The following is a 138,734-nucleotide window of genomic DNA, read 5'->3' on the forward strand; positions in this document are numbered from 1 at the left end:
TGAATCAATGTGTGAAGTTTCATATTTTTTGACACAATCTAACTTTATCATTTTTGGTGTCAAACATTATGGACAACATTGTTTTCTTTTTGACAAGTGAAATTGAACAAGTACTATGAAATATTAAGAAAAATGAGTAGCTGGCAAAAATTTAGGTTGGAGGGAGACAGGGAGTAGTATTTCCTTGGAAGACATTAGATTCGTCTATTCTTGTAGGTTTGGGGTGACTGGTACGGTAGAGGGGCGTGGGCAGGGCTGGTGTGCCGATTAAGACGGGTGGATGTGTTAGGCGTGAATTCTGATTTAAGTCAGGAGCTAATTTACTTAACTCTTAATCTAATCACGTGGCTCAAAAGGTTAATCTCAAGTTATACACACAGTAGGAATCCCAATTCAAAATCATTGCAGTTCCTTTTCGGACGTCACGACTTTTTCTGATCTTCGCCTGAGCAAAGGACCTGTGCAGGGCAGTCATAGATCAGGAAGATTACATTAATCAAACAACGTATACAGATAGAGATAAGCGTTTGTGCATTGATACCGATACAAAAAAAAAAAAAAGGAAAGAGATTCACCCTTTGCCATAGACCTGTTGTGAGAGCTCTTAGACCGTTTATTGAAGACTGGTGGACATTTAACCATATGCAACTTACTCCATCCATCCCATTTTGTTCGTCTTCTTTTTTACTTTGTAATGTTCCAAATTATTTGTCCAATTTGAATTTGACTCAAGTAAATTCCATTAATGCCCCTTCTCTTTTAAAAGTATTGCGCACGGACAAATGTGTACTCTCATTTAATGCTAAAAAGAGGGGTATTTTTGAAAAAGTAAAGCTTTTCAAGAGTTTTCATTATGTCCCATATAAAAATTTGGATTTCTAAAAATGGACAAACAAATTGGGGCGGAGAGAGTAACAATTCCACATCTCTCTGATGTGGGATTTGGGGTTCTCACAATCTCCTCCACTTGTGATGCAACGTCCTCGTTGCATTGGCCCAACGACCTTCCTCTGGTGATCATGGTGTGACACTTAGCTCCTGTACAACACAATCAGTGTGTTCGTACCAGATTCTAGAGGTTACCTTCTTCATGTAGACCAGGGTTGTGCTCTGATACCGGGACGGTTGTACCCTAATGTCGGGCCAACTTTCAATCCGAGGTCGGTTATTTTGCCTATACGTTCCTAAATCGTTTTTAGTGTGATGAGAACATTGAGAAGTTCGGGAACTTCAAAAAACAAGAGAAAAGCTGCTGTAACTCTTGGGCACATGATTATTCTTGTTTAGGGATATGATGTCATTCAAGTCCTTGTTCCTTTAATCTTTGTAACAATTTCGAGAATTAATAAAAAAATATATTACCTTTCAAAAAAACAAAATTGAAGGTACGTACGGCACATTTTTTTGTTCTGCTCTAGCTCTTATATTTTCCTCTTAATTACTTTGTCATACACCAACTAGTACTAGGGGCGGAGCCAACATTTGACTAGGGGGTCACTGCCCCCTTGAAATTTTATCCCCTACACCTTTTTTTAGGGGTACACCTACTTAAAAAATGTTAGAAAAATTAGAAATTTTGAGTATAGGACTTATTGTTTACTTTGTTTTCATGTCTTTTCAATCAAATCAATGGACCATTTAAAGAATTAAATGTTTGTTTCAGAGGGACAAATAGCAAATTGCTAGTAGTTTTTTGTACTTATGTTTTGAATCTTTTGAATACATTAGGTTACAAGCTATTGTACCAATTAAAGAATACTTAAAAAAAATTCTCAGTATTTTTTTGTTAAATTTTACTATGAATTTGTTTAGTTTGTTGTGAAATGGTGCCCCCTCTGAATAGGATTTCTGGCTCCGCCATTGCCTAGTATGGTATTTTTTTGGGACAGTAAGGGTGTCTGGGCCAGCTTACGTACGCCTGGACTATTCCCCTCCCTGGTCCGGTTAACAGGAGCAGGGTCTTCTTTCTCTTTCTTCCGGTCAGAGTAAACGTTCTGTTTGCACACCTTTAATTTGGGAGTCAAAGTCGAATGCACGTCAGCTAGTAAAACACATACTTCCTCCGTCCCAAAATCTTTGATCTTTTTCGATATTCGTGCCATTTTTTAAACTCCATATCTCCCAATTTATGATATTTTTCATAATTTTAAAAACTTTGTATTATAGATTTAATTGAGAACTATCAAACAAGACTCATATTGCATATTTTTGGAGATTCATATTGGAAAATATAAGAGTTTAAAGAACGGCAAAAATATCGAAAAAGTTCAAAGATTCTAGAACGGAGGGAGTATATGTTAGACTCAAGGTAGAATACGATGCAGTACAAAGGTATATACTTCCCCCGTCCCTAGATAAGTGTCCAACATGCAAAACTAAGCCTTCAAAAAAATGCATTTGTTTCGTTAAAAAAAATAATTTTTTTCACGAATCAATAGTTGGACACTTATTAAAAAAAAATTCACGAATCAATTAAAAATTAAAATTTTTAATAAAAAATATGCATGTTTTGTAAAGTCTGGTTTTGCACGTCGGACACTTATTTAGGGACGGAGGGAGTAATAGATAAGCCAAACAATTAGTAACTAACAAGGTTTACATTCTCATAAAGTAATTTACCCAATCTACTCAAGGTCATGAGAGGATTTCAACCTAAAGCTACGCTACGCAGTTGTAACGCCTTAATTTTTGGTAACTTCAATTTAAAACATTTCCAAAATGATTTCCAACATTTGAATAACTAACAAATTAAAAAAAAATTGGAATTTAATGATTACAAGTATATTGAAGATAGTTCATGTTTCACAAACAAATTTCTTTTTTTTTTTGGGTACAAATTCTCAAACAGATTACGATTCCCAAATAAAGTTGAAGTCCCCAAAATAGAGTTTCAAATACTTAAATAGAGCGACTAAAGATGAATTTTTGTGATATTGGTTATGCAGTTTGGTGGTGCAAGTTAGAATTTTTTTTGTGTTTAAATACGAGATTTTGTGGTGGTTTACGAATTTTTTGGGCTCAAAATACAAGAGTGCATACAGGTACATCTCATTTTATGTATGTGAAGCCGATCAAGTCCACGCATAATACAGAATATCATAAAAATAGAATATCTTTTTTTTTGTCATTCGTTAATCCTAATTTACTGTATCCTAAGGGACTTAAGGAGGGGGATGAGTGCTTACGGAAATTGAACCCTACCCAAATAGTATAAGAGAGACACTAATTGGATTCCACTCCACTTGCAAATATCACACAGCATATATCTAGTTAACGTAAAGAGAAGAACTAAAGACTGCTTAGATCTAAAGCTAGAAAATCAAACCAAACCTAGCCTTAGATCTAAAGCTAGAAGCATGAAAATATAAAGCTTTAGAGCATCCGCAATGAGTGTGTTATATTTATGTATCAAAATGTTTGTTAAAGTATGTGTTAGAATAAAAAATGGGTCCTACAAGTGTGTGTTAACTTAAAAGTGTGTTAGTATATATATGAGTACCTCAATGGGTAAGTTAGGAGTGTGTTAACTCTTTAAAATAATGTATCAAAACAACGGCTATAATAAAAACTTTTACAATGACTATATGTCACCAACGTCATTTTTCTGTAATGAAGGAAAGGCCAACGGCCATGTTCCTGCCACTCCACTTCCCATTTAAAAGAATTATGTTTAGAGCATGAAATTCCATTGTCTATTTTGTCTTTATTCTGATCTTTGGTGTTCAATGCATATATAGAAAAATAATGAAAAAGGCAACGGTAAATCAAGCTAACGATAAGTTTTCAAAAAAGAAAGTAGTGTGGGCATTTATGTTTTATGGTTGAAGTTTGAATTTATAGGGATATGACCCACTTATTGTTTGTTAACTTCTTTGCTAAACTTGATAACCATACTAACACACTACTACATTTAGCACACTCTTGTACACTCTAACACACAAGCATTGTGGCACAAAAAATACAATTTTATTTGTTAAATCTTAACACACACAATTAACATAATAGTTAACAAGCCCATTGCGGATGCTCTTAGAGTATCTTATTATTCCTTTCCTCTAGTGCTAGGTGCTAGCTTTTACTATTTCCTCTTACTTTCACATGTACCCCCTGTCTCGCCCTATTTATTATTCTTCTAGTACTGCTATATATATACATACAACATTAATAATTAATTAGGTGAATCAAACGCTAACTAAATTTAAGCAGCCTGACAAAGATCTCATGCGAAAAAGGAGACGCTTGGGAGGAGCCCTAAATTATACCAGCTGGAAACACCGTACCCCCCTCCACTCCGGCTGACCGCCGGGTCCGAAACACCGCGGCCACGGTTCTTTTGGAGAAGAAAAACCCGGGTATGTTGCGCATCAGGGACGAACGGGGGTGGTTGCCGGTTCATTTTGAGGCTATTTGTGTGAAAAAGGAGACAGCTTTCGTATTTGTTGAAGGTTACATTTAAGGATCATCGAATGCGGTTATGAGAACGCTTTTCTTCTCCCCTGGGTCTGGACCGTCTGGTACCGAGCTTCTGATCCATGTTCTAACTTCCGGATTCTATGGTGAGATAGAATTCCCTCATATCATACAGGTGTACGAAATTGTTACTACTTGATTATGGCGTATCTTAATTATGTTTCTTATAGTAATGATCAATATATTGTTTTGACTAGCAGATTTAGCTTTGGATTTAGTTAAACGCCATCCCCAGTTGGCTCTGGCACAGACAAATACCATGACAATGACTGGTTTGGGAGCAATAGCTAGAAATGTACGTGCAGGCATTTCCAAGTGGTACGCACCTGAATTTTTGGGAACGCATTATTTATGCTCGTAAGTCGTAACCCCTCCCGTATCGGCCAAAGAATTTATACACAAACACAAATGTACATATACATGTTATTCGAAAACAAGAGTTTTTGTCACTCTACTACGAATAACAAAGAAAATAGAATAATCACACAACCAAGAAAACACCATGTTGACGGTACAATAAGCACTGTTTGGCGGTGCAAAATGTTTCCGTCTCAAAAGTGCTAACCCAGAAACAGCCCAAAAAGCCTATGTGGACCTGAACCTCCACCTCTTCCTCGTTTGGATCCCACCTATAATTTTTCCTCCTGTAATTTTTTTTTTTTTAAGGTGTGCCGGACAAAGTAGAAAATGAATTTTAGTTCTAATTTGGCCCTATTACACTTAACAACAGGAGCCCTATTAGAGCATCTCCAATCCATATGTCAATTTTATCATGACATGTCAAATTGAAGAATTGACATGTGAAATCTAACGGCGGGTGTCACTTAAGGAGTTTTATAAACTGAAGATATTTAATTGAAATAAATTTCATTATAGGTGCTTATGAGGATTTGGCTGAAAGTTCAGGGGCCAAAATAAAAATTTTTCAAAAAAATTTAATGAGCCGGGTGGGTGAGACCCACCAGGATGTAATCGGGTTAGTGGTATCTGAATGGCAGATAAACAACTATACATATGCAGATCAAGTGCACGCAAAATAAAGATCACAAAAAAAAAAAAAAGGAATTATCACACAACGTACATATATCTATCTAGTTACTCCTAGTACAACGTAAAGAGAACAACTTAGAGTGCTTGGATCTAAAGCTAGAAGCGTGAAAAAATAAAGCTAAGCGAAATATCCTCTGATAGCTAGCCTTCAGTCTAACTCATGTTGTTGGTTTTTTTTCTTTTGGTAATGCAGGATGTCCCGGGTCAGTTTGCGCGCACCTCAGACTATAATTCCTGCCGCCCCTCCCACAGCGTTTACACGCTTACGCGTGGGGTGAGGTGGCCCTAAGAACAAAATAAACGCCTAAGTCCCAAGCTAAAACTACTTGGCTAATTTCTTGAGGTTGGTTCTTTAATTTTCTTTTTGAGGAAAATGTCGTTGGTTCTATCTTTTTGGAAAGTTGCATGTAAATAAGCATCTTCACGTACAACAACGTAGTGAAGGTCAATAGTTTTATCTTTAATTTTTGGTCGGTACCTATAAGATTTTCGCTTTAATTATTCCTTTCTTCTTACTTTCACATCTATTTATTCGTCTGGTTCTGCTATAAATATACTTATACAGTAGTATTACTTAATTAGGCGAATCAAACAGTAGCTAAAGCAGCAAGCTAGGATCTCAAGTGTGTAGTCATGGCGGCGGATTCATCAGCTTTCAACAGGCAAATTATGACTGACACAACGGAACACAGAAGAAGGAAAGGTGAATAATGCCATATCCATTAATTTCCGCATAAAACTTTTCTGATTTCTGTTAACGTAAGTGCGGTGGAATTCCGAGTTATGCTATTATCACATACAATCACACAAATTCTATCACATTCAACATGGGACCCCATGTTTGATTTGATAGAGTTTATGTAATTATGTGTTTAAGTGTGTGTAGTTAGAGAATTATTGTTTAGAAAAACTAGTAGTAGTAGCTAGGCAAATACTCCCTTCGTCCAATTTGCTTGTCCAATTTGAGGCATACAACTTTTTTAGGGAACACAATTATTGCTCCTATAAATGCTCAACTTTTCAAAAATTGCCCTCCTAATTTTTTTGAAAAATAGTACTTTAGTTCAAATGGTAAGGGACAAAAAGATAATTTTGTAGCTTTTGGTCCCTTAGTCTTCCAAAGTGGACAAACATTTTGGGACAAGTAAAAGTCCAAAAGTGGAAAAACAAATTAGGACGGAGGGAATACTATTCTTTCATACCTTTTAATTTGTACAGATATCGTGGGCCATTCTCGAATTCTTGATTTTAGGGAGACTAGGCCCCGTTCCAACTAACCTTCTTTTTTAAAAAGTTCTTTTTCTTCAATTTTCAAACTCAAATATAATGAAAATGAAAAATAATTTTTTGATTTTTTTTGCACCGTATAAAAGATCTCAATGAAATCTATCAAACAAGATCCATATTGGTAGGAAAATTATTTGCATAAACATATAATTTTTGGACTTGAAATTACCTTCTTTTTTCCAAAACCTTCTTTTTTTAGAGTTGGAACTGTTGAAATAAACAGTAAGCTTGATTGGGTTTGTGGAATTGGCAGCCTTTGTGGACTTTGTGGAATGGATGAGGCTCAGCCGAATTCGTGGAATTGGCAGCCCACGCTTGAAGACTTGGCTCAGCCGAATTCGTGGAATTGGCAGCCCACGCTTGAAGACTTGGAAGCCTCGCATGGCTATGAACAATTGTATGAGTTCCTCTATAAAATACAGGTTGTATTGAGAGAAAAAAATGTGAGTGGAGTAAGAGAATAAGAGAGTTACAGAGAGAGAAATTCCTCCTCTTTGTATGTTATTTTCAGATTGAATGAGTTCAATATATGTGAGTGTGTTTGTGCAATTCTCTTGTGAGTTTCATACATTATAAGTGTGTGATCAATACTCCTCCACCCAACAAAGTGGTATCAGAGCCCCAGGCTCATCCGTAAAAAAAAAAAAATCTCTCACAAAAGAAAATACCTTCGGTATTCTACTGCTTGTGTAGCCCGCCCAGAAAGCAATTCACTCAAAATCATATTTTTGAGTTCAAGATCGTCTCAGCCACACCAGTCGGTCGCCATAAAATCCAGCAACAAAAACGAGCCGCCTCTTGTCCAGTCGAAACAACCACTGGGTTGAAGGCCAAAATTTCGAATTAATCGAAAACTTGTTTTGACACATAAACGAGTTCTTTGGACTCAGAAGTTCACCAGGGATTTTTCCGTCGCCGAAAAAATTCCGGTGTGGCCCTCACGCGCTGCTCGAAGAGCTGTTATCCAAAATTGCAGAAACAAAAATCTTATCCAAGACTCAAATTGATACCTGAGTCTCGTGCATCTCGACGATACGAAGAGATTTGTGCAAGACCCATCTTGAACGGAGGTGTACAGAGGTTGCAATTGCCGTTCGACGGAGTTGCGGCAAACACGCGTCTCTGTTTTTTTCTTGAGAAGAAGACGGAAGAAACAGAAAAGTGATAAAGGGAAAAAGAGGTGGTTGATTGGGATCTCAATTATTACAAACCAAAGAGGTAGTTGGTTGTCTGATCCCATTACTCCTACCGAGCTACTTTCCATAAAAGCTGGTCCACCGAAGGTTCAATTGCAGTCTAACTCCTGTACTTTTGAAGTTATCTAGTCAAAGTTCAAAAGTTGCAAAGATTTCACTTTGACCCCAGTAAACTAGATTCCATCATTTCTAGTTTCGATGGCTAATGGAACATCCCAAGCTGTTATTCCAAAGCTCACCAAGGATAATTATGATAATTGGTCTATCCAAATGAGAGCACTGCTGGGTGCTCAAGATGTTATGGAGATGGTAGAAGAAGGTTACGATGAACCCGCCTCAAAAGAAGCTGAAACAGCTTTAAAGGAGGAACAGAAGACCACACTTCGTGCCGAGCGAAAGAAGGATTGCAAAGCCAAGTCCATCATCTATCAAGGACTTGACGAAGCCACATTCGAGATCATCGCTTCCGCCAAAACTTCCAAAGAAATTTGGGAGAAGCTGCAGAAGACCTACAGAGGTGCTGACAAAGTAAAGAGGATTCGCCTTCAAACACTACGAGGTGAATTCGAGTCTTTACGAATGAAATCCTCAGAATCTATTTCTGAGTATTATGCTCGAATTATGGTGGTTTCAAATCAAATGAGGAGAAATGGCGAAACTCTCACCGACACGAGAGTTATAGAAAAGATCTTGCGATCTTTGGATCGCAGATTCGACTTCATCGTTGTTACGTTAGAAGAACTTAAAGACGTTTCAACCATGTCTATTGAAGAGCTCGTGGATTCGCTGCAAGCCCACGAACAGAAGTTGCACAGAGACGATGATAGAGCCCCGGAACAAGCTCTACAAATGAAGTTATCCCTCAATGAAGGAAGGTACGAGCAAGGGGGGACATCTCAGAGGGGACGAGGCTATGGTTCCCATGGAAGAGGCTCTAGAAATTCAAATTCCAGAGGCAGAGGTGGCAGAGGATTCTCCAGAGGAGGGAATCAAAATCATGCTCCAAGAGGAGGTGGTCGAGGACAACAAAATTATGCTCCAAGAGGAGGTGGACGAGGACAACAAGGTCATAATCCACGAGGAGTAGGACAAGGCAGAAGAGGCAGTTACAACAATCGTTCGAACGTTGACAAAAGTAACGTTCAGTGTTACAATTGCGAAAAGTATGGCCACTATAGCAACGAGTGCCGGGGAAGATCAGCATCAGATCAAGTTGGCGAAATAGCCAACTATGCAGACAAGGAGCCATCAGGAGGAGATTCAATGAGTCTCATGGCACACAGCCCAATCGAGCAGGATCAAGGTACATGGTTTCTTGATTCTGGAGCCAGTAATCATATGACTGGCTCAAGGCAGCTTTTTACTGAACTTGATGAAAAGGTTCAGGGAGATATTTCTTTTGGTGACCTCTCTAAAGTACCAGTTCGAGGGAGAGGTGATATTATAATCAAAAGGAAGAATGGAGATCATGCATTCATCTCTAACGTCTACTATGTTCCAGACATGAAGACTAATATTCTTAGTCTTGGACAATTCCTTGAGAAAGGCTATCAAATTAGCCTGAAGGATATGCAGCTGACGGTTGCGGATGCTCGAGGGAAGCTGATAACTCGAGTAATGATGGCGAAGAACAGGATGTTTCCGCTAACTGTTCTTCATGACACGCCAAAGTGCCTCAATGCCATTATCAATGACAAAGATTGGATATGGCATCTCAGATATGGGCACCTCAACTTTGAAAGCTTGAAGCTGTTGGCAAATAGGAAGATGGTTAAGGGCTTACCTCATATTCAACATCCAAATGAGGTATGCGAAAGCTGCATTCTTGGCAAACAACACCGCAATAACTTTGGAAAGCAAGTTGATTGGAAAGCATCTATGCCTCTCGAGCTAGTACACACAGATGTTTGTGGTCCATTAAAGCCAATCTCAAATGGTCAGAACAGATACTTCCTCACGTTTATCGACGACTATAGCAGAAAGACGTGGGTATACTTTCTGAAATTGAAGTCAGAAGTATTTGAACAGTTCAAAGAGTTCAAAGCTCTTGTTGAGAAAGGAAGCGGCTACCACATTAAGACATTGCGGTCAGACCAAGGAGGAGAGTACACTGGAGATCAATTTGAGGGATTCCTTAGGCAACAAGGAATCAGACACCAGTGCACACCTGCCTATACTCCTCAACTAAACGGTGTAGCTGAAAGGAAGAATCGCACCATTCTCAACATGGCTAGAAGCATGTTGAAAGATAAAGACATGCCCAAGAGATTTTGGGCCGAAGCAGTTCAGTGTGCAGTTTATCTACTGAACAGGTGTCCTACGAAGAATGTGCAGTCGAAGACACCACAAGAAGCATGGTCCACTCACAAGCAAGGTGTGGGTCATCTCAGAGTGTTTGGTTGTATTGCCTATGCTAAAGTTCCGGAGGCTAACAGAACCAAACTCGAAGACAAAGGAGTTAAGTGTATCCTTGTTGGATATGGTGACAGAACGATGGGATACAGGTTGTATAATCCCATCACTCAGAAAGTGATTTTCAGCAGAGATGTCATTTTCGAGGAAAATGAATCCTGGAGCTGGGGTCAAATAGAAGCTACCAAGAATATGGAGCTAACACTTGAAGATGAAGAACAGGTACAAACCAAAGATGTACCTGGTAGACCAGAAGATCAACCAGCATCTTCCCGTGGTTTCTCTTCACCACAACAAGGTGAACCATCCTCACCAGTTGAACGAGAAATTTCAGACATGAGGCCCAGAGGAATTCGGAACTTGAATGATCTGTATCAGAATACAGATCAGATGGATGCAGATTTTACCATGTTCTGTCTGCAAATCAGTTGTGATCCAGTTAGTTTCGAGGAAGCTACCCAAGAAGGAAAATGGAGGAAGGCTATGGATGAAGAGATTCAGTCCATAGAGAAGAACAAGACTTGGGAGCTAACCTGCCTCCCAAAAGGTCACAAGGCAATTGGAGTAAAGTGGATCTACAAAGCTAAGAAAAACGCTCAAGGAGAGGTTCAGAGATACAAGGCAAGGCTTGTAGCAAAAGGATACAAACAAAGAGAAGGCATCGACTATGGCGAAGTATTCGCCCCTGTTGCCAGGATGGAGACAATCAGGCTAATAATCTCATTAGCTGCTCAGAAAAGATGGAAGATCTACCAGTTGGATGTCAAGACAGCATTCCTGAATGGCCTTCTAGAAGAAGAAATCTATATTGAGCAGCCATTTGGATATGTGAAGAAAGGTCATGAAGACAAAGTGTACAAATTGACGAAGGCGCTATACGGGCTGAAGCAAGCGCCTCGTGCATGGAATACCAGAATTGATAAGTACTTCCAAGAGAATGGATTCGAGAAGTGCCCTTACGAACATGCACTCTATATGAAGAAGGAGACTGATGGAAGCCAGTTGTATGCATGCCTCTATGTTGATGACTTGATTTTTACAGGCAACAATCCAGCCATGTTTGAAGCATTCAAGAAGACGATGTTTCAAGAGTTCGAAATGACGGACATCGGACTTATGGCTCACTTCCTAGGCATTGAAGTGACGCAAAGTGACGAAAGAATTTTTATCTCCCAAAGCAGGTATGCCATGGAGATACTGAAGAAGTACGGGATGGAGACATGCAATCCTGTGACGACTCCAGTCTACAGTGGACTGGAACTGAAGAAAAGTGATACTGGGAATGTTGATCCAACCTATTTCAAAAGCTTGGTTGGAAGTCTGCGATATCTAACCTGTACTAGGCCAGACATACTCTATGGTGTTGGGCTAGTCAGTCGATACATGGAGACGCCAGATCAGTTACACTTGTTCGCAGCAAAGCGGATTCTCCGCTACATCAAAGGAACTCATAATGACGGACTATTCTATCAGTCAGGCGGTGACCTGAATCTTTCCGGCTATTCAGATAGCGATTGGGGAAGAGACTTGGATGAAAGGAAGAGCACAACAGGGTTCGTTTTCTTCATTGGAGATACTGCCTTCACTTGGACATCCAAGAAGCAAGCGATTGTGACATTGTCATCTTGTGAAGCTGAGTATGTTGCCGCTAACTCAGCTGTCTGTCATGCTATATGGTTAAGGAATGTGCTGAAGCACTTGGGCTTTCTGCAAAAATTGCCCACAGAGATCTATGTCGACAACCGCTCTGCAGTTGCGCTTGCAAAGAACCCGACTCATCATGAAAGAAGCAAGCACATCGATACCCGCTACCACTTCATCAGAGAGCATGTAAAAGCAAAGGAAGTGGAGTTAGTTTCTTGCAGGACATATGATCAAGCAGCAGATATCTTTACGAAGCCCCTCAAACATGAAGCTTTCGTCAAAATGAAGACAATGCTTGGAATGAAGAATCTCTGAGAATCAAGCTTAAGGGGGGATGTTGAAATAAACAGTAAGCTTGATTGGGTTTGTGGAATTGGCAGCCTTTGTGGACTTTGTGGAATGGATGAGGCTCAGCCGAATTCGTGGAATTGGCAGCCCACGCTTGAAGACTTGGCTCAGCCGAATTCGTGGAATTGGCAGCCCACGCTTGAAGACTTGGAAGCCTCGCATGGCTATGAACAATTGTATGAGTTCCTCTATAAAATACAGGTTGTATTGAGAGAAAAAAATGTGAGTGGAGTAAGAGAATAAGAGAGTTACAGAGAGAGAAATTCCTCCTCTTTGTATGTTATTTTCAGATTGAATGAGTTCAATATATGTGAGTGTGTTTGTGCAATTCTCTTGTGAGTTTCATACATTATAAGTGTGTGATCAATACTCCTCCACCCAACAGGAACACCTACTAAATGTTAACAAACAATCTGATAGGAAATTAAATTCTGTACTAAATATGTCTTTGTTTCTATATATGCATGTCATACTTTCAATCCTGATGTCCTAATGTTCAGTTAATTAGCATGAATATTTGCCATGTTTCAGTTACAATTTTTGGTGCTTTGATGTACGTAGAACAAGTGGCCGAGATATTTCTAGAACAATAAAGTCAAAGAAGAAATTGAGTGGTTGACAAGAAATAGATTTATGGAAATTTTATTTTCGGAGTGATCTTATTGCTATGTAATTAGATCCGCTTGTTTTGGCACAGAAAATCTTAGTTTCCTTTAATGATTTTTTATATTATAAAACGGAGCGATTTTTGTTAAAAAAGTCAGGTATATAAATGAAAGTAACCTCTGAAACCGTTAGATCATTTCCTCTTAACTTTGTAGCCATTGGATTATTTCTTTTTTTAAAAGATATTGATAATATGCTTTTAATAAAGTCATACTTTTTATTCTTTTAATAAATCCATACCTCTCTATCCTCACTTTTTAGGTAATGTATTTCTATGTAAATATTATCTTTTATGATCAAATAGGAAATGGTAACTGTCGCGTTGTGGTGATTAAACTATTGCGCGGTTGAGCAGAACGGATAACTTATCCAAGCTGAGACGATATTACATTTCAATGTCAGATCGAATGTTAAATAGGTTATAGTTGTTCGATCGGAAGAATACTTCATAATACATACTCCGTAATACAAACCTCCATCCTCATGACCGGTAACTACACATATTTTCCCACATTTATTTGTTTTTTCCTTTTCCATTGATTCTCTTTTAAGTTGTTTTATTTTAAGTTGATTTCCCTCCATCCAAAAAGTGTTGATTATCTTTTTGAATTCAAATAAACTCTATAATTGTTTTTCCAACTGTCCGATCATTTTTTACTTTAAGTAACAATAAACCTACAATAGTAATGTTAGAGTGAAGTTCATCTCTGTTTTACATTTTTCAAGCTTTGGAGTTCAGATTCCTACAGTAATATTTCTATATTTTCTCACTTTTTTCGTTTTCCACTTGCCTAGCGGTTAATTAATAAGAACACTTAAGTTTTGTGGCATGGGTAACAAGCGTCCGATCGCACTTTATGTTTTCTTGCGTGCACCGCTGTCCCAATATTCTCTCCCTCCTTCTCTCTTGCAGCTGAATTCTCTCTCTTTTTAGACATTTTAAAGGTGCAATGGATTGATGTGTTCCGTAACTATTTATTTTGTGTTAATGTAGTTGATTAAATGAACTCTGTTGATAGCTTACTTGAAAATACTACCTCTAGGAGAAGTTAGCTTGGTTGATGGGATGGTCAACAATAGACAAGGAAACTAGTTCATTTGAATTGTGTTCAGAACGAGTTGTTTTGTGTCTTTAGTTACTTACGGGCAAACTCTAATACTAGTATAAATAAGGGTGTAGGCCTAAGAGATCGTTCATTCAACTACATATATATCAATAAAATTTTCAGAGTTTCTCTCTTCTTTTCCTTGTGGATTTTAAGGCTTGTTCGTGGATTCGAGTATTTATCTCATCATCTGGAATGCTATCTAGGCCGTGTAAGTTTCGTTGCATCATGCTTGATAATAACTCTGTACTTCGATCGCATTTCGAGAAGAAATAGTTCAATTAGAGTGAAAATCGGGCTTTAAATATTTGTCATTGATTATGATTGAAGTTTTTCAAGTTTTAGGGCTCCTCACAAGAAAAAGTAAAATACCTTTAGGCTTTATTTATTTGGACGTAAAATATTTTTCAGTAAAATGTTTTACCTATTTTTTGATATTTAGTTGTGTAAAAAATGACGAAAATATTTTACATGTAAAATATTTTTGATCAATTGGATGAAAATAACTAATCATTTAATCTTCCATAAGTTATTTTTCGAAATGAATCCGCTGCCTTCTACTGCAATTCTCACTACTCAATTTTTTCGATCGTCACTCCTAACCCACGTTCAATTCCAATAATCTTAAATTTCTCCACTATTTAAGGGCTCCCCCCCCCCCCCCCCCTCTCTATATTATTTTGTTGATTTTTAAAAATATTTTAAAGTGCCAACCAAACATCAAAAAATAAAAGTTTAGAGTTTGTTTTCTGAAAAAAATATTTAACAAGAAAAATATTTTATATTGTAACAAACGGAGTCTTAGTGTAAAATTATTTTGACGTTATCATTTTTCGTTTTTAATTGTCGGGCTAAACCAACCGTCCATAGAAGCTGGAAGGAATAGATTACCAGGAGAGAAGGACGAATACCAGAAATACACACCGCTACTAAAAGCCGCACTGAGAGGCGATTGGGAAGCAGCCAAGAAATTCTTCGCCCAAGACCCAAAGGCGATCACGGCCCCAATCACAAGGGAATTAGAGTCTGCGCTTTACATGGCCACCGGCACCGGACCGGCTGCGATCAATTTTGTGGCGGAGTTGCTGAAACTAATGCCGGCTGAGGCATTGACGGAACGTGATATAGCCGGACACACCCCCCTCCACCTCGGCGCGTGGGTCGGAAACACCGCGGCCGTGGTTCTCTTGTTGGAGAAAAACCCGGGTCTGCTGCGCATCAGGGAGGAGCGGGGGTGGTTGCCGGTTCATTTTGCGGCGATTCATGCGAAAAAGGAGACGCTTTCGTATTTGTTGAAGGTTACGTTTAAGGATGATGCGGCTATGAGAACGCTTTTCTTCTCCCCAGATGGGTCGACTGAACCGTCTGGTACCGACCTTCTGATCCATGTTATAACTTCCGGATTCTATGGTGAGGAAATTGTTAGCACTTGATTAGTATAAATGGCTTGTCTTGATTATGTTTCTTATACTAATGAACATTTTTTTTGACTAGCAGATTTAGCTTTGGATTTGGTTCATTGTCACCGCCAATTGGCTATATCACAGACACCCAATGACAATGACTCTGGTTTGGGAGCAATAGCTAGAAAGGCGCAGGCATTTCCAAGTGGCACGCACCTCAATTTTGTGGAACGCATTATTTATACTTGTAAGTACACGACTCAGTTAGCTAATTTTTCATTCAAATAGTTGAGAGGGTCCGTATAGACAATTATAAATGTTAGGCGGTCTCCATGAAAAAAAAGAAAAGAAAGACAATTGAAAGGGTCTCCATTTACTTTAACCTAAATTCTTTCTCGTCTAGACCCCAAATAGAGAAATCGAAGTCTAATCAGCTTGATGGGATTCGTAAAGATAATTGTTTTCGGCCCAAAGACAGATTAGAGTCCAGCAATTGGGAAAAGGCCCATCAGTTTCAAACGGCCGTCTTTAAAGAAATGTTTAGGGAAAATAAAGGCCAAGAACGTGTCTTGATAATTAATATTTGTCAATGATATTTTTAGTTTTAACAAATATTCTTAGTATGTCCTTAGCAGGTATTAATTATCAAAACACTGGGCTGTCATTTTCCCAAATGTTTAGGGTAGCCTAAGTACATGGTGATGGTTAGTAAAATTATAAAAGAGAGTCACTATAACTAATAAAACTAAAATTACGTATTTCATAATTTTTTACTTTAATACTAAATATGTTTATCAAACAACTTTTCAGCTTAAAAAATTAGCATTAACTTTCAGTAATTAATTTAGGAAATTGATTCACACTCCCTTTTTGTCTAACTGCACTATATTTTTTGTCGTTATTCATGCAGAATTACAAAACTACCCTTCATACATTTTTTTTTCTTCGTATATGAAAAAGATAATCATGTAATTTCACATCACTATAAAAAGAGAGAGAGTACATTTGGATAAAAAATGGGTGTGAAAATCAATTCCCTTAATTTATTACTCCATATCAATTTTCAGTTTTATCTAAGTCTACCATATATCTTACTTTTTTGGTTTTTGCTCCCTTGAAGATGTTCCGGTGAATAAGTTGGAGAATTATGCTGAAGACCCCAGTGGAGTTGAGATTGAGAATCCAGTTAGCAATTCTCAATTGCCGGTGCAAAAGTATCAATGGGCTCGCTTCATAGGGAAAGCATTCTCCATGCCTGCAGGTTTGTCTTAAACCCCACTTTGATCCTTACTGCTTTAGGTTGCTAGACCTCTTAATTTGCTTAAGCTCGGAAATCATTCAATAAATCCGAGACCACAGACCAAAATTTATAGGTTTACCCGGAATATAAGCGGGGACGAAATTCTGAACGCCTTCGTAAGAAAAAAAACGAAAAGAAGAAGAAGGATAGGTGCATTACTTCAATACTTATCGGCAGATGACGACATTTGCATATAGAATGCTATGGCAACATGTATAGTCACCTATAATATCAAAGCACGGGACTATATATAATCCTTTCCAAGAAATGATAGCTACTTAGCTAGCCATGTTATTTCAGATGCGATTAAGTGATTGAATTTAAAAACTTTCATCCCATCATGCCCTTAAAGTTAACTGGTTTTTTATTGAATACAGTGAGCCAAAAATCGCAGGCCGTGCTTTGGAAAGTCTTTGCTCTATTAGGTAAGGAATATATGCAGTACCAATTTAATTTGAAACACACACACACACACACATTGGATTCTGTCTGTTCTATTCTGTGCAAGCTATTGTGTCTTGTGTACATAATGACTCAACTGGATTTTATCACATTCACGACCTTTGTTAATTTCTTTTTACCAAATACAGTGCCTCAAGTGAAACGCATTCGAGAGCAAAAACAGATGCATCAGCATGCACTTCAACTAGTCAGATACCTTGTTAAAGAAATAGTGATTTTCAACGACTTGAGCATGTACGATTCACTTGAGACAAAGGTGGTTGTTAATGCAGCAAGGCTGGGGATTCACGAGGTTGTTGAAGAGATTGTAGAATCAATTCCCAAATTAGCTTGGGCTCGAGACTCAGAATGTCGTAGCATATATCAACGGGCGGTGATAGAGCGCCATGAAAATGTCTTCAACCTCATATCTCAGATGAGCGACCATAAACACACTGTATCAATGAATATAGATGAGTCTGGGAACAATATCCTGCACATAGCTGGACAATTGGCACCTCTATACAAACTCAACCTAGTTTCTGGTGCAGCTCTACAAATGCAACGCGAGTTACAATGGTTTAAGGTAATGGATTCTCTCTTTCTTTTACATGTTTCAATGGACTCAGGGCCCTGTTGTGCCAAGGCACTGTAGACTACTGTAGTGTTGTGCCAAGGGTTAGGCCTTTTCTCGAGCTCAAAAACATAGTCCAAACCATTTACCATTTAGAACTAGACACGAAATACAACCTTGTAAAATATCAATTTTGATCAGACATCGTTAACCTAGTAAACAAATCGGTTTTATTCTTTAAAATAACATCAAATTGAATTTAAAGATACACAGCCAGAGTAGTTGATTGATTGTTAAGCTACCTGATCAACTGAATTTTTTCAGGATTGTTCTTTGCGTCAAACTCTAAAGTGAACGGTTCGGATTATGTTTTTGATCGAGCTCAGAAAGAGATCCGAACGAATGTCAGAGCAGGCCTGTAATCGCTATTTTAGTAAATGTATTGACATATATGAAGCCTCTGTAGTGTCTGATTGTCCCACATCTCATCTGGAGAGGCTGCAATAATTTCCCTACTAGATGTTATTATCTTCACTATGGTGCATAACATTCGAAAAGGCACAACTTTTTAAAAATCCAATCACTTATTTTTTGGTGTCTACTCTGGTAAATCTGCCATGAAAATATGAAATAGCTTAATAGTTGTCACAAAATAAAAAATTTCATTGTTCCCCAAACAAGAGGCATCTTTGAATTCCTTATCTTAATTTGTTCTATGTGTATTCTCCAACCTTATTAAAGAAACAAGGAAATTAAAAGATACATATCTTCATTCTTTAATGGTACCAGAAAAAACATATTAAATCCTTTCAAACTCATTTGGGTCATGATGCAGGAAGTGGAGAAGTTTGTAAGACCCAATTATATAGAGAGGCCAAACATAAATAATGAAACACCAGCAATGGTATTTACAAGAGAACATGAGAAGTTAGTAGTTGCAGGTGGGGAATGGATGAAAAACACAGCAAATTCATGCACCATTGCAGCAGCGCTTATTGCCACCGTGGTATTTGCAGCTATACTTACTGTTCCTGGAGGCAACGATGACTCGGACGGCCATCCAATTTTCTCTAAAGAAATTGCATTCACTGTCTTTATCATTTCAGATGCACTTTCTCTATTCACATCCACCACTTCTCTCTTGTTGTTCTTGTCCATCTTGACTACGCGTTATGCAGAAGGTGATTTTCTTCATGTTCTTCCCAAAAGGCTGATAATTGGACTTGTCACACTATTCCTCTCTATAACAACCATGATGGTGGCCTTTAGTTCTACGCTATATCTTGTGATAGGACACAAAAATGCATGGCTACTCTATCCTGTGGGTGCATTAGCATGTTTACCCATCACGTCTTTCGTGCTTCTTCAGTTTCCACTCCTTGTGGATCTCATCTCTTCAACATACGGCCCTGGAATTTTCGGCAAGCAAAGTGATCGACAGTTCTTTTGAGATCAATATAGTAATGAAGAATTCTGAGCATTTATCATCATCTAATGATATTATTGTTGTAAAAGTAAACTTGATTTTAGGTAATTCTACGGAGTTGTGGAGACACATGATACATGAATGTGGTATGGTTCATGCATGTAGCTGAAGATTCATTTTCTGGTTCAACAGCTAGTCATTATTGTTATTCATGTATGGAGTCTAAGGGTCAAGAGTCATCTAGTAGTTTGTGTACTTGGTAAGATTCATGTATCTAGGAGTCTATAAATGCCTATGTAATCTAGTGATTCTAGGTGTGGCCAAAGTGTGATGGATAGTAGAATAGAGTGATTAGAAAGAGTGGGGTTGAATAGAGTGATGAACCATTAGAAGTAATTGAGTGTGATAAAGATTGTTGAAGTATTTATCACAAATTATGTGTTATCTCCTCTCTCACATCTTTCCTACTTTGTTTTTTTGAACAACACAAAAGATTTTATTAAGTTTTGAATGAATAAAACAAAGATTAAAGGGATCAATGACGAACCAGCACAAAGCAAGCCACCCAAGACCTGGAAGGAAAAAGAGCCAAGTTGACACGAACGACCTAAACCCGAACCCCAAAAAGAAACCTAAATGATATAGCCAAAATGGGCTTCCCAAAAGGACTGCGAACAACCTAAGCAACCTCTTCAAAACAGCATATATACCAAACCCTGCGACAAGGCAAACCCATTGCACACAAAAAAATAACAGGCCTCCAAAGGCAAAAAGAAGGCAGCCTCACCCTGCTAAGAATCCTAAGCAATTCCCAAACAAACCTCAAAACACCCTAAATTGAAATCCCACAGAAAGCCCCCTAAAGAACGGCACTCCTACTTCTTGTTCTTCATTGCTTGGAATCTGGCGTCGTCAATTTCTTCTAGCTGCTCCATCCGGCTAACAACTTCTGAATCACAACCTTCATATCGCAGCCCCGTTGATTTCATTGTATCCCAAACGCTGGCAGCCTTTCGAGTAATTCTATTTCAGTTATTAATCCCTTCCGAAGAGATTGAAAGGGAAATAGCCGCTGCCACCGGTCTAAATAAAACTCCTTTCTGTTTCTGTTTCCCATTCTTCTTCCCCCTCCTAATTATGTGTTTAAAGGGACCCATAACTGTTGCGGAAATAAGGATCAAACCAAAAACACACAAAGAAACACACACACCCAATTGAACACAGAGACAACGGATTTACGTGGTTCGGCAAATCGCCTACTCCACGGACAACTGATTTGTATTTGGAGGATTTACAAACTCTCACCCAATCCCAGTGTACACCCACCCAAACTCACAAACTCTCAGATCTCTGTGTTACTTTACAATAGCAAACTACTAGGGTATATATAGGGAGGAGTAAAACCATGTTCACAGCCACGCCAGAGAAGAAAATTCCCATTGAGACTTTTAATGCAGCTTTATCCCAAAGCTTCCTTTTGTCAAACATAGCTGCTGGAGGGGATGAAAATTCCCATTGAGACTTTTAATGCAGCTTTATCCCAAAGCTTCCTTTTGTCAAACATAGCTGCTGGAGGGGATTTTGAGCCAATCCTCTGAAGATCTTCTTTGACCAAAATCCTCCCTCTTGTGGAAAACGTGAGAAAACTCCAATCTTCAACAATCTCCACCTTGGCGAGAAATCACCTCCCAGACACAATCAAGCTGCCTCCAAATACAATCCAAAAACTTGAACAAACAGACTCTCTACAAACTCTAACAAACAAAGAGAGACAAGAGAGCAAACAACAAAAGCAAACAACATTGCTCTCAAAATCGGACAAACAAACAGACTGACTGCAGATAATAGATGCTCTTAACAAATTCAGAATTCCGGAACAAACCAACAGAAGAGCCAGATTTCCGAAGTCTTCGAGTAAACTTCAGAACAGATTCGGACAAGTCGCGCGACAACTCAAAAGTCCCGGCAACAGATTCATATACAAATTCAGATGCTTGACCCACATCAAGCCAAATGCTCAACCTCAATTGAGCCAGGCGCCCCAGAGGCGCATGCACCCCGAAGGTGCTTAACATTGAATCAGGTGGACTGAGCTTGAACCACCATCAAACTCACTCTCAATAACTTCAGCGGACAGATCTGCAGTAGATTCAAAATCAAATTCCCCAATAACGGTGGCAGCTCCACCTTCAGCTTTACTCCCTTCAAGGAAGTATAGGTTGTTGCGTCGGATGCCTCTCATCACGACCAGATTCTTTGAACTAATCTTTAGAGCTCCACCTTCCACAGAAATCACTAAACCTGTGGACTCTAAAGCTCCCAAAGAGATGAGATTTTGCTTCAGGTTCGGGACATACCGAACATCAGACAAAACAAATACAGATTCATCATACAAAAACAAGCTGATTTTACCTATCCCCATAGTCTTACAGGCATGGCCATTGCCCATAATAACTGAATCTCCATCCAACTCCTTGAAGCTGGAGAACAAGTCCTTGTTGGGACACATATGATAGGTACAACCAGAATCAAATATCCAGTTATCAGGATGGATAGCTAATGATGAACTGACAAGAGCAACATCTTCATCCTCCATAAAAATAATGTTGGCGTTGGAATCCTCTGTGTCCTTCACTTTCTTTAGTGTTGGACAATCTGCCTTCCAATGCCCTTTCTGACGACAATAGGCACATACATCTTTCGGAATGCGGAACTGAGGGGCTCCTCTCGATTGGGGCCGAGAGTTGCCTCTCACAATCAGAGCTTCAGTTGTCGTGTCCCTGTGAGTCTCCTTGTCTTTCCTGCGATACTCATTATTGATCAAAGCATTGGACACGATTTCAAACTTAATCTCTTCTTTACCATACAACAGAGTAGTGATCAGGTGATCATACTCATCAGGAAGAGAATTCAGCAGCAGCAGTGCCTTATCCTCGTCAAGGATATTGGCATCCAGATTCTGTAGATCAGCAAGTATCTTATTGAACTCATTTAAGTGTTCAATCATCGGGGTACCTGCACGGTGCTGGAAACGGAAGAGCTTCTTCTTCAGGTAGAGGCGGTTCTCTACGCTTTTGGTCATGAACTTATCCTCGAGCTTTTTCCATAATTCTTTAGCCTTCGTCTCCTTCATAACAGAATACTTCTGATCTTTTGCAAGACACAAACGGATTGTGCCGCAAGCTTGGCGATTCAATCTATCCCAGTCTTTCTCCACCATATCATTGGGCTTATCCTCCAATGCAATATCCAACTCTTGTTGGATCAATACATCCTTCACCTCGCACTGCCACATGCCAAAGTTATTGGTGCCATCGAATTTCTCCACCTCGAACTTGGCATTGGACACCGTGGTCCTCCGCATAGAGCCTATAGGGGGCTCGGTGACAACATTTTCAGATGCTTCGGCCATCCGGGACTCCTTAGGAAAAATCCTCGAAAAAGAACCGTCGCTCAGAAACGCTAATAGCGTTTATAGGCTGCGTTGAACTACAGCAGCAACTTTGGAGAGGAATCACGCAAAACAAAGTGTACGGTTGGATCTGGGACGTCGAGATAGTCAAAAATTAACTACTCACACGCTGAAATTGGAATAAGAATGGCTCTGAAATCGCGAAAACAAAACGTAGTCGGCTGACTAGGTGCGGCTGACTGGACTGATCAAAACTAGCTGGTCAAAAAACGTCGAAGAGTAAATTGACCGGTCAAACGTCTTCTAATGAACCAACAAGCAGGTACAGGAAGCAAATTCAGCTTCTTCTTCAACCTTTGGACAAAGCGTGAACACACGCTAACTAGCCTTACACGCTCCACGATTGAACGGCGCGTGAGAGGTAGTTACTGCTCCGATTGAGATGGGTTTTACACAAATCTCTTTGTATCAACGATACGAACGGGATGAACAGATCAGATCAAGTTTTCAAGCAGTTTCGAAAACCTGCAATTTCGGACAGAGAACAAAAAATGGCGGTGGTTTCGCAAGTTTTGGTTCCCTAGTGCTCTGATACCAATTGTTGCGGAAATAAGGATCAAACCAAAAACACACAAAGAAACACACACACCCAATTGAACACAGAGACAACGGATTTACGTGGTTCGGCAAATCGCCTACTCCACGGACAACTGATTTGTATTTGGAGGATTTACAAACTCTCACCCAATCCCAGTGTACACCCACCCAAACTCACAAACTCTCAGATCTCTGTGTTACTTTACAATAGCAAACTACTAGGGTATATATAGGGAGGAGTAAAACCATGTTCACAGCCACGCCAGAGAAGAAAATTCCCATTGAGACTTTTAATGCAGCTTTATCCCAAAGCTTCCTTTTGTCAAACATAGCTGCTGGAGGGGATGAAAATTCCCATTGAGACTTTTAATGCAGCTTTATCCCAAAGCTTCCTTTTGTCAAACATAGCTGCTGGAGGGGATTTTGAGCCAATCCTCTGAAGATCTTCTTTGACCAAAATCCTCCCTCTTGTGGAAAACGTGAGAAAACTCCAATCTTCAACAATAACTTCCTCAACCCGCCTCACCTTTCAATGTTTTCTTCTTTTTTCCTTTGAGAAAGAGGAAGAAAGTCAGCAATCATGACCAACAAGCAAAGATACAAGCAGATCAAGTACAGATAATCATAATAGATATGGAATCATACAACATCTAATTAGCACATAACGAGAACAAGTATTTTTGTCATTACTGCGTGGAACTAGAAGCTAGGAAAGCACGTGTACGGTACTGGTACGCTATAAGTACATTGATATGGTGAAACCTAGCTAAATTTTTTTGGTACGAGCTATTTTGGCTTGGGGTACAACTATAACAAATGTATTTTTATAAGTTAGAGTGATGCATGTATTACACGTAATAATTCCAGTTCAAATTTAAAAAAAAAAATGGTTAAAAGACTTGGACGATTAAGAATCCAACATCAAATAACAATTTAATGCCGAACTTAAGGTATAAATCCGAGTTTAATGTAACTATCTAGAGGACTTTGGGGCCACAATGTACAATCATGCTAAGCATAGAGGTAGGAAATCTAATAAACTACTTATCTCTGTGTTGGTATGGCTTGAAAAATATTGGGTATACTTCTATAGTTCTATATGGGGTACGACAAAAGTTATAGAGAAAATTTTTGGCCTGTGTTTCATGTACCCAGCACGTATTTAATTACAAGTACCAGTGCTCAGCACACTACGGGTACTAATACGCATGCTCCGTAGGCTAGAAGCATGAAAAACGAAAGCCTATATCCTCTCGAATCCTTAGAGGTGAGAAACAGAGTTGTAAAACAAGTTTACTTCTCTTTTCTCTTTTTTAACTTTCTTTGGTACGTAAGCATATCTGATGTAATTTAGTGGGGAAAAAAGTTGGAAAAAGTAATATAAATTATTTTCTTCATTTTCAAGTAATCGCTTTTCCGATGTACTCTTTTGTTCTATTTTTTAATTGAGTAGCATGAAGCATCTTAAAGAGTACTGACTTTAGCATTTTAACAAAATTGAAGGTAAGGCACATATTTTTTTTCCCGCTCTACCTCTTACTTTTTTAGAAAGGGTAGAAGAGTAATTCCACACACCAACTTAACTAGGAAATTGTTGACTAGGTAAGTGCATGGTGGAGGACCCTTATACGTGAGCACAAAACAATTTAAAACTCCCAATACGGGAGGCAGCCCGACACCCAACAAGTGGGAAAGCATGGTATTTTTTTTGAGGAATGATAGAAGAGTAATTCCACGCACCAACTTATCTAGGCAATTGATGACTCGATAAGTGGTGAAGAACCCTATACGCGAGAACACAACAATCCAAAACTTCCGATGTGGGAGACCGCCCTAGCTCTTATATTTTTTCCTCTTACTTTCTTGTACAACCACCTAGTACGGCTTATTTATTTTTTGTGACAGTATATAATGTTGTCCGGACTATTTTATGCACACCAGGACTATTCCCCTCCCCACAGCGGCGGAGCCAAAATTATGACACCTAAAAATATTAACATGCTTACCACTTCAAAAAGTTCAGCATTCTAAATTACCCAATCATAATACCAATTATTTTTACACATTTTCATAGTTTAATCATACCTCATAGGCTCATATATAGAACATACATAGTTTAATGATCTATCAAAATGGAACTCGATGTTCTTTTCAATCCAGAAAATTGTCCAATAGTCCGGGAGTACCGTCACATGGTACTCCGGACCACTTTACAACCACACATTCTTGTAGAGTCTACCATTAAGTGTATGAACTTCGTAGGAACGTGTGGTTGTAAAGTGGTTTGAAGCATCACGTGGTGGTATTTCTTGATTATTGAATAATTACTCATTCTAAATAAATTTTTGGAAAAGAATAATTTTCCTATTGAATTGGACTGAAAAGGAGAACAATTTTTCACAGCTGAGAGCGTATTTGCGTAGACCTCAAATTTTTTCTCTACTATTTTTGGACCGGGGGTGGCACGTGCCACTCCCACCCACCAATTGCCTTCGCCCTTGCCTTCAAAAGTAGGTCATTCACATCGGGACTTGAGAATTTACATGAAATTTATTTTTTGCGGTCTGATTTTATTTCGAACTCAGAATGTCTGTATCTGTAGCTCATCCCGTTTCTATTTAATTGAGATACCATTGAAGTTATAGCTAGTACGGCCTATTTGTCATGATGCCTAGGAATTCTTTCCTTCTTGGACACTAGTGGTGGTGTGGTATATATATGTGAAGGTAATTGAAATTACACTTAGCTTAATTAAAACAGCACAACGAGGATCTCAAGAGCAGAGACCAGAGAGAGATAGTTATTACTTCACTCAAGTGTGGTCATGGCTTCTTATTCAAGTACTTTATTTGACAGGCCGATTATGGGGACAGCAGAAGAAACGAGAAGAAAAGGTTTGAATGCCGTATCCATTCTCCACAATAATGTTTCTGATCGATTTGAAAGAGTTAAGATAATATCTAAGATATTTTGAACTTGAACTCTTAAGAAGAAAAAAACCCCTAAAGTTCAGGCCTTTAGACTACAAGGCTAACCCTATTAACCAACTCATTTATCTTTTGATCTTTTTACTTCTTTAGTGAACATTTTGGTGTTTGACCAAAATTCAAAACTTCACCACTGAAGCCTAACAAACAAAAACTACATTTGGTAGTGTTTTTTAGGGGTTCGGAGCCAATTATGTTTTGGATTCCTGCTCATCAAACTGTAGTTTTAAAATTTTCTATTATACCAAGAATCTGTAAAAGTATTTGAGTGATACAAAAAGAATTTGACGACAGAAAGATTTTGGCAGCGAAAGGATATTTAGAATCCAAAATGAATTTATTTTAAAATGTGCATTGTTGACGTATGGGTTTATTTTTTGAAATGCATTTTAGAATATGTGACGAAACACCCAAAATGCGATTCTGCACAATGACAATTCTGAATGCAAATCAGGTGGCCAAATTCTAAAAATGTCTTCATCTTAGTAATTACTACTACTAATTTTTGAGTTATTAATTAATCCTCCACTGCACAGGAATAGAGAAAAGAAAATCGGGAAAGAAGGACGAATACTGGAAATACACACCACTTGTGAAAGCCGCACTAAAAGGGGACTGGGATGCCGCCAATGAATTTTTCAAAGACCATCCAGAGGCAATCACAGCCCCAATCACCAGAGAACTAGAGTCAGCACTGTACTTGGCCACCGGAGTGGGACCGATGGCGATCCCCTTCGTGAGGAAGTTGCTGGAGCGGATGCCGGCGGAGGCCTTGGCACACCGCGACGAAGCCGGAAACACCCCCCTCCACCTCAGCGCGTTGGTCGATAACACCGCGGCGGCGAAACTTTTGGTGGGGAAGAACCGGGAGTTGTTGTGCATGAGGGAGGGCCAGGGGTGGTTACCGGTTCATTATGCGGCTGTTAATAAGAAGAAAAGGGAGACGCTTGAATATTTGTTGAAGGCTACTGGTGAAGATGAGGTGGCCATGTCTATGCTTTTCCTCTCCTCCGAATATGATAAAGTACCGTCTGGTGCTGAGCTTCTCATTGATGTTATAACTTCCGGATACTATGATGAGTATTCCCTCGCCGAGCTCAAGCTTGCTTTTTGTCTTCTCGCCAGATACTGTGGTTTTTTTTTTTTTTTTTCTTAATCAAATTTTTTTCGCATATGTTAGTTTTGCGTCAGAAATTTTACGGAATATTAGTTTGACTCTACGAAAGGAATCGAAAAAGTAAAAAAATATGGTCCGAACCTAAATTTTTGTTAGTAATTTTTTTTTTTAAGATACACATATGATTTGTGCGCACGCAAGAAAGAATAAACAACTTGGAGCATCGGTGCGGAATGGTAGATGCTTGACAATGTCTGATTGAAGGATCCAATTTACCTTAGACTCAGTTTGGATGCCTGTAAACTTTTGTAGGAATAGGAATTTGATTATCAAGAATTAAATTCCTAGTAATTCGATACCCGGAGTAATTCTATTCCGACGTTTTGATTAATTAAGTAATCTTTTCTAGGAATCATTTATTTTGAAAATATCCTAAAATCATACGTTTTCTTTTTATGTTAATCGAGCTAGGAATCCAAGATTCACATGGGGGTAGGAGGGATTAGATTTCTCCTCTATTCAAGAATGTAATTACTCCTGGATAGGGAGATTAGTAATATTCTTATTCCCATTTTCACTCTTCACAAACATAGGAATATGTTAGATTTTTGGAATTACATTTTCATTCTCCCTAAGATACCTGCCATCCAAACACAGCCTAAATGAAATATTGGAGAAAAGCCAGATTCTTGACAAATGGAGTATGAAAAAGGAAAATGTGGACATACAAAATCATTAATTAACACAAATTAGTATGTCAACTAATTACCTTGACGGATATTAATTATCAAAACAAGTTCTGGGCTTTCATTTTTCCTATAATGAAATGATGATGATTCTTCTGTTTGGCAGATATAGCTTTGGATTTGGTTCATTGGTATCCGCAGTTGGCTCTATCACAGACACCAAAGAACTACGATTGTGGTTTAGGAGCAATAGCTAGACAGGCAAAAGCATTTCCAAGTGGGACGGACCTCAACTTTTGGGAACGTATCGTCTATGATCGTAAGTTCCTAGTTACCCTCCCACCTCTTTAATTTAGCGGCCATTATTAACTGAAAATTTGACACAAAAAGAGAGATGCGAAGTCCCAACTTTAGTTTTGGGAACGCATCATCTATGATCACATTTGTTAGTTTTGCGTCAAATTTTTTACAGATTATTGGTTCGGTTTGGCGAGATGAATCAAAAAAATAAAAAATTATGACTTTTTCCAAAAAAAATTTTGAAAATATTCAAGAAAAAATCTAAAAAGTAACAAATGCAAAAAAAAAAAAAAAAAAAAACCCCTAGATTAAGTGTAAAACAAAAACCCAAGTTGGCTTTTTGATGCAGTGGAATTTACGAGAGATTAATTAGCGTACTAATCCAATCAAAATAGACACTCAAATCCATGACCAGTTCTTGAATTCACAAGAAAATAATATTCTTGATGAAAGTAAAACACAAAATTAGGTTACAACACCCTTTTTGTAGCCGGGTCAAAACCCTAGAAAACTTACTGAAAAATGGAAAATCCCAAAAATTAGAGAAAATACCAAAATTAGAAAATAGAAACAAAAACAAGAGTTTCTTGACTAGAATAAAAACCTTTAAATGGATGATAATCATGATATAAGAGCATCCTCATTGTAATAAACAAATGGGTGTGGATAAAAAAATTTAACAACAATGTTAAAAAAACACTCCACATTGTAATAAGCAAAATTACAAATCTTTTAGCAAATAACCAAATTTCACCAATTCCATAACCAAACTTATCGATCAACTTTTACCAATAACCAAACTCAATAACTCAAAAAACACCTCACATTGGAATCTTCTCATAGAGACGAATAATTTGGTGTGATCGGGTGCGTGATTGAAACTCATTTGCGATTGGACAAATGTGCATATTGTGCATTGTGTTTTGTGGGAGATTTTTGGTTAAGGCTGCAAAAATAACCAATGTGGAGGTAGAGGTTGTTATGTTTGATTATGGACTAAATGGATAATCAAATGCTAACGTAATACATTTTGGTTATTGGCTTTGATTATTACCATTGCGAATGCTCTAAGCACATTTTGGTTATTGGTTTTGATTATCACCATTGCAATGCTCTAAGCACTAGGATATTTAAGCCCCGTTCTGTTAATGTATTTATTTTTTAATTACTTATTTTCTGTTTTACGAGACAGACCATTCTCTCACAATACATCTTCTTTAATTCAAAAAATAAGGAAAAAATGACAGCCCAAGACGTATTTTGATAATTAATACATGTTAATGACATGCTGAGAACATTTACATCAATTTGAAAACGCCAGCTGCTTGAAGGGGTCTCTAAAAATTAAAAGAAATAAAAAATGTTTGGTGTAGGCCCAAAGAAACGAAATGGGAGCCCAGGAATCAGCGATGCAAGACCACCTAGCAACTAGGATTTAAAGGCGTGCTCCTCCTAACCTCCTAATGTAGTATTAAACGGAGTAACTGACGCAGCGGAATTCACGAGACACTAGTTAATGTATCAGTCCAAATGAGATAAATAACTCGTCACAATGAGCAAATCTTGCGCACAAGAAATAAAGAGAGAATCTCTGCAATATTATTGATTAAAAGTTTAAAAGTTTTAATAATTGAATAACTTACACCCCTATTTATACTAATAGGAGTCCTAACAATAAGGTAACTACCTAGAGAGGAGACCAAGCAAAACAATTACTTGAAAACCAAGACCATAATAAAAAGGAAAATAAAATCTCCAGGGAAATAACATCTCCAAGGAATAATAAATCCTATAAAAATTAGGAATTAGAAAAATAAGACACGTGCAAAACAAGCAGCACAAATATAATTTCATAATAATATTGTTCCTAAATAAAGGTTTCCAAAATATAAAAAATCCTACGATCTTGTCCTACATCAATAACTTTTGTAGGGGGCAAATTTATGCTAGTCGAGAACTTGAGGTTTGCATAAGTTAACCTGAACACCTTGACTTATCGAAAAAATTAACTAGCTTGGTAAATTTGTTTTTTTTTTTTTTCTTGATTTCGTTTGTTCACGAAAAAATTGTAAGACATTATCTTGTCCTATTTTGGTTTCCTTGTTGAATGTTTCCTATTTTTGTTATCTTACATGTTTGATTTTGTGTTTCCTTTGGTTGTGTTTCCACGAAGATGTTCCCGTGAAGTTTAAGAATTATGCTGAAGACTCCAGAAGAGATGAAGATATTCCCGTCAAGTTTGAGAATTATGCTGAAGACTCCAGTAAAGCTGAGTTTGGGATCGAGAATCCAGTTAACAACTCTGAACTACCGGCGCATAAGTACTATTGGGCTCGCTTCCTAGGTAAAATATTCTCCATTTTTGGTTTGTCAGGTACTTTCTTAATCCTACATCATTGGGATGTCTTTTGGGTTAGCTTATTATTATTATTATTATTTTTCGAATAAGATCATCCCAGTTATATAAATAAGAAGATAAAGTACACTAAAACAACCAACAACATGCAACAAAACAAAGCAAAATGCACAGAAAATTCACGTGAAATGAGACGTCGGAGCCTGACCTGCCAGTGACACTCGTGAAGATGGGTGGAGTGACCAAGATCGGCAACCACCTAGAGCACCTAGAGTTCGTTTCCATCACAAACTGAAGGACTAAATCTGCTGGAAATGCCACCTGCCGCCATCACGATGGCAATTGCAATTGATTGGTACTTAAGGCTCGATTTTTGTTTCGTTATATAATATCTGGACCCCACTGTAAGCAAAACAATAGACATCTTTAGTGTTATTTTTATGGGCATTATAAAATGCATTTACGTATTTATCTATCGGACTTCCTTGGAATAGCTAGCAATGCATTTTATCTTCTGATATGTTTGAAAACTCGACACTTATCATTCCTTAACTGGTTTTAGGCAATACAGCGAGCCCAAAATGGCAGGTGCAGCTTTGGAAATGCTCTGAATTAGGTAATGAACAGGCAGTACCAGTTTACTAAACTCACACACATTTGATTCCCTCTCTTTTATCTTGTGCACAAAAATGAATAAATCTATCACATTCACATGCAACTTTTTTGTTTGCAATTACAGTGCCTGGTGTTAAAGAAAACAGAAGCATCAGCAAGCACTTCAACTAGTCAGATACCTCATTAAAGTAATGTTGACTTTGAATGACTTAAACGAGTACGATTCACTTGCGACGGAGGCGATGATTAGTGCAACAAGGTTAGGGATTCACGAGGTTGTGGAAGAGATCGTGGAAGCAGTTCCCAAACTCGCTTGGGTTCGAGATTCAGAAGATTATAGCTTGTTTCAACGAGCGGTGATACAACGTCATGAAAGTATTTTCAACCTCATATATCAGATGAGTCACCATAGACGTTGTCAAACATTGCTTATGGACAAGTCTCAGAACACTATTCTGCACTTAGCTGGAAAATTGGCACCTCCAGATAAACTCCAGTCGGTTAATGGTGCAGCTCTACAAATGCAGCGCGAGTTTCAATGGTACAAGGTAATGCAGTTCCTCTCTTTACTTTCTAATGATTAATTGTAGTGCCGTCTTCTTTCTAATGATTTGTTTTCATCTTCTTCTTTCCTTGAGGTTGAGGGGCTTTCTGGCCGGCCATTTAAGATTTCTCCTTAATCTTGCTCCTTAATTTCCATATTAACCTTGAATATTATTGGAGATAGATGCAGGCTCTGCATTCGATTCTTAAACTCATAGTCACCATGATGCTTAACATTCAAAGCGCCGTAATATTTTGAAAATCACTTATCTTTTAATGTTCCCTTAGTAACATACAGCACGAAATCACGTAACAATCAACATAAAACTGACATTGAACTTTTATGGTGCTGCCTCGACAGGGGGCAGCTCAGGTTCCCCTGTACAAACATTTGGGAATCAATTTTGATTACATTTATATACGCGTTTTCGCTCTTTGATAGTGCCAAAAAAATTGATTACATTCTTTCAAACTCATGGGTCATCATGCAGGAAGTGAAGAAACATGTGAAACCCAGTGATGTACAGCGGCTAAACCTTAGTTGCAGGAACCTTCAACTATGCCCACGTTTCTTCGACGGAAACGCGTTTCCGCGTTCCCGTCGAAGGAAACTCCAAGAAACCCGTCTCAATGACGACGGGAACTCGTTCCTTACCTATATGGGAACTTACATCCAAAAAACAGTTGAGAGACTTACGATTCAAGTTGCAATTAGTACCTTTAAAGTTGTTTTGATCTTGTTAGTAAGCACATCTGATATTAACCTTCTAGAGTCATATTAATGCCCTTAACGTTTACGCCTACTTAATATGCACAAAGAGCTCTATTGTGTAATCATGTGCTACAATAAAAATGTTAAAATATAACTAGAAACTTATAATTTTAATAGTAATATTTTGTGGTAGAATAATATTTTTATATTGACATTTAACAATATAAAATTTTGAAATATATTTATAATTTTAATAATTTTTCCTAACCGCTCCCAATGGCGCTCCCACACTTCTGTGATCATCCGCTCCCCCGTCCCCGCCCCCGCTCCCGTCCCCGCTCCCGCTTCGTGTAACTAAGGGCTAAACAAAGATAAAGAAACACCAGCAATGGTATTTACAAGAGAACATGAGAAGTTAGTAGATGAAGGTCGGAAATGGATGAAAGGCACAGCAGATTCATGCACCATTTCAGCAGCGCTTATTGTCACTGTGGCATTTGCAGCTATAATTGCTGTTCCTGGAGGCAATAATGACTATGGCCTTCCAAATTTCTCCAAAGAATGGGCATTCACTGTCTTTGTCATTTCAGATGCACTTTCTCTCTTCACATCCGCCACTTCTCTTCTGTTGTTTTTGTCCATCTTGACAACGCGCTATGCAGAAAGTGATTTTCGCGATGTTCTTCCAAGGCAACTGATATATGGGCTGGTTACTCTGTTCCTCTCAATAACAACCATGATCATGGCCTTCAGTGTTTCATTGTATCTCGTGTTAGGTCACAAAAAGGCATGGATACTTGTTCCAGTGGCTGCATTAGCCTTTCTGCCCATTAGCTCTTTTGTGTCTCTTCAATTTCCTCTCCTTGTCGATCTCATCTCTTCAGCATATGGCAGCATTTTCGGCCCGAAAAGTGGTAGTAAACAGTTCTTTTGAGATCAGCATAGTAATGAAGAATTCCAAGCATATACCATCTTCTGATGATATAATAAGGAATCATCAACAACTAGTGTTCTACCCGTGCTTTTTTTTTTTTAAAGATTGTTGTGAATAAACCTCATTTTGGAGGCTGTTTATGAGTAGCTTTCGGCGGGTTAATTCCTACCAAATGTGAGGCTGTTTATGAGCCGTGTGTGGACAGCTGAGATGATCTCAGCCAGCTATATGTATGTGTTTGTATATCAGTTGTAAGTGTCGGAGTTGAGTGAGCAAAAGAGAGAGAAGGGAGACGTGAGACTGAAATTTATGTAAGAGTTTGTGTGCTATTATCAATAAAATTGTGCTCGTGTTTGCGTGAATCTCCTCCTCACATCAAAGATTTGGTACGATTTGATTAATTGCTGTTTGAGCATATCAAATTTTGGTGTCAAACATTATAAAATAAAGGTCAGTGCTGAAGTTCGTATGTTTTTTTTTTTTGGCACTTTCTAGAATTTCATTTTTGGTATCAAACATTATGTAAAACCTTGTTATTTGCCGGTCGCCATGGTCTGCCGCCAGTCGTGGGACAAAGCCTCTAGTCATCGCCCACTCCGGCAACCGCAGTTGCCGTGGTCACCATCTCTGGTTCTCTATCCGTCAGCCATGACCTTTCTTTTTTTATTTGATCTTTCTCTGACGTACGAAACCTCATTACTCACATGGCATGAAGGATCTTTCCGTGACAATATTCTTTGATGGTTATTTACATTGCGATTCTTTTTCGAATTAGAAATAAGAATCTGTTGTTGAAAAAAAGATTTCTAGTGGGAGCATAATCCATACATGTCACTTTGTTGTTGAAAAAAAAAACACTTCTATCTATCTATTTTTAAAAATCTATCATGTCTTGATTTTCTTATGAACTTTTCTTCAGATAGATTCCTATTCGAAAAGTGTTTAGCTATCACATTATGAAAAATCAAAATAATTTTTATGTTTTAGATAAATTTATAATTTTCATTATGCAAATAATTTAATTTTTAGTTCTCAATGAATAATCTTCAACACAAAGGAGAAGGCAATTACTGATAAATTGAAGAGGAAATGAGAGAAATAAGGGAAAATGTGAAAATGAGTCTCGCTTGACTTACATTTTATGATAACATAGTAATTTTAATTGTGTAAACATATGATAGTTTTGAGGCAAATATTCAGTGAATTAAGATTTTTGTGTGAGGTGGTGGCCTAGCCCAAGAGGAAGGGTATTCCCTTGCCCCACGCTCATCCAGGGTTCGAACCCTGCACCCTCCCCTAACCCCCAATATTGTAATATAGTGTAGGAATTACCGAGTGATAAAAAAATAAAAGGTTTTTGTATGAGTAATTAATTATTCAATGGTCTTGGGATATCGCCACGCGGTGCCTAACACCCTTCTCCATAACATATTTTGATGAGACCCAAAAAACACTCAATTATTCTGAGTCTTTTAAAGGTGACATACTGTGGGAGCTCCGTTCCGGTTGGTTCGTACTTTCTGAATGTGGGTTCTTGGTTAGCTCCTATCTCCTTGATCAGTCCTGCAAAACGAAGCACGACTAAGAGACCACACCGGAGGGACTCCGAGATGGCCCTCCGGTGCAAGAGTCAGGTTGCTTGCCAGGAAGAGTTAGAGATTGGGAGCTAGGGTTTTGTTTGAGCATACCTCTTCCAAGAAGGCATAATGGGATATTTATAGGAAACCCTTCGCTTGGTCTCCAAGATTGCACCAACGCTTGACACGCGTCGGCTGATGTCACTGTTGTATCACGTTTAGGGTTTTGCAACCGTTTTCATGATGAGCTGGCACCTTCACTTGCCACCATCATTGTCCTCATAACCGTTCGGATGACGTCACGACCATCATCATAGCCAGGGTTGCTGTTCTGATGCGGATGAGCTGGATCGTCGGCCAAGCCATGCTCGGCACCGAGCATGTTGTGGGACCTTCGGCAGCTATCCAAACGAACGTATCCTCCACCCCGAGTAGGTGTAGGGAATGGAGCATTAAAGGAGGTGTAATTAGAGGAACCCTCGGCGACAGGGACCCTCGGCTACGGTTGCTGATCCGAACGTCCAAAGAAAGATGTCTTGGAGTTGAAAGTAATACTAGATCACGTTCGGAATGGCCCGAGACATTTTGCTCGGCCTGCTACAATAGCCCCTCAACCCATGCCGAAGATCTTCACTTGGTATGGGTTGATTTAAAATTTGGCCGAGCTTTGAACCTTCGATAGATCAATCCGAGCCCCATATAAAGTGACAGCTGTTAAGAATCTGAACGGGTGTGTCAGTTGAAGAGACGACTGGCATGGGCAAGGACTTCAGTCGCCACGTGTCACGTAGAGGTTGGCGAGGGGTTCGGCGGTGAAATGATGGGCGGGAAATTCGAAAAGCCCCGCCCTGCTTATAAATACCGGCGAGGGAGGAGAGAGAAAGTTCTTCTGCACTTTCTCTCTCTAACGCTTGGAGCTTCTCTCTCTACATTTCCGTTCCAGAACTTAGCTTGAATCCAGATTCTTAACTTCAAGCCCCATTCCAACAGAAATCTTCAGGTATGTCATCTATTCTTATCATCTCACTCTTTATCTTGCTTTCCACGCTTATTTTCTGGGTTTCTGGGATGATTTTGGGGTTTTTTGTACTGTATGAACAGTAGATTTCTGGGGAGAACGATGATGTTCATCCCTGAACTCAACTTGTTCTTCCGAGCCCCCATAGGATGTCTGGGGCTCGCCGAACGATTTCTTTCGATGGGGGTAAATTACCGAACGGTCCCCAACTCTCTTGTTTGCCGAACGCTTGGGAATCTTTAAAGAAGTGCCGAGCCCATTATAGGTTAGAATATGACTCGTGAGCCGATAAGATGAACCAAACTTCCCAACGATTTTCTTTGCCGACGCAGATTTCAATAGCTTAATACCCCTTTGTTCTTTTCCTAGGTCTGGCTCACGAGGTCATCGACGTGTCTTCAGACTCCGATTGCTCGGAAACCGAATCCGATCGTCAATTCATCAGCGAGCTTCTCGAGTGGCGTAGGTTGAGGAATAGCCGAGCGGTTATATCTTCTTCAATGAGGATGTCGGCAACTTCTCCAGTGACAGACGATTCTAACGCCGAGGGTGACTTCGAGTATGCTGCAGACGGATTCACTACGGAGCCTGAGATTAGTTTTTCTTCTGACACCCAATCTGAGACCGAGCCACGGGTGGGACAAGAAGCCAAGTCGAGGCTTATGTCAGGGGCCGAGGCTTCAACGTTGGCGCCGAGCGATGCTGATCTCTTTGACAAGGGACTGCTATGCCCTTATGCCCACTACTTTAGTGGCGATCCGGGAGAGTATGAAGCGTTTCGTACGAAGTACGACATTCCCGAAGACGTTCTGATTCACAAAGTCAAGAGCACCGATATAAAAGACCACAGGGATCACCGTCCCGAGCATAAAACCGTGCCCCTAATGGCCATCTGCGAGGCCGGGCTTCGGTTCCCCCTCCACCCCTTCCTTAGGGAGATACTATGGAAGTTTAGTTTGGCACCCCATCAATTGGCAATCAACAGTTACCGAATCATCATGTCGGTAATTGCTCTGATGGAGAGCCAAAATCTGGACTTCAAGCCGACGGACCTTTTCTTCACCTACACCATGTCTCGTCATGGTAAATCTGGCCGTCGGTACCTTTCAACCCGTCCTAAAAAGAGCCCCTTCATCCAGGGTTTATCCGACACGGATAAGTGGGCCGATTTTTACCTCGAAGTCCACGGGAACTACGAATTTGGCGACGGTCTCCGTCGGTACGCAGTCCCTAAAGTTAAGGATACGAGAGGTACCAACGAACCGTTCCTTTCTTAATCTAATAAAAATTTTGCTCGCCTTTTCGTTTGTTGCTTAACGTTTGCACTCCTGCTATCTTTCGTTTGCAGAGCTCGGTCCTATATCAAAAGGACTTAATACAAATTCTCAAGAGAAGGCTTGCGACATGTTCCTCGCACAAGCTTGCCGACACGCTCCAACTCTTCTTGATTATAAACCCTCATACAAGGGTGTGCTGAGAAGGAAGGAGAAAAGTAAAGAGGCCGAAGCCGAACTAGGGAAGAAGAAAACAGGTGCCCCCAAGACCACCGGAGTATCCAAAAAGGGGGGTGCTTCAAACGTCGAAGGCGTTCGGGAGAAGCGGCAACAGGGAGTGCGGCTGCCGAAGATTGGATATACGGCCGAGGAGTGGCTCACTCCGCTTAGATCCAACGTTCTAGCCGACCTCGCTGACGAAGATATGTCGAGGAGAAATGTCCCCAGGCCCGTCATTCCAACGAAGTCGGCAAACCCTGCTCGCAGTTGAGGCTCTTCCGACCAGCAGACACAGCAAAAGGAAAAAAGACAAAACATCCGAGGATGTTTTGCCACAGAACATTGCTCAGTCTGCCCCATCAAGCGTTGCACGAGCCTCTCCGTCCAAGGAGCAGAGGATTCTTCCCGAACCTCATATCAACCTCACCGACCCTGAAACAGAAGCTGCTGTCCGATGCCAATTCAGTCCCTCCTATACAATGTCTGATGGGAGAGTCCTGCAGCTGAGTGATTCCGTTAAGGAAGAACCAAACCTCGCAGTGACGCTCCTCAGGGGTCTAGCTCTTCCAAGAGACTATGACCAAGTGCCGACCGATCTGATTCCTGGGCTCGGAGAAATGTGCTCCCATCTTGTGCAGGTATAACTTGTGCTTAGATTTTGTACTTGTGATTTTTTCTTGTGGTAATCTTTACTTCCACATTTTTGACAGGCTGGACAGGCTGCCCTGAAAGCCTATGACAAGGCCACCAAAGTCTCTGCCGAGCGTGAACGATACAGGTCTGACCGAGATTCGTACCGAACCAAATGGAGGATCTCGGATCAGCAGGCAAAGGATGCGGAGGTAGAAGTGGAGAGGCTGAAGAAGGAGCTTGCCGACGTTAAGGCTGCTGTCGAGGCCGATGCCGAAAAAATGAGGGTGGAAGAGAAAGGGAAACTCAAAGCTGCCGACGCCAAAGGCTATGAGGCCGGAATAAACCGAGCTGCACTGGAGTATACCCAGATAGCACATAAGATGGTGAATGACGAGCTTGAGGCTCGGCTTCCAAATTTCTTTAAGCTGGGTTATACTGCTGGTGCCGAGGCTATGGCTGCGGTAATGGCAATTCAAGCCGATTCTGGCTTTTTGAAGCAGCTTCCTGAGCCGACCGTGCCGGATCTTGAGCTTCCTTACTCCGAAGAGGAGTGCCAACCCCTGCCTCCTGAGGATGAAGATGAAGAAATGACCGAAGCGCCTGTGGCCGATCAACAGGAAAAAGCCGGAGATGATGAGAGCCATCCCGAGGCTCAAGACAAAGTTGTCGAAGATGCCCAAGTTTAGGATTCTCTTTAAGTTTTATTTTGTTTTGTTTCTGAATATTTTTGAACTTTGCTTTTGGACTGGATGGCTCCGAACGTTTAGGATTTGCCATGCCAGATGTAATAGTTTTAAGGGGGTCGGCATCGAACGTTTTACCAAGCCGAGCCCTCTTGGTAGGAGATTCTGAATTTCAAGTTTGTGTTTAAATGACTTAGAAAAAATTCTCAACTTTGTTATTGTACTGAATATTTCTTCATGCCTTAGAAATATTTTCTGAGTTTGCTCGCCGAAGGTCAAGCAGCGTTGGCTTGTTTCCAGGTTTATTTACTTGTAACAGCCCCTGCGTTGGTATAAGGCTCGGCTTCAAATGCCAGTCTTGTGCCAACGTAATATGTTAAGTAAATGTCTTAAGTGGCAATTTGTTCAAGTCAAAGTATGAACATACTCGAACCAATATGTTTAATCGAGTTGTGGCTGGAAATCAAATTGTCCGAGCCATAACATGTTTGCACTAAAGAAATCCGAACGTAGCTGTGATTGTCAGAATACCGAGCTTATAGCGATTGATGTTTGAATCATTGTAATCAAATATAGAGAACACTGATGCTTAAGAAGTAGGAGAGACTTTTCATTAAATAAAAGATGGTCAAAACAAGTACAGCATTGTGGTAGGAGAAAAGTAATAGTCTTGAGGGCTTCTGTGATAGATTGAGACCGATGAGAGACTTCAAAGGTAGGCCTTCCTGAGGTTCAGAGCGTTCCAGGGGTTCTCAATTTCCCTTCCCTCTTTGTCTTCTAACTTGTACGAGCCGTTGCCGACCTCTTTAATCACCCTATAGGGTCCTTCCCAATTCGGTTTGAATTTTTGTCTTGTGGTTGGCTCGGACAACCTTCCGCCAAACCCAATCGTCGGCTCTGAACTTCTTGAGCCTTACGCTTCGATTGTAGCCCCGAGCGACTTCCTGCTGATAGTTGGCTAACTTGAGCTGAGCATCGTCTCGCTTTTCTTCGGCTAAGATAAGCTCTGTTGCCACTGCATCATTGTTGGATTCTAGATCAACAGTTTCGGTGCGCAGGGTCGGGAACCTTGATTCCAGTGGGATGACAGCCTCCATGCCGAAGGCCATTGCAAAGGGAGTTTGGCCAGTGGAGCGTCTGGGAGTGGAGCGATAGGCCCAAAGGACCCTAGGCAGTTCCTCGGCCCATTTTCCTCGTTTTGAGTCAAGCCGACGTTTGATGCCAGCGCAAACAGTCTTGTTAGTGGCTTCGGCCTGGCCGTTGCCCTGGGGGTAGGATGGGGTTGAATTGAAGAATCTAATTCCGAACTCAGCACAGAGTCCAGTTAACTCTTTTCCGACGAATTGGGAGCCATTATTCGACACAATTGCATAAGGCACGCCGAACCTTGTGACGATGTTCCTCCAAACGAATCGCCGAACGTCTGTTTCAGTTGTTGTGACTAACGGCTCGGCTTCCACCCACTTTGAAAAGTAATCCGTTGCAGTGATCAAAAACTTGAAGCCTCCAGGGGCAGTTGGAAGTTTGCCAACTATATCCAAGCCCCACTGAGCAAAGGGCCATGGACTAGTGATAGGTTTGAGAGATTGAGCGGGCTGCCTTGGTATGGGGGAGAAAAGTTGGCAAGGCTTGCACTTTTTGACCACTTCTTCACAATCCTTCTTCATTCCTTTCCAAAAGTATCCCTGACTGAGAGCTCTTTGACATAGGGAAAGGCCGCCAGAGTGACATCCGCAGCTGCCAGAGTGGAGCTCGGTTAAAATAATTGGGACCTCGGTTGGGTGAACAACTCGAAGATATGGCCCAGTGAAGCTTTTCCTGTATAGTTGACCGAGCTCAGAGATCCAGTAGTAGGCTGCTTTGCTGCGTACACGGTGGGCCTCCTTTTTGTCAGAGGGTAGAGTATCATCTTTGAGGAACGAGACAATTTCATCCATCCAACTTGGGCCGAGGGAAATGTTGAATACTTCTTCCGAGATTTCGAAGCTTGGCTGGTGGATTTCGCCGAAGCTGATGTGTCGGAATTCAGATGCTTTGCTTGCCGAGGCCAAACTTGCGAGAGCATCGGCATGAGCGTTGTTCTCTCTGTTGATCTGTTCGATTTGGAATCCTTTGAACCCTCGGATTAACTCTAGAGCGGTAGCTTGATACTTAATCATTCTTGGGTCCCGAGCTTCATAATCACCTGTTACTTGATTGACGATCAGCTGAGAGTCGCAGAACACTTGTAGGTCTTCAACTTGTAAACTTGCCGCGGCTCGGAGACCAGCAAGCAGAGCTTCATATTCGGCTTCGTTGTTTGTGGCTTGGAAGTTGATTGTGATAGCACTTTCATGAAGGACGCCCAAGGGTTTATAAGAACGACCCCTGCACCCGAGCCGTGACTGTTTGATGCCCCGTCAACGTGCAACTTCCAAACGTCTCCGCTAAATAAGTTCCAAACTTTTCGAGCCTCTTGTTGTTCTAGCATCCCATAATTAGGCTTGACCAATGCTTCCTCGTCCGGGCTTCCAGGGGTGAATTCAGCAATAAAGTCTGCCAATACTTGTGCCTTGATTGCAGTTCGAGGCTCAAAGTGGATATCAAAGTTTGCTAATTCGACCGCCCATTGAGATACTCTGCTTGATAGATCAGCCTTCCTCAAGAGATTTTTAAGTGGAAACTCTGTGAGAACTATGATAGGGTGCTCTTGAAAATAAGGGAGCAATTTCCGAGCTGCTGTAACCAATGCTAGAAGAAGCTTCTCTAATGGCAGATATCTAGTCTGTGCTGGGAGCAAGGTTCGGCTTGAAAAGTAGATAGGTTGGTCCTCAAGGCCTTCCCGTCGGACAAGTGCCGAACTCACGGCATGTGGAAAGACAGCTAAATAGAGATGGAGAGTTTCAAAAGCTACTGGTTTGACAAGAAGATGAGCCGAACAAAGATAGGATTTCAGCTTGGTGAGGGCTGCATCACAATCTTCCGTCCACTTGAAACTTCGTCGGCTTTGCTTCTTGAGAGTTTGGAAGAAGACATGGCATTTATCCGACGAGCGGCTAATAAACCTGTTGAGAGCCGCTGCCATCCCGGTTAGCTTCTGAATTGCCCGAGGAGTTGATGGTGGTTTCAATTGCTGTATAGCTGAGATCTGGTTCGGATCTGCTTCGATACCACGCCGAGTAACCAAATAGCCGAGGAACTTCCCGGAGCTAACGCCAAAGGCGCATTTGTCGGCGTTAAGCCGTAGCTTGTGCTTCTTCAATATTGCAAAGACCTCGGCAAGATGAGAGAGGTGATTCTCGGCCTTGAGACTTTTCACCACCATATCGTCAATATAAGCCTCCATGATTTCTCCGATGAGAATTCCGAACAACAGGTATACCATTCTTTGGAATGTGGCACCCGCATTCTTAAGGCCGAACGGCATAACCAGGTAACAGAAGAGGCCTCTGGGCGTGATGAATGCCGTCTTTTCCATATCGTCGGGATCCATGGCTATCTGGTGGTAGCCTCGGTAAGCATCCAAGAAACTCAGCCGAGCGTGACCCGCCGTTGCATCTACCAATTGATCAATCTTTGGAAGGGGTAGACAGTCTTTCGGACAAGCATCATTCAGGTTGGTGTAATCCACGCAAACTCTCCATTTTCCATTCTTCTTTTTCACCACCACAGGGTTCGCGAGCCAAGTGGGGTATTGTACTTCTTTGATGGCGCCAGCCTCGAGGAGTTTGCCAACTTCTTCATTAACTGCGTCGGCGTGAATGCTGGCCGACCGCTGAGGCTTCTGAATCACAGGCTTTGCTGATTTTGAAACTTTGAGGGAGTGCTGGATGAGCTTTGGGTCAATGCCTGGCATCTCATACGGCGTCCATGCAAAAACTTCGATGTTGCTTTTGAGGAACTGCAAGGTTTTTTCACTCTCGGCTTGGGATAAACCAGCGCCGAGCATGAAATAACGTGATGCATCCTCGTTAAGTGGGAATTTGATAAGATCCTCAATTGATTTCTCTTCAGGAAGAGATCCGACGTCTTCGAGAACTGGTTTGTCAGGGACTTCAACCCAATGTACTCTTTTGGTGCTTGATGACTTTCCAATGGCCGAGACGTAACACTATCTGGCTTGTAACTGATCTCCAAATAGGTCTTCTTGTTTGCCGTTAGCGCCGATGTACCTGACCACTTGATGGTAGGTTGAGGCGACGGCCTTGATTGAATGGAGCCAATTTCGTCCAAGGATTGCGTTGTATGGGCTCGGTGCATCTACAACGACGAATTCTTGATTAGAAGCAACCGAGTCCGTAACGACAGGGAGGGTAATCCTTCCGAGATGCCAAACTGGAGTGCCACTGAAACCAATTAAAGGGACTTCTGCTGGTAATAGGCACGACTGTGGAATTTTGAGCTCGTTGAAGAGAGATAAATACATCACTTCTGCCGAGCTTCCTTGATCAATAAGCACCCTTTTGACCGAGTGAGTTAAAATTTGGAGTGTGACCACCAGAGCGTCGCAATGGGGGGTTTGTATGCGTTGAAGATCTTGCTCGGTGAAGGACATTGACCAGGGACGCTCGAGCGTTTTGACTCTTTTTGGAGCACGATCGATGGAAAAAACTTGGGAAATATTCTCAGCTTTGACAAGCTCTTGACGAAGCTGTTTTGCTGCCTCTTTTGTTGTTGACCCATGAATAACGTTGATTACTCCGACTGGTCGTGGAATAAGGTTTTGTCCACCAGCATTCGGCTGTCTCCTCGGCGTCTTTGTCCAATCGATATGATCATCAAGAAGTCCTTGTGTCGCTAGATTTTCCAAAAGTGCCTTATAGGGAGCGCAAGCCGTGGTGTAATGCCCGAGCTCATTATGGTACGAGCATCTCTTCCGATTGTTGTTATTGCCTTCTTCTGTGTTCAATTTGGGAGGGTTCGGCCAAACAAAGAACGGTTCCCTCTCTATCGTACGGAGGAGGAAATAAATTGGCTCTTTGAAAACTGTGGTTTCAGCTATATAGTCATGAGCTTTCGGCCCCTTTTTGTCTGCCACCTTGACTGTGTTGACCTGCTTCTTCGGCTGGACAGCGACCACAGGCTTCGGTGGTGCGATTTGGGGCGTAGGGACATGAAGGCTTTGAGATACGATTGAGTTTTGTCCTCCTTGGAGTTCTCGCTCGGCGAGGAACTCTTCGTAGGAGCAGAACTGTTCTACCGTCCTCATTAGCTCGTTCATTCCATGAGGCGCCCTTATTGCCAGTTCATCCAGGATCTTGCTTCCTGTTTCCAACCCATTCTTGAAGTTCCTTGCCGCCCAGTATTGATCAACACCGGGTATCTCGTTAAACAGTTGCCAGTAACGTTCGGCATACTTCCGAAGCGTCTCGCCGGGCCTCTTTCTCATCTGTGCCAAGGCATCTTCTTCCTTGGCTTGCTTGTTGCTAGTGATGAACCGATAGTTAAAAGCTCTTTCAAGCTCTTTGAAACTATGGATCGATCCAGCCTATAATTGATTGAACCAAAGCAAGCCGAGGCGCCCAAGACTTGAGGGGAATGCTTTGCACATGATGGCATCGTCGTCGATGAAGCAAGAGATGGTGCTTCTGTAACTGATGAGATGGGTGTATGCCTCGGTCGTACTGGGATCGAACTTCTGGAACTTGGGTAGATGTAGACCTAGCTTCGGCAACGTTGCTTGGATCTTGGCCGAGAAGGGTGATTCTGTCAGCTTTTTCAATTGGTACTCGTGGGTTGGCCGAGGGGGAAGACCTTCCCGAGCGTTTCGAGACTTCTTTGATGCTCGGAGTTCTTGTTCCCTTTGTTTTCCTTCGTTCTCATCCTGCCGACGTTGAAATCCCCTCTCCCTCTTCTCTATGGGGACCTTTTTGTAGTCATCTTCTGGAAGATTTTCGGTATGGTAAACCCTTCGTTGGCTAGGGCGATCGTCTTGCCGAACGACGACACTTACACTCCTTTCACGGTTTAGCCTCCAAGTGCTTGCTGAATTTGTTGCTCGTCCTTCGTAGGCTTTTTCCCGAGGGACTTCATCATGCTCGATCCGATGGCTCTGGGACCTTTCCCGTTTCTTCTTGGCGTTCGGCTTCTTTGCCGTTCGGATTTGTACGGGATGAGAGCCTAATCGTTGTCTTGGAATTCCACGGTATCGTAGCTTTGGGAGCCCTGGGAGTATTCGTCTCCAGTCGATGAACTTGAGAAAATAGTATGCGGGCTCCCCTCTCGCTGTCCTTTTCTGCCTCTATGTCCCGCACCATTGCCAAGACGTTTATGAACTGGTGAGAGCTGCTGCCTAAGGCGAGCGCTGTCCCCAGTTCGATGGTCTGTCAATGGTGGGTCCAGGCGGTCATGGACTGAGATTCTTTTTGGCCGCGCATCAACACCCAAAGGAGGAGGGGGTGGCAGATTTCCTCTCCGGCGCCGACCCTGAGATCCGGAGTGGGATGCCGTTGGAAATTCTTTGGCCTTAATTTTTTCGATTTCCATTCGTAGGAGGGCTACATCAGCGTTGGTCTGTTCTTGTTACTGTTCTAGCATTTGTACGTATGCTAGAGCATCTTCACTCAGGCCGACTGGACGTTGGATGGAAGAGCTCACGCCTAGAGGAGTAAATCCAGGAGGGTGAGATGGAGAGGCAGCGTTGATACCAGTTTCAGAGGTGATGTGCAAAGAGGAACTGAGGGGTTGAAAGAGAGGAGGTGGTGGTGGTGCTCCGCCCATTGTTCTTTGGAGGAGACTGGTGGAGATCTCGAGGGGTGAGGTATTTAGGTACGAACGAGGCGGTCGAGGTGGAGGAGCCGCCGTGGATCTGAGAATCAAGTTCACGTCGGGTTCACCAAATTGTGGGAGCTCCGTTCCGGTTGGTTCGTACTTTCTGAATGTGGGTTCTTGGTTAGCTCCTATCTCCTTGATCAGTCCTGCAAAACGAAGCACGACTAAGAGACCACACCGGAGGGACTCCGGGATGGCCCTCCGGTGCAAGAGTCAGGTTGCTTGCCAGGAAGAGTTAGAGATTGGGAGCTAGGGTTTTGTTTGAGCATACCTCTTCCAAGAAGGCATAATGGGATATTTATAGGAAACCCTTCGCTTGGTCTCCAAGATTGCACCAACGCTTGACACGCGTCGGCTGATGTCACTATTGTATCACGTTTAGGGTTTTGCAACCGTTTTCATGATGAGCTGGCACCTTCACTTGCCACCATCATTGTCCTCATAACCGTTTGGATGACGTCACGACCATCATCATAGCCAGGGTTGCTGTTCTGATGCGGATGAGCTGGATCGTCGGCCAAGCCATGCTCGGCACCGAGCATGTTGTGGGACCTTCGGCAGCTATCCAAACGAACGTATCCTCCACCCCGAGCAGGTGTAGGGAATGGAGCATTAAAGGAGGTGTAATTAGAGGAACCCTCGGCGACAGGGACCCTCGGCTACGGTTGCTGATCCGAACGTCCAAAGAAAGATGTCTTGGAGTTGAAAGTAATACTAGATCACGTTCGGAATGGCCCGAGCCATTTTGCTCGGCCTGCTACACATACTAATAGAACTTCTAAGATATTTTTTACAAACTTAACAAAAAAAAAAAACCAAAAATCACTGAGCCCCCAATGGTCCCCATGTATCTCCGCCATTCTCCATTGATTTCTTATTCCTTCGTATCCAAAAAGGTATGTTAGATTTTTAGAGGGTTCAATCTAAAACCAATTGAAAATAAGTGAAATAATCTCTTGATTAACCAAGCTTGGTTAGCTTAGGTAAGCGATTTAAAATAAAGTCTAGCACTCCTTCTCAAGTGACATTGGTAGAGACTCGACCACAGAGATGAAGTCATCAAAGATCTAGCTCTATTATCTCTTTATATTCTTAGTTTCAACCTAATTAAAATCAGTTAATAATAGATGGAGTAGCCTCTAAATTAACCAAGTTTAAGTATTTTAGATGAGCAGTGAGTGAAAAAATCTAACAAGGTCAATTGATAGTCACCAGATAGACATAAAGGTAAGGGATATACTAATCAAGCCAAAGAAGCCTAACCCAGCATTGATCATGCTTGGCTCAAGTCCTTATTACAGGACACATGCATTCAAGTTCGGATCGAGTTTGAGAAGTTTTGAAGACTAATTGTTCAAACTCAACTCAAATTTAAAGTTTTGAGATCTCATGCTTTCAAGCCTGAACTTAAACTTGCGAAGTTTCAAACTATCGTGTACTTGATGAGAAGTGAAAAGAACTTGAGCCAACAATTGTTGTAATGCAATGCCATGAATGTGGTTCCGTGGAAGATTTTTATCGGTACGATGAAGCCATTGATTTTTTTTAGGGATTGAATTTATTAACTAACAGTAAAAAGTGATTGAGCTTAGCTTGTACTTAGTTTCGACGAAAAAAGTCAAGTCAAGCTCGAGCGGTGCTGTTTGGTTTGTTTAGGAACCCTGCCAACGAATGCTCAAACCAAAGCCCAAAAAGCAACTCCACTCTTTTCATAAACAACTTTGCTTTTGGCCCATGGTTTTTCCGAAACCTTTTTGCTTTTGGCCTTTTCATCTTTTAATATAGACCGTCAGATCTTATTACTTTAAATCCACTTTAGATTACAACCTTTTAATATGGACAGTCAGATCTTAGTGATCTCATCTTTTAATACCGTAGAACATCTTCAGAGTTCTCAACTGTACAGCAGAAATCTCCGACAATTAGAGAGAGCTCCACACTGGCCAAGTGACTTTGGAAGAGGAGTATTTGCTATCAATCACTTCACCGGCACCAAAATATGGCCGACTCTTCACAGCCAGGTAACGGTCTAGCCAATCCAGTCATCCGTACCAATTTTACAAATTATTATTGATCGGATTGGCTCAGTTATATCGTACATCAATGCTAAATGGATCGACTTTCATAAATTACAAACTTTGAGAACCAAATCTATATGTGAAACTCGTGGAATGGAACCGGTCCAAAGCATTGAATTACGATCCGGTATTGGTTTCAACGTATGACTCATTTGAAGTTAAATTTTCTACTTACAACAATTTAAAGCGTGTGAAAATTGTGAAAAATAAAGGAACACGTTAAAACTATTTGGACTCCTATTTTTAACAAATTAACAAGACTTAGTATGAGTCTATTAATAAGCTATTTTAATTCACAATTTTCACGCACTTTAAATGATTTGTAAGTAGACACAAATGGCTTATATAGAGATAGACGCACATACTCGGACAAAGATATGTCCGGAACTGTCTGTGTCTGAACAGAGATGGGTTCGACAAGGTAAATATGGGGCTCACATACATTGCACGATTCCGCACACATCTATGTCTAGATCTGTGTACGATATCTGTGGCGTAGCATTTTTGTTTGCCTACTTCCCCTACAGCAGTAGTCCAGCTAGAAGATGTAAGATCTGGGAGCTAAACTTCTTGTTCACAGGGTCTGTGAATTAATTTGATAATGGTAATACATTAGCAGAACGTCCACGGGGGAACTAATTGAGACACTATAGAGAAATAGCTAGCTTCTTGTCAGATTCAATTGCTACCTTCCGAATATTTAAAGCTGAAAGTTGGCCATTCAAAAATTGGCCAACTTTCTGAGTTTCGTATCAAAAAAAAAAAAAAAAAACTGTGGCCATCATACACCTAAATACACAGAATTTTCAATAAATTCTTAAAATGTGTGAATTCTTTAGTTGTAAAGAAATTCACGGGGCTTTTGAATTTGTTAATGGTAAAGAAAATTCACATGGGTGTGTGTGTTTGTCAATGGTAAAGAAATTCACGCGGGTGTAAAGAGTTTCTAATTGAAAAGAATTTATAGGGCATTTAACAAATTAACAAGCAATGCTTTTAAAAATGGCTATGCGCTAGTGAGGCTGAAAAAAGGGCGCCTATCACCGAGGCGCTAACTATAATAACATCAACTAGCGTTTTAATTGTACAAGTTTACAAAAGACAACTTTCCTCCCAGGAAAGGTAAAAACAAAAGGCTATATATCCATATCTGGCTCTGTTTTTGCAAATAAACACCGAGATTCACTCAACTGGATATCCATATTTGGGGGATTTCTATATCCCCGCCCCTTCTATATGCTGATTATAACAAACATGCCATAAAGGACCAATTACGCTAGCTAGGGTTGCCCAGCGTACGGTTTTGGGCGAAACGAAACCGAATCGCTCGCCGCAGTTCGTCATTTTTTTCATCCGCACCTGTTTGTTATTGTGGTCTGGTTAGGTCATTTTGATTGTGGTTGGGTGGTTTGGGCGATGAACCCAACCTGTTCAAACAAAATTCATATATTAGCTAGGATCCGTGTTTATCCATACCATATATTAGCTAGGTTGACCTGATAGGCACCCCAAACGCCAGCGTTTGCTGCTCAGCATCGGTACAGCTCTAAGAAGAAGCCAGGGAGGGACCAAAGGCCAAACAAGGCCCACCAGCTTGCTCAATCATTACACGAAAGGGGGCTTAAGTCCAACCTGGACAAGACATTGCTTAGGGGCATTGCCCCGTTCCAGATTTGAGAGTAAGTACTTATTTTTTAATAATGCAATTTTAAGTTCAAATATCATGAGTTTACGTGAATAATTTTTCTAATAATATGGATCTTATTTGATAGATCTCATTGAGATATTTTAAACGGTACCAAAAAAATCAAAAAAATATTTTTCATTTTCATTATATTTAAATTTGAAAATGGAAAATAAATACTTATTTTTTAAGAAAGAGAATGTGGAACACCAAGCTAGCCAGAGCTTTAGTCTAACCTGGACAAGACATTGCTTAGGGGTAACACATTTGCTATGCACCATCCGAGTTGTCCGTTTGGCAATTCAATGACTCGGATCTCATCTCTACAATATATGGATAGCTCAGATGCTACACGATGGCGATGCGATTCAAGCCATTAGATTGTCGAACGGACGACTCAGATAGTATGTGCACATGCAGCACAATATTGTGCACTATTCGACACAACACCATCCCCCAGTTCACAAGTCCGCTTCTATTTCGAAGGTCATATTCAATCCTAAACGATTATATGGTCATATCTTTCCATGCATGCATGTACTATATATGGTATGAACTTAATTTCTCTGAACTTTTTCCGTGATTTTGTAGGAATAATATTCTCATCTTTTGTTACCTTAATGTTTATACATATTAATTAGATATGAGCATCACAGAAAAGAAGCGTTTGACTTGCTTTTTTTATTACGGTGGAGAAAGGAGGGTTCTCCCGAATGGTACCTTCCAGTATGTCGGGGGTGTTTCTGAAGCTATGCTGATTGAAGACGACATGGCAAGAGGGGAGTTGCTTTCGAGAATCGTTTCTCGCCTGAGTATATCGTTGCATAACAAGTTAATCTTTCACAACACGAAGATGGACAAGACAAAGTACCTACGCGTGAGAGACACTAACGGAGTAAAAATGATGTTTTACTTGAATGAAGACGAAGTTGATGTGTTTGTTGAGGAACAGTACCCTTTCGATACTAGTACCAGGTATATTTAATTTGTGTCACAAATATTGTTGAATTAATGGAAGTTTAGTTCGGCTGCACTCATTCTTGGCTAATATTATTGTAATGCCGTTCAATCATTGTGGACAGGGAATCCAACATTGTGGAAAGCAATAAAACTCCGAGAGGTAATACTATACCCACTAGCTACTCTCTGTGTGCTAATACAATAGCTTCCGGAATGGCTAACAGTGTGTGTGTTTGTGTGAGAGAGAGAGAGAGAGAGCAACGTAGAGAGAGAGAGAGAGGGAGCAACAAAGAGCAGAGAGAGAGAGAGAGAGAGAGAGAGAGAGAGAGATCAGAGCAACGAGAGACAAATTAGTGCAGAATTAAATTTATTCGGGGAAAGTGGTTTGCCCTTCAATTTGAAGGGTAAAATGGTCTTGACAATGACGGTCTTCCTCTTCATTGAATTTCTCGTTTCCCCTTTAGTCAATTTTCTTGCCCACCACGCCTTTCTGTCCATTTGAGGAGAAAAATCTTGAAGGATTTGACATGTAGCTCAATGTGACGTAATTAATAAATTAATTGACATCCTTCATTTTTTTATGACATTTTTTGGTAAAAGAACTGGTAAATTGTTGGTAATAATACATGATTGATTGGCTAAAAATGCATCTCTATTTCGTAGGTCAAATTCAATCCTAAACCATTGAATTTTCTTATCTCTAGTTCATCGCATGCATTACTATTTATGGTACGTATGGACATATTATGTGACGTTATTTCTTTTTATTATTTTGTAGAAATTATTCTCACCGTTTGTCACCTTAATGTTTGTGGCATGTTAATTAAATATGAGCGACATAGAGAAGAAGCGTTTGACTTGCATTTGTTATTGGAAAGGAACAAGGACGGTACTCCCTGATGGTACCTTTAATTACGATAGGGGTGTTTCTGAAGCTATGCTGATTGAAGACGGCATGTCCTACAATGAGCTGCTTTCAAAAATCTGTTCTTGTCTAAAGATACCGACGTATGACAAGGTACTCTTTTACAACTCCAAGAAGGACAAGACAAAATACCTACGCGTGAAAGACGATAATGGAGTTGAAATGTTGTTTCACATGAATGAAGAGGAAGTTGATGTATTTGTTGAAGAAGACACTTCCAACTTCGGGTATGTAACGTCTCTCAATCAGTGTTGGGACAACCCGATTCTGCATGATCGATCCTACGTTTATTTCAGTGGTAAATACTTTTATTTCGTGCATGTCATGGTCAATCTCTTATTAGTAAATTAATAATGATGAACCTTATTTAGTTAACAAAAAAACAGGGGACAACTTGACTAATAATATGATACTAATTAGATGTTGGAATTGATCGAAGTCTAGTCCAGGTTCGCCTCGGCCTTTGGTTTTTTTTTTTTTGCTAACATTACTGTAACATCGTTCAGTCATTGTTGGGACACCTCGATTCTGCATGAATCCAACGTTTATTTCAACAGTTAATACGAGTACTTTTTATCGAATTGCATTCCATTAGTTAATTTTTACAGTGGCGAATGGCGATCATAAACTCGACTAGACAGTGTCAGAGAACTGTAAGTGATCCTTATGTTACCTTCTTCTTCTTCTTTTTTAGTAACTGGATATCCGGATCAGCTTGTGCGCATATCAACAAATTCCAGGGCGATTCTTATATATGTAACCTTTGTGGTAGATTCTAATCAAATTGTAATACGCATCATACTCTTCCAGGTCAATCACATAGTAGTAAATTATTGGTGAAACTTGTTTAATTAAGAAAAACCAGGGGACAACTTGACTAATAATAAGAGAATTAGAGAAACATTGCAGAGCATGACTTGGTAACATGGATACATGTACTAACTTGGGAATTTTGATTGCATACTGGCGACTCACATTTGTTAACGTAATTAATATTAGGAAATATTATGTTGCCATATTTTCTAAGCTTCATTATTCTGTTTTTAGTTTAGGCAGATTATTATTTATATTTCCTAGTTAGTCTTGTTTTCCATATTATACGTATTTCCTTGTTATGCCTTTTGTAACCTATATAAAGGCGTGTTAGGTTATGATTTGAATACAATCAATAATACATCGTTTCTCTTTTCTTCACAGGGGTTACTAGCTAGCCATATATACTGGGCAAAGCAAATGAATGCGCGGAGGGGTTGGCGAAGGAAGCTCTCAGCTTTTCTGTATGATTTTTACTAGTATTTGTTCCATTCCAGAATGACGGACTGTGCAGGAAATTGTTGGCAGAAGGAAAATTATCTGTCCGTCCCCTAAGTTAATATATATATCAATTACTAATGTTAGCCCAACAACTCATTGCTCAAGCCAGTCAAGAAGAAGATGACAATTCATCTGCAGAATTAACTACACCAACATCACACAAGAATCCATATGGATCCGCTTTCCAAGATGCTCAGGACCCATTTGCCTGAGATAGTCAATTTTGCTACAATAGCATCCAAAGACGACAGTCAAAAGCCAGTCACACGATGAAAATTTAGTCAAATGCAAATTACTACTTTTGGTCCCACCGACACCGAAAGTAGCAATAGTCATCATTTTCCCCTTTTGGCCCCATCTGCACCGAAAGGAGAAACAGTCAGCAATCATTTCTGTTTTTTGCTCCACTAGCACCGAAAGCAGGAACAATCACCCACTTTAGTCACTTTAGTCACATGGCTGAGTCATTCAGCACTTGTAATCCTCCAGACCTTATTCTATAAAAGGATCCGCGAAGGAAAGTAAACAATAATTTTTAGAAATTTAGAAGTTCAATTTTCAAGTTTTAGTTTTCTAGTAAGAGAAAGTCAACAAAGTTTGGATTTTCAGAAATTGTTCACCCATACTTAGTCAAGAAAGAAGTTCTACTTCTGTACTCACTGTAAGTCTGAGCTTGTTCAGCTTACCTATTCATTACCAGAAAACTATACTATTCAATTCAATACCAGTAAAATTGCATTTACTTTTCATAGTAAATTACTATTCATTTCGTACTATTCATAATCACTATTCACACACGAATTTTACTATTTAGTATTCATGATTAAATTTGCTTTTACTATTTAGTTATAATTGCTGTTACTGTGCTTTACCGTCTCACCTTCTTTAAGTAAATTCCATCCCCTCTCCTCCACCGACATACCTATTACTCTGATTAAACCCCATGTTCTTCCACTGTATCCCTCCTTCCGCCCCCCTCATGGTATCAAAGCCAAGTAGGAAATTGTTGAAGAATTAAACTCAAAGTAATCTGTAAGTTGTTTTTTGTCACACCCCAAAAAAAATGAGAAGTGACCGGCCGTGAACCATGAGGCCAATCCATGGAACACGCAGCCTGATTAAATCAAGGTAACTGAAAATCAAATGATCCCTTTTTCGTTATTAATCAAATCAAATGCCAAATGAGTCTCAATCATAAACATGGGGTACAACCATCCCATGAACTAAACAATAACCAGTAATTCAACAATAATAAAAAGAATTCATTATTTGACAATTGTTTTGAATGCGGAAGCGATTTATTAAAATAAAACTAAGATGAGACACCCTAAGGAGGTCAAACAAAAGAATCCCCGAGATGCCGCCAGAGTCCTTGCCTAACATCCCAACTTGCCTGAAAGAGAAGTTGGAATAAATCCGTCAGCTGACGAGCTCAGTGAATAGCAAGTATGTATAATAAATAAAATTGAAAGCGGGGATTAAAATAATTCACCATTAAACTTAATTTGGCATACGAGGTGTCCGGCAAAATAACAAATTAATCAATGAAGTATTTAACCAATAAATATTCTTGGTGGTGATCACAACATTAACTCCATCAACAATGGGAAACCACAATCAAATAGTACCATGGCCAAAATAAATCTCATCAAAATTGGATCCAATATCGAACTTAGAGTCACCAGGGTTGGCAGCCCATGGTACTTTTCCCTAAGACGATCCGGTGAAAGAAAGCCGTTGAGCATTAGGGTCACCGGCCTAACACGGTCTTTTCCCCAATGGCCAGGGTCACCAACACGAGAAGGAATAAGTTCCCTGGACTTCCGAAATAAATGTTCCCATTAATATCCACCAAGTTCTCACCAAAAAGAATATTAACAATTGATCTCATAAAATTCATCGCATGCCAATTAATAGAAACACTTATAAATAATTTTGAGTCTCCGAATAACATTCATATAAATTTCTGAAGGAAACACTTTTAAGAGACACAGGAATTTTTCGAAAATACGTAACAAACTTAACTACTCACCTGAATCCAAAAGTAATGCAATCGAATGCGCAAAAAGATGTTAACCTGAATAAAAGAACAAAGAACAAAATGACTAACTATACATATATACACTTGAAGATACAGAATACCACTTCCTATCAAAATAAAACTTAGCCTAATCCTAACTACTGCCCTCTGTAATCACTACCGCTAAAACCAAACTCCATGCCTCCAACCATGAGCACATACCACTGTCCAATAACATTAAAAGAAAATAACTTCCAACGAAACTCGTATAAAACCAAAACCATCCAAGTCTACTGCCACCATAAATTATTAAAATCATTCCTCAGGAGTATTCCTTTTTTTTGAACAGATTCCACAGGAATATTCCTTACTCTAGCAATTCCCATACCACGACAACAGAGATCAGCACCGCACACGACATCTATTATAATTTTAACCCGTTGCCGCACACACGACACACACTCTCACCCACCGACTCACTCCATCCATATCACACCCAATTAATTCTAATGCCACAAAAAGATTGTGCAACCCAACAAACCCAACAACTGCTTCCCTCCTCCAAACTTCAGTGGAAAGTAATGGAAACATTAAAGACAAGATTACATACCGTTCAAAGCCGAGAGCAAGATCGGGAAAAGAAGTTCGACTGACACACCAGTACCTCACAACCTCCGGCTGCTTCTGCTCTCTCTTTTTCTTTCACCCAAAGTTCTCTCAACTTCTTTTCTCAAACGCTCTGCCCAAATAAAAACCCTATACCGTGAAACATCTCCTAACTTTCTAAAATTACCCACTACTCCCTATATTATAGTTAATTCGACTAAGATAGAACGTAACACAATTAATAAAATTACCATTCAATACCACCATTTTATCCAAAATTAATCTCATACCCCAAATATTACAATCGTGACATCAATATTCATAGCGCTCACAAAAATAATTAATTGGGACCCAAATATAACACCAATTAATAACGATAATATTACTAATTAAATAAAAGAAAAATGCTAGGCCGTAACATTTTTACTCCTGCTTAGTTTTCATTTGATATTTTATCTTGTTGAAATTTTAGTTAATATTTTAGTTCGGTTGTCATCGGTCAACCACCTTGTCATCTGACCACCTTAGATAATCCGTAAAAGGTCCCCGTGAGTAAGTCCTAGGTAGGTAGTGAAGGGGTTGGGAAAAAATCTGGGGTATGTGTCAGGTAGGGTATGTGTTTATCATGATAATTTAGGATTAAAATATTAATTAAAAAATCTTTAGGGTTAAAATATTAAAAGAAGAATCTGTAGAATTAAACACAATGAATAGATTATTTAAGTGTAGTTCTTCAGCCAGTTCTTCAATGGCTTTTTATCTGAGTTAGCGGATATAGTCAATCAAGAAGAACATGAATACCATGATTTAGACACAGGATTAACTAATTGGAATATTCCCAAAATCCCAGTAAAAGAAATTTACAAGTCAAGTTTCCTAGATGATACTTTTCGTACGGATTAAGTAGCAAAAACTGCAGAACATGTTTATGCTATTACTAAACAAGAAGAAAGATGTTCTCTTCTTAGTCAACATTCAGTTAAACGACACCTAGAAAGAGGATATAAATATATTCATGTAGGATTAATACAAGTAGCAGTTAAACCACTTACAAAAAAATGATTAAATTCCTCAGTCCTACTGTCTTTACGAGACAGTAGATTCACAGTCTATAGTGATAGTCTGTTAGGATTAATGGAGTCATATATATATATAAGAGGAATTTTCAAGTGAGGGATCCCTCATTTTGTTAAAATGAGGGACTTTCATTTTTCGATCAAATTTTGAAAATCCGAACCGTTCAATGTGTGCAGAACGTAATTTTAAGGGTCCCAGCGAGAAATCAGCAAAAAAAATGACCGGGAAGGGCGTCATTTGAGCAGTTTTTTTTGAACCATTCAATGAAAACTGCTCGGATGAAGCCTTTCCCGGTCATTTTTTTTGCTGATTTCTCAGAGGGACTCTTAAAATCACGTTCTGATCACTTTGAGCGGCTCGGATCATCGAAATTCAATCGGGAAGGAAAGTTCCGCATTTTAATAAAATGAGGGATCACTCACCGGAACCTAACTCATATATATATATATATATATATATATATATATATATATATACACACACACACACACACACACACACTTTATATCCAATGAGGGATCCCCTACAGGCTTACCGTGCGGGACTCCCTTTTTCCGATCGAATTGCGACGATCCGAGCCGCTCAATGTGTTCAGAACGTGATTTTAAGGGTACCACGCGAGAAATAATAAAAAATGAGCAGTTTTTTACTGAACCGTTCAATAAAAAACTGTTCGGATCAAGCCCTTCCCGATCATTTTTTTTGCTGATTTCTCCCGGGTACCCTTAAAATCACATTCTGATCACTTTGAGCGGCTCGGATCGTCGCAATTTGATCGGGAAAGGAGAGTCCCGCACGGTAAGCCGTGCGGGATCCCTTAGGGGAACCGGACACGAAAAATCAAAGAATCACCAAACCCACAAAACATGGATATATATATATATATATATATATATCCATGTTTTGTGGGTTTGGTGATTCTTTCAGTCTTTGATTTTTCGTCCAATTGTTACGTTCAATTGCCGGAAATTAAGTTAACCCCAGCAAATTAGAAATGCATTGGGAAATGCATGTCGTGCTTACCATAGGAACTGGGGGGAGATACGTTTGAATTGTATACAGTTTGGTATAAGATTCTTATGAAAGTTTTCGTCCAAAAATGTTTGTCCAGTCTGTAAAACGAGGATTAAAAAATAATGCATATCTTTTAAGAAAAAATACAAACTTTTTTCCTGAATTAAAGAACACGTCGAATATCTAGTAAAACGTTGAAAAAATTTTGAACCTTTCCCGCAAAAATTGTATTTATTTTTATGTTCTGATTTTGCGAATTAGACAAACGGAGGGAGTGCTATATATTTGTGCTGGGTTTTACGAGGTCTGATCTATGAGGTGCTTGGTTGAGGATGGAGATACATATATACTAGGCCTGGATTTTTTTTTGTTTTTGTTTTAATCTGAAGCTAATAGCCTCATTCGATAAAGCCATTCGGCATATACAAGATTTCCATTCAAAGAGAGATAAGGAAAACGAGCCAATTCGCAAAAACTAAAAAGAAACAATAAGCACAAAGAGGCAAAACTAATGTACTAAGTCCTAATTAAGTGCGGGCTCTTCACATTACCGATTAACTTGCCCTTATGGGGTAACTTATCCATATCGCGGTAATGCAGTTTTTCTCAGCCTTTTGCTATTGTAGTAAATTTTTCTTCTGCTGATAAAAAAATAATAATAATAAGATCACTACCAAAATTTTCTTAGGCGCGATGGTTCCCAAACTCGTTTAAAATGAATGCAATATATGTTGCTAGAACTGCATTTTACAAAACTTTGAAAGAGGGATCTGAATCTGATTTTTCTAATTATAAAGGAGGCTAGGAGGTCGCTGTTTAATTTTCCACGGCCGAAGACTCTTCTTCCTTACCTCTTGGGCATTGGCGGAGCCACTCTAGGCCCACCAGGGCCACAGTCCCCATTGAACTTTGTACTTCTTCATTTGTATCTGTTGTTTTTTGTTAACATAATATTTAGAAATACTATGTTACCATGTTTTGTAGGTTTTATTATTCATGTTTTCAAGTTGGGCTGATTTCTTTATAATGCATATTTTCTATTTGGTTTATATTTCTTAGTGACCAAGAACATTGTAGCATATATAAAGGCATGCTAGGGTTATGTTTCATATACAAGCAATAATACATCTTTCGGTTTTTTTCACATGATATCAGAGCTATAAGATCTAGGCCCTGTGGAATTTTTGCTCTCGGCGGACGGCCTAAATTTCTTTGCTATCTGCCGGGTACTCGTAGTAACATGTAGTTGGCTTGCTCATTCGGATTCAACTCAAATCTCTTCTGTCATGGCTTCTGGTTGTTCTGTGGCTCTCATGGTTTTTCTCTTGGCTTAGCTTGGCATGGCTGCTCCTGGTTTCTTTTTGGCTTGGCTGTTCTTGATTTCTCGTGACTTTTTCAAACTCAAGTAGATCTACTTGAGTTTGAGGGGGATGTTAACATAATATTTAGAAATATTATGTTACCATGTTTTGTAGGTTTTATTATTCATGTTTTCAAGTTGGGCTGATTTTTTTATAATGCATGTTTCCTATTTGGTTTATATTTCTTAGTGACCAAGAACATTGTAGCCTATATAAAGACATGCTAGGGTTATGTTTCATACACAAGCAATAATACATCTTTCGGTTTTCTTCACATTTTTGTTTCTATTTTTGTAAGAGTTCAGTTTTTTCCTAAAATTATTAGTTTTAGTTTTACTTGAATCAAAAAATTATGTTGCCTTTTCTATCATTCAGTCAATTAGCTCGCACAGCTGTGTACATACTCGTATCAAGGATATATAGTTCGTTCAATAAATGGAAATTATCTACTTTATTTAGGATCCCATACTAAGTCTCACTTCAATTCTCAAAATCAATTTTTTAACTTCTTATAACCTTTACTAATTAATTTTTTAAAGAACTAGTATCTAACACACAAGCCATGCATTGTCGCATCACCAACAGCAATAAGGATGTGAATCGTTGGGATGTTGTCGAAAGTTGAATGTCCTTGGAGTTTTTAGTTTTATGGTGCGCACCTCCAGTAATGCACATTCTACGCTACACCATAGCTCTTGGGTAAGGTCATCCACACCTCATTTCGATGGCATCACTTTTGTGATGTCATCACTTTCATTGCCCGGGGTAATTATTGACCATTGTAAGGTGCAAATGGTCCCTTAAAATTTGATGCCTAACTACCGCCTTGGGAAGCGAGGGGACACATGAGCGTGCAGCTGCGCTAAATTAAATCGTTCAAAAGTATTTTGAACGGTTTAGATGGTCCTACTATTTATTACCGCTAATAGTATTCTATTACCAATCATAAATAACTCTTTTCTGGACCATTGATTTTTTAAAACAGATAGTGAAATTGGCACAGCTGCACGCTGTTGTGAGATAGGCACAACAGCCCCTCATCCTTCCTTTGGGATGTTGGGAGTGATTCACGTGCATGGATAAAAGAAGACAAACGAAGTTGTTCTAGTTGCTTCCTGATAGGTGCGTAAATATGCTTATTTACGCCTCCTAACTTAGGCTTGTTATGTCTATTTAGCGCACTACTTGAGGTTTGATACTTGGTAATTGCGTTTCAGAACTCGCGGAGCAATTAAATAGCGTACGGAGCTAAATTGAGAATTATTTTATGTGATGGGCCCACGTAGAAAGCAAATTCAGTTCGGACGGAAGTTTGTTGAGCTTATGATTTTAATTATTGGATCCATATTTGTAATGGACCAATGAGGCTAATCTTGGACAATAAAAGCTTGACTTGTGGGCCTAAGTAAGGAAGTTAATATGTACATTGGAGCCCATGGCTGACTGACGGCAAATACAAAATGAGCAGCAAGGGTTTCGTAAGAGGAGGATATCTTTTTCTCCCACGCATAAACCGAGAACGGAGGCTGCCATGCTAGGATCTCTTTCTCCCACGGAGAAACGGTAAGAACGGGGGCTGCCATCAGGAGCTTTTCTCATGCATACAGAAAGCAATTGAGTTATGCGACTGTTGATCACGCCTCGGCCAGAGCAATAGCAACATGACGGAAGAAGAAAACAAGATTCGGGGTTTAATCTTTTTATTCTCGATCTGCAAAGCTTTTAGTTTATTGTTCAATGGAGTTTATTTGTTTCACGATTATTTATTCTCGCTCCATGAGCGGCTAAATCCCTTGACTAGGGTGATGAGGAGGTCTCTCCAAGTAGCGTAGTTGCTAGATTTCTAAGGTTTTATATTCAACTTGATCGTGTGACTTGATCGATTCATAATTTTTTATGAAGTTTAATATTTTTCTGACATTCGAATGTGTTTGTATCCATGGTTTCAAGCACTGTCATACAATGGTTTTTAATATTTCAGGATAAGCTTTGAGATAGACTATACGACGTGAGACGGGTCATGCCGTTGGTGTTAAATCTAATGGGACGATCCGTGCCATGTTGAGGTAGCCTATACGGAGTGCGAATCTTGATTATCTTTTTGGGAATTATTGATAGGAATTGCTACCCTATAGTGATCTAGTTGAATGTTAAATATGAACCCTAGGATTCAAAACAATTGCGTTACAGGGGAAGACTAAATCGGAAACCCTAGTCCCTTCTCTAATCAGTTTACAACTCCTTTAATCTACTTTCTAGTTTAGTTTTAGTTTAATCAAATCAACTCAAATTCAGACCTTTTCCTTTGTAGAATTAAATTAGAAATCAATTGAACGTATTGCAACTTAGCTTTTTACTCTCCGTGGACGATCTCGGACTTAACTGCTATTCTTCGGAATAATTGTTAATTTCCTATTTTATAAATTATATTTTTGGTGCGAAAACGACAAACCAATGACAAAGGCAATGAATTAGAACTTTCAGGGAAAAAATGTGGTTAGAAAAGTTGTTCTAGGTGGTTCAGGCCATGAATGCGATAGCATCACACAACCTACCAAAGGACGAGGCATTAAAATTGAAGGTGACACTTACTATTGCCACTTGCAAATAGTATCAATGACTTATTTTCAAGTTTAAGAATAATAAACTTACAAAAATAATTTTAATTTTTTTTTTCAGGGCTTGATGGATCTCAACTAGATTCATGTTGCATATTTTTTTTATTTCAGTAAGTCTATTATTTTTAAGCTTCAAAATTGCAAATTTCGAACTCATAATATCTGGATTTATAGCTCATCTCTGTTGTTATTTGAGGTACCGTTGGAGTTCTAGTGCAGCCTATTTATTATGATGGCAAGGTATTCTTTCCTTCGTGGACACTAAAACTTCCTCTAGTGGTAATGTGGTATATAGCATATGTGAAGGTAATTCAAACACTAGCTAAAAACAGCCCGACGAGGATCTCAAGAGCAGAGAGATAGTACTTCACTCAAGTGCATGTGGTGGTCATGGCTTCTTTTTAATCTTTATTCGACAGGCCGATTATGGCTTGGACAACACAAGAAACGAGAAGAAAAGGTTTGAATGCCATATCCATTCTCCACATTTGTGCTTCTGATTAATTTGTACTAATTGCAGAAAGAATAACAATAATAGTATCCAAATAATCTCCAATTCAATCCATATAATCTTCAATCCAATCAATAGGGGTTTGGACAGGGGAGGACTAGAGACCAAAACAAACCTCATTTTGGAGGCTACTGAATGAGTTGTATGTGTTTGTATTTCAGTTTTAAGTGTGGGAGTTGAGTGAGCAAAAGAGAAAGACGTGAGACTGAAATTAATATAAGAGTTTGTGTGCTATTATCAATAAAATTGTGCTTGTGCATGTTTGTGTGAATCTCCTCCTCTCATCAAAGATTTGGTACAATTTGATTTAATTGTTGTTTGACCATATCGAACTTTTTTTTCCCCCTTTCATACGCTTTACATTTTGTTGTCAAACATTATAAAATAAAGGTAAACGTGATGAAGTTGGGTTTTTTTTTTTTTTTTCTTTTTGTTCTTTCTAGGTTTTCATTTTTGTTGTCAAACATTATGTAAAACCTTGTTATTTGATAGGATTGGTGGTATAGATTGAACAAGAAATAAGAACAATGGAAAAAAAAAGAGAGTTTCAGATTGAGAGCTCTCGTCTCAACTGCTTTTTGTTACAATTTTCAACATGCCCTTCACAGCTTTTTCTTCCCCTCTTTATACACGAAACCAAAACAAGGAAAAACAGACTCAACTGATCCATCTCAACTAACCCAGCTCAACTAATCCCTCACCTTACATAACTAATTAAATTACAAACTAAATGGCCCAAGCTTTACTCAGTTGCGCTGCACGTGTTCTCCCACAGTCCAATTAGGCCCAAGACGTTGAGGGCTTTGCCAAATTCAGTCCAGCAAAGCCACCTTTATTCGGTCGTGTATCATTCCACCCCCCTTAACAAGCCTTGTCCTCAAGGCTGAAATTATAACCAGAAGATGATTTCCCAAAATATAGCATCAAGACGGTCACAGAACACGGGAAAAAACTGAAACACCACCACCTTAGCAAAACTCCACGCAGAAAACTGAACCAACAAGGTGAACTTGAAAGTTGCTGGGTATAGATTCTCTTGCTGCAATACAGCCAAGTCAATGGAAGAACCTCCCATAGAGCTAGCAGTGTAAAGGTGGCATGGACTCTCTGATTCTCGTAGGATACTGTTATGGTAAGAACAGATTTGTGAACGAACAAACAAAAACAATATAATGCCACCAATAGCATCCACTTCCCTTTCGTGACACCAATATAATGCTTGCCTCAATTTTGCAATATGATGACGCCAATAAGAAGAAATAAGAAAAGCCAGCAGTGAAAAGATCAAGTGCATTTCACTTCTCTGTTGTCCAAATATTTGTTCCTTGTTCTTAGCTACCAGTAGCTTAAGAACTATCTTGTACCTAGAATCAAGTCCGCCAGGATCCCAAAACTTATGAAAACAAGAAATGTAGAGGCAAGAAACCTCCCTCACAGCCCAAATAACCCTCCCAAGAAGAATTTTCTGATCATGTGTGGCCGTCACAAGATTCAACATATTGGGCTCGGAAGCAATGGCTTTGAAAGCCTGGATTAAAAAGAAGGAAGGGTTGGAACTATATCCCAAAGAAGAGATGCCAATCTGTTGCTCCGAGATATCGGCATCGGACTGCATATTTGGGACTAACCCATTCTTGAAACACTCAATGGCATTAACTGATTGACCAATCATCGCAATTGTAACCTTCTCACACATAGGGAACATTGGGTCCGAAGCCAATGTGACAAGCAAGGCAGTAGCAATTTGGAGAAAATTATTAATGAGAGTTGACAAGGAGTCATGGTCCAGCATTGACCAACCTGGATTTGTCAATTCCCAGTTGAAGTCGTTAATGCCATAAACTTTGTGAAACCCACAAACCATCCAAGTGCCTACGGTGTCCTCCATTAGACCAAGGTGATACAAATACAATGCTTCCCTCAGTTGCTCGTACGGTACTTGTTTCGTGGCTTGACGCGAACTACACTTTTGATTGTCCCCGGCCATTGAAAGCACTTCAGCAAATGCCAGTGCCACCAATCCTTGTTTCTCCTCGGTAGCCTGGATTGTGTATGTCTTCCCACTTCCTTTAGCTCCAAATGCAATAATGCCAACATTTTGGTCATCAAAAACCCTTGAAATCAATGGTTGTATCTCCCTTGAAAATATCAGACTATTATCTCTATTTTGCTCATAGCAATCATCCACCTCAGACCCATTTCCACAAGTGATCTCATCCCTGTCCACTGCCCTTTTGTGACTCCAACATAATGCATTTCTCAATTTTACGTACTGTGCACATCCCTCAATTGTGACATTCCATCCGGTAGGATCCTTGTGTGGCATTTTATCAAACACAATCCCTTCAATCTTAACACCAACAACTTTGACAAAAGTAATCACCATTTGAGCCTCCCTATTTGGGCGAATAATTTTATCAAACACGAATTCGTCATACACGTTCATACCCCTTTCGACGCGTGTCGCACTTTGCAAAATCAAAACACCAGAGCTGAAGCTAGGAGGATTATTAAAGCCAAAAAATGAAAGTTTCAATTGAAAAAATATTCCACCGGGATCCCACTCATTCACAATTAAGCGAACCGTTGGAGTGTTTGGAGCTTCTCCTCCTTGCATTTCCTTTTCTCTACCCGTCACCCTCATAGTCCGAATAGAAATGGATTTGGTTCCAGCTACAGATTGAAACATACTGTTGGGGTTTGAAGTTACCTTGAAAGAGGGACGCGACCTCGACGGAGACCGGTAGCTGGTTGAGACAAGGGCGGAATGGTTCGCCGACATCGGACAGATCTCTGAGTTATCGTCGCCTCCCGTCAAATCGTCGGACTCGAACGTCGTAGCCTTCTCGAACCCAAACGGTAAGTCACCGTCAATGTCCTTAGTCGCCAAACCAATTTCCATCGCTGCTTCTTCGCAACTCGGTTCTCCGAGCAGTTGTTCGAGGCACTGAAGATTTTCTTCCATGCACCGAAAAGTTTCCTTGGTACTCCGGGTGATTGCAAGCATCTCAGAGAGCACTGCGTCGATCTTGCGTAAATCGGAGCGCATGGACTCCCAGAACTCTTGCTCGGATGCCATGGCCGAAGATCGGTGGCTCTGATACCACTGATAGGATCGGTGGTATATAGATTGAACAAGAAATAAGAACAATGGAAAAAAAAGGAGAGTTTCAAATTGAGAGCTCTCGTCTCAACTGCTTTTTGTTACAATTTTCAACATGCCCTTCACAGCTTCTTCTTCTCTCTTCATGCCCTTCACAGCTTCTTCTTCCCTCTTTATGCACGAAACCAAAACAAGGAAAAACTGACTCAACTAATCCACCTCAACTAACCCAGCTCAACTAATCCCTCACCTTACATAACTAATTAAATTACAAACTAAATGGCTCAAGCTTTACTCAGTTGCGCTGCAGGTGTTCTTCCATGGTCCAATTAGGCCCAAGACGTTGAGGGCTTCGCCAAATTCAGTCCAGCAAAGCCACCTTTATTCGGTAGTGTATCATTATTTGCCGGCGGCCATGGTCTACCGCCAGTCGTGGGACGAAGCCTCTATTCATCGCCCACTCCGGCAACCGCAGTTGCTGTTGAATTGTCACCATCTCCGGTTCTCTATCCGTCAGCCATGACGTACCTTTCTTTTTTATTTGATCTTTCTCTGACCAAACCTCATTACTCACGTGGCATGAAGGATATTTCCGTGACAATAATATTCTTTGATGGTTTACATTGCGGTTCCTTTTCGAATTAGAATAAAAATCTGTTGCTTTTTACGGGATGGTTAGTTCCACTAGCCAGAAAGTTGTACTAATGGGGGCGCACAATGCATACATGTCACTTTGTTGTTGAAAAAAAAAAAAAAAACACATCTATCTATCTATTTTTTAAAAATCCAGCATGCCTTGATTTTCTTTTGAGCTTTTCTTTAGATATATTCCTATTTGAAAAGTGTTTAGTTATCACATTATGAAAAATCAAAATAATTTTATGTTTTAGATAAATTTATAATTTTCATTACGCAAATAATTTAATTTTTAGTTCTCAATGAATAATCTTCAACACAAAGGAGAAGGCAATTATTGATAAATTGAAGAGGAAATGAGAGAAATAAAGAAAAATGTGAAAATGAGACTCGCTTGACTTACATTTTATGATAACATAGTAATTTTAATTGTTTATACATATGATAGTTTTGAGGCAAATATTAAGTGAATTAAGGTTTGCGTGTGAGTATTTAATTATTAAGTGGTTTTGGGGTATCGCCATGCGATGCCTAACACCCTTCTCCATAATATATTTAGATGAGACCTAAAAAATACTCAATAATTCTGAGTCTTTTAAAGGTGACATACTAATAGAACTTCTAAGGTATTTTCTACAAATTAAAAAAAAAACCGGGGGGTCCCAAGCCCGCATTGGTCCCCATGTATCTTCGCCACTGTCCACTTGTTTCTTAATTCTTCATACCCGAAAAGGTATGTTAGATTTTTTTTGGAGGGTTTAACCTAAAACCTATTGAAAAGAGGTGAAATAACCTCTTGATTAACAAAGTTTGGTTAGCTTAGGTAAGTGATGTGAAATAAAGTCTAGCACTCCTCGAGTGACATTGGTACACAGATACTGGACCACAGGAGGTGAAGTTATCAAGGACCTAGCTCTATTACCTTGTTATATTTTTAGAGAGTTTCAACCTAAAACCAATTAATAATATATGGAGTAGTCTCTAGATTAACCAAGTTTAAGTATTTTAAATGAGTGGTGAGTGAAAAAATCTAACAAGGTGAATTGGTAGTCACCAAATAGACATAAAGGTAAGGGGTTTTAATCAAGCCAAACAAGCCTAACCCAGTATTGATCAGGCCTGGTAGGGTTTCCTAGTAGGGGGGCTGAAGCTGCCGCCTCACCCCACCCCACCCCCCACCCCTCTATCACCGACCATCCACTCCCTATTATGATGGGTTGTTGGGCCGCTTGGTGAGGTCCTCCGGTGAATAAGCCCCCGGAACCGGAGCGGTGATTTGTTTTGTGACATGATTATGGTTGGGGTTCTTTTTCCTCCTCTTGTATCTCTTTAGATCTGTCCCTCCTTGAATTTGGTGCTCCTCATCGATGGCACCAATCGTCCACGTGCAATCCGTCTATGTGCTCTCTTTTCCAATCTTCCTCACTGTGCGAGTTTTATCGGCGTTATCAAGCTAGTCCGACCTTGTCGTTTGGGTGCCGCTTGTTCGAGCCCTGACAAGGTTATTGTTGTGGGACGAAAATAGTCGTTGCTGTTGCTGGATGGTTGGGTGTGGTTGCTACTGTGATCTGCGATCTCGGTGACCGGATTTAGGAGCGTAGATCTGTTTCTGTAAATTTTGGTTTATTTTTCTTTGCTGCGTTTTTTTTTGGTATCCTACCCTTGATGGTGTTGTTTCCTCCGCTTCAGAGATTTCTATTGGTTTGCTTGTGTGATTTTTTTGTGGCGAATGTTGTGCCGAGAAAGTTTGTGTGTGGGAGTGAGGTGCTTTCTTGTTGGCTCTCCCTTGGCTTGATTTGCCCATTGTGTTGTGTGGATCTTGCTCTTTTTGATGTATTGTTTCTCCTATCAATGGAACCTTCTACTCCTTCCGTCCCTTTTTAAGTGTCCTATTTCGTAACTTCAACTTATTAAAAAGACATCATTATACCTTTCACATCAACATTTTCCTCCACTTTCTCTACTTACCCATCATCATTACACTTTTACTCATTAACTTTTCAAAATGGAACATACTTTTAGGGATAAAATAGACAATGCACTAATTTTTATCCAGTAACTTTACAAAATAAATATTTATTAAGGAACAACCTAAAATAGAATACTGGACTCTAAATAAATGACAGAGGGAGTAACATTTTTGCAAAAAAAAAAATCTTTATTACATGTGTTCAAATTTGGATCAAGCTTGAAAAATTTTAAAAACTAAGCATTTAAACTCGACTCAAATTTGAATTTTTGAGAATGTGATAAACCTGTCTTTAACTTATGAAATATGCAATAATGAGTTCTGCAATAATCCACAACCAAAAAAAGCAACTTCTGAAGAAGAAGACGACGACCTATCAGAATCAGAAGTCAACGATTGGTTAATTTAGACCAATCCCAGAGAATCCTATCATGCCTTTTCAGATACAGAATTGGCAAGGAAGAGAAGGAGCCATTCAGCTGTGCTCTTTCGAAGCTGTCGAAAACAAGGCATTCATATGTGATGAATGTGGTATTCATGAAGACGGTTCGGTTCCAACCATATGGTGTGAGTTTCCTCAAGGCCACAAGGATAATCTCGCTTACCATAAAGAGTGCTTCATCACCATTCTGAGAAAAGCAACCAAAGACAAAAACGTTGCCAGATGTGTTCAAGATGATTTTCTTGCAACAATGATTAAGAACATCAGAGCCGGCTTTAAAGAAGAAGATACAAAGGTCACTACAGTCACAGTGTCCATACCAATGATAGAACAACTTAGCGAAGCTGAACCAGTGATTCAACAGCTTAGTGATACTAAAGCTGAAAATCAGTCCCTAAAGCAATTGGGATTCAGTCTTGAAGACCTTGGTGCATCAGACGAAAGCGCCATGAAAGGTAACGACCTAGCCAATCCAGTCATCTGTGCTGTGCGGGTGTGCAGCATCCAATCTGTATGTTCGGTAATCTAATGGTCTAGATTTCATTTTGACAATGAACGATTGGATGTTACATGGTGCCGAAATGAAATTTAGACCGTTGGATCGCCGAACGGATGGTTCGAATGTTGCACTGCACCATCTCCCGTTCAATTTTATGGCACATCAATCATAAATAGATCAACTTTCGATCATAAATTAAAAACTTTGAAAACCAAATCAATCTGTGAAACTCTTAGAATGGATCCAGTCCAAACCATCGGATTACGATCTGATACTGGTTTCGAATTACGACTCAATTGAAGTTAAATTTTCTACTTATAACCATTCGTGTGAAAATTGTGAAAAAATCAGGAACAAATTACTACTTTTAACAAATTAACAGACTTAGTATAAGTCTATTAATAAGCTATTTTAATTCACAATTTTTCACGCATTTTAAATGGTTTGTAAGTAGACACAAATGGCTTATATAGACATAGACGCACATACCCGGACAAAGATGTATCCAGAACTGTCTGGGTCCGAACACAGATGAGTTCGACACAGTAAACATGGGGTCCACATACATCGCACGATTCCGGACACATTGATCTATGTCTGGATCTGTGTATGATATATGTGGCGTAGCATATTTGTTTGCCTACTTCCCCTATAACAGTACTCCAGCTAGAAGATGTTAGATCTGGGATCTAAACTTCTTGTTCACAGAGTCTGTGAATTTGATAACGGTAATAGTACAAATTCATGGGGTGGTGCGAAATTTTTATTTTTGTTTTTTTGTTTTATATCAGCAGAAATGCTTCGAAAGGCTACAAAGAAGAAGAAAAATCATTCCACAAAGCAGAAACAAGAAGAGGAGCCGGAGGATGAACCCTCCGATAATCCAGAGGAAGACGCCCCTTCTTCAAGGCCAGAGATGAAGCCACAAGGTGAGCCAACTGATTGCCTGATCTTCTAAGTTAACCCGACTGAAGAAGGCCTCTTTCTCTTTAAATTTAATTTAAACTTAATTTAAATTTGAAAATTGTCTTTATTTTAATTTTTTCTGTATTTGTTAGTTTTACTTCAATTTTTTTTGAGTTATTGATTCGTCTCGACGAGATTCATAGACTCGACGAGAAGAATCATAGAAGTATTTTTTTTAACTTTTACTCAAGTATTTTGAAAAATAACTACTTTTTAGCACAAAAATTGCAAAAAAAACTTTTGTCCAATTATTTTGAAAACTGTAAGTGAAAGCTACACGGCAAGTGGGACCTCACAAACTAATCTAATCTAATGCATAATCAAAAGACCACCGAACTAGAATAATTCCAAAGTCGTGGACTTTTATTCTCTAGTGATAGTGTTCTATCTGACCATATCGAGAAGTGGCGCGGCTTCAAAACAGGGAGTCCGAATTTCCTATTTAAAAATAATTAACTATAATATCACAAATAATTAACGATTGTAAATACGGTGACGTATCAAATACCCGACCAAAAAATTGTACACACTTTTAAACATCATGGGCATATCAAAAGATAAATTAGAACGTGCCTTACTCGATCCACGAGAATAAAGTATATAATGAGAGGTGGCTTGCTGAAAACCGCAGCATCGTAAGTTGATTAGATCACTATTTTCTTTTGAAGTTTCCAATCACATCTATCAATCTTCGTCTTAAGGACCCATATCATACTCAATCCACTTTCATCTTTGTCTTTAGATTATTGGAGAAAACTAGTCTTCAAAATGATGAAAGTGATGGGGTTGTCTTTTCAAAACCTGGAACGATAGAAACCATTTGAGTCGCATTAAGAGAACGTTGTCCTAAAGACAGTATTTGCTCCCACCAGAAGGTGTGCACTGGGTTACAGTAAATTTGCCTTCAAGATAAAACGAATCCGAACTCTAGGTTCTTTTTATCTGCGTTTGCACAAACGAAAACAAACTGAATATCCACTTAGCAATTGTAAAAGAACCAAGAACTGATATTTTATTTATGTAGAATAACAGAATATCAGTTTGCCATTCTAGGTAGTGTGTAGAGAGAGAGTGAGCAATCCAATATCGAATTTTTCGGTCTAATCGAATGACTTTACAAATGACCTATTATAAATTTATAGGCACCTTTATGTGAAAAGTCGTATCTTTGAACAAACACAAAGAATGGTCATGTCTTTTGAAGATAGCAATTGGAAGGATCAAGTCTTTTAAAGAATAGAAAGAAATATTACTATTAGTAGGCACCCTTTAAACAATTAAGAAAAATTCTAAAATCAACCATGTGGGTTGACAATAGTGAGTGTGTGAATGTGTATTAAAGGGTATATAAAAAGTATATAGAAATACGTGTTTTTCTTGTTTTTTAGTGCGCTTATCATCAACCCAGTACGCTGACAATACCAAGACCGAACAATTAATTAGGAAGGGTCATACTTCTTGGAAGCACTCCCATGTTTCACATTTCTTCCTAACAATCACATCTTTTCTAAATAAACACATCCCAATTTAATGGGTGTTAACTTATAACCATTCACATAAAGTCACAACTCATGTGAGAAAGATGTAACAACCTTTCACAAAAGAGGAATGCTACATACACTACACACTTTCACTACACCATCCACTACATTTTTTATGGGACTCATTTCGGGTCCAACAAAAAATACAGAAAAATATCCATAAATTTTAAAATAATATTTTAGGGGGCTCTGCAAAAAATCAGCTTTAACCGGTATCGGTAAGTATTATTTCTAAATTTATAGAAGTGAAAATGCTCAACTGCGCAGTTTTGAACATACGAACCCAGAAATAATATTTATCGATACCCGTTAGAGCTGATTTTTTGCAGGGCCCCCTAAAATATTATTTTAAAATTTATGGATATTTTTCTGTATTTTTTGTTGGACCCGAAATAAGTCTCATAAAGAATGTAGTGGATGGTGTAGTGAAAGTGTGTAGCGTATGTAGCATTCCTCTTCACAAAATTCTCTCTCAATACCTTTTCAAAAATAACCCAAACCGAAACCCATAAATTATTTTGAAAATCTCCAACAAATTAATCGGATTGTATAGAAATTAAGGAAATATAATAGATTTACTGGTAGTGAGCTTGATGCCACTTGACAAGTTTCAATGAGTTGCCCCCTGTTTAATTGTCACTCTGAATTGACTTGTTTGGCCGACGGCCGTGTTGATGATCAAGGGCGGGAACTGATACGAATAATCTACGTTAAGCTAATGTCCAAGGGTAATGGACGACTTGGTTTCGGTTTAGTCGGAGAAATTTAGAGGTCTGTTGCTTGGTTGCCCCGAGTAGTCCTTCCCCGGCGGTTTGCTCTGTGGCCAATCGCTGGGGAATGCAAAACTCAAAATTCAATAATTTTGAGACCGTCTTGTATTATTTTGTCAATGGGAGAATTATCAGAGCACACAGGGCATATATCAATCCAAAAAAAACCGGGGGCCCTGGCCACCCCCAACTAGGGCTGCAAATGATCCGAGCCGCTTGCGAGCGGCTCGGAGCTCGGCTCGACTCGGTTCGAGACAAAAACGAACGAGCTCGAGCTCGAGTCCTGGGCTTGTTTCATAAACGAGCCGAGCTCGAGTTAGTCGAAACTTGGCTCGAATTGGCTCGCGAGCTCGATTATATTATATATATTTATATATATATTTATTTCATAAACGAGCCGAGCTCGAGCTCCGTAAATACATCTCGAGCCGAGCTCGAGCTCGAGTCCTGCAGCTCGTCACGAGCTCGAGCCGAGCTCGAGCCAACTAAATTTTTGGCGAGCCGAGCTCGAACACTCTAAAACTCGACTCGGCTCGGCTCGGCTCGTTTGCAGCCCTACCCCCAACCCCTTAATGGCTCCGCCATTTCCCGCTGGGCACCTCTAACGCCAGCCTTGCTGCTCAGCATGGGTACAGCTCTGATTATTACCCCGAAGGGGGCTTCGTCCAACCTGAACAAGATCACATTGCACGGGGGAGTACTGATCAAGACAGACCTCCACCATAAAATCTCAAATTCCGAAGGAACAAGAGGCGGAGATGCAAATAGCCACGAAAATGTTTTTTTTTTTAAATCTCAGTACAATAGAAGTAAGCTAGCCAGAGAGCGAGATTTTCGGTAAAAGAACTAGCTAGTAAATATTTGATAATCGATGATTGTTTGGCTACAAGTCAACCTCTATTTCGTAGGTCATAGTCAATCCTAAACCATTATATGGTTATATCTTTCCATGCCGCATGTACTACTTATGGTTTGCACATATTTTGGCTCGATATATATATATATACACACACACACACACTCTTAGGATCCAATGAGGGATCCCGCATGGCCTTATCGTGCAGGACTCCCCTTTCCCGATCGAATCGTGATGATCCGAGCCGCTCAATGTGTTCAGAACGTGATTTTAAGGGTGTTCTGGTAGAAATCAGCAAAAAAATTGATCGGGAAGGGCTTGATCCGAGCAGTTTTTTACTGAACCGTTCAATAAAAACTGTTCAAATCAAGCCCTTTCCGATCATTTTTTTTGCTGATTTTTCGCGGATACCCTTAAAATACGTTCTGATCACTTTGAGCGGCTCAGATCATCGTAATTCAATCGGAAAAGGGGAGTCTCGCACGGTAAGACCGTGCGGGATCCCTTAAGAGATCCGGACTCTATATATATATATATATATATATATATATATATGATTTTATAGGAACAATGTATCTCACCATATGTTATTTCAATGTTCATGCATATTAATTAGATATGAGCATCACAGGAAAGAAGCGTTTGACTTGCTTTCTCTATTGCGGTGGAGAAAGGAGGGTACTCCCGAATGGTACCTTTCATTATGTTGGGGGCATTTCTGAAGCTATGCTGATTGAAGACAACGCGTCGAACAAGGTGTTGCTTTTAAAAATCAGTTCTTGCCTAAATGTATCGTTGCATAACAAGTCAATCTTTTACAACACGAAGAGTGACAAGACAAAGTATCTACGCGTGAAAGACAACAATGGAGTAAAAATGATGTTTTACTTGAATGAAGATGAAGTTGATGTGTTTGTTGACGAAGACCCTTTCGATACTAGTACCAGGTATGTTCAATTTGTGTCACAATTGTTGAATTGGAAGTTTAGTTCGGCTGCGCTCATTGTTGGCTAAAATTATTGTAATGCCGTTCAATCATTGTGAACAGGGAATCGAACATTGTGGAAAGCAATAAAGCACCGAGAGGTAATACTATACCCACTAGCTACTCTCCGTGTGGTAATACAATAGCTTCGTCACATACGGTTCGGCTAACAATGGGTGAGAGAGAGAGAGAGAGAGATAGAGAGACAACGAGAGACAAATTAGGGCTCAATTAATTAAATTCATTTGGGGAAAGTGGTTTGCCCTTTAATTTGAAGGGTAAAATGGTCTTGACAATGACAGTACTCTTCAGATTCCATGTTTTTGACAGTACTGTTTTAGATGAGTTCATCAAAGTGATGTTTGGAAATTAACTTCAGTCCACTGTGTGCAATTGATTTATGTCCTTTCCAATGAACAAAAATTTCCCCTTTAGCTTTTCCTCTTCATTGATTTTCTTGTTTATACTTTATACCCTTTCTTAATCTCATTCAATTTGCGGATAAAAAATAAAATAAAATAAAATTTCTTTCAATTTTCTTGCCCATCTTACCATTGTAATTTGTAACATTAAGGTAGTTAGTTTCCGTGTAGTGATTGTGGACTTATACATGCAAGGATATTGACCATAAGTAGTTTCCATGGGATTAATTATTCGAAGGCTAGCTAGAGGAGTATGTACATTAGTTCATGTACGTACGTACTTGGGTAAATCTATATATTGTAGTTATAGTTCATGAATTGCAACACAACACAAGACAATATCGATTCAGGCATAGGTCGATCAATGGCTGTTGAAGGATTCCTGATCAATAACTAGCAACAGGTAGAATTTTTACAAGAAAATTTACCGGCAAAAACTTCTAGTTGTACGTACTTAACTCCTAATTGTAATTATTTGAGAAGAAAAGTATTGAAGGACATGGGAGTTTTTAAATATCCATCCCAATTAGTCATACAAAGTAAGATTTCATCTCACTCACTTTTCATGCTTATGTTTTCTTCATTTTAATGCGTGAATTACCCTTATTACCCTTTTATTATGATATATAGATATATACGCATTTATTGTTTCCTAAATTAAGGAGATTGGGATGAATATCAATCTCTGCAATTAAATGAGATATCATAGGAGGATTTCAAGATCGTAAGTATCCCTTTATTTAAGTATCCCTTTGATATGTACCTAGCTCAATGTGACGTAAATAATTAATTTGCATCCTTCCTTTATTTTTTTGACCATCTTTTTGGTAGAAGAACTAGTAAATCGCTGGTAATATGTGCGTGATTGATTGGCTACAAATGCATCTCTCTTTCGTAGGTCATCATATTCAACCCTAAACCATTAAATTTTCTTATCTCTAGTTTACCATATGCATGCATATACCATTTATTTATCTCTAGTTTACCATATGCATGCATGGTATTTATGCATGCATATACCATTTATTTATCTCTAGTTTACCATATGCATGCATATACCATTTATGCTATGGACACATGTATTGTCTCCGACGTTATTTCTTTTTATCATTTTGTAGAATTTATACTCACCATTCTTAATGTTTCTTCTTAATTAACTATGAGCAACACAGAAAAAAAGCGCTTGACTTGCTTTTGTAATTGGAATGAAACAAGAAAGGTACTCCCTGATGGCACCTTTGATCCCCATGGGGGTGTTTCTTATGTTGTGCTGATTGACGACGATGTGTCGTACCAGGAGCAGCGTTCAAAAATCTGTTCTTGCCTAAAATTATCAATTTTTCGCCACGTAGTGATCTTTTACAACTTGAAGAGAGACAAGACAAAATACCTACTCTTGAATGACGATAATGGAGTTGAAATGTTGTTTCACTTGAATGAAGAGGAAGTTGATGTATTTGTTGTCGAAGACCCTAACTACAAGTACGTTTGATTTGTGTACAATCGTTGGAATTGAAAGTCTAGCTCGGCTCCAATGGGAGACTTCCGATTCCTTTCTTTTGTGACCGTTATCTGTTATTCCACCACGGCTTCTCAGTTGGTGTACCCTTCGTTGAAAAGTTAGCTTGATTAAGTCAGATAAGTTTCAAAGGACAAGTGGATAATTGGGAGAAGAAAAACGTGGAGAACTATTCCTTATCAGACTTTCAAGCTTCCGTAATATGTTTGAAATTTGCTCACAAGTTTATCACATGTTTGTTTTTTATTTGCTGTTCAGCCTATAAATAGGCTTGTAATCTGAATATATAAGTATGCAAATAAGAGTGATCAATGTGTGTGAGAGAGTATAAGAAAAACCTATAGTTTCTCAGTGTAATACAGATTGAGTGTTTGTGAAATACAAGTTTGAGAGTTAGATTGATACTCCTCTGTTTGCATCAGTGAGTGATATTTAGAGCACTAGGCTAATCCTAACAAATTCTCTCAAAAACATACCTTCGGCCTTCAACATTCTTTTGCTATTTTCACCCAGAAATTAGCTCCATCAAAATCAAATTTTTGAGTGCAAAGTTAAAGTTCTCACGATCCCCAGACGCCGCCCAACAATCCAGTGACGTATATTGAGCCGCCTCTATTTCAGTCGAAATCCAGAAGAGCTTGGCTTCATAGTTTGATCTTTGTTGTCGGACCGATTTTCCACCATCTCTCCTAAAATCAATTGGTGTTAGCGAATTGTTCAATTAAGTCTTTGATGGCATTTGACATTGCACCCGCATGTCTGTTTTTATAGCGGTCTCAGGGAGTGACATTGTGTAACCAAATCCATGCATGGGAGCACTCCGGGCCCAATAATCATTCCCTCATGATGACGCTCCTGCGACTCAAACCCATGACTTCTTGGCTCTGATACCACTTGTCCGACCGTTTTTCTACCATCTATCCTAAAACTAATTAGTGTAAGAGAGGGCTTCAATTAAGTCTTTTATAACATTCGACATCACACCTGCAAGTCTGTTTTTAGAGCGGTCGCTGGTAGTGTCATTGTGTAACCAAATCTATGGGGGCACTCCAAGCCCAACATTTGTAATCCGTTCGTCTCACTAAGATCAGATCTCCGTCTCGCATGTTCCCAATCGACCAATGTTGACGGCTCCGGCGACCATAGTCCGGAACAAGCTTTTGTTTTTTCTCCGCTGCCCAGAAAAAATCGGTTCGATCGAAACCAAGTTCTAGACACGACCAACACTTGAAGCCCCTATCACCCAACAATTGAAGTTAGCAAATTGGACATATTCTCCCAACACTTGAAGTTCTAGACACGACCAACTGAGTTAGAAGCCCTTATCACCGTTGCATGCATGTTACAAAATTGGACGCAGGTTTCTTTTGTACTAATCCTGTCTATCTACTGTGTAATATCTTCTTTTTTTCTTCAACTGTGTAATTTCGTAATCTTAATTAGATCACTCTTACTTTTTCTCATATGTATACCTACCTCCTAGTTAGATCACTCTTACTTTTTCTCATGAGAATAAATTATTTACAACGTCGGTGTAAATATTTGTTTCCTCCAAATCAATTATATTGCATCACGTCGCTATATTCTATTGATTGGGACCACTATTTTGCAACGTGGTGCGATGAAATTGATTTGGAGGAAACAAATGTTTACACTAGTGGAGTAAAGAATTTATTCTCTTTTCTCATATATATATACCTACCTTCTGGTAGTGTTAAATATTCCTCTATTTAATTACCATATATGGGGGCAAGGTATTTGTTCCTTTCTTTAACTTCCATGTATGAAAGAAAGAAAGAAGGATAAGGTGTTTGTTCCTTCATGGCATAACAAACACTCAACTTACGAATACCCTATTGCTGCATATATGTATGTGTGCTTCTATGGTGTACGGAGTATATAAATAGTGGAAGCTCTAGCTAGCTCAACACACCTGCCCAACGGGGATCCTTCTATGCTAGAGAGTAGTTAATTACCCTGCACATCACTAAGGAGTCTCAGTCTCTCTCTCACTCCTCATTTTCTCTCTCTCATCCACTTTGATCATCTCTTGAAGAGAAGAGCAGTAGTTATGGACCAAAAAGTGCCCCTGGATTCTTCATCCGATAAGCTGAAGATGAATGTGGTTGCAGGAACAAGCAGCTCCATAGATCCAGGTAACTATTTAAACTACTACCAAATGAATTTATTTTTTATACAAGAGGAGGAGCTCAAGATCGATGAAACGGATTCATTGTCTTCAGTACCAAATCCTACTCATTCCGTCCCATTTTGGTTTCTCTCTTTTGAATAGTCTGACCTTTAATGAGACCTTAGGAGTGCTCTCTCAAAACTATAAATTTTCAAAAGGGACTCTAATTTTAAATGATACTTTTTTTTTTGCTCGGCTAATTTTAAATGATACTTAAGAAGACCAAATTAAAGTTCCTCCGCAGCGTAGTCTTTGCAGCCAAGAAGTAATATACAATTTCACATTCAAGATATATATAAGTCTAACCACACAGATAAACAACACAAATCTTACACATACTGCTGATGTGTCAAAAACAATAAGGACCCACGCCCTACTCCAGGATGCTTTCCCTTATTACCCTCGACTCTCTCTCTCTCCCCCAAAACCCAAATCCTTCAACCCAAATTCAACTCCCCCAAATCATCTCTCTCTCTCTCTCTCCAAAACCCATATTCATCAATCCGAAATCAATTCCCCCAAATCCTCTCTCCCTCCCTCTCTCTCTCTCCAACGTGGTCAAGAAGAGATTAGCTAATATATACATGTATGTGTATAGCTTTATGTACATAGAGATACAAATGACATAAAGGAGTTCATTACCAGTGAACAAAAGCAAAAAGGAAATATCCATTTCTCTCGGATTATAAAATGACAGAGGTCCAAGAAAAAGAAAATCACCCACCCAAAACTAAAGGGGAGGCAGGTAAAAATAGATTTTTGCAACTTAGCCGTTTGATGGAAAAACTTTATTCTCTGCAAAGGAACAGTGGGGAAGCTTTATTCTCTGATGGTGAGTCGACTCAGTCGATGAGTCAGACTTGTTTGGACCGATCGAGGTCTGAGTATGCGTGGGAAAAAGAGGAAAATAGAGAAATTGGGGAAGATATTTTAGAGGAGAGGTTCTCATTTTTTTGGGTTTATTTGGTTTCACTGTTTAGATTTTCTTCATGGGGTATAGAATGGTGGGAGAGATGGACGATTGGGGTGGGTTGAAAGAGTGTTTTGAGAGAGAGAGAAGAGGGAGAGTCGAGGGTAACGAGGGAAATCCATCCTTGAATAGATTGTGCGACCCCCCCCCCCCCCGTTGACACATCAGCAATATGTGTGAGATTTGTGTGGTTTATCTATGTGGCTAGACTTATTGGATATTTAAGAACAGAACAACTTAATTAAAGGGTAGCTCTGTCTACTAGCTAGTAGACCATATATCCGAAGTCCATATTTGACACTGATCAGGTCCCCTTCAAATATGAGAATCTAAAGATATCATATAACGGTTAAAAAAGATATCACATTAAAATGCAGAAGTAAACTGAACAAATAATACGGTTAATTAATACCGGTACAGAGGATTTGAGCCATCAATATTTGTTAGACGGCATATATGTTTTATCGACTTTCCAAACACTCCATTACCAAAGGAGAGTGATTTTAATAGCCACGCTCTCTTTTTGTTTTTAGTGTCTGAAATTACCAAAATGTCATTAATTTTTGTGCAAAGATTATTTCATTTGGATAACAAGGAAAAGGAAATATTGAAAAGTGAAAGAGTGTTTTGGTAACTTGACACACTACAAACAAAAATGAAAATGTGGTTAGTAAAAAAAAAAATAGTGCATGAAAAATCACTTCCGAACCAATTAAAACATACACATGGCCATTTAATTGTCCTCTTCCAAACCATTTTTTTTTTTATTTGATCTGTTATTTCTATTTTTGTACTAATTAAAAATGAGATTTGATATGAGGAAGTATGTTACTCAAAAATCCCTGCAAATCTGATGGTGTATGAATTTTGGTTATTCGTTAAAAAAACGCAGAGAACACTGAACCGATGGAAGAGAAGTACGAGTGGTGGAGATACATTCCACTTCTCAAGGCTACTCTTTTACAGGAGACTGGAAAACAGCAGAAAATTTCTTCCAACGGGATAAATCCCGACTTTGTCAACATATCTGTTAGATTCCGACTCCCCAATATCTTCTCAATTAACAGTTCACCTTCTTCCAAAAGCGAGCGGACGAAATGGTATCTCAAATCGATGTGCTTCGTTCTGGCATGAAACACCGGATTCTTCGCAAGGTGCATAGCACCCTGGCTGTCACCAAACCCAACTCACCTAGAAACGCCTTCAACCAAATCATCTCCTTAACGGTCTCCGGTAACTGTTACATACTCAGCTTTTGTCATGGACAAAATTACCAACTTTTGCAGACGTGAGACCCAACTCACTGTTGTTGATCCCAAAGTATAGACATATATATCTTGTGGTACTTTGCCTTGTATCATGATCACTAGCAAAATCTACATCCACATATCCTTTCACCCCCAAATCTCCTCTCCCAAAACACAACGGCACGTCCGCGGTCCCTCGCAAATACCTTAGTATCCACTTCAGGACTTCCCAATGTTGTTTCCCCGGATTGCTTCCACACCTTCGATCTATATGCTGCTTATAACAGGCCATAAGGGACCAATTATGCCAACTAGGGTTGCCCAGCATACGGTTTTGGGCGAAACAAAATCGAGCCGCTCGCCGCGGTTCGTCATTTTCTCCATCTGCACTTGTCTGTTATTGTGGTCTGGTTAGGTCAGTTCGATTGTGGTTGTGTGGTTTGGGCGGTCAAACCAACCTGTTCTAACAAAATTCAAATATTACGATTGTCATTTTCTCCATCTACACTTGTCTATTATTGTGGTCTAGTTTGGTCGGTTCAATTGTGGTTGTGTGGTTTGGGCGGTCAAACCAACCTGTTCTAACAAAATTCATATATTAGGACCCGTATCCATCCATACCATATCTCGGCAGTGGCAAAGGCAATTGGGGGGAAGAGGGGAGCGGGGGGGTGGCATGTGGGGAGTGGCACATGCCACCCTCAAATCCAAAAATAATAGAGAACGCAAGAACGGTCCCTCAACTGAGAAAACTTGTTCTACCTCTCAGTTCAATTCTATAGAAAAATCATTCTTCTCAAAAAAATTCTTTGAAGTTTAGTTTAGAGTGACTCCGGGTGATTTTCGGAATTGAAAAGAACATCGAGTTGCATTTTGATAGATCATTAAACTACTTCTATTTATATGATGGATAATTAAATTATGAAAATGCGTAAATATATTTTTGGTATTATGATATCATGGTTAATTTAGTACTGTACTATTTTAAGTAATAAGCATGTTAATATTTGTAGCTGCGACCTCCGGTTTCAGCGATCTGGGTTAGTTAGGTGACTTGCTGGGCACCCCTAACACCAGCGTTGGTGCTCAGCATGGGTACACAGCTGTAAGAAGAACCCAGGGAGGGACCAAAGGCCAAACAAAGGAGAAATTTTTCAGTGCCGGGTGGGTACTAGGTGGTGCCCGCTCAGCACATCCGGGCCGTCCATTTTGGTTTTGGACAATTCGTATTTGGAGAGAGAGTTTTAATCTGAGCCGTCCTGTTAGCCCAAAGATTTCTATGAAAACCTTATTTGATTTTGATGATAACAAAGTAAATTTTATTGAAGAGAAATACAATTAATATTATTTGCTATTGATTTGAATAATATTTATTTTGTAGGACTTGATTGAGTTACACAAGGAAAGACTCTACATCAAAACTCCTATCTCCAATAGTCAAGATTGAAATTAGAAGGAAGAAGATTAAGGACAAATCTTCTCCTAATTTGTGATTGGCTATGAGGACTTCTATGGAAAGCAAATATTAATCAAGGAGGACAATTGAATACTACTTGGAGCTTTATAGTATTTCGGCAAATTGATGGCTTGATTGTAGTTGATGTTGCTCAAGATGGAAGATGCAAACGTTTGGAAATGAAAAGGATTGGAGTTCAATATTCCAACGGCTAGTGGAGCTTCCACATGTCTGAAGTCTTATTCTCCAAGAATAAATACAGTAGAAGAATGAAGACAATAGAAGAGATCTCCGGAGAAATAATTCATTGAGCTTTTCAATTGCAAATCTCTATCAACCTCTACGCTTACATCTTGAATATCTACACTAGCTTGAGTGTTGTTTCTTGAACCTTATTGTAAAAGGGATTGTACACCCTTATTCATACTCTTGTGAGAGTTAATATTTTTGTGAGTGATTTTGGAAAGAAAATCACTTGAGAGTTAGGTGTTACTAGCACCGGAGTCAAAACTAGTTGGGTTAGGTGTGACTAGCACCGGAGTCAAAATTAGTCAGAGTGATTGGGGATAGATTGCTCGTTGTAAAGGTTGTCTAGCACCCGCGAAGCTAGAAGGATTGTAACTATTGGAGATAGTGCAGCAAATCCTGAGTTGGACACTTGGGGAGTGGACTAGGCCGTGAAGTTGCGGACCGAACCACTATAAATCCTTGCGTTCGATTCTCTCTTCCCTACTCTCTTTACTTTCAGTTTTGCATATCTATATCGCATGAGTAGAATAGAATATCATTGAAATTATAATTGTAGTTGAATAGATTGCAATTTGTTTTTTAAAATTCCGCGTTATATTTGAGATACCCAATTCACCCCCCCTCTTGGGTTGCTATTTGGACCAACAATTGGTATCAGAGCGAGGCTCTAGTTTTTTTTTTTTTGACTTAATCATCTTAGGGTAAGATCTATGGCAACCCCTTATGGCACCTTCCTTCCTGAGGGTCAATCGAGCAATAGACCTCCTTTATTTAGCGGGTCTAACTATAATTATTGGAAGGCTAGAATGCGTATTTATATTCAAACTGACTACAAGTTGTGGAAAGTTATTGTTGATGGGCCGCATCGTCCTACCAAAACCGTTAATGGAGTAGTAGTTTCTAAAGAGGAAAAAGAATGGGATGCGAGTGATGTTAAAGGAATTGAGCTGAATGCTAAAGCTATGAATCTATTATATTGTGCTTTAGATCCTAATGAATTTAATAGAGTCTCTACATGTGAATCGGCTAAGGAAATCTGGGATAAGCTAGAAGTTACGCATGAGGGTACTAGTCAGGTTAAAGAATCCAAAATTGACATGCTTGTTCATAAGTATGAATTGTTTAAAATGATGCCTGATGAATCCATCTCTAACATGTTTACACGCTTTACTGATATTATTAATGGCTTGAAATCTCTTGGAAAGTCTTACTCTAATGTTGATCTTGTGAGAAAGATTCTTAGGTCATTACCAAAGCAATGGGAGCCAAAAGTGACGGCAATAATTGAGGCCAAACAAGACCTCACAAATTACAATTTGGATGAGCTTTTGGGTTCTCTTATGACTCATGAAATCACGATGAACTTGGAGGATAATTTAAGCCGTAAGAAAAAGGACCTTGCTTTTAAAATTTCTACTTCAAGTACATCAAGTGAAAGTGAAGATGACTCCGAATCAAGCAATGATGAAGATCTAGCGGTAATCACAAGAAAGTTCAAAAAGTCCATGACAAGAAAAATGCAAAGGGCAAAAAGAATTTTAGAAAAAGATGGTTCCAAAGGAGAAAATAGCAAGAAAAGAGACATCATATGCTACGAATGTAAGAGGCCGGGCCATTTGAAATCACAATGTCCTGAAATCAAGAAGTCAACGAAAAAGGCAAAACGAAGAGCAATGCTTGCAGCATTGAGAGAAATTGATCTGAGTAGTTCCGAAGAAAATAGTGACCAAGAAGTTGCTAACCTATGCTTGATGGCACATGGTGAGGAAGAGGTAAACTCTAGTGATGATTTTGATGAGCAATTTACTTATGATGAACTGTTAGATGCTTTTGAAGAATTGCATTCCAAGTTTAAGAATTTGAGTTCCAAATATAAGTCTCTCAAAAAGACAAATTTTTCCCTCTTAGCTGAAAATGAATGTTTGAAAAATGAGAAAGATGCCTTGAAAGGGAAAATTGAAGAAGTTTGTTCTCCAAAAGAGATTGCAAATGATTTGGTATTTCAAAATAATTTGAGACTTGAAAATGATGTTTTAAAAAATGAGGTTGAGGATTTGAAAACATCTCTTTCTAAATTTGTTCAAGGAAAAGAAAATTTGGATATGCTTCTTGGAAAACAAAGATGTGTTTTTGACAAAGCAGGCATCGGTTTTAATCCAACCAAAAAGCAAAAGTTTTATCAAAATTTGTTTGTGAAATCAACTTCTTCTAGTCATGCTTACACTACTTGCAACTATTGTGAAATGATTGGTCATTTATCATATTCCTGTCCTATTCGTAAAAATATTTGTGTTGTAATGAAAAAGACATGGGTTCCTAAGCATCTTGTTACTAACCCTCCCGGACCCAAGAAAATGTGGGTACCAAAGAACTACATATGATTTATTTTTGTAGATTGACGTGCGCTCAAAGGCATATGTTTAAAGATGGTTTTTAGACAACAAGGAAAGCGACTGTTTGTGATGGAGTCAGCTCAACAGATTGGTAGAGTCAACTCAGATTCGTATGGTATGGTTAGAAATTAGCAATTTTAGTTGCTCAAAGTTCTAATCAATTTAAAGTAGAGACAGCTTATGAGTTATTCACAAAGAAGGATTAACAAGTGTGGATTGAAAAGTGCATCATATTGGTTTGATCTGCGATATGATCCAAGAATGCAAGCTCAAGGGAGTTTTAATCCCTATACCAATAATGACTGTGCACCTTATCTGTTCAATACGCAATACATGCGATTCCGGACATGCAAATTCGAAGGGAGTTTCAAACTCTATGGGGATAACCAGAAATTTTGCGGAGTATCATGAACAAAGGTTCCCCTACTTTTTGTTGATGACAAAGGGGGAGAAATATAGTGAAAAACAAAGGGGGAGAAAAAGCTCAAGCAAGAATGCATAAATTCAGGGGGAGTATATCTTAATTCTTTTGTTATAATTAAATTTCTGAATTTATTTGAATAGATCATTAATTGTTTGTCATCATCAAAAAGGGGGAGATTGTTAGCCCAAAGATTTCTATGAAAACCTTATTTGATTTTGATGATAACAAAGTAAATTTTATTGAAGAGAAATACAATTAATATTATTTGCTATTGATTTGAATAATATTTATTTTGTAGGACTTGATTGAGTTACACAAGGAAAGACTCTACATCAAAACTCCTATCTCCAATAGTCAAGATTGAAATTAGAAGGAAGAAGATTAAGGACAAATCTTCTCCTAATTTGTGATTGGCTATGAGGACTTCTATGGAAAGCAAATATTAATCAAGGAGGACAATTGAATACTACTTGGAGCTTTATAGTATTTCGGCAAATTGATGGCTTGATTGTAGTTGATGTTGCTCAAGATGGAAGATGCAAACGTTTGGAAATGAAAAGGATTGGAGTTCAATATTCCAACGGCTAGTGGAGCTTCCACATGTCTGAAGTCTTATTCTCCAAGAATAAATACAGTAGAAGAATGAAGACAATAGAAGAGATCTCCGGAGAAATAATTCATTGAGCTTTTCAATTGCAAATCTCTATCAACCTCTACGCTTACATCTTGAATATCTACACTAGCTTGAGTGTTGTTTCTTGAACCTTATTGTAAAAGGGATTGTACACCCTTATTCATACTCTTGTGAGAGTTAATATTTTTGTGAGTGATTTTGGAGAGAAAATCACTTGAGAGTTAGGTGTTACTAGCACCGGAGTCAAAACTAGTTGGGTTAGGTGTGACTAGCACCGGAGTCAAAATTAGTCAGAGTGATTGGGGATAGATTGCTCGTTGTAAAGGTTGTCTAGCACCCGCGAAGCTAGAAGGATTGTAACTATTGGAGATAGTGCAGCAAATCCTGAGTTGGACACTTGGGGAGTGGACTAGGCCGTGAAGTTGCGGACCGAACCACTATAAATCCTTGCGTTCGATTCTCTCTTCCCTACTCTCTTTACTTTCAGTTTTGCATATCTATATCGCATGAGTAGAATAGAATATCATTGAAATTATAATTGTAGTTGAATAGATTGCAATTTGTTTTTTAAAATTCCGCGTTATATTTGAGATACCCAATTCACCCCCCCCTCTTGGGTTGCTATTTGGACCAACACGTCCAACACACTTTTGAACAGCCCAAATGGACTGCTCAGGCACCACGTGGGCATGGCCACGTGGTACCCACCCGGTACCAAAAAATTTCTCCCAAACAAGGCCCACCAACTTGCTCAATCATCACCCCAAAGGTGGCTTAAAGCATCCGCAATGTAATAATCAAAAGTAAATAATCAAAACTTGTCACGTCAGCTTTTGATTATTCATTTAGAGGGTTGCTAAAGTTAGCAATGTGAAGTCCCACATTGTTACTTTTGATTATTCAAATGCCCAAATTTGATTATTAGTTAGGAGGTTGCTAACTTTGATTATTACAATGTGAACATTTTTTTAAATATACATTGTTAACTTTAACAATCTTTTAATTTTGATTATTACATTGTGGATGCTCTTAGTCCAACGTGGACAAGACATTGCTTAAAGGGTAACGCATGTGATTGCTGAGGACGTACGCGTTATGAAAAACACCTTAGAGCACCTACGGAGAGTACTCAAGACTACCTCCACCGTAAAATTCCTAGGGAACAAGAAGAGGCTGAGATGTGAAGAGCCACGAAAATATTTTTAAATCTCACTACAATAGAAGTAAGCTAGCCAGAGACCAAGATTTTTGGTAAAGGAATTACTAGCTTGTAAATATTTGATGTTTGATGAATGTTTGGCTACAAGTCAACCTCTATTTCGGAGGTCATATTCAATCCTTGTCATAGTATATCTTTCAATGCATGTACTATATATTTTCTCTGAATTTTTTTCGTGATTTTGTAGGAATACTATTCTCACCTTTTGTTATCATGATCTTAATTAATGTTTATGCATATTAATTAGATATGAGCATCACAGAAAACAAACGTTTGACTTGCTTTTACTATTACGGCGGAGAAAGGAGGGTACTCCTGAATGATACCTTTGATTATGTTGGGGGCGTTTGTGGAGCTATGTTGATTGAAGACAACGTGTCAAACGAGGAGTTGCTTTCAAAAATCAGTTCTTGCCTAAATATATCATTGCATAACATGTTGATCTTTCACAACATGAAGAGGGACAAGACAAAGTACCTATGCGTGAGAGACGATAATGGAGTAAAAATGTTGTTTTATTTGAATGAAGATGAAGTTGATGTGTTTGTTGACAAAGACCCTATCCATGCTAGTACCAGGTATGTTTAATTTGTGTCACAATTGTTGAATTAATGGAAGTTTTAGTTCGGCTGCGCTCGTTGTTGGCTAAAATTATTGTAATGCCGTTGAATCATTGTGGACAGAGAATCGAACATTGTGGAAAGCAATGAAACTCCGAGAGGTAATACTATACCCACTAGCTACTCTCTGTGTGGTAATAGTAGTAATACAATAGCTTTCTCACCTTCGCTTTGGCTAGCACTGAGAGAGAGAGAGAGCGCGCGCTCAATTCAAGTCATTTGGGGAAAGTGGTTTGCCCTTCAATTTGAAAGGTCAAATGGACTCTTCACAGCCTTCTGATTCCATGTTTTTTACACTGTATTAGATGAGTTCATCACAGTGATGTATGGAAACTTCAGTCCACTGTGTGCAATTTTCTTACTATCTAGTTTACTATAATCATTACTATTTATGGTATGGAAATATTGTCTCCGACATTCTTTTTTTATGATTTTGTAGAAATATTATTCTCACCATTTGTCATCTTTAATGTTTGTGGCATGTTGATTAAATATGAGCAACACAGAAAAGAAGTGTTTGGCTTTCTTTTGCTATGGGAAAGGAACAAGGACTGTACTCCCCGATGGTACCTTTAATTACCGTGGGGGTGTTTCTGCAGCTGTACTGATTGAAGACGACATATCGTACCAGGAGCTACTTAAAGCAATTTGTAATTGTCTAAATATATCGACGTCCTACAAGTCAGTCTTTTACAACTCCAAGAGGGACAAGACAAAATACCTAAGCGTGAAAGACGGAAATGGAGTTCAAATGTTGTTTCACTTGAATGAAGAGGAAGTTGATGTATTTGTTGAAAGTACTTAAGTATTAAAGAAGACCCTACGAAGGAATGTTTAATTTGTGTCACAATGGTTGGGATCTAAAGTCTAGTTCACCCTTTGTTTGCTAACATTAATGTAATGTCTTTCAATCAGTGTTGGGACAACCCGATTCTGCATGAATTAATCCTACGTTTATTTCAGTGGTAAATACTTTCATCTCGTGTATGTCATGGTCAATCTCTAAGTAAATTAAAGATGAACCTTGTTTAGTTAACAAAAAAAAAAACAGGGGACAACTTGACTAATAATAAGACACTAATTAGATGTTGGAATTGAAAGTCTAGTTCACGTTCGCCCGGCCTTTGTTTGCTAACACTATTGTAACGTCGTTCATTCATTGTTGGGACACCTCAATTCTACATGAATCTATCGCTTATTTCAACGGTTTATACAAGTACTTTTTATCAAATTGCATTTCATTAGTTAATTTTTACAGTGGTTATCACAAACTAGACTAGACGGTGTCAAACTGTAAGTGATTCTTATGTTACCTTCTCTCTTTTTTTTGAATAACCGAATATCCTAATCAACTTGTGCACATATGAACAAATTCTGGGGCGATTCTTATGTTACCTTTGTGGTAGATTCTGATCAAATTGTGACACGCATCATACTCTTCCATAATCCAAATTCGTGTTTGTCATGGTCAATCACTTAGTAGTAATGATGAAGCAATTTCTGGGCATGCTCGATTGACAAACAGATGAAAAGCTATGGGCATCGGTGTGGCTATTGCCATCATCCCTCCGATGCCCAAGTCAATCGATTTGTTTTGGAAGAGAGTTGGACTGAGTATGAGTTGCTTAATTACCATCATGTGTCCTCCTGTGGAGGTGGTGTCTTTATATAGACATCTTGTGAGGAGTCCCGTACCCTTGGGTCTCATCCGTTTGTAACAGGTTTAGATAGGTGTTGGAGTGTCCTCCTTTGCTTAGGACTCTGTAATCATTATCAAGATTAGGAGTCCTTATGGTGCATGGATTTTCCATAGCTATCCCTTAGGATTTGTAGCCTCATCCCTTAGGTTGAGATAAGGCCTTGGCCATCCTAGAAGTCTTTTAGACCGTATGAACTCTTTCCGTAGAGTATTTTGTGGTAATTGGTTCCTGTGTATTAGCTTACCATTCCCTTGGTGATCCAGCTCTTAGGCTGAGTTGGTTGTCACGTTTGCAGAGCTCACCCTTTAGGCTGAGCTCGATACTTCTATGAGTTGTGCTCATGAGCTAACCTCTGTCCTTGAGCTAGTTAATAGAGGCTAATTATTATGGGCTAGATTCCATGTTCTTGGGCCTCTATCTTGAGCCCTTAGGGCTGTGCTGGGCTCCTTGGTTTGGGCCGACCTCGAGAGGTCATTTTATCCCTATCAAGTAAAGTATTGGTGAAACTTATTTAGTTAAGAAAAACCAGGGGACAACTTGACTAATAATGAGAGAATTTAGAGAAACATTGCAGAGCATATATATATGACTTGGTAATAATATGGATACATGTACTAACTTGGGACTTACGTTGGGATTACTAGCTAGACATACTAGCTGGGCGAAGCAAACGGATGCGCAGAGGGGTTGGGGAAGGAAGCCCTCAGCTTTTCTGTATGATTTACTAGCTAGCATTCGTTCCATTGCAGCTGTAATTTTTGTTCATTTTCGCAATTAAGTACTTATGAGAGAGAAATACTCGAACCAGACACTCAAAAGCAACTATTGCCCACTGTTCCAATCGGATCGTAAGCCAAGAAAGTGCATTCACGGAGATTGGATTGGTTTTGTGCCGAACCTAGTGGCGGGAAATTTGAATTCCCAAACCCGACCTGTTCCAATCCATTAAGTTGAAAGTTTACCAAGGGAATGAAATCTAGCAGCAGGCGCCATTTCATAAAAATTAACTTGCCATATTTGTATACACGAGGGTATTTGTATAAATGTAATACAATATCAATTCGGGCTCAGGTTGTGGTACGAATAATGCCTAAAACCCAATCTGAACCTAAGATCTTCGGGTTTTTTTTTTTTTTTTTCTTAAATTAAACATGAAAAGCGAACCCATTGTTAAAACCAATTGGTATGAATTGATTTAGGTATTCTTCGTTTTCGGGTGAAATTGTTGTCCCTACCCACTGCTATTGGTGTATTACTTCAAATCCACTTGATCGAACACCCCACAGAAGCAATACTAAATCAGTAGATCTATTGAATCAAACTTGTTTTTGTACTCTCTCATATAAATGGACTCGAATAGAAGTGGAAAAAACAAAAATCAATCTCCGAAAAATTGAAGGATGCAATATATATACACCAATTGGTGACTCTACAAAAAGACACTAGGATGAAAAGGACACCTTTGTTCATAGAGAACGCATCCGTTCACAGTAAACAACAGGTGTCAATGAAAAGACGCGATTCCAAATCAAATCAATTTCCATTCATAATAAAAATGAAATATTGACATTTGAAAATATTTTCCAACAATGCCTCACTTGAATGAAATTGACTCGATAACAAATGCAAATGACAATCATATCGAGACTTATCTTTACATGCAAGTATAGAGGTAGGAAATCTTATAAACTAAGTTCTTTATCTCTGTGTCGGTACGGCTTGAAGTATATTGGATACTTCTGTCTGGGGTACGACAAAATTCATAGAAAATTTTTTAGCACGTGCATGTTTCACGTACCTGGTATGTACTCCCTCCGTCCCTTTTTAAGCGTCATGCTTCGTAACTCCAACTTATTAAAAAGACATTCACTCCGCTTGGTTGAGCTTTTAGAGAGTAACTTTAACTCTCGGCACAGTTTTCAATAAATTTATCTCTCTCCACTCATTACCACTCAACTCTCAAAAATAACTTTCTAAAAGCTCAACCAAACAAAGTGATTATCATTGCACCTTTCACATCAACTTTTTCCTTCACTTTCTCTACTTACCCATCATCATTACACTTTTACTCGCTAACTTTTCAAAATAAAATCTACTTTTAGGGACAAAATAGACAATACACCAACTTTTACCCCCCTAACTTTACAAAATGGACATTTATTAAGGGACAGCCCAAAATGAAATACTGAACACAAAAAAAGGGGACGGAGGAAGTATTTAATTACAAGTACCGGGTACCCGTACGCGTGCTCCGTAGGCTAGAGGCATGAAAAACGAAAGCCAATATCCTCTCGAATCCATGGAGGTGAGAAGCATAGTTGTAAAACAAGTTTACTTCTCTTCTCTTTTTTACTTTCTTTGGTAGCACATCGGATGATGTAATTGGTTAGTGGGAAAAAAAAGTTGGAAAAAGTAATACTCTCTCCGTTCTCTTTTTAAAGTCCAGTATTTTATTTTGTGTTATACCTTAATAAGTGTCTATTTTGTAAAGTTAGCGGATAAAAGTTAGTACATTTTCTATTTTGCCTCTTTTAGTAGATTCTATTTTGAAAAGTTAGTAAGTAAAAAATTGATGTGAAAGGTATAACGATGATATTTTTTTAATAAGTTAAAATTACGAAACGGAACATTTAAAAAGAGACGGAAGGAGTATAAATTAGTATTTTCTTCATTTTCAAGTAATCGCTTTTTCGATGTACTCTTTTGTTCCAAGTATTTGTTAAGTTGCACGGAGTATCTGTCATTGAATCAAGAAAAAATCTTAAAATGGGAGAATCCGGAGATATGTACAATAGTACATCACAAAATACATGAAAATGTACACCTAAATATTGGTAATTTGTTCGTCTTTTCCGAACTTCTTAAATTCACGTTATATCTTTTCAATTAAAATCATTTGTACAGATTCACGTTATATCTTTTATTGTATCCTTTAGTGTCGTGCTATCTTAAGTTTTTTCAATTTCAGCCCTTGTTTTTATACTTCTGATTCCTCTCACCAAGAATAATAGTTGATCCCAAAATTATGACAAAATTGTCGGTCTTTAAGACAAATTAATTAAGGCATTTTTTTCTCGGAACACAGTGCTTTTTAACATTTCCGAACTCCGAAATCAAAATATTTGGCCAGTGTCCCCTTCCGACCGAGTTCCACTGCAGCAGACGCCCACTCTCATGCCCATCTTGGTCTAGCCAAAAAAAAGAATGATCTCCAAAACCAGAATACTTGACACATTAGATTGGACACCGGCACAAATAGTGTGCGTACTATGTCTCAAGAGTCACATTACATTAGAAGTTTAGAACTGCCAGAATATTAAGGTCTAATGTTTGGGGAATGGGGGATGGTGTTGTGCACATCTGAACCGTTCGCTGGCATCGTGTTCTAATTCCTTTTATTCATTGTAAACCTTTTGATGATTACTAATTCCTTGTATGATATACGTAGGCCACTTGATATCCAGACTTGTTACATTAATTGTAGCTTCCACTATTGAAATTTTCTTGCAGAAATTGTTCTAATTTTAAGTTCTCGTTTTGCGAACCGGACAAACTTTATGAGCCGGAAGAAGTACTAAAATCCGTTTTGCCAACCATGCCAGATTAGATTGTACCCTTGTAGCTAGGTCGCTTGATATTCAAACTTGTTACATTCTAGCTTCCACTTTTGGAAAATTGCCGTATAAGCTGGTCAAGCTTCTTTATGATAGGATCAATAGGCATTCGGGGACAGCAATCGGATTCGTCTGGCCAACCTTCCTCTGACAAATTCTCCTATTTCTTCCCTTGGAGATAAAGCATATGGAAGCAGTACTGCATGAAAGAGAGCTTAGATCATCTCCATTAGGAGGTAGCAAAATCAAAGTCGAACTAAATTTGAAGAGTCATGTCGCCAAAAGACACTCCAATGCAAGTAGTACACATGTCATACACTATTTTAGTGTACGTAGCTCTCAAGTTTGAAGTTTGAAGAGGCAAAAATGGCCCATCAAATTGTGACATCATCCCATATGGTATTTGTGACTGTTGGATTGATTAATTTCTTTGGTAAAGTGGGTCCTTAAAGTCAAAGGAGTAATAAAAAAAAACCTAGAATTTGAAGAGTCCATTGGAATGCATTTTTTACAAGTGGCCATTGATCAATCTGCCAAACATGCCACCAAAGCTAAATTTGGTATAAAATTTTCTACCTCCCTTGAAGTGCGCGCACTATTATAGATTGTCTTCCTAAAGGCTACTTTCCCTTTTGTTTGTTGAGATGCCTAAATGATTTCTTCCTCGAACGACAATGGAATCACATTCTATTTGAGTCACGTTATTTTTTAGGAATATTTAAATATTCATCATCTTTATCCATGTTATGTAAGAATTCATCCCGTCCTTTTTTCATGCTTATTTTTCATCGTTCCAATGGGTAAATTATCCTTCTTGCCCTTTTAATAAGATATACATATGTATGTGTATATTGCCTTCCTAAATTTGTGGGATTGAATATATCTTCTGTCATAACAAATAAATAAGGGATACAAAAAGGAAAGAGTTAAAAATTTCAAGCATTTGAAACAACCAAATCTCACTGATTTGGTATCCATTTTTTTACGAATGAAATTTAAAACTCAAAATGATTTTTTGGTTGTTCGTACCATTACCATGAAATCTACACCATGAACACATGAATCATATTATTCGAGATAAACCACGAATACATAAATACATTATGATCATAAAATATGAATTTGAATTGGAAAATACTTCATGAATACACCATGATGAATACATGAATCCATTTTTTACGAATGAAATTTAAAACTCAAACATTTGAAATCATGGTAGGTTATTCGTAACACTTACCATGAAATCTGCATTTATATACACCATGAATATACCACAAGATGGTGAATTCACCATGTTATGTTTTCTCGGCGGACATCACTGATCCTAAGATTTGAGTCTCAAACTTCCCTCAACTGAAATTGAAAATTTCATTCACCCCACCCCACCAAGCATTTCCACGCCCACTATTGACATCATGAACTCAATGCTAAACCTTTCAAAATCTTTACAAGTCTATGTTTTTAGACTCATTCTCAGTCGACATCATGTTTTACAGCTTTTTCAATCAAACCCAGCCACCTTCGACAATTCTTGCTGGTTGTGGCGGCAGAGTAGGGGTGCGCCACCGCTTGCGATGGCGGCACAACGTTATACACCAGTGACTGGTGCTCCCGATAAACCTCCGTCGGCATCCTTTGAACTGCGTAGTAGCCCTCCCATAAATCTTGTTGAAAACCCATTTCATCCTATTCTCTCTCTCTGAAATCTCATAATAATCTCTCTCTCTCTCTCTCTGCCAAAAGATTTGATAATAGAATTATAAAATTTAGTCTTTGTAACAATTTCAAATATTATAAAAAATATATTTCCGTTTTCACTTTTTTCAAAAAAAATTGGTGCAAAACGAACAAACGCGAAAAAAAATTCAAATAAGGACAAAACTAGATTTTTTCTAAAAGTTTTAGTAGAACACCAACTTAGATTGCCAAATAGGACATTCTCCCAACACCTCAAGTTCTAGACACGACCAACTGAGTTAGAAACCCATTGGACGCAAGTTTCTTTTTGTACACTAATCCCCTCTCTCTTGTGGATAAAATTTAGTGTCACGTTAGGAGAAAAACTATTTCACGGAGCTTTTCGTGAATAGTGGTTTACGGAAGTGTATTGCGCTCGTCGAAAGTGTATTGAACGGTCCAGATTTTAAAAAAATTCTTCGCACGAAGAGTTAAACTCTTTCAGCAAATAGTTTTTTTTTAAAATCCGGACCGTCCAATGCCGAAACGGATGGCTGAAATCGTGTAGCTCCACAAATTGCTTATTCACAGCTCCTCCGTTAACAATCCAATCTCATCGTGTTAGATCACTCTTACTTTTTCTCATATTCCTTCCTCCTGGTAGTGTTATTCCTCTATTTAATTACCATATATGGGGGCAAGGTATTTGTTCCTATTTCCATGTATGAAAGAAAGATAGAAAGAAAGAAAGAAAGAAAGAAAAGGTGTTTGTTCCTTCATGGCATAACAAACACTCAACTTATCGATCTACTACTCTATTGCTACATTTGTGTGCTTCTATGGTGTATATAAATAGTGGGAGCTCTAGCTAGCTCAACACACACCTGCCCGCCAACGAGGATCCTTCTATACTAGAGAGTACGTACTTAATTTCCCTGCAGATCACTAAGGAATCATCTCAGTCTCACTCACTCTCTCGCTCCTCATTCTCTCTCTCTCTCTCTCTCTCTCTCTCTCTCTCTCTCTCTCATCCATTTTGATCATCTCTTGAAGAGAAGAGCAGTAGTTATGGATTCTTCATCCGATACGCTGAAGAAGAATGCGGCTGCAGGCACAAGCAGCTCCATAGAACCAGGTAACTAATTAAACTACCAAATGAATTTATTTGTGAAACAAGGGGAGGCGATCAAGATGCATGAAACGGCCGATTCAATATTGTTTTATGTACCAAATATTCCTACTCCCTCCGTCTCATTTTAATTTGTTTCTCTCTTTTGAGTAGTCTGGCCTTTAATGCCTTAGGAGATTGCTAGCTCTCCCAAAAGAGATCGGATCCCCTGTCCGACTCCCATCCGGACAGAGGCCTGTCCGACTCTTCTCGACCGTTGATCTCGAAAATCAACGGTTGAGATGAGCTGAACACTTTTTGCAGCAAAACGACGTCGTTTTGGCACAAAAAGTGTTCGGCTCATCTCAGCCGTTTGATTTGCAAGATCAACGGCCGAGAAGAGTCGGACAGGCCCCTGTCCGAATGGGAGTCGGACAGGGAATCTCCTTCGCTCCCAAAAGTCAAAAACTACAAGTTTTCAAAAGTGACTCTAAATTTGAAACGATACTCGAACTTTTTAATCTTTGGAGCTATCACATTAACTAAAAAAAAAAAGAGGATCGATGCTGCTGTCACGCCCCAAGCTATGGAGCGACGCAGCTTTTCAATAATGGGACGAAACTGTCCCTACGGACAATGAATCAATACTCCTCTGTTCTCTCTCTTAGTCCAGTGCCTACGGTATCTTAGAACCTCTCAATTTTCCAATATATCGATTGTCAGACGATTTTTTGGATTCGTTAGGACTCGCCGAACATGAAAATTGGGATTCCCACATATGCGTCTATACCAAGCTTAGATAGTGAATCGAACACATTGTGCAGGGTATAAATTTGGATTTTTCTCAATGTGCTGCAAAAATCAATGGCAAGGATCACGAAACATGAGATTGTCTAAAGGGAAAATCTGTTGCGCAAGTACTTTTTTTTTTTTTCCCCCAAAATGATACTCCCTCCATCCCTTATTTTGTGTCCAGTATTCTATTTTGGGTTGTCCCTTAATAAGTGTCAATTTTGTAAAATTAAGGGGTAAAAGTTAGTGCATTGTCTATTTTGTCCCTAAAAGTATATTTCAATTTGAAAAATTAGTGAGTAAAAGTGTAATGATGATAGGTAAGTAGGGAAAGTGGAGGAAAAAGTTGATGTGAAATGTGTAATGATGATGTCTTTTTAATAAGCTGGAGTTACGAAACAGGACACTTAATAAGGGACGGATGATGTAAATAACTTCATTGACAGATTAAAAAAGAAGAAGAAGATCAATACACAAGATAATCACTAGAAATAGTATCCGTCCTTAATCATCAAAAGACAAAAGAAATAGAAAGTTACAAAGGAGGGTAGGCTTCTCATGTACACACACCTAGACCATGGTATTTTGGCCTACTACACACCCGCTTGTCGTGTTTTTGAATTTGTAAAATTTGATTAATTTAATTACCGTTTTTTGATGCGTACAATCTTTTGTTGGCAAATTTTTGTTTGATCTGTTATTTCTATTTATGTACTTAAAAACCACATTTGATATCAGGAAGTATGTTATCCAAAAATTCCAGCAAATTAATCTGATGGTGTTTGAATTTTGATCATTCGTAAAAACAAGCCGCAGGGAACATTGAACGGAGGGAAGAGAAGAAGTACAAGTGGTGGAGATACATTCCACTTGTCAAGGCTACTCTTAGAGGAGACTGGAAAACAGCAGAGAATTTCTTCCAACGGGATAAATCCGCATTGACGGGACCAATCAAGGAAACAGGGGACACAGCCCTCCACATAGCAGTAGGGGTAGGAAAGGAAAACATCCATTTTGTGGAGAAGTTGGTGGAGCTAATGCCTGTGGAGGCATTGGCGTTGAAAAACATGGATGGCAACACCCCGCTTCATTTGGCCGCCTCCATCGGCAACACCAAGGCCGCCGCTATGTTGGTGGGAAAACACCTGCCTTTGCTTTATATTGGCACGTCCGTTGTTTTTTACGGCGATTATATGTTGCCCATCCATTGTGCGGCTCTATATGGTCGGAGGGACACACTTTTGTGTTTATCGGATGTCACTAGTGATGATCAAGTGGCCGTCAATGAACATTCTTGCGCTATTTTTGTTCATTGGTTAATATCTTCAGAGTTCTTCGGTGAGTTACAACTTTAATTTGAGATTAAATTCTTTTCACCAGCGGTGGAAAACCCCACTTTTTCATCATCGTCTTTTCGGTCTTATCATGTGTTTATTGTTGATCAGAACTGTTCATGTCGTAGACCCCACATAGTAGTGTATCTACATCAAAAAAAAAACTTGATCGGACATCAACGTAAGTATCAAAAATTTCAATTTTGTTTTGTAAAATGGGTAATTTATCTTTATTATTTTAGACAGAATCAAATCAACTATTTTATAAATCAAAATTTAAATTTTATTATATCTATCGACTACCGATCAAGCTGATTTTTTGCATAGCAATATTATATTGCAAGTCTTAAAATATGAACGGTTCATATTACAACAATAGACGTTTGATGGAGACCACAATAGGCGATGGTAGAAAAGTTGGGTTTTACACCGGCGGTGGATAAAATTTATTCTGCTCTAATTTGGCAGCATTGTTAAAATTTTCAACCCAATCATCTTTTTATTTTTTAAACCAATCGATTTTTTTTTTACCATGTATACCTTTTGGTGACTTATGTAGTATTTTGATGACTCATTTTTGTAGTTTCTGAAGTTGCGACTCCAACCCACCCCTCAAACTTCATTAATTCATTCTTTTTTTAATTTTTTTTTTTTTTGGCTATTGTAGTCTTGAATTGATCATTTGAGGAATCACTATATCTGAAGAGAGATAAAGTATCACAATTTTGATGCGGGTTAGAGAAGTTTTTTTCAACATTACTTCTCAAAAACCTTAAAGTATACTAGTGTTTGATGAGTGGGTTGGAGATGCTCTAAGTGAGTTTTTGTGGGATTGTGGAGTTTGTGTGTGATTGTATTTGCTAATTTTATTCCTTTTAAACATAAATGCAGATATAGCTTTGAAATGGGTTGAGAAATATCCTCGTTTAGCTATACGCAAATTTGAATTTCTTCCTTCTGCATTGGAAGCGATGGCTGGGAAGTGCTCTGCATTTCCAAGTGGAAGTCAGCTCAACTTTTGGCAGCGCAAAATATATCCTTGTAAGTTTCCGCTTTTTTTTCTTTCCAGAAGACAAAAGGAATTGCCCCAATAAAATGTTGGGTAAATTGAGTAGGAGAACATACTATAAGGGTTTTTGCCATGATAAGGATATAAATATTTCCTCTAAAGTTTAAAGGACATTCTGTCCAAGATTTACAAATAACCCCTCCCAAAGTTGACCGCGTTGACCAAGGTTGACCGGTGTTGACCAAAGTTGACCGGTGTTGACTGGCGTTGACCGGCGTTGACCAAGGTTGACCAAGGTTGACCGGCGTTGAAAGTGCCTAAAACCCTAGGGTACCTTATGAAAGTGCCTAAAATCTTATGGTGCCCTATACATGAAAGTGCTTAAAACCCTAAGGTACCCTATGAAAATGCCTAGACCGCTAAAACCCTATAATAGGAAAATGAACCCTAAAACTCTATAAAAGTACCTAAAACCTTAGGGTACCATATGAAAGTGCCTAAAATTTTAAGGTATCCTATATATGAAAGTACCTAAAATCCTAGGGTATCATATATATAAAAGTGCCTAAAATCCTAGGGTACCCTATGAAAGTGCCTAAACCGCTAAAACCCTATAATAAGAAAATGAATCCTAAAACCCTATAAAAGTGCCTAAAACCTTAGGGTACCTTATGAAAGTGCCTAAAATCCTAGGGTACCCTACGAAAATGCAACAAGATCGAAAAACACGAAAAAGACATATTTTGTGTTTGCCAAACAAGGCCCTTGTCTCATTTAAGATCATTTAAATTATAAAAAAAATTTGTATTAACCAAACAAGGCCCTTGTCCCATTAAAGGCAATTTGGTCTTTTCACGGACCTTAAACTCTAAAATATTTTCATTAATGGACTTTACACATCACTGAAACTTAAGCTGGACTAAATCTACTTTGGGACCTCTTCTTTTGGACTTTAGACCAATTTGCATGTTTATTTTTTTGCAACAAATAAGACACTCGGAAAAATTAACAAGCCGAGGGATTTAAGGGAAATAATAGACTCTAATTAAAATTTAGGGAAGTCATATTTTTTATAAGAGAATTATGAATCATCAAAAAAAGACGCACAAATGATGATTCATAATCCTCAAAAAAAGACGCACAAATGATGATAAAAATTTAAGGTATATATATATATGGTGTACCATATTTACAATTAGAGCCTAATGTTTTATTTCTATTCATATAAAAGTATACATAAATATTTTCTCATCAACGTGTTGTGTCCCACAATTTTTAAAATTTACGTGTCAAAAGGTAGGTGTCGTGTCGTGTCACATTTTCGTGTCGGTGCTACATAGGTCATCGTCATAGGGATTATAGTTGGCATTTTTAATAAACAAGCAATCACTTTTCTTGTGCATTGCAGGAAAAAATGAATGTCCACCTAACACACTAAATTCATACAATTTTTTTTTCCCTCGTGAAGATGTTCCTGTGAAGTTGGACAAGTGCTCTGTTAAAGACCAAAATAAAAGAGATGACGTTGAGATGAGCATCCCTCAAGTGATGTCGTCTCATGCGCACGAGGACAATCGGGCTCAATCTTTTGGGAAAAACATCTCCATTTTTGGTTTGTCATTAATTGATTATTATTTGCTATTACTACCACAAAGTCCAATTCAAATATATTTCTGGTCATTAAAATCTGACATTTTTTCCTTCCATATGGCAACAAATTCAATTGGTTCAAGGGCATCCAGTGAGCCAAAATTTGCAGGCTACTCTGTGGAAAGTCTTGGAATTTTCAGGTAAAGCACACGAGGAGTCAACTAATTGATATATAGATGCATTGAATTCATCATGTGGTCTTTTATATGACGCAAAATAGAAACTCCTATGGTCCTATTTGATTATATGAGCTATTTATTTTTTAGATTCCGATGTGCTTATTGTTCATTCGAAAATTTAAATTGAACGACATATGGGGAAAGACTTTGTCGAATCAAATTTGATGGAACATAAATGAACAATCAGAGAGCCTGAGGCTGACTGTAGATGTCAATGTCCTATCAACTTGATTTTTCTGTGAGCATGATAAACACGTCAAGACTTACAAGTTGATCGAACGACTCGATTCATCCAACGAAATCATGGCGAGTTTTATTTGACATCACATAAGAGATCGGCACATGAGACTTAAGATCCTAAACATTGTGTTGCAGGATGGATATCAACAAAATATAATGTCGCTAGTATTATTTTAGCATTATTACCTTATTAGGAATATTGCAATTTTGGTATGATTTTGTCAAGTCATTAGGTTTTGTAATTTGGGTTAATTTATTTTCTTTTTTGATTGTTGCTTGTTCTGCGAAATAATTAAGACTTAGTTTTATGTTTGATGTTTTATTTCCTGGCCTTTTCAGTACTCTAGGGTTGGTAGGATTGCTTTTATAAATAAGCATATAATTAGGCCTCTTGACTATTCATATATTTGATTAACATTTCGTTTTCATGGAGAGAGTATCTGTTCTTTTGCTATAATTCTATTAATCTGCATGTTATTAGATTGTGGAAGAGTTGTTTTTTGCTCTTTGTTCACGGAGTGAGGAGTGATTGATCTGTTCTTGCATGTTCACGTTTCTACGCTGTGTCACATTGACAAGGTCATATAACTATATAACACATGCTCTTTTTTCTGCAAATCTGTTTCTAGCAGTGCCTCAAACCAAACACATTCGAAAGGAAAAATTGAGACATGTTCAAGCGCTTCAACTGGTGAAAACCTTGTGTGAGAAAATTACACACTATGACGGTGTTGGTTATGATAATGTTGCCGGTAATGCTATGGTTACAGCAATACAAAATGGTGTTCCCGAGATCATAGAAGAGATTGCCGATAGGTTTCCGAGTTTAATTTGGATAAAAATTGACGAAGATCAAAACTTATTTCATCAAGCAGTTAAAAATCGTGACGAAAAAGTTTTCAACCTCGTATATCAAATGAGTGACCAAAGATACATTGCTACCAATATCATCGGAAATTGGACGGGGAACACTATTTTGCACTTGGCTGGACGTCTCGCTCCACAAAAGAAACTCAGTCTTGTTGCTGGTCCAGCTTTGCAGATGCAACGCGAACTACAGTGGTTTGAGGTAATTAGTTAATACCAATATCCTTTCATATATACTATAGTTTTTTTTATTAAGGATCTGTTACCAGTAGCATAGAATATTGTGTCTGCCTAATGTGAAACCCCACCATTTCTGCCACCGCTATTTAGCCTATTTATAGGCTCCATTGTGAGAAAGCTATGATACACGCCTTCAAAAAGGGTGTACCGTAAGTCCAAATTATGTAAATTTGTGATTTTTATTATGTCATTTTTTTATTTTTTTATGTATATTTATGATGCTAGTTACGACTTTGAATTTATTCTACCTTAAAATTAACCTGTTGAACAGGTCATTAGCAAGTTATCGGTAATTAAAAAATAATTTTTATCATGTAATCGCAATTATTTGTACCAGAATTCATAATAAGTATACTCCAGCCAAATATGTGTGTAAAAAAAATATCACAAATTAAATAATAATAATAATAATAATAATAACCACAATTGTTATAACAACAATACCTTACCACAAAATATATCGTACCAAAATGAACAATAGTTATACCTAAGTAACCCAAGTGCTTGCGACCTTAATGTGTGTTGTAATAAGAGCACCCCAAATGTAAGGTTAGGTCGGTTGAAAGCATAATACTCGGAAGTCCAGGGTCAAATCCATAGAGAGAGTGACCATAACTTGATTGGAAGTTTGCTTACGTAGAGTTTTTAGCGATAGGACCGCTAACCAAATTAAGTTTGGCGTTGAGACAGCCAACTCTTGAGTGATTTAGTTAAATGGATACTTAACCGAACTACGACTTTTTTAACTGGAGCTTTAAAACTAAAGGCTCAGTTTAGGGATAATCAACACCCATAACACAAAGGTAAACTTGTTCTTCTCTTTTTTAACAAGGATGTTAAGCATGTCTAGGGTTTTTGAGACATTTAGACTAACACTTGGAGAGGAACATAGCTCCAAGCATCAAATGTGGCAAGTAGTCTAACCCTTGCCGACATTTAATCAAAGAGATCAACATTTCTAAGTTTTGATACATAAAATTAACTCTAACACTTGCTTAACCTAGAAAATGAGGATTTATAAGAGAAGGGCAAGAAACACTCATGGTTATGAGATGCTAACCATCCCACAACCTAGTCTTGCTACACTACTCGATCACACATATCCAAAGGAGATATGAAATGAATAAGGTAGGAGACAAGGTAAAAACTAAACATCGAAATTGCTTGAAATAAACACAAGATTCTTGAAGATGAGAGAATTTCTTACATCTTTAACTTTAATGAAGGTGAAAAGCTTCGAACGTAAGTAATCGTACTTAAAATCCCTCCTCAAAACATGAATGAGGAGAGAGAAGAGAGCTTGAACTTAAATGGAGGTAGAGAAAGAAAATGCAGGTATTGAATGCCCTAAATTCGGGCTAAGTTTGGTGTAGTTAAGGATGCATTTATTCCAAGGAAAAGGAGTAAAAGAACAGGCAATAAGTTCGGATTTGTTAGGTATGATTGTTCTGTGTCAGCTGGAGTGGCGGTTACTCGGATGAATGGCGTGTGGGTGGATAATGAAAGATTATATGTGAAAGAGGCTTCTTTTGGGCAATATGAGACCAAACCTAGAAGGCCAGCTCCAAGTTTTCAGATTGAAAAGGTAAACTTAAAGGTAAACACGGCTAAGGATAAAGGGAATGCTAGCCAGATGAGGGGGAAAGACAGAGTCGAGCCTACTCGGGCTCCCCGAAGCCATGGGTGCTCTTTTGCTCAAGTTCTGAAAGGAGAATCCTCAAAAATGGCTTCGGATCAATCGATCAAACTTCATATTGATTCCGGTGGTAATGGTTGGTTGCTTAGGAGCGCGATAGCAATCATGCATAGAGTGGTCTCTATGATGACCCTAAAGGTTAGCTTCAGCATGGAAACTGATGGGGTGGCTCTCTTCAGGCCTCTAGGCGGTAGAGAGGTACTGATTACTTTTCAAAGCCAAGAGTGCAGGGACGTCCTTATTCAGCAACCATGGATGAAGTTATGGTTTGAATCTGTAAAACCTTGGAGGGGAGAACCGGCTAGTTTTGAACGGTTTATTTGGCTCAGCTGCCGTGGAGTGCCATTGAATGGGTGGAATGCCAAGACTTTTAAGCAGATTGGAGAGATTTGGGGTTATTTCATTAAGATGGATGAGGCCACGATGCGAGATGAATCTTTTGCAAATGGGAGAATATTGATTGCTTCTAAAGAAATTCACCCTATTGACCAGTGGATTCAAATTCAGATTGGTGGGGTTGTGTATGATGTTAAAGTTTCTGAGGGTTCTTCTTTTGTTAATCCAGACAAAGTGGAAGAGTTTGATCCCTCAGTGAAGCTATGTCAGGAGGAACCTCGGAGGGTAGCCTCCATGGTGCCTGGTCCAGTCTGTGGGCTGGGTGATAGTGATGATGATGACGTGGAAAGGCTGGAAGTGGTAGAAACCAATAGAAAAGGAGTGGGTGGTGCAGGATGGGACAAGTTATCTAGAGGAGCGGCTCTGCATGGGAAGGAGAAGATCGAGGGGACTGCTGGCAGGACCTCAAACCGTGTAAGAGCAGACGAGCATTTAATGCTTGAGGAGACTCGGCAGTATGCTTCAAGTGGGGATTTTGAATCTCAAGTGGGAGACTCAGTGGACAAAACGGTGGGTGATGTGGTCATGGGTCCTATAGCCCACTCCTTGGCCCATGAGGGGGAGGCAGATTTACTCGGTGGAGATGGGCCTGTTGGGCCATTAAATGAGCTTAGTCTAGTTGGGGTTGGGGCCCAGCTCTCTCATGTATCTGATTCTTTTATTTCCCCAGTGCTTTCCCAATCTGATGACATAGAGAGTGGGTCTGGTGGAGGCGATTCCCAGATGGTGAGATGCTCGCAAATAGCAAGTATCAATCTATTGGTAGACCTTAACAATGCAGAGTGCAGGAGAAGAAGAAGAAGGCAGCTATCTAACTTACTGACTCTCCGAGAGGCTGCAGCTCGAGACCATCTGTCTGGGGAGAATGTCTCTCGGGTTGCAGATCGAGACCCGTTATCTGTGGAGAATGTTTCCCCTTCATCGGACGATTCGATTCAAAGCAATTCTGCCATCATCAGAGAGGTCAGAGCAACGATGGCGATTGGAGGTGAGTTGGGTGTTAATTTTTTGCCTCAAGATGATGTTATTCTGAATTCAATGATTGAAATCGAAGCTCGGGAATTCTCCCAAGCTCTGGAGAGAGAAGCGGAGGGTTAGCCCTGTTCCTTTTTTGGCGTAGTCTCTGGGTGGGTAGGTCAAGTTTTTATGCAAATTCTAATTTGGAACATTAGAGGGTTGGGGAGCTCGGTGAAAAAGAGGTTCTTGTCTAAGCTGATTAAAAAGAGGAATCCTAGTATGGTGTGTGTTCAGGAGACAAAATTGGAGCAATTGGATAGAACAGTGGTTCAACGAATTTGGGGAAATACAGATTTTGATTTTGCCTATTCAAGCGCAGTTGGGGCATCGGGAGGTCTTTTAACGGTTTGGAGTAAAGATTTTTTCAAGATGGAGTCTGTTATTTATCATAGATCTTTTATTCTGTTGCAAGGTGAGGTTAATGGTGTCTTTCCGTGCACTATTGTCAATGTCTACGCCCCTAATGATGTGGTGGACAGGAGAGGTTTATGGGAAGAAATTCTTGGCCTCAAGAGAAATTCTCAGATTCCGTGGTGTGTAGGGGGCGATTTTAATGAAATCAAAGCGCCGTGTGAAAGGGTGGGCTGCTCATTGATGGATAGGGGAATGAGGGATTTTTTGGAGTTTTGCAATAATATGGAATTGGAGGATTTGCCGATGCTTGGGAGAAAATATACGTGGACGAATTACCAAGACCAAGCTATCCTTAGCCGTTTGGATAGATTTTTACTGTCTCATCAATGGATCCAACAGTTCAAAGTTGTTCAATGGGGATTAGAACGGCCTATTTCTGATCACTGCCCGGTGGTCATCATGAATGATAACAGAAACTGGGGGCCTAAGCCTTTTAAGTTCTTGGATATCTGGTTATCGCACCCTGGATGCATGAAGATCGCCAAGGAAACGTGGGAGACCACTATGGTGAATGGCTGGGCAGGTTTTAAGTTGGTTCAGAAATTGAGGGCTGTGAAAGAAAGATTAAAAGTGTGGAATAAAGAGGAGTTTGGGGATGTAAATTTAGCGTTACAAGTATGTGAAGCTGAACTACACCAGTTTGATCTGCTTGCTGAAGATAGGCAACTCAATCCTGATGAGATAGCAGCTAAATGCAAATCCAAAACAGAGTTTTGGAGGCTATCTCGTCTAGCTGAGTCATTGTGGAGACAAAAATCTAGAATAAAGTGGTTCAAGAAGGGTGATAAAAATACAAGGTTCTTCCAGGTGGTTGCTAATAGTAGGTTCAAAAGGAATTTGGTGGGCTTAATCAATGTTTCTGGAAGAATTGTGGAAGATCCGTTGGAAATTAAGGATGCAGCAGTCGAGTACTTTTGTAACAATTTCATGGAGGAGAGGATTTCTCGACCTACGTTGGGGGGTTCGTTCCCTAGGAGATTGAGTACGGATGTTTCTGTCTCTCTTGAAAAACAGTTTGATGAGGGGGAGATTGTGGCAGCGTTGAAGGCTTGCAGTAACTTAAAGGCGCCGGGTCCAGATGGTTTCAATTTCTCCTTTGTTAAGAAAGGATGGGAATTCTTGAAGACCCTGGTCTTGCTTTTCTTCGTGGAGTTTCATGCCAATGGAAAGCTTACTAAAGGTATTAATTCTACTTTTGTGGCTTTAATTCCTAAGGTGGCGTGCCCTTTGATTTTCAAAGATTTCAGGCCTATTAGTATGGTGGGGTGGGTTTACAAATTGTTGTCTAAAGTTTTAGCAAACAGAATTAAAAACCATTTACCCTCTATTATTGGTGAGTCTCAAGCTGCCTTTATTGGAGGTAAACAAATTTTGGATGGGGTTTTGATTGCTAATGAAGCAATTCATAGCTGGAAGATGAGAAATCAAGGAGGTTTGATTCTGAAAATTGATTTTGAAAGAGCCTACGACTGTGTTAACTGGGAATTTTTGCTTCATATGCTCTCAAATTTGGGATTCGGGGAGATTTGGTGTAGATGGATCAAGGAGTGTTGCTCCTCGGTATCCATGTCTGTGTTGATTAATGGCTCTCCATCCAAAGAATTCAAAACTCAGAAAGGCCTTAGGCAAGGGGACCCTTTATCCCCTTTTCTTTTTAACGTAGTTGTGGAAGCTCTAAACATTATGTTGGAAAGAGCTAGGGAGCTGCAAATCATCAAAGGAATAAGGTTTGGGGCCAATGGGGTCATTGTATCCCATCTCCAATTTGCTGACGACACCATCCTATTTTGTAACAATGACAAAGAGGAGATGGCGAACATTAAAAGGATCCTTAGGTGCTTCCAGCTCATGTCGGGACTGAAAATCAATTTTTCCAAGAGCTCTCTGTGTGGTGTCAACATTCCACAGCCGGAAGTGATCTCCCTCGCGCAGGTTATGGGGTGTAAGGTTGAATCCTTACCTATTAAGTATCTTGGTCTTCCCTTGGGAGCCAACCCGAGGAGGACTAAAACTTGGGAACCGATCTTACAAAAGTTGGAGAGTAGACTAAATGTATGGAGAAGGAGAACTAATTCCACGGGGGGGAGGCTCACTCTTATCAATTCTTCATTCACCAATTTGCCAACCTATTTCATGTCCATTTTTAAGATTCCTATGGCTGTGGCAAAGGCTATAGAAAAACTACAGAAACAATTCTTTTGGGGTGATACAGTGGAAAAGAAGAGGTTGCATCTGCTGAAGTGGGAAACCGTAGCAAAGAAGAAGGAGTTTGGTGGGCTGGGAGTAAGGAGAGTGATTCAACAAAACCTTGCTCTTCTATCTAGATGGTGGTGGAGATTTCATGAGGACAAAGACTCTTTATGGGTCAAAGTTATTAAAAGGAAGTATAACCTAGCTCAGGGGGATTGGCTACCTCAACTGCCTAGGACAGGTCGAATCACCAACATCTGGAGAGATATTTGCTCTCTAAAGGATCAATCTTCTTCCATTGCCTCGGTTCTTACTGAGGGCTTTAGAATTCAGGTTCATTCTGGGCAAGAAACTTTATTTTGGGACCATGTATGGTTGGGGGATAGGACTCTCAAGGAAGAATTTCCGAGACTCTTTCTTATCTCTAGCCAAAAAGTCTGCACGGTCAGTGCAGTGAAGGAAGGGTCAGGGACTTCGCGTTGGTCGTTACAGTATAGAAAGAGGCGGCTAAATGTGTTTGAGAACACCCTATCAGAGGAATTGCATCGTCGACTGGATTTGGTGACTCTAGATCATGCCAGAAGGGATGTGCTTCAATGGAAGTGGTCGGTTGATAAATGCTTCTCATCAAAATCAGTGTACACTCAATGGGAACAGATTGGTCAGACTTCAAACCAAGTTCTGGGTGCCCTTTGGAAGAATCACTGCCCTCCTAAGGTGGAAATTTTTTCGTGGTTGGCGATCCAGGAAAGGATTCCAACAAGATCAGTGCTATCTAACAGGAATATCATTCAAGAGGGTCAATTGTTATCCTGCCCTTTGTGTTCCCTGGATATTGAAACTCCGAATCACCTGTTATTGCATTGTCAATTCTCTTGGAATGTCTGGTCTATAATCTTGGATTGGTGGCATGTATCGTGGGTATGCCCAATTTCGTTGTCAGACCTGGCCCTATGGTGGTTTGATTCCAGGTTTCGGAACTTAGAGAAAAGTGTGTGGGAAGTTTCCTTTTATGCTACGGTGTGGTCCTTATGGTTAGCTCGGAATAACTATGTGTTCAACAATGCTATTGCGAGTATTGAGGAGGTGGGGGAATTGGTAAAAACAAGAATCGCAATGTGGATGAAAGCTAAGTTCGCAATCAAGATTTATTCGGTGGAGGAGTTTAAGGTGTTTCTTGATGGTATTCGTAGGCTAAAATTGTAGTTCTTGTTGAGGTTTGAGTTCATTCAACACTCTATTGGATGGGCTCCTATATTTGCTGTATTTTTGTATTTCCCTCGATGTACCCTTTCGAGTTTTAATTAAAGTTTCGTTTGCCGAGCAAAAAAAAAAAAAAGGGTGGTATATATATTCCTTGCAGAATAACTACAAAAATGCCTCTGAAAAGTGTCTCGCACAGGTGACTGGTATTGGGGTATCAATACCCCTTGGACTCTCTGGATTCCAGACTGACTGGTATCGATACCAAGTACAAGGGTATCGATACCTCCTGACTATCTGGCCAGTTTTCGCAGTTTTCTGGGTTCTTTTGGTCTTCAAGAGCCCCGAGCCTTCCTTCCGTGCTTTAGCTACTTTTTTTAGGCACGGGGAGGGATTTCCCATGTGTTGCACGTACTCAAATGCTTCCGGATTCCTCCAGAGATTATTGGGAATCTTGGAAATGCCCTTTCGATCTAATTACCTATTATCCAACAAAAACAACCTTGAGCGCAATATTAAATAGAAACAAGTATTAAATGCATGCAAAAGCTTTTTTTTTAAATTTAAACTGTCAATGATCATCTATTTTGTAAAGTAAAAGTTCAATTTCTGATGTACGTATTGATGTACAATCAAGCTTATCTTTTGTGTGGATATATTATTTTGCGGATCCTACCAAATGGATGGTACAAATTACTATAATAAACACCAGTGGAACCCATAATGGGTGGTGGAAACCGTGGGGGTTTTCACCAGAGGCGGAACAAATTTAACTCTGATAGAAAATCTCCATTAATGCACATCTAGCTAGCTAGTTGCGAAAATTACTTAGAGCAAGTTTATCAGGTTGTGTAAAATAGCTATAGAGCTATTTTAGCTCCCGAAAATGAGAAAAGTAACCATACAGCAGTATAGGTAAACAAAGAGTTAATTTGGCTCCATCTACGGTTGTAAGCTAAAAATAGCTTACAACTATTCACAAGTAATTCATTTTTTTATTATTTCCTCTCTCTCTCCCCCTTCTCGCTCTCTTATATTATAATAATAGGATAAAGAAAAAGGTTAAAAAAATATGTATTTTAATAGAGAGTATGTTAAATAGATAATGTTGGTGTAGTGTTGAAAGAAATCTGAATAAGTAAAATGAAAAATATACACTGTTCACAAGCTTTTTTAACTAAGAATTGCTAAACTTGCTCTTACTGCTAGCAGAGTATTGCTCGAGGAATTCTCTACAGTACCATACATTGGTGTGTCACACTCTCCAACTAGCCAATATAATACTATTAGGCTCCGTTCCAGAACACCTTCTTAAAAAATAAGTACTTATTTCACATTTTCAAAATTAAAAATAATGTAAATGAAAAATAATTTTAAATTTTTTTGCACCGTATTAAATATCTCAATGAGATCTATCAAACAAGATCCATAGTGATAAGAAAATTATTTGCGTAAACACATGATTTTTAAGTTTGAAATTACCTTCTTAAAAAATAAGTTCTTATTTGGGTTTCTGGAACCCACCCTCAATCCTCCGGATCGGAGAGTATACTATTTCACGAGGCTAGTGGCGGCTCAACTTAGAAGTCAATTTCCTTAAACTAGACTTGATTTGATTTTGTTTTTGTTTTTTGTTTTTGGAAACTTTTAGGCTACAGTTAACACATTTTGTAGTAATACTGCTGTTACATAATACTGTTGTAAACTTAATACTGTTGTTTTGGTAGCAATGTATAATCATACATTGCTGTTACAGTGTTACTGCATGCTTCGAGGGTTCACCCAAAATAACCCAGTGACGACAATTTCCTCTGGAAACAAAAGAAGAGCACAGTTAACTCATTTCATAGTTTTTTTTTTTCAACAATGCTACAACCACACACAAACATTTACACAGACACACATTCACAAAGGAGATGGGCGGGTGGAGACAAACATTCACAAAGGAGATGGGCGGGTGGAGACAAACATTCACAAAGGAGGTGGGCCGCCCACCTCCTTTGTGACTGTGTGTCTGTGTAAGTGTTTCTGTGTTTGTTTATGGTGTTTAACTTAGGAAATTGACTTCTATACTCTCCTTTTTACCACATGCACTCCTTTTTTTATCTTTATTTGGTGTGAATTTACTCTATTGCCCCTTAATGTGTGAAAAAGTGAACTTATGAAATGGTAAAAAGGTAAATTCACATGAATAAGAACAAAAAGAGTGCATGTGGTAAAAATGGGAGTGTAGAAATCAATTTCCTAGTTTAATTGCTTTTAAAATGTGTTTACTGTTCCCATTAAACGATATTTATGAGTTAGGATTTTCACTTATTTTTCACGTGCAGACCAGGGACACACACACTACCCATCCTTGGCATACCCGGCTCTGATACCATGTTACATGGTCTTGGATAGAACTCAACCCCAAAAGCTAACTATTGAAATGAAAGTGCCTTCACGCTAATTGTTAGAATCGCAACACACACACGATTCACGAGTATAAAACAGTAAAGAAATCGACATAGCAATATACGTGGTTTCCCAAAACCGGGTACATCCACGGGAGCGAGAGAGCAGTCTTTGTTATTGATGATCACAATATATAGGATTTTACAACAGATAATATTTATACCTCCTCTATTCATACCCTAATCCGGATTATGGTCTGAATACCCATAATACCCTTATAACACCTTACCATACCACGGGGCCCCCCAAATTACAAAACGCAGGCCAACCAGTCTACTCCGTTGCGCTTCGCTCCACTCCACTACGCTCGAAACTGGCCTTTATTGTCAGAGTTTTTCGGTACCTCTCATATATGAGCCACAAGTTCTAACACTTATATTTTTCATACTACTTTGGTACCCAAACAACGTGGGACTTCACTTCACACTTTTGTGTGTGCATTTACGGGTGTTTTGGTTCGTAAAAAGTAAACAACACATGTAATTAACCTTTACTTACTCTACAATTTTGTTACAAGAAGTTTGACGTTCTACCGTATTCATGGAAAAAATCAAATTTATGGATGGGGATATGTTTTATACAGGAGGTGAAGAAGTTCGTACACCCGGGTTTAATAGAGTTCCGAAATGGAGAAGGAGAAACTCCTGAGATGGTGTTTACGAAAGAACACATGCATTTGGTGGCTGAAGGAGGGCACTGGATGAAAGAAACAGCAAGCTCATGCACAGTCCCGGCAGCGCTCATTGTCACGATTGTCTTTGCAGCAGCAATAACCGTTCCGGGCGGCAACAGTGGCAATACCGGCCTCCCAGTTTTCTACCAAAAAGTGGCATTCATTATCTTCGCCGTGTCAGACGCATTCTCTCTCTTCATGTCTGCCACATCGCTGTTAATGTTTTTGTCCATCCTGAATTTTCCCTACGAGGAGCGCGATTTTCTCTATGTTCTTCCCAAGAGGCTAATAATTGGACTGTTCACTCTATTCCTGTCTATAACAGCAATGGTGGTGGCATTTAGTTGCACACTCTATCTCATGTTTGGGCAAAATAAGGCGTGGATACTTATTCCAGTGGCTGCATTAGCTTGTCTACCAATCACGTCATTCGTCACCTTACAATTTCCCCTCCTTGTCACTCTCATCTCTTCCACATATGGCAGCGGCGTTTTTGGCAAGCAAAGTGATAGGATGCTTCATTAGCATGATGATCAGCACAAGGTGAAAAAAATCCAAGCATCTTGGCATCAAGGGCAGAACCGTGATTCGTAAATAAAGGCTCAAATGCCTTAAGACCAGAACCAGTAAGTATTTGGTCAAATTTGCTATCGAGTGTAGAAATTGAAATTTATTTTTATAAGAATTCTTAAGGTATTGCGGTGTGTAAATGATGTGCACCCTTTGAGAATAAATTGGTTGTTTCACTGCATGCTTCATAGTACTGTATGTTGTATACATAAATTGATACTATTGTGTACACTTGGAATAGTCGCCCATGGAGCACTAGTTCATCAAACTTGTGCTGCTTAAAACTTGGTTTCCAAAACCAAAGGGGAGTGTTTTTACTAACCACACTTTCTTTTTGTTTTTAGTGAGTGAAATTACCAAAATGTCATTGAATTTTTGTGCAAAAATTATTCCATTTGGATAACAACAAAAAGAAAATATTAAAAAGTGAAAGGATGTTTTGGTAACTTGACACACTAAAAACAAAAATGAAAGTGTGGTTAGTAAAAAAGAAAGTGCGAAAATCACTTTCAAACCAAAACATACACATGGCCATTGTCTTCTTCCAAGGTCTGCTGCGAGTTTGGAGGAGTCTATGGTCAAGCCTGGGACAAGGACGCCCCCTTTCATGCCCATCTTGGTCTAGCAAAGAAAATGAAAAACCTCGAAAACCAGAATATTTAACACATTATCTAGCCCGAATGTGTCCCGGATCAAGAGGATTGGAGTCATGAAAATGTCTCTATTTTCTATTCAACCAAATTAACCAAGCAAAGGGAAAGACATAGGACCAAGGTATACCTGACTCGTGGATGATGACTTTTGGAGCGCAATTAGATCTAGGATGCATTTGAACTTTTGAAGTACTCCCTATTCTTTTTCTTTTCTTTTTTGTACATTTTGTTGGAACCGGGATTCGTTTATCACTGGAAATTCGCTACACACCAAAAAAATAAACAAGATTAGAAACTTACTGGACCAATTTCAGGCGTCCGGAAACTAGCAATCGAGGCTAGTATTTTTATGAAGAATACTATATCCTTAAAGCAAATTCGTCCCCCACACCGGTGCTCTTGGATCTCTTGAACGTTTGCCTCCCAGGATTACCCGATTTTCGAAGAACGGACGTAGCACTACAATCTGTTCAACGGGCGAACCAGGAAACTGTGCAGAACTCTCTCAAAATATGTATGTTATGAATGCAAGAATTTTTCGTCTTTAGAATGGGAGGAGATGGGTCCTATTTATAGAGAAGTAAGCACCCCAACAAAGAGAAATGGTGACGGTTCGAAATGGTGTTAGAAAAAGACGCAACAGTTCAAAGTGGTCTCAGCCGAAGAGACACCACTGTTCGAACTTATTTTGGTCGAACCAACACAACACTTTCCTATTTTCCCAAGGCGCACATTGCCAAGGAAAATGAAGTGTCGGCACCCATGGGTTTAGTTGCCACATGACTCTCAATTTAATTCAAAAGCTTTAATAAATAAAGTAACTAATTTAATTAATTACTACAAGTACCCAACAAACTTTAAGCCTGAGAATCTTATAAACCCGCTGCCACACACGGCCCGGTTCGGCAACAAACCAAACAATTTCAACCACTTCATATTTATTTATCTATCGCAGTACAAATAAATTACAACCAAATCAAATGGTTTGTTATGGAGTCAATTTCCAATTCACTTATTTTTAACACATCGGAATTTCCATTTGAAGTATTCAACCACTACTCGTAAGGTGTTTAAAAGTAATGCTGGGAGTCCCTTTCAGTAATTCACTAATGCAATTGACGTAGAAAAAGAGTAGATTTTGATGATATTGTACATTCATCATCTTATAATTATTGTTTCGTTTGAGAAAGGCAATTGCATCGTACAATTGAGCTTGACCTCACGTTCCTGAATCTTTCTTAGAGCATCTCCAAACGGTTGGCCAGAGCTATTGTCATTTTTTGGGCTTCAATTAATCCAAACTACTCTCCCCTAACAGTCAGCCATTTTCTTGGCCGCCATTTTTTAAGCCAAATTCAACTTGGGAAAGGACTGAATTCATTTGTGTCACACCAGCATTTTTTTTAAATGGTCCAAGGATCATGATGGGTTAAGGTAAATATTTTGACACCAATGAATCAACTTTGCCGAACTTTAACAAAAATTCCATTGTAGCAAGTTAAAAAACCAAATTTAACTTTTAAAATAACCGTTTCAAAGCCTTGAATCTGTAGCAAGCCAAAAATTAGATTTGATAATGAACACGAGGAATTATTTAGCACCGTTGGGACACCACGATTCTTTTCCACCACACATTAGAGTGGAATCGACTGACTTTGACTTGATCACACACTAATGTGAGGTGGAAAAAAAGGATGGGCACCGAAGAATTTTTATATCTGATCGTAGTTTATTGTGATGAGTTTTTAAAAGGCAAAGAATGTTGATTGCCCTTGAAGAATGTTACAGTATTGTAAGTTTTTAAGCATAGAAAAATCGTTTTTGTGAGTGTTGTCGTCACACAATTACTTGGTCAATTATTTTTTTGGTCAAGTATGACCATTTATTTTCACACCTACTCTGCTTGGAAACTTCTTCTCTCTCTTGTGGGTCCGTTAATGGCGAACTTATCATCACCCAATCCAAAACCCATACCCCATTGAAGACACTAATAACTCACTTTGATCATAAGCAGAATCATAAATCAACCCAATTCAGTTCGCCCAATATGGGCTTCAATCAAAACCACCACAGCTCCCCAAACGCCGCCGCAGGAGATGGCGGCGTCTCCCAGCGCGGGCTCAACAGCCCAAGATTCTCTGGACCAATGACTCGCCGAGCCCAGTCTTTCAAACGCAACAACAACAATAACGGTCATGAGATCGATCTCCTCCTCCACTCTCCCAGATCTGAACTCGGCAGTAACTCGGTTTCTGGTGATGGCTTTGACTCAGTCGTTGAAAAGAAGCAGACCCATCTTCATCTTGGTTGTCACAGAGTTCATGGGAAGAAGCCTACTGGGTTTGGGTTGAGAGAGAGAAAGAAGTTGGGGCAGTGGATGTTCTTTGTATTTTGTGGGTTGTGTTTGTTTCTGGGTGTTTTGAAGATTTGTGCTAATGGGTGGTTTGGATCTGCTATTGACTCAGTTGGGTCTGATCAGGTTAGTCCATTTCCACTATGAAGCTAAATTTTGAGCTGTCAATTGAAACTTGATTCCTATGTGCGTATGATTAGTTTTATTAGTTTTTGTGATTGTTTAGTTGTTCAACTATTTAATGCTTGCCTCAATATGAGCGACCTATGTTGGGCTTGGGCTTGTGAAGCCTGATTCGATTTGGGTCGCTTTTTGCTGACGGTGTCGGGTTCAGGGTATTACAGCAATTGATGATGTAAACACTAGCTTATAAATACTTGCTATACTCAGCAGCCGATCTAACTAGTACTTTATACATAGTAAAACTGGTTAGAGCCATGTGGATGTACTCAACTACTTAGTTGGGGAACCACGTAAAATTCTATATGCACGTTGTGTGTTTGTTGGTTTGGCAGAATTCTCGGCAAGATAGAGGTGCTCATTGGTATTGGGATTCGGGAAATTAACTGTGCGAAAATAGTTGCATTCTGGATTTTAAGTTGAGGTTATAGCTGTAAATGTACTAAGTGAGCTGAACTGAACTTCGAAAATTTGTTGGGATTATTTCCCGAAGTGAAAGGCTTGATTAAATCTGCAAGTAAATAATCAAATGGTGGTTTCTGAACGAAGATTTTACGCTGTTTACTACCAATTTTGAGAAAATGTTGCACCAGAAGTTTGTTACTTCCTTCTTAGTGTAGAAAGTGATTGATGTATCATCCACATTTTCTCACTTTTCGCAATTGGTTTGAATTGCTAATTAATTGCTTTTGTAAATAGCACTTTAAAGAAAAGGGAAATATATTGAAATAGTCCTTCTAGTTTCACCCGAGTCTCATTTTCGTCTTTCAAGTATCAATTGCAACTCTTTTGACCTTCAAGTTTGGTTTTCGTACCAAGTTGGTCCAATTGATAACATCAGTCAGTCAAACTGGACGGAAATCAAATTGAGAGCAGACGTCATCAATTGGACCAACTTGGTACGAACTGCAACATCTAAACTGTCATCAATCTGATTTTTTCCATCCAGTTTGGCTAACATAAGTTATCAATTGGACCAATTTGGTACGAAAACCAAACTTGAAGGTCAAAAGAGTTGTAATTGATACTTGGAGGACGAAAATGAGACTCAGATGAAACTAGGAGGACCATTTATATAAATTTTCCTAAAGAAAATGAAGAGAAACTGGTAGAATTGTTTTGATTTAACTTTACCTTTGACAAAGACCTCGTGCATTTTCTTGGGTGTAGTCTCTTGAGGATGCCGGAGATCCCATGAATGCATGCGTCCAAAATGCAGAGTAGAAATAACTCAACATTTCAAAATTCTGTTTGTTTTAAGGACTCTGTCTTTTTAAGCTAAGAAATAAGTAGTGGTGATTTAGTAGTGACTTTGATACTATTTATTCTATAGCATATTAATATTTGCTTTGCGTATGTTTCCCTGTCATGATTCAATTTTTTATTTATTTTTTGCTCGGCTGTCATGATTCAATTTTGCTGATCAATTTGTTTTTAAACGTAAGTGTTGAGATGAAGGGAGATTGCTATTTGATAGGTAGATCACTATTTGATTCCTTGTTCCTGTTTTATTTTCATTTCATGTGTTTTTTGTCAAGTGCAACAGTATCTGATATTCTTTTCAAAAAAAAAAAAAACAGTATCTGATATTGTAGTCCTCTCTTGCAACTTTGCACAACATGTTTTTATTCCGTGATTTGGATATTAATTTGATATTGCTTTCCAGTTTTCTTTAATTCTTAATATGAACTTTTTTTCTTCTAATTAGGATGTAATTGACTCTTCAATCCATAAAGATCTGATGGATCAAAGTGTTCATGGCTATGGACATAGGGAGAGAAAAAGCAATGTTAGGGTTGGAGGGAGTGATGTGGAACGAACTCTAATGATGGAAGCATCAGATGTAGTTGGTAACCAGAACTACTTGACTGATGTAAGTCTCACATTTGTTTTGCAAATTCATGCACTCATTCAGGTTCTTATGAAGAATGCATTTACCTCTTTATTTATGGAGTATATTTTTTAGTATTCAGGTGTATGGTCAAAACCCAACAGTGAGAATTTTAGTCAGTGTATTGACCGCCCAAAAAGTCACAAAAGTGAGGAATTTTTCCAATTCATTAAGTTTACTCATATTTTTGTTTGTGTTAGTTTGTGATTTATTTTTTTGTTGTTTCTATCAGCAGAGCTAGAAGCAAATACTAATGGGTTTCTTCTCGTCAATGCTAATGGTGGCTTGAATCAGATGAGATTTGGGGTCTGGTTGTCATGTTCTTTTGATGATTTTAATTGGCTTGAATTTAAGCATTACTTTCAACCTTAGCTGACAAAGAGATAATTTTAGAGTGCAGATCTGTGATATGGTTGCTGTCGCTAAGATATTGAAGGCAACACTTGTTCTTCCATCCCTTGATCACTCTTCCTACTGGGCAGATGAAAGGTCTTTTGTTCACCCTGCTTTTTTCTGCTTGTGGTATATATAATTGTAACTCTTTTTTTTGCGAAGCAATGCTTTTTTATCTGATGGCTGCATCCCAAATTAGTTGCTAGCATCCTTCCTCCGCATAAGTGTAGGTCCGTGCTTTTAGCTACAATGCAATGATACTAGGACAAACAGGGCATGCTTCCATTCCTTTATCACATCAAGCTAGACTGTCTAGCCTTCGATATATGCGGCTTGTTCTCTCCTAATATACATTTATCTAGGGTGTTTGTCTTTGTCATACAACTGAAAAGTTGGGATGCTTTTCTAGCTAATTTTGTTTTGAGTTGCGTGAATGCTTTTGACGGGCAGGCAATTGGGGGTTTGAATGATCTTCAACTCATTCTCTTGTTGCAGTGGCTTTAAAGATCTGTTTGATTGGCAATACTTCATTGAGATGCTCAAGGATGACATCCACATTATTGAGACGTTACCTCCTGGCTATGATGGAGCTGAGCCTTTCACAAAGACACCAATATCTTGGTCTAAGGTTGGTACGATCTTGTTATGGCTTTTGTTATCAGCCCAACAATATTTGGGGCTTCACCTGAGTACATAGTGCCAGAGAGCACTTGCTATGAGTGATGTTCATGCATGTATAACCAGATCACTTGAAAACTTTTTGGATGCAATTAATGTTTCTTCTAAACATATTATATTTGAGATGCATCCACAAGATTCGGAGTAACTGATACTTGTTTACCTTTTTTCAGGTCAGTTATTACAAATCGGAGGTCCTCCCACTTTTGAAGCAGCACAAAGTATTGTATTTTACTCACACGGATTCCCGACTTGCCAACAATGATATCCCAAATTCCATTCAGAAACTAAGGTGCCGTGCAAATTACATGGCCCTAAAGTATTCAGCCCCTATAGAAGAACTTGGAAAGATCTTGGTTTCAAGAATGCGAGAAAACAGAAGTCCCTATCTTGCTCTTCATCTGAGGTCAGCTACTTAAATTCCTTGCTGAGACTACAATGTTTTTTGACCCCTGGCTTTGAGGCATTGCTTATCATAGGACTTTTCTTTTCTTTTCTTTTGATTGCTCTATCGCCATCGGTGCCAGCATTGATGTTGGGTCCATTAATGCGACTTGAAAGTTCATATTGCACTTTCTTGTAAATTACCAATTTGAATCTATCCGCAGCTCGATAATAGATCATTTTTTCAATATAATATCATTTCTCAGCCCGAACTTGATAATTTGTACCATATCGACCTTGTTATGTGCCCAACTGTCCCTTCATACTTGATGAAAGGGGCATGCATGTACTTGGAAGTTGGATCCTTTATAGGCTCACTAAATTAGGATAGATGTTTGACTTCCAAGGTTTCTGAAGACATGGGAACCTGTACGGAGTGGTGCTCAGCTTATATGAGCATCTCTTTCTTTTCTTTTCTTTTTTCCTCCAATTGGCATTATATGAGCATGTCTTGGAAATAGTTATTTCCATTCACTACTATATATATATATATATATATATATATATATATATAGAGAGAGAGAGAGAGAGAGAGAGAGAGAGAGAGGAATTTTCAAGTGAGGGATCCCTCATTTTGTTAAAATGAGGGACTTTCATTTCCCAATCAAATTTTGAAAATCCGAACCGTTCAATGTGTGCAGAACGTAATTTTAAGGGTCCTCGCGAGAAATCAGCAAAAAAAATGACCGGGAAGGGCGTCATCCGAGCAGTTTTTTTTGAACCGTTCAATGAAAACTGCTCAGATGAAGCCCTTCCCGGTCTTTTTTTTTTGCTGATTTCTCACAGGGACCCTTAAAATCACATTCTGATCACTTTGAGCAGCTCAGATCATCGAAATTCAATCGGGAAGGGGAGTCCCGCATTTTAATAAAATGAGGGATCTCTCACCGGAACCTAACTCATATATATATATATAGCAACAGGTCTTTCATCACTGAGATGACCATCCAATAGATGAAAATTCATCAACAAACAGAGGATACAGAATAGAATAGAAGATAATGCCAATTGAAGTCACACCAAATGCAACACTTATATTCAGATTTTCTAATTGCAGGATTTTTTTTATTCCTAGAAATGTTTATAACCAATAATCTTTTAAAGGAGGCAGACCCTGCACACAAGCTGAAGCCTACAGGCCGCCCATCCAAGGGCATATATGTAGAAACTGCACAAAAAAACCAATGTTCTAAATGGCGCTTGGCGCTAGTAGGGTGGAGACCCACCTCCAAGCGCCAAGCCGCCTAGACGGCCGCCTAGGCGCCGCCAAGCAATTCGGCGTTTTTTTTTTTTTTTTCTTTTTAACAAACTATTATCCAATCAAACTATATTCTATGTATCCATAATACAAGTTCAAAGTTCTACATAACCATAATGCAAAGTTTAATGTACAAACCCAAATGAAATTAAGTAGTAGCAACTAGCAAATAAGTTGAATAAGACAATAAGTAGAAATAAACGAGATCGGAGATCCCTAATGCCAAGTTAAAAGTTCATCTCCTTTCTTTAACTCTTCTCTTCCATACCCTTCCAAAACTTGATCTACATTAGTTTAATACTATACATTTTAGGCCGCCAAAGGCCTCCAAAGACGTCGATAATGCCGCCAAGGCGGCCGCCAAACCTCCCTGGGCGCCAAATCGCCGAGACCGCCAAGGCCGCCAAACACCGCCAAACCTCCCTGGGCGCCAAATCAAACGCCAAGGGGTATTGGCTTAGCGGCAGGGTACCTCCAAGCCCCAAGGCGGCCTCGGCGGCCGCCATTTAGAACACTGAAAAAAACTAATAGAAAATATTGTTCTCAAGCACAATTAGGTAACTCGGTAATCTGAAAAGGCCTACTATTCCACACTGTCCTCATTAAACCCAATCCTAAAACGTTCATAACAAGTCTATCGATATAAGGTGTCTTTCAAATGGGACAATCGCAGTTCCAATTTATATTTTTGGTCCCGCATGCTCATTGAGTATGTCACTCCTTGGCATTGCTTGTAGATATAAATCATTTAATGTAAACACCACTGCGGACACACGATCTTGTTTATGGCGTTATGCATGTATGCAACAACAAAGCTGATTTTATTATAGGCATTATATTTTCCCTTATTTGATTGGATTCCTTACTCCACTTGTAGGTATGAGAAGGATATGCTTGCATTTACAGGCTGCAGCCATAATTTGACTGCAGAAGAAGATTACGAGCTTCAAAGCATGCGATATGAGGTCAGCCATTGGAAGGAAAAAGAGATTGATGGTCCAGAGAGAAGGAAGCAAGGTCGTTGTCCATTGACACCTAGGGAGACTTCCCTTTTGCTCAAAGGGCTTGGGTTCACATCCAACACTAGGATTTATTTAGTGGCCGGTGAAGCTTATGGGAATGGAAGTATGCAATATCTCATGGACGACTTCCCAAATATATTCACCCATTCTACTCTTTCCACAGAAGACGAACTGAAACCGTTCCGGAATCACCAGAACATGCTAGCTGGTCTGGACTATGTTGTTGCCCTTGAGAGTGATGTTTTTGTTTACACCTATGATGGCAATATGGCAAAGGCTGTTCAAGGTCATAGGCGCTTTGAGGACTTCAAGACAACTATTAGTCCAGACAGGTAATTCTAACTCTGTCTATGGTTTGGCTGCATGATACCCCTTTTTTTTGGCTTGATGATGATTTGCATTTAGCATTTTCTATAGATACTTTTGTGCTGTTCTTGGGGGATTTTATACATCCCAGTAGATTAGTGGTTTTGGTGTAGTGGGTATATATGGCCATCGCTATGTCTACCTAATGTACATGGTTTTGGCCTTCGCTTTTGCCTGTTTGGAGTATTAGCTTTATGTTTCTGTTTCCTTGTGTAGATTTTCCAGTCCTCCATCAAAGAGTCATGTATTCGTTACTCTGTTAATGCAGGACGAATTTTGTGAAACTTGTTGATGAATTGGACGAAGGAAAACTCACTTGGACAAAATTTAGTTCCAAAGTGAAGAAGCTTCACAATGACAGAAATGGAGCTCCATATAAAAGAGAAGTTGGTGAATTCCCAAAACTGGAAGAGAGTTTCTATGCAAATCCTCTTCCAGGTTGTATTTGTGAGCGGAAAGAATAGGCGCTGATATGGTTCATTCTAATTGATGCCATTACAAGTTCAGCTGCCAGAGGGCTTGAAAAGCTTTGTCTTCTTAACTTAAGCCGCAATACTGAAAGTGGACTTCGGTTTTCACCCTCAGAGAAGATCTGTACTTATGTTAGGAAAGGTTCCTGGTTCAGAAGTGACTCTTCTGGGTTTTTTGGAACCAATACAGTGATACTAGATTATCTTGCTGAAGATGACAGTGTATTGCTCGTGAAAGTGACGATTCATGGGGGAAGTAATTGTCCTTTCTCCACAGAACCAGGTCCAAAAGATCGAGGTAAAATTCTTATCATTGCAGTGTAAACGATGTAAGCATACATAGGGGCTGATACAAGAAGATCTGTATTTTGCTCTAGGACACAAAAATATGTAAAAGAATTTATGGTAAAGTTATATGAAGCTGCTCTTCCTTGTTATTGTGACTTGACTTCAGTGCAATAATACAAGTCATGTTTGGATTTTCAATGTTTCTAGTCTTACAAGGTAAAAAGGAGGATCGATTATGCTTCGATTGTTGAGTTATCGTTATCTTTGTAAAATGTACAAAACAACATGAAAGCTAAAAGAGAGAATGGACTTTACTGAAACAGCATTTTCATTCGAAATTGCGAAGACAAATGCTCTACATTAACTGGAAAATTCACAATGTTGAATCATGGAAAAACATAAAGGGCTATAACTGTAAGATTGATTCAACAATCTCGTACAGTGGTGCAAGCTCCCCTTTATCAATCAAGCGGAATTCCTGCATAACACACGAGTTAAATTAGACAAACTGAAGCTTGGCATGCGCACGCAAGATATTGAGAGAGTAATGCAGATGCTAGTATCTGAGAGAGAGAAATGCAGATGCTAGTAGTGAGTGGAGTAACAATACTAGATCCAACAAGAAATTTTTGGTTGCAAATCGGGTACCACGTGGTACCCGTGCAGCACATCCTAGCCATCCAAAAGATGAAATCGACGGATCCGATTGAAACACTTTTTTTCTTTTCTTTTCTTTTTTTAAATCTGTTAGGTATCGTTAAGCCCAAGCCGTCAGTTACATGTTTGGACGGCTCGGATGTGCTGCATGGGTACCACGTCAGCCGTACCCTATTTGCACCCAAAAATTTCCCTGATATTTCATATGTCAGGCCTAAGTTCAAAACCTCAATTTGTACTATCTAACCATATTTATGTGCACTAGAACCCAAAATCTCACTAAGCAAAAACCTCAAATCTCTACCATCTAACCATTTTTATGTGCACTAGAACCCAAAATCTCACTAACCAAACTCATTCTTAGACAAAATTATGAAAGCACACATGTTTCAAAATCAAAGAAAAAGCTCCTAATGAAATATGATCCACTTTAAACTACTTCTGAGTCCTGTAGATAAAGGGTGGACTTTTTACTAATATGATGAAAAATTTTACAAAACTTGGATGATGTTAGAGCAAACTTACCCAGGTAAAAAGAACAAAATGCTTGAAGCAAGTATTGAGATGAGCTTCTTCTTTCAGACTCACAATCTTCTGGAAATGTGTGTGATAGATGTGAGCGTATACACGGAACAATCGCTTGAATATTGTCTTAACGACATCCAGAAAATTTGGTGGAAATGGTGCCCCTGCAGGAAACTCGTAGAACTTAAGTCTTACAGGGAAAATAAGGGTTTAATACATACGGGAAAAAAAACCGATATGGTTTCAACACATACCTAACTTTTGAGGAAAAATCAATTCATCGTCGAGCTGAGCTTCAATCCAGTCCATCAAGTACTCCACGTATTTGGGAGCAGACACCTCTATGGGTTTCTTTATAGTAACTCCATCGGCCCATCTATACTCGTATCTGTGGGGCGACAAAATTTAGTTGGAGATTTGAAGCATGAATGCACGTCAACGTAAACCAAACATTCTACTGTATCAAGTAGTATCAATTAGGAGGGATCGAGAAGATACTTTGGTCCTGCTGTCATCATTGGGCAGTTTGATGCTGTGCAGAATTCCGTAAGAGTGCCATACAAAATGTTCACTTGATTGAAGAAGTCAACCGCTGTAGTTAAAGAAAACGGATGAAAGCTTGTAAAAAATTATTGCAACTGACATGGATATCACAAATCTGTTCTGCAGGAAGTCTATCTGGTACTGATCTTTCTTGTGAAAATAGAGAAATTACTGAAAGAGAGAAGCGGTAACAGTCGATTCTCAGGCAGTATCTACGCGAAACCTATATGTACCTCAGACCGGTAGATCTGGTATGAGACTCTAATTACAACCATACAGCAGACAGACATAACGTAAATTTGAAGAGGCATTAGTGCTGAATCTTTGTCCCAACCGTTAAGGCTGTGAAAAGTTCAAGTAATTCCTTACTATTTACGGCCAGCCACTCGTTGAGATCTTCTCCGGGTGGCAGTCGAACGGCTTCCCTTAAGTTGCCACTACCTAGCGTGGCATCAATGTGTTTCTGAAGCTGTGCACCCTGCATGGGAAGTGGGAACAAAAACAAATGGACAAGAAAACCGAAAGAAATTAAGGAAGACAAGGGAGATGAGATAAAGCATGGACAAGACAGTAAGCAGCTAGCTCGAAGGAGGTCAACTATTTTTCGGTGTTATTCTCAGTAAGACGGTAACCATAGAAGGACAATTGGAAAACGGAAAGGGCTTAACGCGCCCCATAAGGCCATAACCTTAAGTTAGAACACCAACCTTACTTCCTGATGGAGCACTCTTCTTAGGCCGAAATGTCTTCTGGTTTCTGCACATTTCAGGGTTACGATAGAATTAGCTTGCAAAATTAGAAAAGAACAGGTTCACTGACAGAAATTAACATTTGAATAAGATTTCCTAAACTTTATCATCAGCAAAGTCAAAACTAAATTCACTGAACTAAAACCATTCAGCCAATGGAGTTTTGACTGCACTTTGTGAGAGTAATTTCATCATCCTTCACCATCAATTATTTTTGTCTTGGGAATGCTAATGACAGCCAAGTTGCGGTCATCGACTCATAGGCTCCGTGGCGCACAAAAAGAGCTCTGAAATTGATTTAAGTGCGTATGCAAACGCATCGAGTCTCCCCCATACATTTTCACTTTCCTCGTCCCGTGAGGATTTGTTGTGGTTAGCATGACCTCCTAAAAAAAATTCAGTACTTTTTTGGTTTTATCAAACGAGCCCAATTCATGTCAGTAGCAACAAACAACTATATATGAGATTGTTTTGTTGGCATCTTGCCTTCTTGATTTTCGGGTCTTGGGTGGTCTTTGTTTTCTTTTTTCAAAAAGATTACTCCCTCCGTCCCTTTTTAAGTGTCCTGCTTCGTAACTCCAACTTATTAAAAAGACATTATCATTACACTTTTCACATCAACTTTTTCCTCCACTTTCCCTACTTACCCATCATCATTACACTTTTACTCACTAACTTTTCAAAATAAAATCTACTTTTAGGGACAAAATAGACAATATACCAACTTTTACCCCCCTAACTTTTCAAAATAGACACTTATTAAGGGACAGCCCAAAATGGAATACTGGACACAAAAAAGGGGACGGAGGGAGTAATAAATTTCTTTTGCCGAGGGAAAAAAGAAGAAGAGAGAACTATGAGAATGCATGACAGAAACCTCTAGCAAACTTCATAAGACAATTTGGAGAAGTACTAATTGTAGCAGGAAAGCTTAATTCTATGCAAAGCAACAAGGAAAGGGAAATAGAAGACATGGGTATATTTACGGGATGATCTAAATGTATAGATACCTGCTTCCAAGGCCGAACAGACTCATGATTTCTCAGGGTAATTCGATTTTCGAACAACGACCTAGCTAGGTTTTCCTCTTGAAGCCTCGAGCGTCTCGGACCATTTATAGAATTGGAGGGTGTATGTAACTATGCATGCATGCCGTCTATATATACAGATTGTGTTCGCGAGCGCGTGTATGAGAGAGAGAGAGAGAGAGAGAGAGAGAGGGTGTCGGGCCTTGCTTGACCTCTCCAATGCCAGTCTGTCAGATGCTCTCTCTTTCTCTGTGAACAGCCAGGTCGTCTTCTTCCTTTGCCATAGCTAGCCTACCTGGCCGACTCTTCTGGATTTACTATATATATCTTCTTGTTTTATAGTGCAGGTGGGCCTATTCTACTAGCACCCGTAACATATTTAACAGCAACTTTCCAAAAAAAAAAAAAACATATTTTACAGCCCAGAGGGTTTAGTCCGGTTTGGTAGGTTTGTTCCACACAATTGATCGGGTTTGATTCTTGAGGTCAGATCGCAAGAAAATAAATTGATGACCTGTCTTTAATCGGATCAGAGAAGGAATTAGTTGAAGTGCGTATAAATTGGTCCGGACACTTGGATATATTTTAGGAAAGTCCGGTGATACTGTATTGTATTTTGACACCGCATCTTTTACCCTTTGGACTCAAGTGTAGTAGTCCCCGCACAAGTGTTGTGTTGAGCCCACCACATTTATATCTGTTAAAAAAAAAAAATGTGGATCCAGTAGAATTGTTATAGGGACGGGGCACAAGTGTATTGGCCAGAGAAAAACTTCATTTCTAAGGTACACAAATGACAGCCCTGAATTTGGTGTCATTGGTGTCATCTGAAAATCCGACATTAAAAAATTGCTACAACTTATTCTATAGACATGCGTATCTGATTGGTCTGGCTTTTAAACCACTGTGGAGCCGAAAATGATTCAAAATTAGCTGTACTCAATAAGGCTGGGCTCGGGATGACAATTCGTTCCGTTCCATCCCGACCCCTCCCCAATCGGAGTGGATTTTTATCAAATTTTCGGATACCGAAGAGCGTTTGGGAAAAAAAAAAATTTGATCGAGATCACGTAGAATTCGGGTTGGTGTTACCCGCCCCATTACCTATCTCGAAATAGTTTTACATGTGAATATATAGTTCCAGTCTAATATTTTATCAATACTGTTCATGCAAGATCCCCAAGGGCAAAAGAATCGGATCGCGGAAAAACATCAGGTTTTTTTTGGGCCAGACAACTAGATTTGATTCCTCCACTCGTGAAAAAAGCAGATTGCGATGATAAGAATCGTATGAACGATGATAGTTTTTGGAAACATGTTTTTGTCCATATCAGGAAATTAGATTATGGGAATATTTTGGTTTTCGTTTAAAGGCAACTCAAGTGTATGGTGACTCCAAAGCATTTGTTTCCCCTAGGTCTCGTATTTTTATGAACTCCTTTGCCTTTGGGCCAGTCTAGATGGGCTTTGCCTCGGCTGCTTTTATTCCATTTTCGCTAGTAGCGGTGAAATTAGTCTTCAGAAATAATCGAAGTGCATATAAACTGATTTGAACGTTTAAGTGATAAAAAAACACTCACATGTGTATAGGATAGAACAAGCGACACCACATGTACCCTGCTTACTTTCATGCAGTGAAGTGACAGCCGGCCCTATAAGTTGGGGTTGTAGGCGAATTTGAATTATAGGATCCTTATATACTTTTTGTGGAGAAACATAAGAAAAATGTCGGTTTTTTTTTTTGGAACACATTAGAAATTCATTAATATCAATAAGGATTACAACATATCGTGTGCCCCTAATACAACGTACTGGAGAAAAACCTATTGCACACATGTTAACAAAATACACAACCAAATCAAATGAAGGAATCAAGTCCGGCAATAAATTGATCAGGCGGGTAGAAGTCATAACCGCTCATGCAACGTTGATATCCAGCTGTCACGGTAGTTCCACAATTGACGATGCTTTCCACAAAGACCAATCGATGCCAACCTAGTTCTTTAAAAAATAAAAACATTTTTTGAGCAAATTTTAAGTGTTGAAAAAACTTATTAAGCAAATCCAAGCAACGAAGGTTAGAAGATAAACTTAATGAATGTGGATGTACTTTTTTCTGAGATCTTTCCCTATATAATCTGTTTTGGCTCGTTATTAGAGGATTGACCAAGGCTTTCTCATTCTTCATTTGACTGAAGATCGAATTCTGGCAGCCCATGAGTTTCGAACTTGGACCACGAATAGGAGAAAAAGTTTGGCTACTGATTCAGCCACTCCTTTTTTTTGTTAACGTCACTCCCCTACAAATTTATTTTTATTTTTGATGAAATACACTTGCAGGGGAGGGGAGTGGCGTTAACAAAAAAAGGGAGTGGCTAGATCATTTTCCAGTTTATTGAGCTTCAAAACTGAGGACCCACTCATGGGATACAGCACGCACAACACTTTGCCCGGCCACAGCGCCAAACGGCCGATGGTACGCTGGGTCGTCAGGCCTCTTTATCTGCTCTCTCTCTCTCTCTCTCTCTCTCTCTCTCTGAGTGTGTGCGCGCGCGCGCACGTCTTCAAAACTTTGATGATCGCTGTTACAGAAGTTTGCTCCAAGAAATGTTCCGGTTCTGGGTTGCAAAATCTGGAATCTGAATCCCTTTCGCATTCAGCACCATAATGATCAGGCAACTGTAGTCATCACTCTAGCAACTTTTGAAATGCTCAAACGACGTACAGTTCCTCTTTCTAATTACATCCCTAATAACAGTGCACAAACTGATGGAACCTTCAATCAAAACTAAACCCCTTGATCGATCAGCTTAGTGTAGTGACGAACGAGTAGGATATTCCTTCGATCTAAAGTCGGCCCCTTTCTTATTAGTAAGTAGGTGGCCTTTAGTCTTTCTGTTCGAAGTGATGTGCAATTTGTTTGACATACAAAAAAGAAACATTTTTTTTCTAATTCGTCACAAGAAAAAGTCCAAGTCTAGCGTATCTTCAATCATCCGGGAAGCCAAGAAATCTGCTCATAAGCTTAGCAACTGGGGTTGCATCAGCAGGTGGATAAGGGACAAGAGACTCCAGATTCATGCCCCCAATAGTTTGGTAGAGATCTTGAGGCCGAGTGCACAGTAAATGCTTCCTCTGAGCTAGTTCCTCTGCTAACTCGCTTTGATGATTGTCCATCAAGTCCTCGTTCACCAGAACAATCAAAGGTTTGCCCAAGCGCAACGTCTCAAATATGCTTCCAGACCCTTTTACCATAGCAAAATCCAATTAGCACATGATATTCATCTTCTGATTATACATCAAAGTAGTAAGAAAATAATTTTATATCTTCATGACAGATCGTACTTCACGTTTTTTCCTTATGTTTTCCTTCTCGAAGGTCGGAAATTATCTATTTCAGTGGAGTCAACGAAATACCAAACAAAGAAGTCATTGATATTAACGAGCTCAAATTCAACGTGTCACAGCATTCTAACTGCGATTAAGATGAGGGTTACACCCGATTTGCTGAATCTTAGGTTCCAACTTTAGCAGTGAGGTTGGTGAATAACTACCACACTCTCCTATCGGCTACCCAAACTTAAAAGGTTTACATCACGCCAACTTGGAAATAAAACCACACTCTCCCATTGTCTTCCTCATAAATTGAATCATTTCCCTCCTCTCTTAGCCTCTTTCAGCGAATCTGTATTCAGGCTTGTCTATTTACCAATTTAGACTTCGAACTCAGAAAACAAAAGGCTGTCCTTTCACTAAACCATATAACTAGATGTCGTTTCAAAATCCATCAACTGTAGAAGAGAAAATTAAAGACTATAACTTCGAGTCGAACAAAAATTCTAGACAGAGCTCAAAGATGAAATAACAGACAAGGATCCCTTCTCCCAACAACAAAGAAAGGGTAATACTGGTTAGATACAAATTTCTTAGCTTCATAGTCATGCAATCTGGGAAATCGCATCAAAAAGTAAGATGGTTCATTTCTTCCTACAATAAAAAAGGAGTTCTAGTGGTCGAGTTCAAAATTACTTGGCTTCAGAGTCACGAGATTTGGGAAATCAAAGGAACAATTCAGATGATATGTCACTATAGAATGTTCTCGAGACTTCATTCATATGCTATTCGTGCTTGGTATTCGAGACCACTGCACTTCGAAAAAGTTTGCTGTGTTTATCATCCATTATTAACACTTCTCGTAGAAGATACTCAATTAAAAACTGGAGAATGCTGTTAAAGTGGCCAAGAAAATGCCACAAGCAAAGATTAAGAACCAACAACGGTACAAAATGCAGTTCTTACAGCGTCAAGATCCTTAAAAACAGGGTTCGCTCTATATTCTTCTGTATACATGTGTAACCATTCCCTCTAACAATAATTCAGCCAATATGCAGAAACAGGAAGTGAAAGGACGATCATATGGGAAGAAGTTACCTGCATGACTAATCACTAGAGAAGCAGATCTCAAGTTGTCTGCAATGCTGGATGAGTAAGTGAAGCAGTCAACTTGCAGGGACTCGCATTCTCCTGTAGACTACATTGAAAACACAAAGCTCAGAAGGAATTTGGTTTGACGACGATACTGAAAAAGGAGACGAGAGAAGCATCTTTATTAATATGTGAAACACACACTTGGAATTAAACAGAAGAAGCCCAGGGTGTGTGTGTGTGTGCGCGCGGGGGGGCGGGGGGGTGGTGTTGACGAGTAAACCGAAGCAAGTTTTGTAAGCAAATGACATTTCATGCAGAAGCAGTATCTTACGAGATTACGCTGTCTGGTCAAGCACCACAACGAAGGGGAATGAAAAAATCTTCTAAAGCATTTACAAATGTAAAGTGGAGAACCAACAATAAATGCATACCGAGTACAGAAACAAACATCCTGCTAGATTTCCCATTTGAAACTTGTATATCAAAGCCACATAAAACAAATGGCATCCTGATTTTCAAATGAGAGGACTCTATCATACAACTAAAATTGCTTAGAGACAAGTTATTCGGTTCAACGTTAAATTCTGATGCTTTTCTCAAACTGGCACACCTGTAGTTAAGAACTAATATATAGCACAGTAGTAAACTTGTTTTGTTTCAACAACTAGGCTTTTATCTGTCACAAGCATTTGTCAATCTATCATAAGCAATTTGATTTAGATAACTAACCAGGCAACCAATCAAACTCACTCGAAAGGGAAAAAGATAACAAAGCTTGTGAATACCTTAATGGGAACATAGGACCCGCAACCAATTTGAACGAGTAGGTCGGTGTAACCTTTCCGAAACAACTCTTCCTTAACTTCACTTGTGTCGACTGCTTGAACAAGAGCATCAAAACAAGTTGACCCCACAGTCACAAAAACTGTCCTCCTTGGCTTCAAAATATCATTTCCTCCTCCCATGCTAATTAGTAATTTCTATCTACCCTCTAGACATTTCTGAAGCATCAAGCTTTGCAAGTAAATCATAATGTTTTACACATAACAATACAACTAAGCAACATAGAAGTTGAAGACAAAAATAAATTCTTAAGAAACTTCAGACAAGCAGGAAAGCAATATAACATAGAAGTAGGCTGGTCCCCAAATTACCGAAATGAGCAATTCAAAACTATTGAAAGAAAACTAATAATCTCAGGCCACGTTCGGTTGGTCGAACTAATAAGGAGCGGACATAGAACCCAGTATAGGATTAACCCTACAAAACCTATAATGAGGAAATCATCAATCCCACACACCCCACATATTGTGTCTCTCATGCTTGGTATGAGCATGAGAAAAATGTAAGATTCAAGGCTTGGTATTAGCATCAGATGTGAAACAGGATTTAGCCTTCGGATTTGTAGGTAGGCAGTAATGTCCATCAGAAGTGGCTGGAAATGCATCCAAATGAAAAGATTTGCACTTTTTGACGCCTATGGAGGAACTTATCAAGACCAAGGAAATTATACGAGAAACCAAAGAAACTCATAAAGCTTCTTTACTTCACTTTTTCATATCCGTCTTTTACTCTCTCTTTTCCTCCATTAATCACTTCACGAAATCATCATCCAAACATATAGCCAGTGTTTTGGGGGGCGAAATAATAAGATGTAAGATAACTTTCAGCACACGAATTTAGCACACAGTTGCTTTACCAACCTATAGCTCAACAAAGAGGTCTTGAACCAGTGCAGTATTCATCAGGCCCATAGATCACAGGCGAGCAGATATTATATTCACTACAAATGCAGCCGTGTTTTGGTTTGAAGGCTTAACAAGCTCGAAAATGTGTTCAAACTTGGTTAGTTTATGAGACGAGCCGATCTCATAGGATTAGGGGTGATAAATGAGCCGAGTAGTAGCTTATTAGAGCTCAGTTTGAAACTTAAACGAGCTTCAAAAAGTGAATGCTTTACTCTCCTCTTTTCTTATTTGTTCATATTCATCATGTATATAGAAGGAAAACTGGAAATTTCACCCAAAAAATGTATCTTCAATAGGTGAAGTCAAAACTGAAAGCAATTATTTCGATTCTGGCAAAAACCAGTGCTCACAACTGCTCGTCCAGTAATACACAACGTTAAGTAGTTTGACAATTGCCTCAATTTAAACATGCAATGGAGCAAGAAATTCCTTAAACATGCAATGGAGCAAGAAATTCCTTGTTGTGTAAAGAGATCATCAAGAGACAAGTAAAATTCAAGTGACCATGAAATCTCATGTAAACACATTTTTTTTTCTTTTAACAGCAAAAAAAACGTTTCATTAATCTTGAAATTGGTAGAAGACTAATAGGAGCAAGGAAAAAATATGAGAACAATCTTCTATCCAATCCAAGACCCAAACCTACGATTGTTAAAGAAACCAATAAGGACACCTAATTGTACAAGTGTTGTCAAACTAGGAATGGAGTAAAGAGAAGTTTGCCAAGAACAATGAAATCTCTATCCAAAATTGAAATTAGGGTTGAAGGATGGAAGATTAAGACTGACCTCTTCGTCGTGGACGTCCTTTCGTCGGAGTGAAATTTATTCTCTAACAAAATGGGTTGGATACTGTGCGGCCAAATCTATTTTCACAGAAACAATTTCGTTCAATTCATCTCCGATTATGTATTGATCAGCATTCGATTAATATGATCTTCAACACGGTTTACCTTCTTGACAAGCTCAACAACATGAACCCTTTCGATCGTCGAGATAAATTGGAATGAGATCACAATCTGACGAATTCGCGTCGCAGTTCCTATAGAGCATTCTTCCGACGCCGTCTGTCAAAATGGGTTTGATACAGTGTGGCCGAATTTATTTTCGCAAAAACAAATTCACTTCTATCGCATTCGACAATGTATCAGACAGTACTCGATTCAAATGATCTTTATCAATGTTTTTCTTCTTGACAATATCTGCAAGATGAACGATTTTGATCACAGAGGTACACCGGAATCAGCTCACAATTTCACAAATACACGTTTTCAGGGTACTTCTCAGGTTCGAAATGCGAAGTCTTAATGACTATAGGCGACGTCGTTTATTGGAAACCTCTCGTTTCAAGATGCAATCTCTGAATGAGACCTGATCGTCGCTATTTTTACCAAGCTCGCGTCTGTCACAGGCGAGTGTCTTTTGGGCGCGAACACCAGTCCGCCGTCCCCATTTCCCCTGGATTTATCTACTCTCTCTCGATCGCCAAATTGTATTTCACTGAATCTTCGTTCACAAACGGACGTCAATCCTCTGCATGCTGATCCTGTATGCAAAAGATTAAGTTTTATCCTAATTGTATACGATTCAAATGAGGCTATTGATTTAATCATCTCATGTTATCAAGTCGATCTTCTTTCTCAGTGCTTGTAATCTTTTTTTTTTTTTGCAATTATTGCTAATTGGAAGGGAGATTTGAAGTGAAGATCGGAGTTGAGCTTCGTTTGTTGATCGACAAATTTAAATCGATTATCTCTGTAACTTCTATATATAAGGGAAAAAGAGCCAATATCTCATCACAAAGCTCAGTTGCAATGAGCAAGTCAATTAGAACTTTGATCCCTCACAGCTTCTCCCAAGTACCATGGGATTGAAATGACGAGGAACCAAAACCTCAGTTAATATCTAGATATGGCTGATTTCGCATTCAGTTTTTCCTTTACTTGTGCCTTTTAGAAAAGGAGAAAAGCTTTTCTCATAAGTGAAGTAGGAGTATGTCACAGTGTGGCCCATGACACTCAAGGCAGCCGGAATGAGTCTCTTGTCATCATACTATAACTTTGAGGGATTTGCCCGAGCGGTAATGAGACAACAACCAACGGACTTGCTCCTTAAGAGGTCAATTGCAATGTCGAATTCTAAGAAGGACAAACATTCCAAATCTTAGATGTCGCTAAAAGTTTGTTCGGTTGTTAATTTCATGTCTCAAGATTAATTGAGGTGCGGTTTTTTTTTTTAATTGATTCGTCAGTTTTCCGCAGGTGTGAGATTCTTCTGGAATTGATGACATTGTTTCAACGACCCTTGAGCAAGTGTAGGTGCATTTACAAGTCATTTAAGAAGTTAGAAAGAAATATATTGACCTTTGGTTAGCGCGCAGCCTTGTTTGTTACTAGTCAACAAGCAATACGAAGCAGCTATCAGGCAGTTCAAAGTTTCGATTCATATGGTATATCCATCCATATTCAGAGTGAACTCGATTCGACCCGGATCAGACTCGGTCAATACGTACAATTTTTTTTTCCCTCAGCGAAAGTCAGCATTGTTAGTTGTAGTTTTTGAAGTTTGAACCTATGTCAATTGCGTGAAAATATATTGTACCCACCACTCCACTTTCATCGACACATACGATTACCGTCCATTGTTGTGTGTGTGCGTGTTTGGATTCAAAATCCTTTATTGTGTTTGACTACTTACAAAATTCGTAATAGGAATACGTGTATCCTGTGGGGGGAAACATCAAGGAATAGTAGTAACTTTCTAGCTTTCTCATTGCATTACATAAATAGTAGTCCCGTTTGGTCTTACTTCTTTTCTCAGCTTAAAAGAGTTTTAATTTGTTTTGTGAAATTTTATTGTTTTGAGTTTGGAAACATTTAAAAGCTAAGAGATTTAAAAAGTCTACCATAACATTATTATTTTTAAAGAACAACTTCAACATTTTTTTTTCCCAATGATAAAAAGGGTAGAGATAAATGTCTTACAAGCACAAGTCTCTAGTTCGACTCTCACCAAAGGCATCCAAAGTGGAGCCGTTGTGAGGACGGTGGAGCCTCAACCCCACACACTTATTTTATAAATTAAAATGAAATAGAATTTTGAGTATTTTTTGTATAACTACTATATTAACATTTCTTAATTAATGGTTTAATCCAAGTTAAATTCAAATATATATACATTACCTTTTGAAATTTACTGAACTACTTTCATAGGGAAGCAATCAGTACCTGTGTACTTTTTTTTTTTTTGCTCGAACAAATAATAAAATAGATCCACACACATTGTTGCGTTGACCCAAAATAATCTACCTCTAAAATGTATTATACTTAGAACACACAAAGATATAGTACTAGTTTACAAAAATAAGATTTTCCAAAAGAAAAAATATTCAGACATGAAATCTTTAACATATGTGCCAAAAAAAAAATTCAACTATAATTTTCCAGAGTCGTATTTTTTTTATTTTTATGAATTTGACCTGATTTCGGTTCAACAATCAATTGTTAAATATAAACTGGGAAAATCATACGACCATATCGAACTCACCAAATGCCCCCAACTGCTTTCAGTAGCTGAAACCGCTAAGCTGATGAGATACTATTATATATAGTTAAATTAATGATGACTACAACTAGCTAGATTGGCTTACCAACGCCAAAAGACTAAAAAAATTAATGTCATATTTGGTGGTTGCGTACTAACCCAACTCCTTAAAGTATGCTAAGAGAAACCAGTCCATACAGAGGTTCGTTCTACTCCATCTGTCTCAAATTGCTGGATCCCTACGAGAAGACTTACAATTTTTAGATTAAAACATCAAATACGCCCAGGCATAATTTTGTAAATTTATTTGCACTGTATTAAAGAGGTCTGGAAGTACCTTAAGTTGGTGTAAAGAAACTTTAAAAATGATCCTGGAAAGTACCATTTTTCGATTCGAAAATTGCACGATTTTTCGTGGGGGCGGGCAATTTGGGTAGCTTTTATTAGAACCCCCGCAAGTACTGGCCTGTAGGGCTGTAAACGAACCAAGCAGCTCGTGAGCTCGGCTTGGATCGGCTCGTTTACTAAGCTTGAGCTTGAGATTTCGGCTCGTTTACTAAATGAGCCGAGCTCCACTCGGCTCGTTCAACAAAAGCTCAACTCATTAAGGGAGGCTCGACTCAATTAAGAGACTCGTTTAGTAAATGACTGAGCTCGGCTCGTTAAGGTTTGAGCCAAGCTCGAGCTCGTCAAAGCTCAGTTCGGTTCGACTCGTTTACACCCCTACTGGCTACCGGGGTTGAGGATCAATCAAAGTGTGCTTAAATTAACACAAACACCTGAATTATCAGGAAAAAGTATGGTAAGAGAAATTTCAATTACTACATGCTCCAAAGACTGGTATGCACCAATCATACAATTGACAGCATTATCAGAAGGCTAAAAAATGGGAAATAATGCCATGAATGAGCAAATTTGGGAGGAAGCTATGGTACACAGGGTATACCGTATGTCTAAATTATGACAATTTGTGATTTTCATTATGCCAATTTTTGGTTTTCTAATGCATATTTATGATTCTAGTTACGACTTGTACATTAAAATTTACTTGTTGAACAGGTCATTAGTAGGTTACTCATAATTAAAAAATATTGTTATTATGTAACCATAATTATTCGTACTGAAATCCATAATACTTGTACCCTAACCAAATATATGCGTACAATATCAAAAATTAAATAATGTTACCACAAATGTTATAACAACACCATAAATTGACATTATCTTACCACAATGAATCGTACCAAATTTTTTTGACTCGTATGATATTCCGTAACAAAATCAAAATATGTCGTACCAGAATCAACAATTGTTATACCCAAGCCAAAAATATTTGTAAAATGCTACAAATTTTAGAAAATAACCACAATTATTATGACAACACCTAAAATTGTCATTTTCTTAACACAACGTGTCATATTAAAAGAAAACATATTTAAATACCACAAATTTTATAACAAACCATAATTGTTATGACAATACCATAAATTGACGTTTTCTTACCACAATGTGTCGTACCAAAGGAAATTAATTAAAATATTCCGTAATAACACATGTCTAAAATACCACAAATTTAGTAATATAACCAAATTTGTTATGACAACACCATAAATTGACGTTTTCATATCCACAACGTGTCGTATAAAAAAATTCAATCAGAATGTTCAATTAACAGTAGTTATAATCAACAAAATATCATACCTCAAATTCAGTAATATAACCAAATTTTTTATAACAACACCATAAATTAACGTTTTCATACCCACAACATATCGTATAAAAAAATTCAATTGAAATGCTCAGTTAACGATAGTTATTATTAGCAAAATATCATACCGCAAATTCAGTAATATAACCAAATTTGTTATGACAACACCATAAATTAGCGTTTTCATACCCACAACGTGTCGTATAAAAAAAATTCAATCGGAATGTTCAGTAAACGATAGTTATAATTGACAAAATACAATACCACTAATTATTTTCAATTCCCGCCACATTATTTTTCAAATTTTAAAATTTCCACCATATTGTCTTAATTTTCGATTCCCTCTACACTAATTTTTCAAATTCTTATTTGTCCCTACACAATACCTCAATAATTTAAACTAAAAATGAAGTTTTTGCACAAAATTTTCATCCAAGAAATTCACCAAAAAGTAAGTACTATACCCAAATTTTCGAATACAACTACAATTTCCTCTCAAAATATTAGTCTAAATCAAATTCTGTTTCTACAAAATTTAATTCAAAAAATCAAAATTCCTTTGTGGAAAAATGAGAGGTCATGAAAAAATAATTATCCAACTGTCTCAAATGCATACACTTTCAACACTAAAATGGAGTACAAAAAAATACTCCGTAAGTGTGAATATCAAAAAATAGAGTGTGAAAATTACTCTCCTTTTTGTAATTGGTGAAATTAATTATATTAATACCCAATCTTATCAATATTTAGGGTGGTGCACTTAACAATTGGCACTATATATTTAACACATGGATCGGTGTCAAACCTTAATTAGGTCATTCGTATATATATTTTACATAATATTAATTAGGTCATTCGTATCAAGAATGAAGTTGATGGCTTATAGCTAGACACTTAATTGGATGGAAAATATCATTCTATTATTCAATTTGCGTGCCGATGATGGAGTTTCCTAAACTTGATTGAGACAAAAAATTACGTAGGTGACGTAATCAACAAACATAAAAAATTCAACGGATTTGATCGTCATTATTGTGTCACAGTCGCATGACTACATTACATTCAACTACAATAGAGGACTAGGTTTCATACCAAATATAAATTGACTGTACAATCTAAATGTCGTTAGTGAATGTATTTTTAAAATGATCGATCAGGACTGTTAGGATGTTAAGTTATACAATATTTAATTTGTGATATTTTAGACATGTATTTTGTTTGGGTATAATAATTATTGATTGTGCAACGATATATTTTGGTCTTGTATCTAGTATCTTTTGATCGATTTCTTTTGGTACGACACATTGTGGTAAGAAAGTGTCAATTTTTTTGTGTTGTCATAACAATTGTGGTTATGTTATATAATTTGTAGTATTTTACACATGAGGGAGAGGTAGAGAAAGTTAATGAAGAGAGAACAACCTGTTACCTGCTAAGCCATTTTTTTATTTTATTAATTGGTTTAATAAATGGGTGGTCCGGATTATTTACTTTGAAATCCAAGAGTTTAAAATCATGATGCGTACGGTACACCCCTTAATAAGGGGTGTGTACCATAGGACTACCCGCAAATTTGACCGCCAAGGTTTTATACACTTGGCCCAAAAATGAAGGAAAGCAACGTAGAAGAACGTTCAATGCTTGAAAAAATCACCAAAGGGAAAAACAAAAAAAGCATGAAAATATATCATTCTGTCATCTATTCTAATATATTTATATAAGGAAATCCAAGTTGGTGTCTCCTTTTCGTGAAGTCGTGTCACAAAAGTATT

The 138,734-nt window shown here is 38.8% G+C and overlaps 8 protein-coding genes and 1 long non-coding RNA gene across 14 annotated transcripts; 4 read left to right on the top strand and 5 right to left on the bottom strand.

Annotated features, from left to right (window-relative positions):
* The first annotated feature begins 4,177 nt into the window (after positions 1 to 4,177).
* Positions 4,178 to 19,528, top strand: LOC131325333 (uncharacterized). Its single transcript, XM_058357532.1, has 9 exons — positions 4,178 to 4,556; positions 4,671 to 4,788; positions 6,103 to 6,223; positions 15,050 to 15,589; positions 15,677 to 15,829; positions 16,703 to 16,843; positions 17,260 to 17,307; positions 17,473 to 17,909; positions 18,733 to 19,528. Exons 3-9 carry the CDS (start codon positions 6,154 to 6,156, stop codon positions 19,345 to 19,347), a joined length of 2,004 nt encoding a protein of 667 aa, XP_058213515.1. The 5' UTR covers positions 4,178 to 4,556; positions 4,671 to 4,788; positions 6,103 to 6,153; the 3' UTR covers positions 19,348 to 19,528.
* Positions 19,529 to 26,177: 6,649 nt separating this feature from the next.
* On the top strand, positions 26,178 to 33,861 carry LOC131326816 (uncharacterized). The gene is made up of 8 exons (XM_058359701.1): positions 26,178 to 26,226; positions 26,856 to 27,452; positions 28,289 to 28,441; positions 30,596 to 30,796; positions 31,341 to 31,408; positions 31,540 to 31,941; positions 32,428 to 32,452; positions 33,020 to 33,861. Exons 1-8 carry the CDS (start codon positions 26,196 to 26,198, stop codon positions 33,580 to 33,582), a joined length of 2,040 nt encoding a protein of 679 aa, XP_058215684.1. The 5' UTR covers positions 26,178 to 26,195; the 3' UTR covers positions 33,583 to 33,861.
* Positions 33,862 to 39,396: 5,535 nt separating this feature from the next.
* On the bottom strand, positions 39,397 to 42,392 carry LOC131326817 (uncharacterized). The gene is made up of 5 exons (XM_058359702.1): positions 41,604 to 42,392; positions 41,316 to 41,537; positions 40,759 to 41,193; positions 39,950 to 40,449; positions 39,397 to 39,442 (listed from the first exon to the last, which is right to left on the bottom strand). The coding sequence occupies exons 1-5, from the start codon at positions 42,390 to 42,392 to the stop codon at positions 39,397 to 39,399; spliced, it is 1,992 nt and encodes a 663-aa protein (XP_058215685.1).
* A 684-nt stretch (positions 42,393 to 43,076) lies between these two features.
* On the bottom strand, positions 43,077 to 44,354 carry LOC131326819 (uncharacterized). The gene is made up of 2 exons (XM_058359705.1): positions 43,953 to 44,354; positions 43,077 to 43,781 (listed from the first exon to the last, which is right to left on the bottom strand). The coding sequence occupies exons 1-2, from the start codon at positions 44,352 to 44,354 to the stop codon at positions 43,077 to 43,079; spliced, it is 1,107 nt and encodes a 368-aa protein (XP_058215688.1).
* Positions 44,355 to 47,452: 3,098 nt separating this feature from the next.
* On the top strand, positions 47,453 to 112,216 carry LOC131325334 (uncharacterized). Its single transcript, XM_058357533.1, has 14 exons — positions 47,453 to 47,757; positions 50,140 to 50,473; positions 50,581 to 50,618; positions 69,348 to 69,482; positions 73,303 to 73,633; positions 73,735 to 73,772; positions 86,643 to 86,973; positions 87,079 to 87,116; positions 96,717 to 97,244; positions 98,132 to 98,281; positions 99,718 to 99,861; positions 99,983 to 100,039; positions 100,948 to 101,387; positions 111,379 to 112,216. The coding sequence occupies exons 1-14, from the start codon at positions 47,736 to 47,738 to the stop codon at positions 111,991 to 111,993; spliced, it is 3,201 nt and encodes a 1,066-aa protein (XP_058213516.1). The 5' UTR covers positions 47,453 to 47,735; the 3' UTR covers positions 111,994 to 112,216.
* LOC131325335 (uncharacterized) lies at positions 53,827 to 55,007 on the bottom strand. The gene is made up of 2 exons (XR_009199661.1): positions 54,730 to 55,007; positions 53,827 to 54,090 (listed from the first exon to the last, which is right to left on the bottom strand). It is a non-coding gene; the product is annotated as an uncharacterized LOC131325335 (long non-coding RNA).
* Positions 112,217 to 114,519: 2,303 nt separating the features above from the next.
* LOC131325336 (O-fucosyltransferase 35) lies at positions 114,520 to 122,232 on the top strand. 2 transcript variants are annotated; one of them, XM_058357535.1, is made up of 9 exons: positions 114,520 to 115,170; positions 116,933 to 117,097; positions 117,191 to 117,263; positions 117,348 to 117,421; positions 117,516 to 117,604; positions 118,004 to 118,136; positions 118,360 to 118,592; positions 120,766 to 121,242; positions 121,545 to 122,232. In XM_058357535.1, exons 1-9 carry the CDS (start codon positions 114,739 to 114,741, stop codon positions 121,738 to 121,740), a joined length of 1,872 nt encoding a protein of 623 aa, XP_058213518.1. In that variant the 5' UTR covers positions 114,520 to 114,738; the 3' UTR covers positions 121,741 to 122,232. The 2 variants fall into 2 exon arrangements, with proteins under 2 accessions (XP_058213518.1, XP_058213519.1); XM_058357536.1 differs by having other exon boundaries at positions 117,351 to 117,421.
* On the bottom strand, positions 121,931 to 125,824 carry LOC131325337 (MOB kinase activator-like 1A). Its single transcript, XM_058357537.1, has 7 exons — positions 125,519 to 125,824; positions 124,467 to 124,515; positions 124,129 to 124,237; positions 123,715 to 123,808; positions 123,471 to 123,604; positions 123,217 to 123,380; positions 121,931 to 122,512 (listed from the first exon to the last, which is right to left on the bottom strand). Exons 1-7 carry the CDS (start codon positions 125,542 to 125,544, stop codon positions 122,441 to 122,443), a joined length of 648 nt encoding a protein of 215 aa, XP_058213520.1. The 5' UTR covers positions 125,545 to 125,824; the 3' UTR covers positions 121,931 to 122,440.
* Positions 125,825 to 128,199: 2,375 nt separating this feature from the next.
* Positions 128,200 to 132,921, bottom strand: LOC131325338 (uncharacterized). 5 transcript variants are annotated; one of them, XM_058357541.1, is made up of 4 exons: positions 132,501 to 132,921; positions 130,750 to 130,948; positions 129,968 to 130,067; positions 128,200 to 128,781 (listed from the first exon to the last, which is right to left on the bottom strand). In XM_058357541.1, the coding sequence occupies exons 2-4, from the start codon at positions 130,927 to 130,929 to the stop codon at positions 128,525 to 128,527; spliced, it is 537 nt and encodes a 178-aa protein (XP_058213524.1). In that variant the 5' UTR covers positions 130,930 to 130,948; positions 132,501 to 132,921; the 3' UTR covers positions 128,200 to 128,524. The 5 variants fall into 5 exon arrangements, with proteins under 5 accessions (XP_058213524.1, XP_058213523.1, XP_058213522.1 ...); XM_058357540.1 differs by having other exon boundaries at positions 130,750 to 130,955; XM_058357539.1 differs by having other exon boundaries at positions 130,750 to 130,965; positions 132,501 to 132,920.
* Positions 132,922 to 138,734: the final 5,813 nt, after the last annotated feature.

The sequence above is a fragment of the Rhododendron vialii genome, chromosome 5a (assembly GCF_030253575.1).
Source record: "Rhododendron vialii isolate Sample 1 chromosome 5a, ASM3025357v1".
NCBI lineage: Eukaryota > Viridiplantae > Streptophyta > Magnoliopsida > Ericales > Ericaceae > Rhododendron > Rhododendron vialii.

Bases quoted from the DNA above. Each gene is read 5' to 3' on its own strand.
- LOC131326816 (XM_058359701.1), top strand. From the start codon at position 26,196: ATGGGGACAGCAGAAGAAACGAGAAGAAAAG. The intron at 31,409-31,539 runs GTACCAGTTTAC...TAAAGAAAACAG, and splicing joins AATTAGGTAATGAACAGGCA to AAGCATCAGCAAGCACTTCA. The intron at 32,453-33,019 runs GTGATGTACAGC...GGCTAAACAAAG, and splicing joins GAAGAAACATGTGAAACCCA to ATAAAGAAACACCAGCAATG.
- LOC131326819 (XM_058359705.1), bottom strand. From the start codon at position 44,354: ATGAGAAAGAGGCCCGGCGAGACGCTTCGGAAGTATGCCGAACGTTAC. The intron at 43,782-43,952 runs GTTTTCAAAGAG...GCTCCCTATAAG, and splicing joins ACTATATAGCTGAAACCACA to GCACTTTTGGAAAATCTAGC.
- LOC131325336 (XM_058357535.1), top strand. From the start codon at position 114,739: ATGGGCTTCAATCAAAACCACCACAGCTCCCCAAACGCCGCCGCAGGA. The intron at 115,171-116,932 runs GTTAGTCCATTT...TCTTCTAATTAG, and splicing joins ACTCAGTTGGGTCTGATCAG to GATGTAATTGACTCTTCAAT. The intron at 117,422-117,515 runs GTCTGGTTGTCA...TTTAGAGTGCAG, and splicing joins TGAATCAGATGAGATTTGGG to ATCTGTGATATGGTTGCTGT.
- LOC131325333 (XM_058357532.1), top strand. From the start codon at position 6,154: ATGGCGGCGGATTCATCAGCTTTCAACAGGCAAATTATGACTGACACA. The intron at 17,308-17,472 runs GTAAGGAATATA...TACCAAATACAG, and splicing joins GAAAGTCTTTGCTCTATTAG to TGCCTCAAGTGAAACGCATT. The intron at 17,910-18,732 runs GTAATGGATTCT...GTCATGATGCAG, and splicing joins GCGAGTTACAATGGTTTAAG to GAAGTGGAGAAGTTTGTAAG.
- LOC131325334 (XM_058357533.1), top strand. From the start codon at position 47,736: ATGGCCGACTCTTCACAGCCAG. The intron at 50,619-69,347 runs GTAATACTATAC...TTATATCAGCAG, and splicing joins AAGCAATAAAACTCCGAGAG to AAATGCTTCGAAAGGCTACA. The intron at 97,245-98,131 runs GTGAGTTACAAC...ACATAAATGCAG, and splicing joins AATATCTTCAGAGTTCTTCG to ATATAGCTTTGAAATGGGTT.
- LOC131326817 (XM_058359702.1), bottom strand. From the start codon at position 42,392: ATGCCGTTCGGCCTTAAGAATGCGGGTGCCACATTCCAAAGAATGGTA. The intron at 41,538-41,603 runs GTATCTCAATGG...ACTGCAATCAAG, and splicing joins AGGCTGATCTATCAAGCAGA to GCACAAGTATTGGCAGACTT. The intron at 41,194-41,315 runs GTGCTATCACAA...TGCGACTCTCAG, and splicing joins CTTGGGCGTCCTTCATGAAA to CTGATCGTCAATCAAGTAAC.
- LOC131325337 (XM_058357537.1), bottom strand. From the start codon at position 125,544: ATGAGTCTGTTCGGCCTTGGAAGCAG. The intron at 123,605-123,714 runs GTATCTTCTCGA...GTCGCCCCACAG, and splicing joins ATGATGACAGCAGGACCAAA to ATACGAGTATAGATGGGCCG. The intron at 122,513-123,216 runs GTAAGTTTGCTC...TGTGTTATGCAG, and splicing joins ATTTTGTTCTTTTTACCTGG to GAATTCCGCTTGATTGATAA.
- LOC131325338 (XM_058357541.1), bottom strand. From the start codon at position 130,929: ATGGGAGGAGGAAATGATATTTTGAAGCCAAGGAGGACAGTTTTTGTG. The intron at 130,068-130,749 runs GTATTCACAAGC...TTTTCAATGTAG, and splicing joins GGTCCTATGTTCCCATTAAG to TCTACAGGAGAATGCGAGTC. The intron at 128,782-129,967 runs GTAACTTCTTCC...CTATGGTAAAAG, and splicing joins TCTAGTGATTAGTCATGCAG to GGTCTGGAAGCATATTTGAG.